The sequence below is a fragment of the Ictidomys tridecemlineatus genome, chromosome 3 (genome assembly GCF_052094955.1).
Source record: "Ictidomys tridecemlineatus isolate mIctTri1 chromosome 3, mIctTri1.hap1, whole genome shotgun sequence".
In the NCBI taxonomy this organism is placed as follows: Eukaryota; Metazoa; Chordata; class Mammalia; order Rodentia; family Sciuridae; genus Ictidomys; species Ictidomys tridecemlineatus.
In genome coordinates, this window is record NC_135479.1 from 17,541,630 (window position 1) to 17,680,107 (window position 138,478).

General features: G+C 48.1%; 2 protein-coding genes and 2 long non-coding RNA genes across 7 annotated transcripts; 2 read left to right on the forward strand and 2 right to left on the reverse strand.

Moving 5' to 3' along the window:
• The first annotated feature begins 12,623 nt into the window (after positions 1-12,623).
• On the forward strand, positions 12,624-58,439 carry Plekhm1 (pleckstrin homology and RUN domain containing M1). 2 transcript variants are annotated; one of them, XM_005328144.5, is made up of 12 exons: positions 12,624-12,759; positions 19,288-19,376; positions 21,848-22,095; positions 23,832-24,458; positions 31,251-31,647; positions 37,999-38,269; positions 41,003-41,923; positions 44,855-45,000; positions 49,904-50,097; positions 55,307-55,370; positions 55,792-55,949; positions 56,329-58,439. In XM_005328144.5, the coding sequence occupies exons 2-12, from the start codon at positions 19,323-19,325 to the stop codon at positions 56,438-56,440; spliced, it is 3,192 nt and encodes a 1,063-aa protein (XP_005328201.2). In that variant the 5' UTR covers positions 12,624-12,759; positions 19,288-19,322; the 3' UTR covers positions 56,441-58,439. The 2 variants fall into 2 exon arrangements, with proteins under 2 accessions (XP_005328201.2, XP_077898067.1); XM_078041941.1 differs by lacking the exon at positions 55,792-55,949.
• LOC144376021 (uncharacterized) lies at positions 54,535-65,700 on the reverse strand. Its single transcript, XR_013436015.1, has 3 exons — positions 65,501-65,700; positions 63,325-64,176; positions 54,535-55,417 (listed from the first exon to the last, which is right to left on the reverse strand). It is a non-coding gene; the product is annotated as an uncharacterized LOC144376021 (long non-coding RNA).
• On the forward strand, positions 58,988-93,561 carry Arhgap27 (Rho GTPase activating protein 27). 3 transcript variants are annotated; one of them, XM_013359936.4, is made up of 18 exons: positions 58,988-60,620; positions 61,588-61,720; positions 62,976-63,650; positions 85,495-85,890; positions 86,023-86,205; positions 86,412-86,492; positions 86,568-86,651; positions 86,856-86,923; positions 87,251-87,341; positions 87,845-87,949; positions 89,653-89,751; positions 90,690-90,801; positions 90,908-91,033; positions 91,101-91,199; positions 91,374-91,451; positions 91,543-91,677; positions 91,803-91,908; positions 91,997-93,561. In XM_013359936.4, the coding sequence occupies exons 3-18, from the start codon at positions 62,994-62,996 to the stop codon at positions 92,172-92,174; spliced, it is 2,598 nt and encodes an 865-aa protein (XP_013215390.1). In that variant the 5' UTR covers positions 58,988-60,620; positions 61,588-61,720; positions 62,976-62,993; the 3' UTR covers positions 92,175-93,561. The 3 variants fall into 3 exon arrangements, with proteins under 3 accessions (XP_013215390.1, XP_040124604.1, XP_040124605.1); XM_040268670.2 differs by lacking the exon at positions 58,988-60,620 and adding an exon at positions 60,691-60,807; XM_040268671.2 differs by lacking the exons at positions 58,988-60,620; positions 61,588-61,720; positions 62,976-63,650 and adding an exon at positions 81,077-81,232.
• A 41,934-nt stretch (positions 93,562-135,495) lies between these two features.
• Positions 135,496-138,205, reverse strand: LOC144375770 (uncharacterized). Its single transcript, XR_013435657.1, has 2 exons — positions 138,082-138,205; positions 135,496-136,978 (listed from the first exon to the last, which is right to left on the reverse strand). It is a non-coding gene; the product is annotated as an uncharacterized LOC144375770 (long non-coding RNA).
• Positions 138,206-138,478: the final 273 nt, after the last annotated feature.

Here is a 138,478-nt window from a genome sequence, read left to right on the forward strand (position 1 = left end):
CATTATGATTTAAACATAGGGTAGGCCTAGACACTTGAAAATATTATGTGTGAAATCTGGCAGCCATGGTGGACACTGAAATCAAAGGTTCAGGTAGCCACTTGTCCTTGATGACTATTAGATTTATTCCCAACACCTCCATATATAAATCCTTTTTAGGATTTTGTGAAGGAGATTTTCCCAATGCATTTGAGAGCTAACCCTTGAAAATTGGCCTCTAAACAAAAACAGATTGTAAAAAAAAAAAAAAAACTCAATAGTTAAATAAAATAAGATTGATCCGAGGGCCGGGATTTTGGCTCAGTGGCAGAGTGCTTTCTTAGCATGCATAAAGCACTGGGTTCAATCCCCAGCACCACATAAAAGTACAAATAAAATTAAAGGCATTGTGTCCATCTACAGCTAAAAAAGATATTTTTTAAAAAGACTGATCAGAAAAATATATTAATTTAAGCACACAGGATCAAATGTAAAAACAGGAATTCTATTTAAAAAAAAAAGGCACGGCCATAATTACTCTAGTAAAAGAGAAAGCAGAACATCTTTATCAGATCAGTGTGCTCTTCTGGCTCAGATTAGAGTCAGTTCAGATACTGAAAAAATTCGAGAGCTCTGAAATCCTTAGTAATGATTTTCGAGGTAAAGAGGTCTTATATATGTATGAGATCCCTGTGCTGTAGTGTTTAGGGAGGAACTTGTTAAGAAAGCAACATGGTAGACTGCAAGAGGAGATAAGATTGCCAGCCATTTAGGTCCCACAAGCAACTTGAGTTTAAAAGCGATACTTTCCCCTCCCCCTCCCCCTCTGGTCTCAACCATTTCTCTGCAAGCCTTGTGAATCTTGCAAGCTCTGCAGGCCTCCACAATTTTCTTTTTCTTTTTCTTTTTTTTTTTAAAGAGAGAGTGAGAGAGAGAATTTTTAATATTTATTTTTTAGTTCTCGGCGGACACAACATCTTTGTTGGTATGTGGTGCTGAGGATCGAACCTGGGTCGCACGCATGCCAGGTGAGCTCGATACCGCTTGAGCCATACCCCCAGCCCAGGCCTCCACAATTTACATTTCAGATGCAAGTCTTGGAGAGATCAAGATCTGACAGAAGTAAGGGAAGATGCTGTTTTGAGCTTGAGAGGCAAACCTCATGCATAGGGCATTTTAACTGCTTTTCTTCTGGAGTCCCTTTTTTCATTCCCCCTGTAATCAGGCCAGGTTTGGATGTGGAAAATTATGAGACATTATCTCCCATCAATATTTGAGGACAAGGCTCTCCTCTGAACAACAAAATGAACCAATAAAAGAGCAGAACCCATAGGTGCCTGCACCAAGGAACTGTCCCCGCCAGTGCTGGAGCCTCCTTCCATGCATGACCTCTGGATTTAACTGCTGCCTTACCAGTGTGGTCATAACCCACATGCTTTTTCATGGGTGGCCATGAAAAAAAATGCAAGCCTCTGGATTATCTACCCTTACCATGTGACTTGTAATTCCCTGGGAGAACATGGAACCCCTTTTTGTGGTGAATCTTGATCTGTCTCTGTTGAGCCTCCCATTAGTTAATGAACTTTGAAGGAGGGGAGATTTGGCCTCACTTAGCATGGAGGATTGGTGCAATTTGGACTTTTTAAATAAGGTCTGAGAAGTCCTTAGGCCTGCACATAGGAACCTAAGATTATTTTCTTCCTTTTTACGGAATAGGTTGAGCTGTAAAATGGTATTAAAATTTATATTTCCTGCCTGGGCATGATGGTGTACACCTGTAATACCAGTAGCTCTGTTGTAGGGACAAACCAGGCAGGACACCGAAGACAGCAGGAAAGTTTTATTTGGCTGCATACAGTTTCAGAGGGCACAGCTTTTGCTGTAATCAATTAATCCCCTGAACCCCAAGTTCAGGGAGTTTCAGAGTTTTATACCCAGCATGTAAGTGGAGGGGCTCAGAAGTTCACAGTCTGCAAAAATTCATATAAAAGCAGCTTTTTCTTTTTCACTGTTCTGGGCAAGTTAACTCTTCAAGGACAACACCTGAAAAGGGGAGAGCTTCTTCTCCCTCTTCTTTCCTCCCCCTGCCAGCTGTTACCATGGAGCCCATTTGTAACTTATCTTAAAAATGTAGACATCCCTGTGAAACCCCAGCTCAAAGCTAGAGGCCTTGTTTGCACATTTCTACAAAGTACTATACTGGATATGTTTGTGAAAAACTAGTAAGGGGGGGGTGGTGTCCAGCACCTGGAGTGCTGGTATCTTCCTCGCCAGTGGCCAAGTAAAACAGAGCAACATGAAAATAGGAAGTTTATCTACATTGGACTCTTTCGCAGAGACTCTTTTGCTGACAGACCTAAAATCAGCCATGGCGAAGAGGGCTTTTCTGTGGAGAAAGGGGATGCCACTTTAGCTCAAGAATTCAAAGCCAGCCTTAGCTACGGCAAGTTGCTAAGCAACTTAGTGAGACCCTGATTCTAAATAAAATATAATAGGGCTGAGGATGTGACTCAGTGGTTGAGTGCCCCTGGGTTCAATCCCCAGTACAAAAAAAAAAAGAAAAAGAAAATAAAATTTCTATTTCCTTCTGATGGCCATGGTTCTCTATTTGATAAAGACCAGGTTTTTGAGACCAGGTTTGGCAGCAGAAGAACATTGGGATAAAGACTAGAATAAAGAATTTATACTGATTGTAGGCCAAAGGAATCTTCAGAGGGCTGTGTGTATAAATCTCCCTTTTTGCAGTCAAAGAAGCTCAAAGAGCACACAGGAGCACAGAAACAACAGAAATTCCTAGAGGCTTGTAAAGGCTGTGAACAAAGGGAACCTAGACATTTCCTTATAAATCATTCCATGTTCCTCTCTCAACCCTGGAGTCTGAACAGCTAGAAGTTACTATTTTGCATATTTGTTACTTCAAATTTGACATACACAGGCTTAGAGAATGCTTTTTAGTATCACTATCTCAAGTGTGTACAATTCTTATTAATCTCAAATGCTACTCTAACCATCTTTCTAAAGTAAAACTCCCAAGAGAGAGTGTCTACCTTTCCTAGCTCATCCTAAATGGGGCTGAGTTTGTGCCAGTGTCCAGAATCTCTGTCTGTCCAGTCTGTGGATGAGCTATGTGTCATTGGACCAAGTATGCACCCCCCACTGAAAGGGTACATACATGTAGAAAAGGAGGAGTGTTCAGGACCAGGTGGTACAAAACATGGCTGCCTCCATTTTACCAAGGGCTAAATAACAGCTCAGAAGACCAGATCTTAACTGAATCCTGAATAATAGTGTAATACCAGATTTGTGGGACCCCAGTAGACCTCCAGGAGCTGAATCCGATGCAATCACACAAGAGTCTTTATTGCAAGCTCAAGCCTAGACTCACAACTGTTTCTGATGCAGCGGTCCCAGGGAGTGAGTCCTGGTCCTTTGTCCAGTGAGATTTTATAGGTTTTGGGAGGATACTCTATGCGTCACAACATCACACAGCAAATCATTCCATACCGCAGGAAAGTCAACAACTCTTAACATTGATTAGCACATTCCCTGGCGGGAATAAGTTGGGTAGGGGTGATTGGTTAGTACAAGAGGGCGATTCCTTTCAACTGATTGGTTTAGGCCACGAGGGGTGTACATGTTGAACTGCATGGTTTCCCAACATGTTATCAACCACCATAAACTACTGGGGGGTCATCTGACATCCCAGGTATTTTCCCTGTCTCATGCTGATTGGTGGTTTCTAGGGGATTGCTATGGGTCTTCACCTAGCCTAATAAGTCAGGGACACCTGGCTCCACAGATCTCTCCTGTTATTTACAATTCAGCAGGGTGGGTGTGTACTTAGGAGTGCTCTGTGGGTTTTTCCAAGGACAAGGGTCACACTTCCTTCCTTAGGACAGGCCTTGAGGTAGAAGCTGCTGTTATTTTTCAAAAATGGAGTCACATCAGTTTCTCAGTAGAAGTGGATACAAGGCCAGTGGCTAACGCATTTAATGAAAACTGTAATTCCAGTAAAATATGTCAGACAAATGAGACATTTTTTTCAAAGAAGATAAATCAGTCACAGTGGCACACAGGAGGATCACAAGTTTGAAGTCAGCCTCAGCAACTTAGTGAGACCCTGTCTCAAAATGAAAAATGAAAAGGGTTGGGGATAGAGCTCAGTGGTTGTCGCAATGGGCAAAAAGTGCGACTTATGCAGTTGAGGGGGAGAAATAAAGAATGTCCACGTGCTTCTGCCCTTTTCAATGTTTTATTCACTCAAATCAATTTCACTCTAGGGCTGGGATTGTCGCTCAGTGGTAGAGTGCTCGCCTAGCATGTGCAAGGCCCTGGTTCAATCCTCACACCACATAAAAATAAAAAAAGATATTAAAAAAAATTTCACTCTATAGGTTCTTAATCAAGAAAACAATCCTTAATGCTTAAGGCACTGCAACAGACATAATCAATTCACAGCAAACAAGTCTAGATCAATTAATTCTAAGCACTGCAAACACACTTAATCATGAGAGGCTAATGGCAGACATTCCCTCTGCATGCTAAGTTCAAGTGTCAGATCAAAAGTCTTAAGCCTTAGACTTTAAGTCCAGCAGATGCACACTCACTCAGACCATGGTGATCAGATCAGGAACCAAGGCAGGCTTCTGGGGTGGAGCTGACCGCTAGTTGAGGTTGAGGAGAGGGTTGTAGGGAGAAGTTGCAACTCTCACCAGGGTCAAGATGTGGCTGTAGAGTTTGAGAGCGGTGAGACCTGCAGAGGATCAGGCAAACAATGACAAGTGATGGGATGTCAGTCCAGGTCCTCATCAAGCTCTCCAGCTTCTGTGTATCAATATTGGCTGGATAAATGTCTGTTCATTTGCTCTATTATATTTTGGGGTTTTCGACCCCCTTTCAATCCTTATCAGCTGCCACTGGATTTCTCAGTGACATCATTTACCCTGGGATTAAAACTTCTGGTTTGGGGGCTGCAGTTGTGGCTCAGCAGTAGAGCGCTTGCCTAGCACATGCGAGGCCATGAGTTCGATCCTCAGCCCTACATGGAAATAGATAAAGATATTGTGTCCAACTACAACTAAAACATAAATATTTAAAAACAAAACATCTGGTGGATCTTTTCCCTTTTCCCAATTATAGGGCACCTTTCCCTCTTCTGCCAGAGGCTTCACTCTGAGTTTATTGAGGTGGGGGCGTGACTTGCTTGTGCCTGAGGGCCATCCTGGAAGGCTCCATTAGGCTGCCTGATGAGACTGCAGGTTTCAAACTGGAGTTTTTAAAATGGAGTTGCTTAGGCTCAGGCCTAAGGCCATCCTCACAGAGTTCTCTAGAGTACTCCTGAGTTTGATCCTCAGCCTGGGGAATAAAACATACAAGAAGAAGGTGATGGAGCTGGGCGAGGTGGCATTCACCTGAAACCCCAGCAGCTCGAGAGGCTGAAGCAGGAGGATCGTGAATTCACATTCATTTTGCAAGGCCCTGAGCAACTCAGCAAGACCTTGTCTCTAAATTTAAAAATAAAAAATATAAAAAGGGTTAGGGATGTGGCTCAGTGGTTAAGCACCCCTGGGTTTAATCCCTGGTACCAAAAAAAAAAAAAAAAAGATGATGAAATGGGCCAATGTACTATTGGGCAAAAACTGCCAATGTCTCAGCTTGGCACAGAATCACGAGCCACCACACACTTTGTAGATTCAAACAGCAATCCTTTATTCCCAAACTCACACCGGCCTCTACACAAACAGGTTCTGGGAAAATCCCAGTTCTGCCAGCCCAATTCACCTACCCCAAATCCCATTTAAATCTCACGAGAACTCAAGGGGAACAAGCAGCAGGAACACCCTAATCCCAGCAGCAATAATCTTCAACCTCCAACTTCCCTAAAACCCCTATTGTCTTAAACCGGGAACGCCTTAAACTCAAGGAGCGGGAAACTTCCTCAAACCTGATCAGCTCTAAACCCCAATCCGCCCTGGTCTTTGAGCAAGGTCACCTTACTAAAGCATACATGCAATGACCCATTGAATGTCCTCTAAGCAGTATGGGGTACGCTGGCAAGGAGATTTTGATGCGTCATTCCTACTTGGCAATGGCCCTCAGCAAAAAACTATACAGAAAGGAGGTGTTGGTTCAGGGAGGGAAAGGTCATCTAAGGAGAACCCATGAAAAAGATGCAGCTTGAGCTAAGTCTGGGTTATAAGTCAGACACCGTTTCTGGTATTGGGGTTAAGAGCTGACTAGGACAGAGTCTCTTTCCTCAAGGGGCTTCTAGACTGGAAATACTAAGAGGGCTTCATGCAGATGAGGGCCATAGGAAGGTGGAGCAAGATAGATAGATAGAGCCTGGGTCTCTGACATATGAACCACCAGACTTTTTATTATTATTATTTGTATTTATTCTTTTTAGATATACATGACAGTGGAGTGTCTTTTTTAAATTATTTATTATTTATTTTTAGTCATACATGACAGCAGAAGTGTGGTGTGTCTTTTGACATATTATACATACTTGCAGTATAACTTACTCTCATTAGGATCCCATTCTTTTTTTTTTTTTTAATATTTTTTAGCTGTCAATGGACCTTTAATTATTTATATGTGGTGCTGAGAATCGAACCCAGTGACTCACACATGCTAGGCAAGTGCTCTACCACTGAGCCACAACCCCAGCCCTAGGATCCCATTCTTGATGTGGAGTACATGATGTAGAGTTACATTAGTCATATGTCACATATGAGCATAGAAAAGTTATGTCCAATTCATGCTGCTGTTTTTTCTACATGATGGTGTGTGTAGGAAACACCAGACTTCTTTATTGGCTTTATTACATGACAACTCAGAGAACATTCTTAACCCACTATTGGGCTGGGTATCACTTGTAGCAGCTGGACCTACAACCTAATAAAGGAATGGATTAGCGGTTGCTACCGAAACTCCACATTGGAATAAGGATTGCTACCAAAACGCCATATTGGAATAAGGATCCCTGCAGCAGAATCCTGTAGCTGTCTAATATAGATACTTCTCTAATGCTGTGCTAACCACTGAGCGGTATCTCTCCGTGCATCTCTGTTCCAAGTGTGCTCATTCTGCAGTCCAGGCTGGAGATGCAGTAGCTGCCTGATAGATGTACTTCTCCTGGTGAATGCAAAAACACACAAGGGCTAGCAAAACCTCAGCAGGCCTTTTGTACTTTATTTGAAGGGTTAATTCAAGCCCAAAGCCAGAGGACAGGAAAGGACATTCCACTACATGGAGACCATGGATGCCAGGAGGGGAGAGAAATTGGGGCCAGTAATTCTCTCATAGTATGTGATGATCCCTGGTTTGGAGGTTACACAATTTGGACCCACTCTTCTAGTGATCACCTGGAATTGCAGCCTACTGAAAGGAAATGCCACCCACTGTGGTGATTCAGCCACCTTCTCAATTAGATCAGAAGTCCTGACAAGGAAGGAATCATGTCTCTTTCCTCTCCACCCTGCTCCTGCTCCCTTTCTCCCAGTGCCTAGCACCATGCCCTGTCCTTAGGGATGACTCAGAAATATTACTGAGTGATTTTTAAACCATTCCTTCATTCTCACCATGTGATTTGTTACAAAAGAGAGACATGTGCTAAGTATTTGCCCCATAAAATGTAAAGAGATTGTGCCATCTGAAGCTGAGATCTGTGCCCAGATCTGACTCATGCCAGTTTTGAATCTGCTACCTCCCGTAGGGACCTCCAGAAGACAGGACTAAACACCAAAACAGGTTAGTGAAATTTCTTTCTCTAGAGGCCATTTGAAACTGGAAAGAGTCTCATCACCTGAAATATCCTAAGAGGAAGGCTGTCTGAAGGCACCAAGCTAGTCAAGGATCCACACGGCTTAAGGACAATTTCAAGATAGTGAGATTTACCATTAAAACCCATGCTGCACCAGGCAGTGGTGCACACCTATAATCCCAGGGACTCAGGAGGCTGAGGCAAGAAGATCACAAGTTCAAAGCCAGCCTCAGCAACTCAGTGAGATCCTGTCTCAAAATGAAAGATAAAAAGGACTCAGGGTGTTGCTTAGTGGTAAAGTGCCCTGGGTTCAATCTCTAGTATTAAAAAAAGTATGTAATATTTATGTATAATATGTGTTGCAAATATAAATTCATGCAAATTAAAAATTTATAGTCAACTTCTAAGTCACACTAGCCACACATCAAGGGCTCGATAGTCACATGGCTAATGGCCACCATATCAGATAGCATAGTAGACTATTTTCATCTCTACAATTCTGATGGACATGCTGTGTAAGGGTGTTTCAGAGAGGGCAACTGGGAGGCTGCAGTATCATTGGGTATTTAACAATGAATTTGAAAAAATATAAATTGGGAATTAGGTCACTATATTGGGACAGTGGTTCCCAGGAAATTACCTAAATTTGCCTAAAACAAGCTTATAGACATTATTTTACTTTTACTTTTTTTTTTTTTTTTTTAAACAGCTTAAACTTTTTAGCTCCTGCCAGTCTCTCTCTCCTCTTAGGAGCTCACAGGCAACAAAGTGAATTAATAAGTACCAGGGGAACATTAAAGGAAAAATTCAACCAGCTGCCATGCACTGGTTGACATTTTTTCCTCCAAGAAATGTGTGTGTGTCATTGTGATTTTATTCCACGTGAATAATCAGCAGCCATAGTTCCTCTTGGTAGGGGTGTTTCCAGTTTTGTAACAGAAATAAGTGTTCATGTACAACTTCCAAACACCATGCCTCCTAAGCAAGTTTGATTATTAGCAAAATAAGGGATGGGGAATCTGCTTGGAAGTAACCTGAATCTAGGCCAATTAGATGGGAACATGGTGGAGAAAACTATAACACCAAACTATCTCTTAAAGAAAGAATATACATAGACTGGAAGGGGACCAGAAAATAAAGGTTGCCCTACTCAAAAGGTGAAAGGGTAAAGTTTCTAAGCTGGAAAGCGTGAATGTAAAAGATTAGGTATTATTAAATTCCTCTGTTACACCCAGCTTCCTGAGATAGTTAAAACAACGCCCTACTGGCCATTTAGCCTAGGGCCCTGTGCAGTTCGTCACAGGGCCCGAACCAATCAGTTTGAATGTGTAACCTGCTTAGGAATGACCAATCACCCCCGCCCGACCTGTTCCCGCCAATGAATGTGCCAATCACGTCTCAGAGTTTTTGTTCAATTTTCCCGCGCCTCATGATGATTTGTTCTGATGTATGTAAAGCCCACCGCCGTCTCCAGAAAGTATACTTAAGCTCTGCTTGACCTCAGCTCGGGGCTCTGGGCTGCTCTCCCTTCTTGAGTAAGCACGGAGCCCCAGCGCGCTGGAATGGATCCCCAATAAATCCCCTTTTGCCAATTGCATGGAGTAAGTCTCTTGTGTGGTCTCTCCCTCCGACACTCCGCCGGACCCCTCTTACAAAGGTAACCTCTGGAACAGTGATTTCCAATTAATAACTGCAGATCTTTGGAGAGCCCATCACAGCAGGAAGCCTCTGAATGCATGTGTGCACCATGCACTATTTGCAGAGCAAATAAATCCTGTCTGTGTCTCCCAAAAATATAATCACTATATCACTAATAGTAATCATATATTGAATGTGTATGCATGTTATCTCATTTAAATCTTACAACTACTTAGAATGGAGATCTTATTCTCCCCAATTTAATAGTTGAAGAATCTGAAGCTGGAGGATAAATAACTTGCCCAAGTTCAAAAAGATAATATATTAGGGTTTTTTTTCCATGTGAAAGAAATTCAACTAAAATATGCTTAAATAAAAACATGACATATCAGCTTATATAACAGGAACCCCTAAGGGCTTAAGGCTGGCTGCATCCATCACTCATTGCATCCACTCCCTGTCTGCATCTCAGGTCCACCTTCCTCTGTGTTAGCTTCAGCCTTGAGAGGACTCCTCTTTTTTTTTTTTTTTTTTTAATTATTAGTTGTTCAAAACATTACATAGGAGAGGACTCCTCTTATCTGCAAGAATGGTCCAATTCTCCACTGCTGTGGAGGAAATGGCTCAGAGAAAGACCTTCTTCAAAAGGTCTCTGATTGGCCTGTTGGGTCACAGTTCAGGGTAGAGGAGACTCTGACTGGCTGGCCATTGTCTTGCACATATCCTGGGGTGGGGGACTTAAACCTAGAAGAATCACAGTGAGTGAAGGAGGCTCATCCCTAAAGTAAAATAAGAGTGGTACCAAAAGATTGGTCCTTGTCCCCAATGCCACTCCAGTAATGAGGACACAGTTTTAAGAAAAAAGGGAAAAAACAAAGGGGACTCTTGTCCCAGAGGCTACATTCCAGGTATGTCTGATGGGTGTGTGTGTGTGTGTGTGAGAGAGAGAGAGAGAGAGAAAGAGAGAGAGAGAGAGAGAGAGAGAATTCACTTGTTAATTTGGGAGATTTCTTAGATCTTCTTGAGCCATCCCCCAAGTCTGAATTACTTTATTATTATGATTGGAGGTGTGCTCAAAGACAGATAACTGGGCCTAGGATAGAGAAGAAGAGTAATACTGTTTTCCCTGAGATCAGGGAAGGAAAAACTAGGGAAGGGGAGAGAAAAAAACACATGTCTATTTTAAAAATAAGTCTGTGTGGCTGTGGTAGTACACACCCATAATCCCAACAGCTCAGGAAGCTGAGGCAGGAGGATCATGTATTTGAAGTAAGCCTCAGCAACTTAACAAGGCCCTAAGCAACTTAACAAGACCCTATCTCCAAAAAAAAAAAGAAAAAAGAAAAAGAAAAAGAAAAAAAATAAGAGGAGGAGGAGGAGGAAGAGGATGGCTGGGGATGTGGCTCAGTGGTTGATGCCCTGAGTTTAATCCCTGGTACCAAAATATAAAAAAAAATAATAATAAGTCAATGTGGCAGAGCAGCAAGGGCTATATCAAAGCATGAAGTGTTACGGGAGGCTCTATTACCAAAAGACAAGGGAATGAGATGAATAATGGAGGATCAAAGACTGAAGCTAGATTGAACTAACCTTTAAAGCACTAACTCAACAGTTCTTCACAAGTTCATAGATACTATGCATCTGGAAACCTCTCAAATTCTTTTCTCTGGTTCGATAGTATTTTGCAGGCGCCTTTATTATTGTTCCAGTCACAGGGTAACATTTTTTTTTCCCCATCTGGAGTCTACCTGGTGCGCTCATGGTCCATTGTGAAATGTTTTATGGAAATGTGCAATATTTATGTGCATTTGTGCATTGCCCTCTCCTGCCACTTCCTCCATCCTCCCCCATCTTAACTCCAGGCCTTTATATAGCTTCACCTTGTATAGAGCAAGATGAGAAGAGGTAGTCAAGCATGGAAACTTTTCAGATATCAGGAGCCTGGAAAATAGGGGACCAGGAAACAGACAAGAGATTATTTTGAGGAATCCCACACAGTTATCCTTTCAACAGCTGAACAAAAATGCAAGGGAATAACTGAGGGACATGAAGTGCTTGATTTAGGGGCAGGACATGCTTCTTCTAAACCACCAATATCTGTCTGTGATGATTATGACCAGAAACAGCTATCCTTTTGCCAAGGTAGGTAAGTTTCCCTAGAAAACACCTTACCTTCTTTCTTGTTTAAAATGAGTTTGACACAAAAGAATAGTTTGTACGCGTGTACTTGTCATCTTCCTGCTCAATATCAACTGTATTGAATGAACACTGTGACCCATCTAGCCTGAAACTGAGGGGAGGAGAATTACTGAGCAGGCAGTCCACTAACAAGGTGGGGGACCACCCCCAACAGCTGGTTTTATAAATGGAAACAGGAACTGGGCCCTCTAGATTTGTGGAGATATGAGGGCCACCTTCCTTGCCTAGAGGCCAAGGGAGCATAAAACCTCCAACCAAAGTCAGTGTAGCTTCTTTCCAAGAATTGGCCTGTCCCTGGTCACCCTTGTGCTACACTCTTAGGACGTGCAAGTACCTCTCCTGAACCTAATAATTCACAGTCCACGCTCAGGCCTTAGGCTCCCATTGATCGAAGTTTGCAAGTGTGAAGTGCCCAAAGAACTGTCCCTGGCTCCAAGGGTTCCAGGCGAAGTCGCTGCTCTTGATATTTTTTTTCTAAGTTCATTTGAAAGAGCGATGTCACTTCTACAAGGAAAGAAAACAAACAACTACAAGGCTGGAAGAGGAAAAGCGAACCCCTGGGCTTCAGGTCTTCAGGATTGTGTTGAACACATGAGACTGCTCAGAGAAACCTTAAGGTGATCACGTGGTATCAGGTGCCTTCAAAATAGGTGTGTATTCCCGGCTCTTAAAAGCCAGGAGAAAGGCTCCAATTTGAGCCCAGGCTCTACCCACTGGGTTGGACTGATGCCTTCGGGAGGCAAAGGAAGAGTAGGTATTAAGAGAGGGTATTATTGGTACTACTCAAGTGGACTGTCGTCGGCTTTGTGAGGCTAAGTCACTACTCCAAAGTCGCTCAGTTGATGCCGACCGAGCGGAGTCAGAGACCCAGAAGCCTGGATCTACCAGCGCGGGTCCGACTCAGGACGGTGTACAGAGATCTAGAGCCACTCACCTGCAGACGGGGCTCCGCACCCTCAGGCTTTTAAGAACTCCTGGCCCCGCCCCTCTCATCCTCCGAGCCTCACTATTGGCTCCTCGGGCTGGAGGCGGGGCCGGAGCGCCGAATCAACGTGATGGCGTCAGGCGCTGGGGCGCCGCTTCCTGTTGTCAGTGGCCAGGAGGCCGCAGCGTTGGTTCGGAGGCTGAGGGGCTGCCGCGGCCAGGAGCGCCCCCAGCCCCGCTCCTGGCTCCTTTTGGTGAGTTAGGGGTCAGGGGGTGAAGAGGGCAGCGCAGGGGCGGCGGGGCCGTAACGCCAACGGGCAGTAGGTTCTCCAGCCCTCGCGGTGATCCCAGAGATCTTGGTTGCCTCGAGACAGTCCGGCTTCGGAGCCCTCTGCCCTCCCAGCCCGCACCGGGCTCCCACCGTAGCCTTGGGCCCGCGCTGCCACCGCTGGCCTGTTCCGTCCATTTTCTCCTACCCGTGACCCAACCTCAGCTCTTGCTCCCATCTTCTTACCACCGGTCTTGCATAAATGCAGCCTCACTCGTCACCTCTCTTTAACCTAGTTGCAACTCGGATCTGGAAATATCCTTTATCTCCTTTTTATCTAATCCTCACCCCACAACCCCCCTGGCAATCCTAATACTCCGCACAAACCTCCTCTAAATCCACCATTCATGTTTCCCCTTTTCTGGCTCAGCTTTCTCATCCCCAGCTCCCAATGTCTACCCAGCCCCCTAAGGTCTGTTTATCCCAAACGTCTACCTCTCCCCTCCTCTCATTGAAGACCTACCGCTAAAATAGATTCCCTGTTGAGCTCACCCGCTTCGTGTTAACTCCTCTTTCAGCCTTCTCCCAAATTTTATGTGTAGCTTCTTCACAGACTTTGCCCTTAACTTCCTAGCTCATTATATATTTCTTTTCCCTCCTCTACCATCGCGAGGAAACCCCATTCCTAAGTCTTTATCTGTCCCCATCTCTAGTTGCCTCAGTTCCTATCACCCTCTTCCTTTTTATTAACAGAGATCATCCATGTCCTTTCACCTTTTGTCCCCGTAGCAACTCTTCACATCAACTCTGCTCATTCTTCCCTTAACAGCTCCCATTCAGCCTGAAATTGTAGTGCAGAGCTCCCTGCCAACCCCACCAGCTACCCCTGAACAGTCAAGTCTAGGTGCTTGCTCAGAGGTGAGCAGCTTGATAGACCATGCAGCTTGTTTGGTTAATGAGTGCAGGGGAGTAGAGTTCCCCTACTCTTGGGTCAGAGATTTTTTTCCTGGTGTCTGGTCCTTTTTTTATTATTATTTTTTATTTTTTAGTGGTACACAATACCTTTATTTTGTTTATTTTTATGTGGTGCTGAGGATCGAACCCAGGGCCTTGCACGTACTAGGCGCGTGCTCTACCACTGAGCTACAACCCCAGCCCTGGTGTCTGGTCCTTATACCTGTCCCCAGGGATTGTTTTTTCACCTTTCATATTATATTACTTGTGTTGACTGTTGGAATGGTAGGTGTCATTGAAATTCCTGCAAGGTGAAAGATGGTCCCTCACCCAGCTCACTCATCCTGGGGCAGTTGAAGTCCTTGCTTCCTTTTGACTGGTATTCTGGCTCTGGAGAACCTCAGGGAATGCCAGTGGGGTTGGCTCTAATTACAGAGCCATGGCCATGTGTCTTGTCCTGGCACTTGTGGAGGATCCTGTCCCAGTGCTCCTTGCCAGAGCTGATGGCAGATCAGTTCCAGCACTAAACACAGGGATCACATGGTGTCAGAGGCATGTTACATGTGAACAGTAGAGGTGGTGGGTCCTGAGGAAGCTGAAGCGTAGGTGGGTGCAGAAGCTGTTGAATTGCTTCCTCTTTTCTGTGCTGGGTCATTGAATTTTAGCTATTTGGGTTTCATGAACACAGGAAGTCACATTATCTCACAGTAACTGAGGCAGAGGGTTGTTTCTGAGGCACCTAGGGCTCATGCTCAGTGGTTATAGTTTCCTGGGGGCTTTTTGATGTACATTTCCTCTGAATTCTGATGACCTGGTTTCAGAAGGGTTGGCTATTTGATGGCAATTAGTTTATTTTTTTTTTGGTGCTGAGATCTAATCCAGGGCCTTGCACATGCTTACACTGAGCTACACCCCAAGCCCTGGCAGGATTTATAGGGCCCCCAAGAGGACCCATTGTCTTTGCTTGTCACTATGGTCTTTTCTTTTGAAAACTGTATCCACTGCTACCTTCAATATCCTGCCATTAAGATGTGACTTACATGAATGGCTTTTACCCTTATTGACAGCTTTGTTTAATGGTGGGAGTTCCACAGTACCCCTACCACTTCAGAATGGTGTACCTCAGGTTTCCACAGTCTTAAAAATGAACCTACCATGCCCTGTTTTAATTTTATTCACCAAGTCATTCAACAAGTATTTTCCAAGTATACTGTGTGGCTAAGCACAGTTCTAGGTATAGAAATGCAATGTGAATGACTCAGGCAAAGTTACTACTTTTTTTCATTCAGAGTTTGTTCCTTGCCAGGCATGGTGGTACACACCAGTGACTTGGGAGGCTGAGGCAGGAGTATTGCAAGTTTGAGGCCAGCCTAGGCAACTTGGTGAGACTGTGTCATAAAAATCAAAAGGTCTGGGGATGCACCTCAGTGGTAAAGTGCTCTTGGATTCAAGCTCCAGTAAACAAACAACAAAACCAGAATTTACACTTTGTTAGAATTCTACAGCACATGGGACAAGAATATGGGGAAATAGTTGCTATTGGATGGAAAGAAGGAGGGAGGAAAGAAAGATATTCAGTGTTTACCATTTTCATAATTCTGCCTTTGCCCACTAATCCTTGGTCCGGGAATCACAAGCTAGAAATTTCTCACCTTCCAGTGTATTTTTTTTCTTTTTCTTTCTTTCTTTCTTTCTTTTTTTTTTTTTTTTTTTTTTTTACTGGAAATTGAACCTTGGGGCACTTAACCACTGAGTCACACTCCCAGCCCTTTTTATTGTTAGTTTGAGACAGGGTCTCACCTAGTTGCTTAGGGCCTTGCCAAATTGCTGAGGCTGGCCTCAAATTTGTGATCCTCCTGCCTCAGCCCGGGATTACAGTGGTGTACCACCACACACTGCCTCATCCTCCAGCAAATTTCATTTGAAATTATTGTTCTGAAGGATTTATCCTCTCCTCTCACCCCACCCCATCCAGGAAGGACACTGGTCCAGAAATCCACCTTGCTTCATATAGAAGGAAATGCTGTTTACTCATTCAGCACTCACATGTCTGAAAGATCAGCTGCCTTTCCGAATCAGAAGATAACTTTGTCATTCTTTTCCCAGTGAAATAACATGACTCATCAGTTAGTACAGCAGTTAGATGGCATAAACACCAGTCTGTTGTTCTGAACAACCAGGGTAAGATTCAGACAGTAGACAGAAGGCTGTTAGGAGAGGCTGAGAATTCTCTGAAGAGAATAGGTTGCTGTTTACTGATGGGTTGAATGTTTTGAGAGTGGTAACGTGAGCTTATCCATTTCTTCATTTAATGTAAGTCTTGTCTAAGCTTTTCTTCTCTTTTTATTTCTTCCTTGATCTCTGGAGGAAATGAAATTGGACATACTGTATATAGAAGGACAAGCAGTATAATGAAGAAAAACAACTAGAACGGTTCTTTCCTGGTGTTGAAACATTTAGAAAAGACATCTGTGAAACTCAGGTACTCTGAGAAGGACTTGGGCTTAGCTGTTTGGGACTATGAATCTGATCACCAGGATTGTGTTTTGTTGCTTACAGGCCTTATTCAGTAAAGCAGAGCTTCTGATCACAGCTCTGAAGAGTCTGGAAATAGTAGTTTCCTTAAAAACTTTCAAGCCAAAGACTTAGGATAGTTTGATATGATGAAAAGACAAGGAGACCAGAGAATTCTGTCCCTTAGCTGAGCCCTGTTTCTATTTAACTTCTATTTTCTCCTCTGTAAAATAGAGATGATCATCTTTATGGAATTACTCTAAGAATTAAATGAGGTTGGAAAATGAGATCAGAGAAACTTGCTTTGTTTGCTCTGGAAAGCAGCAGAAGGTTGGATTAATGTCTGCTTAGGGGTGAAGATAGATTTATTGTGATTTGGGGTTTCCTGAATGGTGGGAGTCACCTTTCCCCTGCCATTCTTTCCCTAGTAGTGTTGCCCATCTTTCCCCTTCAGTGAAGCCATGGTTCTTTCCAGTTTGTTTTTTGGTCTCAATAAGGGATATTCTGAGGACAGGAAATGACACCAGCTGGTCTAGTGGCAGATTTAGGGTCTGAGCCACCAAATGGATAATGGAACAGTGACCCAGCATTCAAGAGATCCAAAGCCTCCATTAGTTTCCACCAGAAAGTTCTTACGTCATTGATGGTCGTCATCAATGGTCACGTTCCTGCCTCCTTGAAGCACTGTGGAAGAGCTGTGAATAAGTAGGCTGCTTGGGCTTCCTACAAAGAAAGGTAGAGGTATCCTGAATTGTGGCCTGAGCCTCAAAGTCTTGGTTCTGTTTTGTAAATTGTGAAATGGCTGTTCTGAATTCCTCTTGGCTGTTAGTAATTTTGTGGCTTTCTAACTCTTAATTTTAGGCAAGTTATTTGTCTCTTTATCAAGTTATTTGTCTCCCTTCCCCCCATCTCTCTCTTTTTTCCTGAACCCAGGAGCACTCTACCAGTGAACTATGTTCTAACCCTTTTGAGACAGGTTCTCCCCAAGTTGCTGAGGCTGGTCTTAAACTTGGGATCCTTTTGCCTCAGCTTCCCAAGTTGCTGGGATTGCTGGTGTATATGCCCCATGCCCAGCTGACCGCTCTTAGCTTCAGTTTATTGTTTGTTTTAGCAGACTGGTCCTTGGCCAGAGCACTCAATTATTGATAGCTTCTCCTAATGAGTGCTGTGTTACTCTCAGCTAATTAGTTAATGAGGTATTAATGGATCCAAGCTACTATACAGATTATTGAAGTCTATGCCCTTAGGGTCCTTATAACTGGTTGAGGAAAGGGAAACTTTGAAGCTTAAGGGCTCTGTCTATAAGGCTTGAGGGAGTGGTTTAGGCCACTGAAATTGTGGATTAGGTTTGCATCCTAGGTTCTTGAGCCAGGGGCCGGATTTTACCTGTTGGACAGCATGAGGTTAACTTTGAAGGAACCCAGCTTCCAGGATCAGGCATGTTGCCAGGCATGAATGACTACAGTATGTATCCCTTTTCCTCTTCCTCTGATGCCCAGTGTGTAGAGCAGGTCTGAGGAAGCTCTGAGAATCCACTGGTACATGGAGCAGCAGAATGTGGCAAAGGGTGAGGTGATCAACCAGGAGCTGTAGCCAGGGCCAAGGGCTCTTCCAGGCAGTCTGCCAGGGCCACCATCCACACACACCTGCCTCCCTCTGTGGCCTGGCTTAGAAGGTCTGCTCCAGGCCCTAATTCTCTGTGCCGTGTTTATTCTTGGCCCACCGCAGAGGCCAGAGATTGAAGCAGCAGTTTCATTGAAGGCCACCCTGCTTTCTCCTTCTCAGACCTCAAGCTCTTCCACTCTCCTGTAATCCTTGCTTCCAGGCTGAGCCCCCAGGTGAAGTGTCTTTCTCCCAGCCCACCTTGGAGTCCTGGCTCTAAGGATGGCACTCAGGAATTCCCTTGAGCTGGGGCTGGCATTACCCTGGGGGCTGTGGAGCCAGGCCACTGTGAGCCATGGCACCTATGATAGTTGCTTGACCTTATCAGCTTCCATGTCCTTATCTGTCAGGTGGAGATAATAAAATGGGACTGCTGTGACTAGGAGGAGCTTAAATGAGGCAGTTTATGTCACATTCCTTGGTTCTGTTAACTTCTTCGGGTCACAATTACTTGAGAGCAGAGACACCCATATATATATTTTTTAATTCCCCTGAAGCTCAGCAGAGTAGTCACTGGAGATTTGTTTAGATGTGAGGGCCCTCCCAACCTAAGCTGCTGGGGGCCAGGCCTTCCAACAGCACCTTCACGCTTGCTCAGGTCCAAAGAGGGAGCCAGCTGCCCTGAGGGAGTTAATGTTGTACTGACTTCCAACTATTTTGGGCAGTGGCATTCTTTGCTTATAGATTTGGGTGGCCACACCATTAGATTATAGATGCTATTTATACCAGTAAGAATTTTACACGTTCTTATTCTCCACTGGAGAAGTCTGATACTGCGCCCTCTGTGCCTTGTTGGTTAGAGGTAAATTGCAAACAAACTCCTGTTGGTCTGTTTAGACACATCCCTGGCCCCCCACCCCAGGAGAAGCAGAAGTGTGGGAAGAGAGCTCTCTCTATTTTGGTGCTGCTCCACTTAGGTTTTCCACTGCTGACCTGGTAGACCCTGGAGGGGATAAGAATTGGGAAGCTGCTACAGGACCCCCGGCTTTCAGTGTTAATTGTGAGCTCTGTGTCCTGATTCCCCTGGTTCTTGGCACCTTCAGCTGAAGCCTCCCCTTTGTGTCCTAGATCAGCGTTTGGTTCCTTATCCCTGCCCCCATCCCACAGGCACTGGCTTTGGGGGCAGCTTTTGATGTGAAGAACCCTTAACTACCCACTCATGGCACGCGGGGCTCCTCCCTTCCCAAGTATTGAGCCTCTGACTTGTTTCCCTTCCGTTTCCTTCCTTAAAATCCACTTTCAGTTTTTACTTCAGTGTTGCTCAGAGGCTTCTCAGTGGCTGTTTGGGTGAGCTGGGCCTACCACCTGCTGCCTGCTGGGAGGGGACTCAGGCTGCAGGGGTGAGTTGGGAGCCTGCTCACCTGACGGCCATCTCTCCCTGCAGGTGTCATGTGAGTCTCCTCAGGAGCTGCTGCCTGAATGGAAATGCTCTCAGTGGTGGAGAATGGACTGGACCCCCGGGCTGCCATCCCGGTAGGTGGGCAAGGGTGGGGAGGGCTGCAGAGGACTGCCATTTTATCGGCTTTTCTAATTGAAATGAATGGGCAGAGCCTAGAAAGAGGCCTCAGGTTGAGAAAAGGTGATAGTAGAGGCAGACCCTGAGGATATCCTGCCCCTTCTGGATTTTCTTATGGGCCATAAAATGGGGATTTATTTTTAAAACACTGGGAGAGCTGAGGGTAAAGCTCAGTGGCTGAGTTTGCCTAGTATGTATGAGGCCCTGGATTTGATCCCCAGCACTCCAAAAATAAAAATAAAAAAATAAAAACAGGGAGTTAAGTTATCTGAAGACAAAGGATTTCCAATCAGCCCTTCAGCCCTCTGCCATGAGGCCTGAGGCCATGACCAGGTCAGTTTGGTCAAGATGCTGATTTGGTGAGAAACAGACTCAAGGCACTGGTTTGTTGTTTCAAGAATGGAAGCAAATGGGAAGCTTACCTATGTCTGAACATGGACATCTTCTAAGATTTTTCAAACATAGTTGCTTGTCACCAATTCATCAGAGACCCCTCAGATCCCCTTTCTTGGAGAGTCCTTTGCCCTATGCCGGTCCCAGAGCTGTCTTGGGCCTGTAGACTGGCTCTGTCACTTCCCTTGGAGACACAGAAGGTCGGAGAGCTTTTGGACTGGTCTCTCAGCAGAATCCTGAGGTGGCTTCTTGGGAGAAGCCAGTATTGCCCTTTCTTCTCTGCTGTTTCTCCCAGTTCAGAGAACTTTCTGCTTGAAAAGAACTTCTGCCCTCAGAGATATATCTTCCCCTCCTGGCCACTGGTTCAGCTTTACCTGGTTTTTTGTTGTTTATTTTGGTACCCAGGATTGAACCCAGGGGCATTTACCACTGAGCCATATCCCCAGCCCTTTTAATTTAATTTAATTTTATTTTTGGTACTAGAGATTGAATCCAGAGGCACTTAATCACTATGCCACAACCCAAGCCCTTTGTTATATTTAGAGACAAGTTCTCACTGAATAGCTTAGGGGCTCACTAAGTTGCTGAGGCTGGGCTTAAATTTGTAATCCTCCATCCTCAGCCTCCTGAGTCTGGGATTGTAAATGTGTGGCATGGCACCCACCTCCCAGCCAGTCTTTGTATAGAGGCTCTTCCCCTTCCACATCCCCACCCCACCCCATCCCTAATGGTCTTCCATCACACCCAGGGCCCTCTCTGGAGCAGAGCAGGGGCCAGCTCAGCCTTCTAGCATGGCTGACTCCTTGAGGTTATAGGTTTCTTGAGGGTATATGCCTGCTGTGTTCCTGCATACCTTACCTTAATAACTTATGGACACTCAAAAGTATTTTTAGTTTTTATATAATCTACTAATACCTTGCATTTCTTTTTTGAGATGGTATTTCACTATCTTGCACATTTTCTAATATTTTCATTTAACAAACATTTATTGAATTCTTGTGTTTGCCAGGCACAGTGTCACATGTTGAGGACACAAGGATGAATACAAAACTAGTCCTGCCCTCAAGGGACGATGCTCCAACACTTTTTGATCAGGAGAAATTATTTCCATTTAACACATGTAGGAATTGAAGCTCAGAGGTTAAGTGAAGTGTTTGAGGTGATCCAGGTGGTTTCTGACGAGCTGGAACTAAATGTGGGTCTTTGGTTCCCAAACCTAGAATCTTTCTTAATGTAGCCATACTCTTATTGTCTTGATGTGTGTGTGTGTGTGTGTGTGTGTGTGTGTGTGTGTCTCTTGTTGGGGTTTGAATCTAGAGCCTTGTGTATGCTGAGCACTCATGCACTGAGCTTTACCCCCAGCCCTTTCTCTATGTTTTTATTGTTCCAAAGCAGCACTTTTTGCCCCTTAGCTTGTTGATTCTCTGCAGAATGCTAGTTGTATAACCTATCTGGGAAGCCTCACCCCATCCATTGCTCTCATAGCTGTATCTATGATGGAGCAAGTATTTAAACACAATAGTATATGGCTAGCCTATAATCCCAGCAACTCAGGAAGCTGGGTCAGGAGAATCACAAGTTGGAGGTTAGCCTCAGCAATTTAGCAATTTAGCAATACCCTTTCTCAAAATTAAAAATAAAAAATGTTGAGGACTTAGCTCAGTGGTAAAGCATGCCTGGGTTCAATCCCCAGTACCAAAAAAAAAAAAAAATTATATGACTATAGAGTCACTGGAATTTGATTTCGAAAGCAAAAAGTATCCACAGCAAATGATGTTCAAAACAATCCAGTCATGTTACCTTGGGCAACAATACCTCTGGGTAGGGTTGTGTGATTTTCCTTTCCTTCACTATGCTTTATCTCTATTTGCTGTAATGAACGTGTGTTAATTTTGCTGAAGGAATCTACAGATGCTTACACAGGTGTGTCTGCTTGTGTCTGCACATATATTTGGCAAGTGGCTGAGGGTTATATTCCAGGGGCACTCCACAGGATTCTCTTCTAATGGCTTATCTTCTGTTTGGCACTACCTAGGTCATCAAGAAGAAGCTGGTGGGTTCTGTGAAGGCATTGCAGAAGCAGTATGTGTCCCTGGACACAGTGGTCACTAGTGAAGATGGAGATGCCAACACCATGTGCAGTGCCTTGGAGGCTGTGTTTATCCATGGCCTCCATGCCAAGCACATCCGCGCGGAGGCTGGAGGGAAAAGGAAGAAAAGTGCCCACCAGAAGCCTCTGCCTCAGCCTGTCTTCTGGCCCCTCCTGAAAGCTGTCACCCACAAGTGAGATCAGCTGGAGAGGTTTTCTTAGGGGAGGAGCTTCAGAGTGTGGGATGCTAGTTTTATCCTCTCCCTGTCTTCTAGAGTAGAGATAGGGTGAGAGAAGCCTGGAGAGTGTCTAGAGAAGGTTTATCACCAGACCTAGCTTCCCAGACAGACCCTAGACCTTGAGACTCTGAGAGTCTCAGCCCTTGGCAAGAGTCAGTGGTCCTGGCACCCCAGGGCCAATGACATTTTGACCATGTATGGCAGAGTCAGGCAGTTAAAACTAAGATATTATTCTGTGGCCCTTTATAGAAAAAGTTGCTCTATCTTCAAATATTTTAATCTGTGTTCTAAATATTATACTCATAATGAGGTATGAGTTTTTATTGTTTGTTTTATCAAGAACTAGAATGCAAGTAGAGCATCTGAATGTTCACTTGAGTCATGTGTCTCTGACCTTGTCTCTGATTGCTGGGACTTTTGAGCAAGTGGCTGGCATAGTGCCTCTAAAAGCTGTTCAATGCCACCTTTAGCCCAAGGTGCTTTATTAGTCTCTGAGCTTCCTTTCCCCGCCTACTGACACTGTCCTATCTCAGGTTTTTAACCTCTCTCCTGGGCAGCAGTGGCTTTAATTGTCCCTATTATCTCACTGTGTCTTTCCTTAAGACATCAGCTGCTTAACACTTACTGAGCTTAAACTAGCTACAGCTCAGCCACCAAGTCCAGTGGTCTGCACTCCCCCACGGGAGACACACACAGGCATTGTGGGCTCACAGAGGGGCATTTATGTCAGACCAAGGGGTTTGGGAGCTGAGTTTCTCATATCAGTTTCTGATCTCCTTATCCAGAGAAATCTATCCTAAAGTAGTCCTCATAGGTGTGGGCAGGTCACTTTCCTATACAGAAACCTATAGCTCCCAAATGCTGCCCTAGAGTCTAGTTCACTAAGTTGGGGCCCCTGAATCTACATCCTGGAAAGCTCCCCAAGGGCTTCTGTGCAGCTAGTTGTGGGAAACTTTGCTTTACGTGGCCTTATCAGTTTTTACTCAAGACCTTCCATTGCCTGATTTCATAACCAAATCAATCACTCTCCCTCCACTTGTTGTAATTAGAGTGCTCACATCCTGTTACAGGTCTGTTGTTTTCCTACCACTTGTGCCCTTTTTCTGTTCATCCATTTTGCCTAGAAGTTTTTCTATCTCTGCTTCTTGAAAGTCCTTGGTTCTAGCTTAGGTACTTTCCTTTCTGTGGCATTTTTCTTACAACAACCCAGAAACTATGGTCTGACCTCCCACTACAACTTCTTCAACTAAAGGGCTCATGTCCATGTGCCTGTGAACAGCAGTTACTTAGGGCTAGAAGAGTAACTCAATGATAGTGTGCTTGCCTGACACACACAAGGCCCTGGGTTTGTTCCTGAGCACCACAAAAACATAAAGGCAGTTACTTCACCCTGTTTCTTCTCAGTTCCAAAAACTTGAGGGCTTAGCACACATGCTTGGATAAGCAGATGATTTTACAGATTCTAGGGATGGTTATATTGAACATGGCAATTATCTTTCATGACACCAACAAGAAGTCAGGAATTATAGCTTAGTGTTTTTATATTCCCTTTAAAACATATTATCCAAGTATTTTTTATTCCTATAATACTTGCAGTAGTTATGATGGATTCTTGCTAACCAGTGGGTAAAATGACATCTCAATGATTTGAGAAAATTTCTTGAAACAAGTAATCCTCTTCCCCATGCCAGACACATCATCTCAGAATTGGAGCACCTGGTCTTCGTCAACACAGATGTGGGCCGCTGCCGGGCCTGGCTGCGGCTGGCCCTCAACGACGGCCTGATGGAGTGCTACCTGAAACTGCTGCTGCAGGAGCAGGCCCGACTGTGCGAGTACTATCAGCCCACAGCCCTGCTTCGAGACGCTGAGGAGGGCGAGTTCCTCCTTAGTTTCCTGCAGGGACTAACATCCTTGTCCTTTGAACTGTCCTATAAATCTGCCATCTTAAATGAATGGACACTCACCCCATTGGCCCTCTCTGGGCTTTGCCCACTCTCTGAGCTTGACCCTCTCACTACCTCTGGTGCAGAACTACAGCGGAAGGAGTCTCTGGATTCAATTTCCCATTCCTCAGGCTCAGAGGACATCGAAGTCCAGCACTCGGGTCATAAGATCCGGCGGAATAGGAAGCTCACTGCCTCCTCCCTCAGCCTGGATACAGCCAGTTCATCCCAGCTGTCCTGCAGCCTAAACTCCGATAGCTGCCTACTTCAAGAGAATGGCTTCAAGAGTCCAGACCGTTCTGAGGAACCCATGTCCTACGATTCAGACTTGGGCACAGCAAATGCTGATGATTCCGACCCGTCTCTACAAGAGTGAGTGCCCTTCCCACAGCCCTGCCCTCTCCACCTCCCACTTTTCTCTCTTCTTTCTGATCACATGTGATTTTCTGTCACTGAACTCAGTCAAGGTTTAAGAAAGTCAAAGGGAGGCATGGCTCTTAGATATAGAAAGGCTCAGAGCTGGTACAAAACTCCAGCTTTGCTTCTGGGCCACCTTTAACAAGTCACTTAGTATCTCTGAGGTTTAGTGTAAAATATGTTTAATCATTTAGAGAATATGTGCAATTTCTAGCAAATACAATGAAGCATAATGCATAATAATGTAACTTCATAGAAGACTTCCTAGAGGACACAAAACCCAGGACAACAGGGATAAGCAAGGAAGTGTGTGGAAAAGTGTCTGATTCACTTGACCTTAGAGGGAGCCGGGACACAACCTTCTTCAGCCACCTTTTTTCTTCTTCTCTCTTTTAGCTCAGACCAGGGGTGGTCTGAGCTACATCCAAACCCTTTTTTATTTTTTATTTTTTTAGATAAGTTCTCACTAAATTGCTGAGGCGGGCCTTGAACTCGCCATCCTTACCTCAGCTTCCCAAGTCACTGGGATTACAGGTGTGCACCACCATATCAACCTTTTTTTTTTTTTGGTACAGGAGATTGAATCCAGAGATGCTCTACCACTGAGCCACCTCCTAGTCCTTTTTATTTTTTTATTTTGAGACAGGGTCTCATTAAGTTGCATAGGGATTCGCTGAGTTGCTGATGCCAGCTCAAGTGATACTGGTGCCCCAGCCTCCTGAGCCACTGAGACTACTGGCGTGTGCCACTACGCCCAGCTAAAGTTTTTTTTTTTTTTTTAATAATTATTTTATGGCAAAAGAAATCTAAACCATATACAGTGAAAATTATTTTCCTTCTCTGTCCTGCATCTATCCTGTTCTTCCTCATTTATTAATAAATTGTTGATTTGTTGCATATTCTTCCAAAGTTTCTAAATGCATCTGTAACAAATAATAGTATGCAAATTTTTAAAATATCTTCCTTATTTCTTATCCCCTTTTCCACAAAAGGAAGTATGTTTTTCTATCCTTGTTTTAGAGATCTTTTCCTATCAGATTGTCTTCATTCTTTTTTCTATCATATGTTATTCCATTGCTTGAATATATGTTAGTTTATTTTATCAGCCCTATATTTAATGGACATTGGAGTTTAGTATTTCCATAAATAATCTTGTATTTGTGGTCTTTTAGTTTTATGTAAATATCTCAGTTCAGTAAACTCCTAGAGGCAAAATTGCTGAGCCAAAGGATGAATTAATATGTGCTTTTCAGGCACTGCCTATTTATACTCTACCAGAGGTGTAGCCTTATCCTCTTACCTTGCCACAAGTTATTATCAAACTTGTGGATATCTGCTCATTTAATAGATGAAAATGTAGACCTTATATCGAGTCTCCCTTAGGTAAGCCTGTGTTCCATCTGCCTGATCTAGGACCTTTTCCCACTCCTGCTGCCCACCCTGACCTTGATTCAGGTCCTTCCAGGGTTCCCACCCAGTGCGGAAATAGCACTGGAGTTAGGTGGTGTGTTGACTAGTTTGCAGTCCTGTTCTGCCACTTACAAGTCCAGTAATGTCAGGCATGCTGCTGACTCTTGCTGAAGCTCTGTTTCTTCATCTTTAAGATGGAGATTCTCTTACACATGGCTGTTTGAGAATCAAGTCAGATGCCTGTTGGTGAGCAATACAGGTGAGACTGTATGGTTGGTTCCAGAGACAGCTTCTGAGCACTGAGCCTGTGAGATTGAGTTTCCTGATGTCAAATGGATAGGGAATGTTGGGGAGGAACAGTCTATCACATGATGTAGGTCTGCTCACCTGTCTCAGCTCTTTTTGTGTCTCTGCCTTCTCCACAGACCATCCTGCTTTGCTATGTCATATACTTGGTCTTTATCTTTCATGAATCTTATGATTGGAAAATTGAGGTCATTGAATCAGTAACCATCCACCCTGTGTGAGACGCATTGTCTTGGGTTTTATGGGGAAACTCAAGGGACAAGGGTCAGAATGTAGAGACAAACACTGGACAGTGAGGTGAACCCCTGACAAACATTAAACACACAGATGCACAAATGCATGTCTAACACTATCATTCTTAGAGCTTGGCCTTGAAGTAAGTATTTGAACATCCACAGAGATCAGCATTTCTTAGATATAAGTGTCTCACCAGCACTTAAGGGTTTGCTTATGCCGGATTTAATGGCACAAGCCTGTAATCCCAGCGGCTTGGGAGGCTGAGGCAAGAGAATCCCAAGTGCAAAGGCAGCCTCAACAATGGTGAGGTGCTAAGCAACTTAGTGATTACCTGTCCTAAAATTAAAAATAAAAAGGGCTAGAGATGTGGCTTAGTGGTAAAATGCCCTTGGGTTCAGTTCCCAGTACCAAAAATCAAAACAACCACCACCAAAATAAATAAATAAATTTTAAAACTGCTGCAAAAGCTTTGTTAATATTTGTCAGATGTTATTGTTGTGAATCTTTCCCTTGGGGGAAATGGTTCTCAGAATATGCAGCCCACTTCTGTGCTTATTTCAGTGGCCCTTGCCTGTCAAAACAGTACCATGTTCCACCAACTCAAGACATTTGGCAGTACTGCTTTGTAAGGTGGTTCTCTAGGCCATGTTTTTTAATTACTGCACACATGTATAAGCTTATGTATATGCACACGTGTGTATACACACACACACACACACACACACAAATAAATCAGGAGTTTTTTTTTAAACCAGGAGTACTTAACAACTGAGACACATCCCTCCTCTTTTTTTTTAATTGTATAACTCTATTTATTTTTATGTGGTGCTAAGGATTGAACCCAGTGCCTCACATATGCTAGACAAGCACCCTACCACTGAGCCACAACCCCTTTTTATATTTTATTTTGAGACAAGCTAAGTTGCTTAGGACCTCACTAAATTGTTGAGGCTGCCTTTGAACTTGAGATCCTTCCGCTTCAGCCTCTCAAGAAGCTGGGATTACAGATGTGTACCTCTATGCCCAGCTGACACATAGTCTATAAAAAATTGCTTTCTAAAATAAAGCACATTTAAATTAAAAAAATTTTTTTTTTAGTTATAGATGGACATGATGCCTTTATTTTGTTGTTTTTTTAATGTGATGCTGAAGGTCGAACCCAGTGTCTCACACATACTAGGCAAGTGCTCTACCACTGAGCCATAACCCCAGCCTTAAAAATTTTTTTTAATTAAAAGTTTCTGGAAATTGGTGCCCTGAGCCAAATAGAAATGGAAGGACTGTAGCCATTTTGGTTGCAATTTTTTCACAATTCTTCAAAAATTTCTTTTCTTTTACATTTCATTCAAAATCTCATCTCTAGCTAGCAGTTTTTTCCACTTGATGCACGTGTCTCTCTTATATTCTCTGGCCCTGAAAATTGGTGAAACTGAACTTGTTTTCATCTTGACCATGGTTTTGATTCAGTGGAAACTGATTTATCATACAAGTTTGCTGCTATCTTTAGGCATTTCACTCATTTATTCTAATACCCCTAGTCTACTTTGTCATTAAAATTTTTCTTACATTAGGATTCATTAATTGATAATCATTTTATAGTGCTAACAAGTATTTTCATAATTTGATTTTTTTTCTCTAAATGTTTATATTTGTGTACATGGAGGCTAAGCAATCTTATCAGTGATAAAAGTAACTACGAAAAAATTGAGGTTAACATTTATTGAGTACTTACTTTGTGCCAGACACTCTGCTAAGCATTTTGCCTACATTATCTCTTTAGTCTTTGTCACAGTCATAAAAAGTGGGTGCTATTATCAGTCCTGCTATGCACATAAACGAATTAAAGTTGAGGAGCTGAAAGAACAGCAGTGTACTAAGTGAGACCACATAGACTCAGGAGCCTGCTCTTAATCATTCACTACACCATCTTCCAGGTGCCCGTGGGCAACTGGGACCTCACAAGGCAGATTTGCCAAAACTCTGCCTCCCTGCCTCATTGCAGAAGTGGCTCCATTCTGTCCCAGTGGTATGGACACGTACAGTTGTTAGCAAATTTACTTTCCTTCTCTGCCTATAGAAGCCCTTTGTTTCCAGAACTCAGCACTCCCCACTCCTGCAAGATGCACTCTTGAATTTTCATTGATCTGTTTTTAGAATGAGACCTTAGAGCAAGAAACAGCACCTGCCCACTTTCCCTTCACCCCCAACCATTCCTCAAACACCTTTCCACCTCTCTCCGATTGGTTATCCATTTTTCTTATTGCGATAGACTTCACATACCATAAGATTCACCTTTTAAAGAGAATATAGTTCAGTGGTATTTTGTATGTTCACCAGGTTGGGCACCATCATTACCATCTAATTCAAGAACAATATCACCACCCCAAAGGGAAGCCCCTTACAAGTACCATGGATTGCCAATTCTGGACATTTCATATAAATGGAATCATATAATATGTGGCCTTTTTTTTCAACTTAGTATAATGTTTTCAGAATCCATCCATTTTATAACACATATCATGCCTGAATAATACTCCAGTATATGTATCTGTTCATCCATTCATCAGCTAATGGACATTTTCCCCCACACATTTTGGCTATTTTGGGTAATGTTTCTTTGAACATTCATATCCAAGTTTTTGTGTGAACATATTTTTATGCCTATTAGACATATACCCAGGGATAGAATTGCTGGGTCACATGTAACTCTATGATTAACCTTTTGAGGAACTACCAAACTCTTTCTACAGTAGCTGCACTGTTTTACGTTATCACAACTAATATGAGTTAATTTCATCACGTCTTTACTAGTCTTATTATTCTCTTTGAATATAACCTTCATAATGGGTATAAAGTAGTATCTCATTATGGTTTTGATTTGCTTTTCCCTGAAAGCTAATGATATCGAATACCTTTCATGTACTTATTGTCATTTGTTATCTTTCTTGGAGAAAAGTCCATTCGTATCCTTTTTCCATTTTAAAATTTGATTGTCTTTTTTTATTGAGTTGTAAGAATTGCTTATATATTTGGATATTAGACTTTTATGTATGATCTGCAAATATTTTCTCTCATTCTGTGTGTTGTCATTATGCTTTATTTTTTTATTTTTTATCAGTGCTAGGGATGGAATCCAGACCTTGTACATGGTAGGCAAGGGCTCTACCAAGCTATATATCCAAGCCCCTCACTTTTTTGATAGATCATTAGGAACACAAAAGTTTTTAATTTTGAGGTAATCTAATTTATCTATATTAATCACTGAGGCTTAGATGTCACATCTGAGAAACCATTACCTAATCCAAAGACACAAAATTTATGCCTTATTTATTTAATTAATTTATTTGTTGAGACAGAATCTCACCATGTTGCTCAGACTGGCCTCAAACTCAAAATCCTCCAGTTTCAGCCTCCCAAGTAACTAGGATTGCAGGCATACATCATTGTACCCAACTATACCTATATCTTCTTCTAAGCTTTAGCTTTCTTTTATAGCTTTAGCTCTTACATTTAGGTCTTTGATTCATTGTGAGTTAATTTTTTTATATGGTGTGAGATCACATTCAAACTTTATTCTTTTTGCATGTGTCTGTTCACTGATTTCCAGCACAATTTGTTGAAAATACTGTTCTTTCCCCCATTGAAATATCTTGGTGTCCATGTTGAAAGTCAGTTGCTCGTAAGTGTATGGGTTGGTCTCCTAATTCTGACTATCTGTCTTGGAATGTTTTGAGTTAGGATGGCATAGGAAAGAGCACAGCTCAGTGGGAAGACAAGCAGGTAAGCAACCTGGGTGCTAAAATCCTCATGTCTGTCAGGCCCAATTAAGGGGCGTTTAACATCTTCTGAACCCAGTTTAAGTAGATGTGTGCAGATTTTGGACTGCAAACAACCTTGTTACCATCTAAGGCAAACTCTGCTGATTTTATAAGCCGAAGAGAAAACAGCAAATAGGTTTATTTTAGAAAACAAACTTGGATTCTCAGAAACCACAGGCGAGGGAGGAGCAGTCACTAGCCAGGGCACATTCCAGAAGGCTCAGAAATACGTTTTGTGCAGTATGCATGGATACTGTGACAGTAACATTGACTCCCTGTGGCCCCAGAAAGCGCCTCAGAGACAAGGAGTGGCAGTCCCACAGGAGCATGAAGAGATACACCCTGTGTACACTTGTACACACCCTTCTACTCTTGGTGTACACTGGGCTCAACTTCTGGGGACATGAGGTTTCTATGATCCCACACCCAGTCCAGCTCTGAGGGGAATTAACCCTTGCACCTCATTCCCTCCCTGCTGCCCTGGTGACTGTCACAAGACAAAGTATAACCTCATCTCACCCAGTCCCTGTCCCAGCAGTCTTGGTGTCTCTTCTGCTTTGCTGATGGGGATCCCCACTGTAGACACCATCTGTCCTGGAGTCTCTGTCACAGACAGTGTTGGGGAAACAATTGCCCACACAACCATTTGTTTGAGCAGACTCTCAGAAAGGCAGTTCGTTCCATGTGCAAGTGTTCATTTGTACCCTGTGAACATTTTACCTGAGATCCTGACTACACAGCTCACCTGACCATCTGGTATGACTAAGCCCTGACCAGGGACAACCTTTGTGGGGTATGTCTAGAGGGCTGTGTGGGGCTGGGCACTGGGGAGTGCAATGGGTATTGAAGAGAGTGTTGTTTTATTTGGTTGTTTAAATCACAGAACAGCATTTTTCCATTCTTACCACTGTCCCAGTAGCCTTAGGCCTTCTATCCATCATCTTATACACAGATTTCTTTGTTTAAAAACTTCTAGGGTATTGTCAGAATTCAGCAAAGCCCAGGTAAACTCTGTACCAACCAACGGACTAAGCCAAAAGACGGAGATCCCCACGCTACAGGCCTCACTCTCCCTGGCCACGCGTACACACCTGGACTTTGATATGCCTGCAGAATCCCTTGCTGCCCAAGCATCTTCTGGGAGCCCAGATGGTGGTCACAAGCAGGAATCATTTTCCCAGTCATCTGACATCCCAGATGTGCAGCAACCAGATGTTGCCCAAGCTGAACCTATGGGGAGCACTTCAGACCAGCAGCCCTCTAGTGCTACAAAAGAGACAGACACAGCAGTCAGCCACAGGAGTGCCCAGCAGAAGGCCCTGGAGGATGGTACGGTTGGACTGAAGCTTGTGGTTTCCTCCCCCACCAGCCCGGTGAGTGGTGCAGGATTTGGGGAAGTCCTGGGGAAATGATTCAGAGCAGAAGCAGGGTTTCCCCAGCTAATGACCCTGAGTCTCTGCCTTCTCCCCATTAACCTCCCTCTCCTGCCTGTAGTAGTGTTAATAGCATGGAAATGATGAGCTAGTGTTTCTTGGGCTGTGAGGAGTGGAGATGAGCCAGGTGCTGTGCCAGTCACTTCCCATGTATGTACCTCTCGTATCTTCACATCAACTCTGTGAAGAAGGTAATCCCTACCTGGTCACAGTCTCTCCTCTTAACCACTACCACTCACCAGCTTAAGGCCTTAGGCAAGTGACTTTGCATCTCTGAGCCTTAGTTTCCTCCTTAGTATTTATTATTATTAAATTAATATTTTTATAAAATACCAGGCTTTGAAAAATATACATTTTTCCTTGACCCAGGTTTTAGAACTACATGGTCCAATGAGGCAGTCCATGTGGCTGTTGGGCACTTGAAATATGACCAGTCCAAACTGAGATATGCTATATAAAATAAGCACTGTATTTTGACAACTTAGTGTGAAAAAGATAAAAGAATAAAAACCTTTCAATATTTTTTGTGATGCTAGGGATTGGAGGCAAGCACTCCACCAACTGAGCTATCTCCCCAGCCCTCAGTAATTTTTATTTTTATGAGTTTTTTTATTAATTCCATGTTAAAATGAAAAGATTTTGGGCATATTGGACTAAATAAGATAGATTAAAATTCGCCTGTTTCTTTTTGCCTTTTAAATTTTTTTTTTTTTTTAGTGTTAAATGAACCTTTATCTTATTTTAATGTGGAGCTAAGGATCAAACCCAGTGCCTTCCACATGCGAGGCAAGCACTCTACCACTGAGCTATGCCCCTAACTCTCTTTTTACCTTTTTTTATGTGCCTACTAGAACATTTAACATTATACATGTGGCCCACACTGTTTTTCTAGTAGATAGCACTGGCCAGTCCGATTTGTTAGGAACCTTAGGAGAGACAGCCCTGGGCCTCTCTTGAGAGCGCTGTGGGCCGAGAGGCTTTAGGACTGCTGGCCCAATGAAGCACCTGTCAAGCTGTGCACTAGAGCTCCTTAGCCTTTTACACTTGTTCCTGTGGCCTTTGACATTTCCCAAAGTTATTGACTTTTATTGAGTATTTGCAGGAAGGCATGTGCGTGGTATCTGCCCTTTCTATGAGTCAAGTCCCAGCTACCTAACAGGGCAGGGTGAGCGAAGGCAGCTGCTCTGGAATGCCTATGGAGACCTATAGAGGAAGAGGGAGAGAGGCCACAGTGAAAGAAAATGAACCCCTTTGTAGGTGTGAGTTTCTCTGATGACTCTCTCTGGCCTTTACAGTTGAACTATACCATGGAGGGCAAAAGAGAGTCGTGAGAAACAGAGGCAGAAATTAGAAAACCCCAAGTTTATCCCAGCTGCCATCTGGGGCTCAGGTTGGGATGTGATCTTGCTTTTTCAGCTCTATCCATGCTTATTTCTCTCTGGATATTAGCTTCTAGATCATATGACTCAGGTTGGGGTCAGGGCCATGAAACCTAGAGAGGCACTTCTCCCGCTTCCTAACAGCCTTATTTGAAATACAATTAATCAAAGTATAATTCAGTGGGTTTTAGTGTATTCATAAGATTGTGTATATTCATGATGGAGGGGTTACTGGCAGTTGAACCTGGGGCACTTTACCACTGAGCTAAACCCCAGTCCTTTCTATCTTTTATTTTGAGACAGGGTCTCGCTAAGCTGCTAGGAGGTCTCACTACATATTCACACATTATTGAATATGACTATATAAATCATATAAATGTGAGCTAGATTCTCTGTATTTACTATCCTGAAAATGGCTTTGGATGTACTTCTGGAAGATGAATGTTATGGGCCCCTAAAGGTTGTGCAAGGTGACTGACTGCCAAGCCATGCTGAAGGTTATGCTGAGCCGTGCCCTGCATGCCTGTTCCTGAGTTCCTTATCTTTCTGTGCTTCCATGCTTATTATTTGAGCAAAAATGTTTGGAGGAATGTTGGGGGTCAATGTCAAGTTTTATAGCCCTCAGAGCCATTCAGCTTTTCTTTTAAAAATGTTTAGTTTTTCATTAATTCAACAGAAAGCATCTACTATGAGCCAAGCACCATGGTGGATGCTAGGGATACAGAGATGGAACAGGACAGACAAGATCCCTACCCTTTGGAGACAGACACTAGATTAGACAAATGATGATCCACATCACAATTACACTTGTGCTAAGTGCTGGGTAGGAAGGTGCAGAAAGCTGGAAGCTACCCAGAGTGACTGTCTATGAGTTGGTCAAATCAATCCCCCATGGACCACCCACCTATGGCACAGTCGTGGGTACAAAGTCCCTTTGCCTGTCATAATGAGGACAGCCTAGACAGAATGTCCAATCCTTTTGAAGGTGATCCAGAGACCCAGCATCGCATTCCTTAGCTAGATCTCTCTCTCTCTCTGGAACTTAGCTATTGTGTACAGTGTCGTCATGGTACCTGAGTAACTCAAGGTGGCATTCCTCTGTCTTGGGTCCCTGGTGGCAGATGGTACTCTAATATAGTTATTGGGTCAGTAGTGATTCCCCCCACTATTAAAGGGGCAGGGAGCTGGCCAAATGTGAGCCCCTGAACCAACAGGCATAGAAAAGGGAACCCCTGTGTGATGGTTTTGCAGGCACATTCTCTTCCTCCCCACTGTTCTTTGATAGGGTTTTGTAGGACACATACTCTCAGTGCTTTTTCCAAGGAATCTGCTTCTCAAAGCTTTTCCCTGTTGTTTGAGAGAGCCAAAGATTTTCTCTAGAGAACCTTTTCCTGGAGGCTGCTCTGTGGTCAGTGAACTAGGGTCTGCATATTTCCTAGTAGTCTCCCTCTCCTCAGTGGAGAGAGAAGCCCTCCCTATCCATGGTCATAACATTCACATTTGTTTCCATCCTTCCAGTTCCTTCAAACCACCTTTCTTATATTATACTAAAAACATTGGGACAGTCAAGATTTATTCCCCATCTTTTATGACCCTGTGCCATGTCCTTTAGTGGGAGATATCAAGAAAAATTGGACTGTTCAAACAAGGTGGGGTTAAGCATAGAATATCACTGGGTTCATTAGGGGACCCTGGCCCATCTGGGACTGTGGGAGGAAGTGTGGGTTGAGAACCAATAAAGAAGCTTAAGGAGGAGGTGATGGATGATGTCTCCTATCAGGGCTATGAGCAGGGGCTACAGATGGTGGGAAGGATGTCACAAGTGTGTGAGAGGCTGCCAGGATAGCATCATGGTTTCAGGGAGCTGCTTCGGCCTGTTTTCCTCAGGGTCTTGATGTCAGAGGCAGTCTTTGTTAAGAATGCAGCATTGTACATGTTCCCCAGTAGCCATTCACAGATCTTCCCATCCCTGGCAGAGGATGCACCTGCCAATTCTGAGGGTCTGTGGAGGAGGCCTTGGGGGCCCAGTTCTGGGAGGTTCCCCAAGTGCCTGAATCAGATTTGCAGCTCTTAGGAGTCTTAGAGCATCTGAATGGATTAAACTGTGAAAACGCACCCTTCTGGGGCAGCCAGCCCCAGCCCAGCTCCTCTTCCCTGTCTACATAAGCAAGGAGGATGTCTTGATTTAGGGGTTGGAAATAGCAACATCAGGGTGAGGCTGATGGCACTTAACAAAACAGCTGGGCTGGCCCCACCCCTCGCGTGACTCATATCCTCTGTGTAGACAGCCACACAGGACAGCCCAGTCAGCTTCCTTGCCTTTGCTTTTGCATTTTTGGGCACAGAAGCAGGGAGGGCTTGAAATAGTGAAATAAAGGAACTGGAATTCATTCCCACTAGCCCACAGACCCCACACTTCTCCGACATCCTCTGTTAGGTGAGCTTCAGACAGAGAGGGCACGCAGAGAGCACCACAGAAGGGGCGGGGAAGGGCCTGCCTGTGGTGGCATTCTAGGGTGGCCAAGGCAGAGGCAGGCCCAGAACTGAGTCCTGTTCCCCACACCTCCCTCATCTCCAGCCCCGTAAGCAGGGCAGAAGAACCAACATGCTGGGCAGCTGGCGTCCACCTGCAAAGGGATCAAATTGCACTCCTTCCTTAGACCTAGCACAAAAATTAACACTGAGCATAGACCTAAATGTAAGAGCTAAAATTGTAAAGCTTTTAGTAGAAAGCGTAGGAGTAGATCTTCATGACGCTGGCTTTGGCGATGGTTTCTTAGTTACAACACCAGGAGCAGAGACAAAAGAAAAAAAATAGGTAAATTGGACTTCATCAAAATTAAAAACTTTTGTGCTTCCAGAGGTACCATTAAGAAAGTGAAAAGAGGGCTGGGGATGTGGCTCAAGCGGTAGCGCGCTCGCCTGGCATGCGTGCGGCCCGGGTTCGATCCTCAGCACCACATACAAACAAATGTTGTGTCTGCCGAAAAACTAAGAAATAAATATTAAAATTCTCTCTCACTCTAAAAAAAAAAAAAGAAAGAAAGAAAGTGAAAAGAAAGCTGGGGTTGTGGCTCAGTGGCAGAGCACTTGTCTAGCACGGGTGAGGCCCTGGGTTCGATCCACAGCACCACATAAAAAATAAATAAATTTTAAAAAATAAAGGTTAAATTAAAAAAAAGAAAGTGAAAGATTAGAATAAGTTATACTCAATGTATATATGATATGTCAAAATACACTCTGTTGTCTACTGTCGTGTATACCTAAAAAGAACAAATTAAAGAAAGAAAGAAAGTGAAAAGTCAGCCACAGAATGGGAGAGATCACTGGCGAATCATATAACTGGGTCAAGGTCTCTAGTTCCTAGAATGTTAAAGAACCCTTGCCAAAAAAAAAAAAAATATATATATATATATATAGGTTTTTTTTAGAGCAACCATGATAGGGTGCCATAAACCAGACAGCTTACAATAACAGAAATGTGTTATTTGATAGCTCTGGAGGCTAGAAGTTTAAAGTCCAGATGTCAGCAGGGTTGATTCCTTCTGGAGATTATAGTGAGGAATCTGTGCCATTCCTTTCTCTTCACTTCCAGTGTAGCCAGCAAACCTTGGTGTCCCTGAACTTGTAGACTCACCCTCCACCTTCCCCTGCATTCCCCCTCTGTGCTGTCTTCACTGGTGTTCTCCTCTGTGTATGTCTTGCCTTCTCTTTGTATAAGGACATAACTCGTTTTGGATGAAGGGTCTACCCTACTCTAGTATGACTTCATCTTAACTAATTACATCTGCATCTAAATAAAGATCACATTCTGAGGTGCTGGGGTTAAGAGCTCAACAAATCTTTGCGGGGATGGGGGGTGGGGGGGCACAACTCAGCACTTAACAACAAAGATAAATTACTCAATTAAAAATGGCCAAAGGATTCAAATTGTTTTTTTTTTCCCAAAGAAGATATATTAATACCACCCAACACATGAAAAGATGTTCAGTATCATTAGACATTAGGGAGGTGCAGATCAAAACAGCAATGAGAGAAAAAAAAAAAGAAGAAGAAGAAGAAAACTGCAATGAGATAGCCCTTCACACCCATCAGGATGGCTGTAATCAAGAAATAACAAACATTGGCGAGTTTATAGAGAAATTAGTTCCCTCATAAATTGCTGGTGGGAATGTAAAATTGTGTAGCCACTTTGGGAAATGGTTTAACAGGTCCTCAATATGTTAAACTTAGAGTTACATACAACCCCACAACACTCCTAAGTATGTAGCCAAGAAAAGGGAAACCTGAATCCACACAAAAACATGTACATGGATTTTCATAGCAGTATTAATCACAATAGCCAAAAGTGGAAACATCCCAAATACCCATCAACTCATGAATGGATAAATAAAATGTGGTTCATCTATACAATTATTTGGCCATAAAAAAGAATTTGAATTTTCACATATACTTGGTGAAAACATTATGCTAAGAGAAAAAAGTCAATCACAAAAGATTACACATTATATGATTCCTTTTATATGAAATAGCCAGATTGTGTAAATCTATAAACCAGAAAATAGATGAGTGGTTTCCCAGAGCCGGAATGGTCATGGGGAGATGAGGGTGCCTGCCAGTAGGTATGGGTTTCTTTTTGGTGTGATGAAAATGTTCTGAACTTAGATTAAGGGGATGGTTGCACAACTCTGGGAATATACCAAAATTATTGAATTATATTCCCTTAAAAATGGGTTCATTTTGGGCTGAGGATAGAGCTCAGTTAGTAGAGTGCTTGCCTCGCATGCACAAGGCCCTGGGTTCGATCCCCAGCACCACAAAAAAAAAGTGTGGGGGGGGCGTCATTTTACGGTATATAATTTTTTAAACCTTAAACATCAGACAATCTCTATCTTTACTTCTTTCTCAACAGAAAAGCAGAAACTGGATCTCTGAAGATGACTTCTACCGGCCTACCCAGGAGCAAGCCCCTGAGAGCACCACAGATGGTTCCGGAGCTGGTTTTCGAGGGACTCCAGAGTCAAGGCCTGCTCTCCACAGGCATTTTTCTCAAGGACCAAGAAAGAGCTGCTCCCTGGGGGCATTAGACAAAGCATGTGTGCCTTCCCCAGGAAGCAGGAAAGCCAGGGCAGCACCAGCTCCGGAGCATAAGAACTTCCGGGTGGTGCACCGCAGGCAGATGGGTAGGTGGCTGGGCAGGGACCGTGCAGTTGTAAAGTCTTGTTTGCTATTATCCAATGGGTGGCGTGTTCTCCTAGAGAAACTTCATATCAGAATGTAATAAGAGGCATACTCGTGCTTAGTAATTCAGGAGAGCATTTTAGGAAAAGTACTGTATTCTCTTATAAAATCTTATTGAGATAGTGTTAAAACCTATCTACAGAGAATTAAAATACTGTTTCATATATTGAAACAGAAATACGCTCCCTGAAATTGCACTATAAAATTGAGAATTACAGAGGATTCTTGATTCCCTCTGTGCTCAGAGCACCCTGCACCTTGGAGGCCGAGGTGTTATAACAGCTCCTTCTAAAAGCCTTATTTTAGATGGTTCATTTAACAAAGCTGGTGGGCTTTATCAGGTCTTGTGTTTGTTTCTTTCCTCCATGTGTTATTTATTGTGAAGGTCCCACCCTATGAAATTCCAAAAAGCACTAAATAACCATAACCTAATTTTTCTGTAACCCTCAAAATGAGTTCCTTTTATAACAAACAAAATATTGGGGTCCTGGCATCAGTTTCTCCTCATTTTCTGTTTATAGTGACCTAGCTGAGAATTCTGTCAGGTCCATGGGGCTCTGGGTGGGAAGAGCCCTGGTCTCCATGTTGGCTTCTTTTGGGTTTGTCCCACCTGCTTTTGGCTGTGGTCTCTAACTATGTCTGAGAAGGTATGCTTTTTTCTTTGTCTTTCTTTCTTTTTTTCTTTTTCTTTCTTTCTTTTTTTTTTTTTTTTTTTTTAGTGGTAGATGGACACAATATTTTTTTAATTTATTTTTATGTGGTACTGAGCATCAAACCCAGTTCCTCACACATACTAGGCAAGCGCTCTACCACTGAGCCACAACCCTTACCCCCAGTGGTATGCTTCTTACTTAGGATATCCACGGGGTCAGGAAACCCTATGCAGTACAAATCTCCAGGCTGGGGGAAAGAGAATTTTGTGGCCTTTGGACCCCTCCTTATAATGTAGCAGACTCCAGAGGAGCAAGGAGCATTGAGCAGTGTGGGTCACAGGCCTTCATTCCTTTGTTCATTGAGCAGGTATTCATTGGTGTCTCTAATGTGCCAGGCAGTATTCTAGATGTATAGGACACAGGGGGAAGCATATGGAACTTGGATTCTGGCAGAGGGATCCAGGAAATAAAAAAACTATCAAGTAATCATAGAGTGTGGTTAGCTGGTGATTTGAGCCCTAGAAAATAAGGAGTCAGGGAGTGCCAGGCTAGAGGGTAGCCAGAGCACCCTCACAAATAGGGTGACATGTGAGGTCATGGGAAGGGAGAAGGGAAGGAGGCATGAGGTCATCCATGTGTTTCAAACCGTGAGAAAAATGCAAATCCTGTGCCAAGAACATGCTCAACATGTTCAGGGGACAGTAGTGACCAGAGCAACTGGCGCAGAGTGGGGAGGGATGGTGAGAGATGAGGTCAGTGGCATGGAGGCCTATGGACCATGAAAGGTAGGTAGGCATTTGTTCTGGGGACAGAATGGCAGAGGGACATGTTCTAGCTTATCTTTTTAAACTAATCACTCCAGCTCCTATACTGAAGGACAGCAGGGGATGCCAAACCAGTCAGGGGACTGTCGTCATAATCCAAGAAAGAGATGACGGTGGCCTGAGCTGTGAGGTAGTAGAGGTGGGGGAGAAGCAGGGGACTATTAGATATGTAATGAAGCTCAGAGGATTTGCTGAAGGTTTGGATATAAGGTGAAAAAGAAAAATCTGGGATAACTCCATGGTTTTTAGCCTAGGAAACTAGAAGGATGAAGTTCTCCATTTTATGAGATAAGGAACATTTAGGGAAGAAGCAGTTTTGCAGCAAGAAAATTAGGAATTCATTTTTGGCATGTCAGCTTTAAGACATCTATTAGACATATGTGGAGCAGGTGGATGTATTAAAGTTCATGGGTGAAGTCCAGGCTAGAGGAAAAAAGGGGGCAGGGTCTGTTGGCATAAAGCCCTGAGAACAGGTAAGCTCAGTTAGGGAGTGGGTATCCACAGAGCAGACAGGGACCCAGGGCTGAGCCCCAGAGTGCTCCAGCTCTGAGAGGTCGGGGAGCTGAGGAGATAAAGGGTCAGGTAAGGCCTCCAGGGAGGCCTTAGGTTTGGCCACAAGGAGGGTGTTGGTGGCCTTCCCAGGAGTAGTTTCAGTAAAGTGAGAAGTCAGAAGTCTAACTGGAGCAGGTTCAAGAAGGAATGGGAGCAGCAATAGAGCCAGAGATGCCTATACTTCTTAAGCAGGTTTTCTGTAAAAAGGACTAAGAAACAAAGTGGTAATTAGAGATGTGAGTTGAGGCGAGAGATTTTAAAGATGGGAGAAATTACAGCATTCTGTGTGCCAGAGGGCCGGATCAAGTAGAAAAGGGAGAAAAGAGCGACACAGGAGAAAGGGAATTGCTGGAAAGATGTCCTTGGCCTTGTGTGGGTGTGGGGAGGAGTTGGCCTCACTTAGAAGCACAACCTAATGACAGGAGGCAAGGTCCAATGAAGGCCCAGATGCCAGAGTGTATATGAGCACATTCATCTTCTCAGCAAAGTGCAGGAAATGAGGTTAGTGCTGAGGAGGATTGGCCAAGATGCTCAAAAATATTCCCATCCAGCTTTCAGAATCCCATCTGACAGTGGCCCACGACCGGCTGTGTTCTGGGGATTTCCACTGTGGCCCATGCTCTAAAGTGCCTCTTTCTGCTTCTAGGGCTGTCCAACCCATTCCGGGGCCTCATGAAGCTAGGCACAGTGGCTCGGCGAGGGGCCATGGGCATCTGGAAGGAGTTCTTCTGCGAGCTTTCCCCGCTGGAGCTCCGCCTTTACCTGAGTGATGAGGAGCGCACCTGTGTGGAAAGCTGCTCTCTGCTGCGCTGTGAGGCAGTGGGGCCAGCCCATAGTGATGGGCGCTTTGAGCTAGTCTTCTCTGGCAAGAAGCTGGCCCTGCGTGCCTCCTCTCAGGATGAGGCTGAGGACTGGCTTGACCGGGTGCGGGAGGCCCTGCAGAAGGTCCGGCCTCAGCAGGAGGACGAGTGGGTGAACATCCAGTATCCAGACCAACCTGAGGACCCCGCTGAGGCTCCCCTAGGTGGACACCTCTCTTACTCAGCCTTGCTTCCGGAGCCCACAGTCCCCCAGGGCACACAGTTTGACTGGACATCTGCCCAGGTTCCGGAGCCAGATGCTATCAAAGAATCCCTTCTGTACCTGTATGCGGACAGGACCTGGATACCCTATATTTTTTCCCTGTCTTTGGAGTCTCTTAAATGCTTCCGAGTGAAAAACAATGAGAAGATGCTAAGTGACAGCCATGGAGTGGAGACCATCCGAGACATCCTACCGGACACAAGCCTAGGGGGCCCGGCCTTTTTCAAAATCATCACAGCCAAGGCCGTGCTGAAGCTGCAGGCAGGGACCGCCGAGGAGGCTGCCCTGTGGAGGGACCTGGTCCGCAAGGTCTTGGCATCATACCTAGAGACAGCTGAGGAGGCCGTGACACTTGGCGGGAGTCTGGATGAAAACTCTCAGGAGGTGCTGAAGTTCGCCACCCGGGAGAATGGCTTCCTGTTGCAGTACCTGGTGGCCATCCCCACGGAGAAAGGCCTGGACTCCCAGGGCTGCTTCTGCGCAGGTGCTGATTCCCACCACCCACTGCCTGCCAGCCTTGCTCTACTTCCTGATTTGGGGCCCTCGCTGTGCCTTCATCCTTCCCCTGAGCTGACGTATCAGTGGGCTTCCAGGAAGCCTCTGCACCTCCCCAGTACCCAGTGGGGCCAGCTGCCTGCTCTTGGGCAGCCCCCTGTCTCTCCCCTCTCCTGCTGCTGGGTAGGACCTGTGGGTGACAACCATGCTTCCTGTTGCTGTCTCCTTTCTGCATTATCTTCTTGCTACACTGTCATATTCTTTTACAAAAGGGGTCTGGGATTCTCCCAAAGCAAATATTTGTGCATGTTTTTGCAAGTCATGCTATTCCATGCTGTCCAGTAGAACTTCCTGTGTTAATGAAAAGTTCTAGATCTGTGCTGTCTGCTGTGGTAGCTGTGAGCCACGTGTGGTCAGTGGGTGCTTAACACGTGGCTAGTGTGCATAAGGAACTGTTTTCCATTTAAATTCACTTAAGGGCTGGGGTAGTGAATCAGTGGTAAAGCACTTGCCTAGCATGTGTGAGACCCTGGGCTCGATCCTCAGCACCACATAAAAATAAATAAAATAAAGGTATTATATTCTTCTACAACTAAAAAAAAAATTTTTTTTTTTTAATTTGCTAAATTCACTTAAAAGGGACACCTATGGTGCATGGCACTGTCTGGGGCAGCACAGCTCTATTTGTTATTCTGCAATTTGTTTTTTTCTCCTTAGTAATACATTATGGGTATTATTTCATGTCACTGCATCTGCCTTGTTATTATCACCATTGAATCTATTTTTTTTTTTTTAAAGAGAGAGGAGAGGGGGAGAGAGAGAGAGAATTTATTTATTTATTTTAGTTCTCAGCAGACACAACATCTTTGTTGGTATGTGGTGCTGAGGACCGAACCCGGGCCGCACACATGCCAGGCGAGCGGGCTACCGCTTGAGCCACATCCCCAGCCCTCACCATTGAATCTAATACCTTTGTGTGGGGCACTGAGCCAGATGCTTTATTTGGATTATCTCATTTAGTAGAGACTGGGGCTGTTACTCTGTTTATAGGTGAGGAAGCTGAGGCCCAGAGCTGGTAAGTGCCTTGGCTCAGGCTCATACAGCTAGTAAATGTTAGAGACAGAACTGGACCTTGATGGTTGCTCTCTGAGCCTGTGCTAGTGGAGAGGACCCCAGAGGCTCTCTGCCCTTGAATTGTCCAAGCCTATGTGATGTACCACTCCCCTGTGCAGGGGGACATGCCAGCTGCACTGCTGCAGAAGGCCACAATAAGTTGAGTTCCAATTTCAGGGCTGACCTGCGAGGAGGGAGGAGGGGGGAGGGAGGAGCCTGCGAGACCAGAGAGGAAAGCCTCCTTAAATGTCTGGAAGGAAGTGGCCTTCGGTGGCCCCCTGGAAGATGGGAGAAACAGGCTGAGTAGAGCTTCCTACAGAAAGGTGAGTTCTGCTGCCCCAGAACTCACCCTTCTCTCTTCAGCCCAAGGGGCAGGACTTTAGCACTTGTGAGGGGACACTTCCCACCTGTGAAGTAAGTGCTGTCACAGAGAACAAGTCTCCCCATGGCTGTCACCTGACAGCCTGACAGCCAGGACTGTGAAACCCCAACTTCCTGCTTCCTCTCCACCCTGTAGCACAGCCCCGTGGCTGGGCAGACATTGGTGCACACTGGGTTGTATTTCAGTTTGCGGGTCACTTTCAGAATATGGTTTCATTATTACTTTGTAATATCCCCACAAAAATAGCAAGTAGCAGCTGAGTTTTATAGACACTGAAATGAAACCTTGAGAAAATTAGGTGAAGGTCAGAGTGAGCCAGCTGTTAAGCAAGAGATCCTGCACTTTGGTCCCAAGGCCAAAGTGGCTCAGTGGTAGGGGGACCCTTTCCCCTGCCCCTGTGGGAGGCAGAACATGTGTTCAGGATTTGAGCCAGCCTTAGATTTTTGCCTCAGCCACATCCCACTCCCAGTGCCCCCTGAGACCTTCAACCAAGCAGCTGAAACTGGCCCTATCCCACTCCCCTGAGATAACAGGCTGCTCAGGGTTCAAGCTGGTCTCAGGAAATGTCCAGGCCACCCTGGCTTCTGCTGGCCCTGACTTGGTTGCTTCCATTACTGGGCCCCGGTAGGGGGTGGATGGAGAGGAGGTGGCATTGGGGAGCAAGCAGAACCACTGGATGAAGGACGCTGAGTATCATGGAAGAGATCTCAGGCTTGGGACCAACCCAGCCCAAATTTGATTTTCACTGTGTAAACTAGTTGTTGTGTAACCAGACAGATTTCTTCACCTCTGAGCATCAATTTCTTTAGCTGTAAAATGGGGATAGTAATTTTTTTTTTAAAGAGCGAGAGAGAGAGAATTTTAATATTTATTATTTTTTAGTTTTTGGCAGACACAACATCTTTCTTTGTACGTGGTCCTGAGGATTGAACCCGGGCCGCACGCATGCCAGGCGAGTGGGCTACTGCTTGAGCCACATCCCCAGCCCTGTGATAGTAATTCTAATAGTGTATTGTTACATTAATAGTGTTGATCATGGGGCTGGGGATGTGGCTCAAGTGGTAGCACGCTCGCCTGGCTTGCGTGCGGCCCGGGTTCGATCCTCAGCACCACATACAAACAAAGATGTTGTGTCCGCCAATAACTTAAAAATAAATATTAAAAAATTCTCTCTCTCTCTTAAAAAAAAAAATAGTGTTGATCATTAGTAGTGGAAATATAAGTGAGTCATTTTTACCCTTGTGCTCTTCTTTTAAAAAATATAACATATATATACATTAGTTATGTTAGTTATATTTATATATATATATTTATATATTATATATATTTATATATTTATATAACGAGCAGGCTCCTCCCACCATAGTAGCTCTGTGATACCTGGAGCTGACTCTGCCCCTCTCTGCTCACTGCCTATCTCCCCAGGCTGCTCCCGGCAGATTGGCTTCTCCTTTGTACGACCCAAACTCTGTGCCTTCTCTGGCCTCTATTACTGTGACATCTGCCACCAAGATGATACTTCAGTGATTCCGGCCAGAATTATCCACAACTGGGACCTCACCAAGCGCCCGGTAAGTCTCAGGCCCAGCGAGACATGGTCCTACATGGCTGCTGAATGACAGAGGAATATTCTCCCCTTTTTGCTGCTGCTGTTTGTATGTTTGAAGTGGTTTGGCTCTAGGGAGCAAGACCAAGAGAAAAGCTTGGTGCCTATCTGCAGCTCCCAAACAGAGCTCTGAAAACACCTGCCTGAGTCCCCAGTAGACCTCTGAAGATGATTCTCTGCAGCTTCCAAGAAATAGACAGAACTGTGTAAGGCACCAGCAACTAGGTAGATAGGCAGGCAGATAGGAAGGAGGGACAGGATAAGATAGATCAGATATGTCAATGGATGTGTGGCTGGACAGTTGAGTGGGTGGGTGGATAGATGGATAGATGGATGGAGTTAGGTAGATGGCTAGGTGGGTGGATTGCTGGATAAGTAAATGTACAGTCCAGCCAGCTGGCCACACCCCAAAGAGCAATTCAACCTTACTTTTGCCAACCCTGAGGGCCCCAGGTGACTGCAAGCCCTGTGTGGGCTACTTATTTCTTGTTTTCCAAAGTGTGCTTTTAGCCAGGTGTGGTGGTCCATACCTGTAATCCCATCGACTTGAGAGGCTGAGGAAGGAAGATTGCAAGTTCAAAGCCAGCCACAACAAGTGAGGCCCTAAGCAACTTGGCAAAACCCTGTCTCTAAATTTTAAAAATAATAATAATTATATATATATATATGGCTGAGGGGGAAAAAGTGCACTTTTTCTGGGCCTCTACCCGTTATAACGATAATATATGGTTATTTTTTTAAAAGCTTTCCCTATGCAGAAAACTAGGACTTTTTTTTTTAAGATGTCGATGGATCTTTATTTTGTTTATTTATTTATATGTGGTGCTGAGAATCGAATCCAGTGCCTTGCACATGCTAGGCAAGCACTCTACCACTGATCCACAACCCTAGATCAATACAGGATTATTGTTCGACATTAAAACTTACAGAAAAGCCCAAAGACAAATCAGTCAAAATTATGTGTCATCACCAAGAGGTAATCACTACTAATATTCTGGGGGGCAGCCTTTTCTGTGCATTAATTTACATATGCATCTATTTTTTATAAATCGAACCCAGTGCTTCACATGTGCTGGGATCATATTGGACTCATCCTGCTTTGTTCACTTAATTTTTTTTCTTTTTTTTTAATTTGTTTTAATTAGTTACACATGACAGTACAATGATCTTGACGTATTATACATTTGAATCAGATGGGGTATAATTTCTCATTTTTCTGAGTGTACAGGTTGCAGAATCACATTCATGCAGTCATATATATACATACAGCAATAATAATGTCTATTTTATTCTGCTGTCCTTCCTTTCCCCACTTCCCCTCCCCTCCTCTCTCCCATCTTGTTCACTTAATATCATATCTTTTTTTTTTTTTTTTTAGAGAGAGAATTTTAATATTTATTTTTAGTTTTCGGCAGACACACATCTTTGTTTTTTGTATGTGGTGCTGAGGATTGAACCTGGGCCGCACTCATGCCAGGCGAGCGCGCTACCACTTGAGACACATCCCTAGCCCCTAATATTATATCTTGGGTACTCTTGTATGTCCACCAGATGCTTCTGAACAAGATATTTTTTTTCTTTGAATAAGATATATTCTAAGATCTTTCAGATTGTCCTCTTCTCTAGGTGGGCTTAGCCACCTTCCTTCCTTCCTCCTTCTTTCCTTTCTGTCTGTCTCATTCTCCTTCCTTCCCTCCTTCCTTCCTTCCTTCCTTCCTTCCTTCCTTCCTTCCTTCCTTCCTTCCTTCCTTCCTTTCCTGGGGATTGAACCCAAGAGCATTTAACAACTGAGCACATCCTCAGTCCTTTTGGGTTTTTAAAATTCTTAATTCTTTAAAATATTTTTTTAGTTGTAGATGGTCGCAATACCTTTATTTGATTTGACTTGATTTTTATGTGGTACTGGGAATCAAACCCAGTGCCTCACATGTGATAGGCAAATGTTCTACCACTGAACTATAACCCCAGCCCTAATTTTTTATTTTGAGACAATTTCTCACTAAGTTGCTTAGGGTCTTGTTAAGTTGCTGAGGCTGGCTTCAGACTTGCAATCCTTCTGCCTTAGCCTCCTAAGCCATTAGGATTATAGCCACTTGTCTAGTTGTGTTGTCATGAGCAAGTTAGCTTCAGATCCCTAATCTCTTAAGGTTTTTGGTTTGTTTTTCTTTTCATAAAGGGGTTTAATAATAGTGTATGTCTCAGACCGAGCATATTGGTACACACCTGTAATCCCCGTAGCTAGGAAGGCTGAGGCAGGAGAATCAAGAAATCAGAGCCAGCCTCAGCAACTTAGTGAGGCCCTAAGCAACTCAGCAAGACCCTGTCTCTAAATAAAATATTAAAAAGCCATCTCAGTAGTTATGTGCCCTGAGTTCAATCCCAAAATGAAAAAAAATAGTGTATGTCGTGGGTCTGTTGTGAAGACTATGGTAGTACTGCCTGTCACTTAGAACAGTGCCTTCTAACAGTGCCCTTTTCCTCCCCTGAGGCCAGTCCTATCTCTTATCCCTAATTCACTTGTTCAGTCCCTAATTCAAGACCACCCATCTGTCTACCTATTCATCCATTCATCTGTTCAACCACAAATCCATTAATAAATCTTTCCTGTCCTGTCTTGTCCTATTCCATCCTATTCTATCCTATCTTAAATGCTACCCTCTCCTTTCAAATCTGCCTTCTTTCCAAAGCAGACACAAGACAGACACAGAAACACAAGGAAGCAGTTGCTTTCTTCTCTCGAGGCCCAGGACCTGCACACTACACAGTCTTGCCTCATGGATGTGTCCTCAGAATTCAGGGAAGGTGACTCCAAGTAAATTCCACTCCTCTGGGGAGGAAAAACCCCAAAGTTGGCTTTGCTTTGGCCATTCTGTTGTTCACCCATCACCACCCCTGCCCTCAGTAGTATTTAACTAACTATGCACAGAAAACTAACCCTCAGAGTCACCAGGAATGCACCTTTGACCGTGAGCACATTCCCTCTTCCCCAGACCCTGATACTTCGGTCAGGCCACCTCCTTACTCAGTGCTGGAATCCTGTGCTCTTCCTTCCTTCTCCCTAGGAAACTGCAAAACTTTTCTAGGCTTATCTGAGATCAGGAAATATCCAGCTCTCTATCAAAGATCAATGACCTGAGAGAGACAAGAAAGTTCAAAACAGAAAGTGGCTGGCCAGGGCTTTGGGGCCTTATTGTTTGCTGTTGCAGCTCTGGCTGACCCACTTGTTCTGAAGCCCAGCTGGCACTTGGCAGGATGTCAGCCCCAGAGTGTGGTTTTTGCTTTTGTCTTTCTCTTCCACGCCCACAGGATAGGGACAGCCCCTGGGGAGCACAAAGTCCCTGCCAGTCTCTAGCACTGGGCAGTGTTTGGCACTCATTCCTGTGTGTATTTCATCTGAGCCTCACTCAAGGCCAGACAGAGGCTGTTACAGGAGAGCTGAGCCATGGCTGGAGGACAGCAGTTTGACCCAAGTCACCAGGGGTTTGCCATTGGGCTGCCCTCCGGCTGGGGGACTGCTACCTCAGGGCTCTAGGATATGGGAAAAGGAGTTGTCCATGGCAGGGGGAGAAGAGTGTTGCTGGTGGAGCTGGGAGACAGGAGGCCAGAGGTCTCCCCAGCTCCCAGATATAGGGACAATTCTGAGAGCCCCATTACATTCTCTGACCCTCGAAGGGACAGATAGGCTCTTAAACAGTCGCTGACAGAAGTTCACATTTACTGAAGATGAACCCTGTGCCAGGCCCTTTGCCAAATACTTGCATGGAATATCTTTTAATATAAACTCAAAATAATCTGTCAGGCATGGTAGCACACACCTGTAATACCAACCACTTGGGAGGTTGGGGCAGGGGGATCCCAAGTTCAAGGCCAGCTTGGCAACTTAGCAAGATCCTGTCTCAAAATAAAAGAAAGGGGGTGGGGAAGCTGGGATGTAGCTCAGTGGTAGAGCACTTGCCTAGCAAGGACCTGGGTTCAATTCCCAACACTGCTAATAGTCTCCTGGCATAGATCCTTTGATTTTCCTCCAGTTAGCCCAAGCTCCTTAGCATGCCACAAGGAGCATGTGGCTGCCTGGTGTTCAGAAGGAGCATTTTAGTCACAGTGGCTGCCTGGTGTTCAGAAACAACACTGCAGCTCAGACCTGGGCTCCACTTTCCACAGGCAGGTCAGATACTTCAGCTTCTCAGAGCCTCAGTTTCCTCATCTATAGAATAGAAATGATGCCACCTCTCCCCATGGCTTGTTCTGTGGATGAAAAGAGGATGTGATCAAGGTCCCTCCCTATGTCTGGCAAACTGTATTAGGGCCAGGATCTTGGGTAGAACCTTCAACCCTCTTTCAATATGTTGAGAGAAGCTGAGATTGATCACTCAGCTCTACAGAGTCACAGGGGAGTCCTGGTGGTTGTTGGCAAGAGCCCAGTGCACTTGGGGAACCTTGTTAAGCTGTGTCTGCTCTGTGGTTTCCTGTAGCTAGAGCCGCAACACCAGTCACCTGGTTCCTGAGTCAGGGCCCAGAGGGGAGCACCTGTTTCCTATAGGCAGGAAAAGGAAGTTGGGCTTACAGGAAAGAGTGGGAAAGATCTGTGAGGCCCAGAGGAGGGGGCCTTATCCAGAGTGACCTCTCATATCTTGTCATGGTTGGGAGGGGGCAACATGGGTGTCATTAGAGGAAAAGCTGGTTTGGGAGTCGGACTGTACCATTTCTGAGCTGTGTGCTCTTGGCTAAGTAGCATCATCGCTCTGAACCTCAGTTTCCTAGTTTATAAGATGAAACTAGTGCTACATCCCTAGGAGAGGGCTACAGGGCAGGTGAGAGCTGGGCAGTGTAGGCGTCGCTAACAGCCAGCCTTTCCGTGGTGCCCCCAGGTCTGTCGGCAGGCCCTGAAGTTTCTGGCGCAGATCCGGGCCCAGCCCCTAGTCAACCTGCAGCTGGTGAATGCCTCTCTGTACGAGCATGTGGAGCAGATGCGCCTCATTGGCAGGAACCGGGAACAACTGAAGCTTCTGGGGGATTACCTGGGCCTATGTCGAAGTGGTGCCCTGAAGGAGCTGAGCAAGAGGTGAGTACCTTCTACATGCACAGGCCACATACGCTCAAGGCGGCTCCTTGAGCAATGCCAGGGCTGGGCAGAGAACTTCCCATTGGGCTTGCAAAATCACCACATCCTTCAGGGGTGTTTTGTTTTTTGAGTTGTTTTTTTTTTTTTAATTTTTAAATTGTTTTTTAGTTTTAGATGAACAACATACCTTTATTTTACTTGTTTAATTTTGTATGGTGCTGAGGATCGAATCCAGTGCCTCACACATGCTAGGCAAGTGCTTTACCACTGAGCAACAACTCCAGCCCCTCAGGGGTAGATTTTGTTCATATATTTATTTATTTACTCAACAAATTGACTGCTTGGGAGGCTGAGTAATAAGGATTATAAATTCAAGGCCAGCCTGTGCAATTTAATGAGACCCTGTCTCGTAAAATAAAAAGGACCGGGGATGTAGCTCAGTGGTGATGCATCCCTGGGTTTAATCCCCAGTACCACCAAAAATGTGTGGGTGTGAGGGTGGGGAGTGTGTGTGGGGGGGTGTGATTTATTTGTTGAGAACATACCCAAGCACCTGGCAAGGTGTACAGGGTGCAATGCTGAATAAAGTATACCAGAGTCCTCCCCTCTGAAAGCCTCTGGTCTAGGAGGGAAGGCAATGAGCTAACCAGCCACTCCAATCAGGGGGCGGTGAGGAGAGGAGAAGGATACTCAGAAGCTCAAGTAAGACCTCTAACCAGATCAGGGGAGATCCCAGTGGGGAAGACTTCCTGGAGGAAGTGACGCGTAAGGTGAGACCTGAAAACTGATTAGGAGGTAGAAGAGGAAAGAGGAGGGGAAGAGTGTTCCAGAGAGAGGAATAGCAGGTACAGGCCCCAAAGGAAGGCACTGTACACAGAAAGCACAGGGAGAGCATTGTCTGGAGTGGAAAGGGAGGTAGGAAGCGTGAGTAGAGGCAGGCGAGACACAGCTAGCCAGGTGATGACGGCTGTGCTCCGGGTCTCCTTCCTGCCGGCCCAGCCTCCGTGCCTCGACTGTTAGATGCTGCTGTCCATGGCAGCATCCTTCCTGAAACCCTCTAGGAGTGTGTGATCAGTGCACACCCTCAGGAGCCCTTCCAAGAAGCTCCCGGGTACCCAGGGCTGGAGGCCTTTGTTTCCCAGGGATGGAAGGTGACTGCAAGCTTCAGGATGGACTCAGTCTTCCTGCCGTCACAAACCTCTCCTAGCCCAGCATGGGCTTTGTGTTCACCTTTTCTGGGTCTTTGAAACCAGAGTAATTTATAAGCACCTCCACCTTCTCCAGAGCCTCACCTCCTCAGGGGCTGCCAGGGAGCACTGTCTGAGGGTGTCTTCTCGGCCCTGAGTGCAGTTGTTTTTCCCAGAGAGTCATGCCTGCTTTGCTCCTCCGGGCAAGGGTATGCCCATACAGGTCCCCTGGGGCTGTCCAGTGCTGCAGGGAGCTCTCTGGTGGGTACTCGGAGAACTGGTCCCTCACAGGCCCGCAGAGCCCCCAGGGCTTTCTCTTCTGCAGGGCCTGGAAGAACAGAAAGCCCCTAAAGGCTCTGCCACCCCACACCAGCTGGGTACCTGGGCCAGCCCTTTTCAGTGAGGCTGACTCTCTCTTCTCTTTCTGAGGTTCTGTGACCCAGGACTCCAGACTCTCCAGAGGTCTGCCTTCCTGCCCCTAACCAGGTGATAAAAACCTGGGGTCATGTCTAGCATGTGTGAGGCCCTGAGTTCAATCCCCAGCACACACCCCCCACACACACACACACTCATACACACACACAAAAAAAAACAGGTGACAAGTGGTACCTCTGTCACCCTTCCTGACACCTGCAGGGTGGGCTGGCACTGACCTCACCCCATACTCTGCCTGCTGAACCTTCTCTGAGCCAACCTATGATTGGTGCCATGGGCAGCCTGCCTCTGACTCTCTGGCCCTGCTGTCCCATCCCTGTGTACCTGGCCTGCTAGAGGACGAGGCCACACTTGTGAAAGTCCCCTTTTAGAGGAATTAACAAGACAGGGGAAAGAGCATAGGAATAGCTCCTGCCCAGCTCCAGACCCACATGACTCAGAGAAGTCACGTCTCTGAACTCCAGCTTTCTTGCCTGTAAAATGCGTCAGTAATCCCTATATTCATGTGGCCTTCCACATCATGGTGAGGGGCTCAGTGTCTGAGCTACAGATAAGCAGGCAGATGGCCTGGGTCAGCTTGGTATGTGCCTGAGGGGGCACCTGACTCAACTGGGCAGGGGCCAGGGGATTCCAAGAGATGACATCAGGGTTAAGGGTTTGCAGCATTCTTTTATTTTAAGAAAATACTTATTTTCCTTACAAAGTTAGTCAATTTGAAAGAGGTGTTTATAATAAAAGGGAATGAAACAGAACGTGAGTGTCAGCTCTTCTCAGATTCCACCACCACCTGCACCCAGGCCTCACTGTCAGCACACTGGAGCAGAGCTGCTCAGTACCAGGGGCAGCTTGTGTTTGTTGAACTGGGGTTTAGAAGAACCGCTAGAGAAGAAAGGGCCAGGGAAAGGCCTGGCTTTCCTGGCTGAGGGGCCTTAAGTGGGCAGCGGATAGAGCACAGTTCACAAGGGCCCAAACAGGCTCAAGACAGCTGGATGCAGGGCCAGGGACCAGAACTCGGAGGCCCTGTGGCCCCCACTGAAGTCCTTTGCACTTCGTCTGCCACCAGCATGGAGCCACTGAAGGGTCTGAGCCCAGACTGTCATGGTTCAGTCTGTGGTTAAGAGACCGTTCTAGCAACAGAGGGTGCAAGAGCTAAGGAGAGAGTCCTGGCAAGGTGGCTGGTGTCGTTATTGACTCCAGGGGCTAGGGAGACCTGACCGAGCTAGCCAGAGGGGAGGCTGGGAGGATGAGAAAGGAGAGGACACTATCAGGTTCTGGATGTAGGAGGTAAAGTCAAGAGGAGCTGCCCCTTGCCAATGGCAACAGACTTGTGGTCCCTTGAGATAAAGGGGTCCTCTTGCAGGTCTGGGACATGTTTCTAAAAGCATTCTTTTGGGCCTTTGGGAAGGAACCATCACAGAAATGCCTCACAGGGATGTTCCCACCAGACCTGGTGGCTCCTACCAACAGCTGAGTAGGGGTAGATAGAGGAGGAAGAAGGGCTCAGAAAGAGGTAGCACCAGGCTGCCCACTCGAGAACTGCAGATCATTTGGCCCTGCCAGGGTCAGTAATCCCTATGTTATGTGGCCTTCTGTCCCATCACCCTGTAAGTTATAGGAGTTAAAAAGCAACCTTCTCCAACTTCCACTGTCTCCCAGAAACCCCTGAAATTCTCTCCAGTCCCTTCTCTAGACAATCAGCCTCACACCAGAGGACTAAGAGGGGTCTTTCTTTTTTATGGGTGAGAAACTGAGGCCCAGAGTAGCCCATGGTTTTCTCCTGTGCCCAGGTGTTTCTCTTCTGGAGGACAGCATGAGTGGTACTGCTTTCCTTCTGGCCTTGACACAGCATCAGTTATAGAGCCCCACTGAGAATGTGACAGGCCCAGGGCACAGTGACTCTCAGATCAGACTATAGGCCTGACTGGCTGCCAGGACTGTAGACAGAGGTAGAAGACAGGGACCTCTCCATCCAACTCAGCCCCACCCTTCCTGCCAGCTTGGAGCCAGCCTGTGTGCCTGTCTCCCACCATGTTTTCCTGGTGATAAATGGCAGCTTCCTGTTCCCAGAAAGCTGGAAGTTTACTAAGGAAACCAGCATGGTAAACTGAGAGGCAAGTTGGCAGTGTCCTCACCCCACATGGCACAGTGTGGCCTGCCTGGCTGTTTGTGGGACCATCCCACACTGGGCTCCCCATGAACCACACTAAAGCCATTGGATGGGGTATGGTCAAGCCCCCATTCCTGATGCCAGACACCATCTGCTCCAGGTGTCCAGGGCATCCTGTGCAGGTTCTCAAGCTTCCTCTGACTTTGAGTATCCACCCCCCACCCCAGGACCTGCATAGGCACATGAGCAAGGCTGGATAGGGTTCTGTGCCAGGGATTTTCTGCAGGCACTTCCTCTCCATCCCTCAGGATGTGACCTGGAGTCTCGGCTGTTGGTGTAGTGGGAACCAAAACAGGGCTGGCGGCAGCCCTTGTCCTCCACTCCATTCCCCTCTGAAACGGGATCTGCTGTGCTTAGAACACATCTCAGTTCCTTTCATGTAGCACTGAAACCAGATACTGGAATGTCTTTTCTTCAGCTAGACCAGGGGCTGCCAGAGGGCAGCAGCTGTATCTCCTGCATTTCTGTCCTCAGCAGGGTCCCTGGTATGTAATGGTGGTAGAGTTTCAGTGGAGTGGAGAAGGATGCTAGCTCTAGAACCAGACACCTGCATGCAAGTTCCTGCTCTGACTCTTACTGTGTGACCCCAGGCAAATTATTATTTTTTTTATTTTTTTAGAAAGAGTGAGAGAGAGTGAGAAAGAGGGAGAGAGAGAGAGAACTTTAAAATTTATTTTTCAGTATTTGGCGGACACAGCATCTTTGTCTGTATGTGGTGCTGAGGATCGAACCCGGGCCGCACGCATGCCAGGCGAGCGCGCTACCACTTGAACCACATCCCCAGCCCCCAGGCAAATTATTAAACTCTCCACATTTGCCCATTTTCTCAAAGTGGGAGTTGCAACAGGCTCAGCCTCAGAGCATTGTTGCAAGGACAGATGAGTGACTGAGGGTAAAATCTCAGCCAGTTCCTGGTACTGGCTGTCAGTTTTCATCATCCTCATCCTCATTATTATTTTTTAAAAAAATTTTTTAGTCGCTGATGGGCCTTTGTTTTGTTCATTTATTTATATGCAGAGCTGAGAATCGAACCCAGTGCCTCACACATGCTAGGCAATCGCTGTACCACTGAGCCACAGCCACAGCTCCACCCTCATCATTATTAGTTATGTGCTCACAACCTGCCGGGCACTGTACCAAATGCTCTAAATAGATTATTTAATCATCAAAAACAATTCCACTTCTTAGAGGAAGATACCTGAGGTTCAGAGATTAAGCAACTTGCCCAAGGACCCACCAGCTGGTTAGTTTACCTGGGAGGCCAGGGCAAGTCTGGTCCAGCTGACTTGTGCTCTTAGCCCTGCCTGGTGAGGCAGGAGGGTTTTGGTTGGCTAGGATTGCTGAGGGAAGGAAAACAGACAATGCAGGGTGGCCCAGCCTCCAAAGCCCTTCTGAGGAAGCTCTTGTGTTTTCTTTGCAGGCTCAACCATAGGAATTATCTCTTGGAGTCTCCCCACAAGTTCAGTGTCGCTGACCTCCAGCAGGTAAACGTGTCCAACTCTCCCCAAATCTCTATAGAGAGGCCTCATTCCTGGAGAAATCAGAAAAAGAGATGGAAGAGGGGTGTTTCCGAATATTGAGACCAGATAGCAGTGTTCAACTTTTCACATCTCAGAATGGGCCTTCCTGCTGCCCCAGTACATCCTGGGCAGTGACAGACCCCCCTGGTTCCCTGGCAGGCAGCAGACTCTAGAATCCTGGGTTGAAAGTGTAGGACACTGCTTTGCTCAAGAGAATGGAGTAGATTTGGATCTCATCTGTAAATCCAGTAACTCCCCGTGACAGATACAGCCCAATTTGGGGAAGTCTCCTTGCTCATATAAGAGCTGGAGGCAGTTCCTCTCAGTGGGGAGTCTGGTGCCACAAAGCAGCTGCCTGAGGCCAGGCTTGTGCTTATCCCTACAGATTGCAGATGGGGTGTACGAAGGGTTCCTCAAGGCCCTGATCGAGTTTGCCTCGCAGCATGTCTACCACTGTGACCTGTGCACGCAGCGGGGCTTTATTTGCCAGATCTGCCACCACCATGACATCATCTTCCCCTTTGAGTTTGACACCACAATCAGGTATGCACGACACCCACAGCTCTGCACAGCACATTGGGAGTAGCCCTAGCCTTGCCACTCAGGAACAGTGAACATCCACTCTGTGTCAGAGCCCAGCTGGCAAAGTTGTCTGGTTCAACCCTGCATGGGCCTGGAGCTGCTTTTCAAACTGTGTTTTTAAAAATCACTTAGGGACACTCAGGCAGCACTTTTGAGAAGTGAAGTGGATGGAGAATCTCCATGCTTGGCATGGCTGTGATCTCATCATCTAAGGGTAGGGTAGGGGCTGCCAAGAAGAACACAGCCTCACTATGGGATTTGACCTGACCCCTGGCCAGCCCCAACACCAGGATGGCCTCTAGTCAACTGGCACAAACTGTGCACACTGCTCTCTCCCCAGGTGTGCTGAGTGCAAGACCGTCTTCCACCAGAGCTGCCAGGCTGTGGTGAAGAAGGGCTGCCCCCGCTGTGCCCGCCGGCGCAAATACCAGGAACAGAACACTCTAACCTAGGCCAATCTCCTCACCCACCCCAAGCCGTCCCAGCCGGGTTTGCCATCACCCCAGGCTCCACTTGGTGTCACAGTGTCTCCCCTTTTCAGGAAGACCCTCAGGTGTGACTAGAGAGCATGGGCCTCCCAGAGAAAGCCAGGAAGCCCAATGACATCCCATGGCCTCCCACCTCCCTCTGTCTCAGGAGCAAGGACACCACCAGATGTCCTCTGCTCAAGGCTAAATGGGGCCTTTCATCAGGCTGGGCTCACCTCACTGTCACACCTCCATTAGGTCTGTTCAAACACTGTGGAAATGAGACTTGGGGGACATTTTCAATTCCACATTCCTGATTAAAAGGTCTAGTTTTTTAAGGTGGGTTTTTTTCCCTTCATATTGCAACAGAAAGTATTTTTTTATTCCTGACCCTACACAAGTCACCCAAGAAACCCGGGCCTTCTCACCCTGGTGGATGTGCACACTTAGGCCTGGCCCGAAGGCAGGCAGCCAGCCTGTCATCGGACAGTGCCTTTCCTTCGTCCTTGCTGGCACTTGCTTCTGACAACTCCAGTGCCACATGCCAAACTGCTTCCAGCAGGACAAGGTCAGTCCTGATGACCTCCTCCTTTCTCTCCCATCTCATCTTGACTTCCTATCCCCTCCCTTCTCACCTGGAAAGTCCTCCCTTTCTCAGAGTCAGAGCCCCCTCGCTCTTCTCTAGTCTGGAGTCATTGTGCAGAAGGGGAAATGACTCAAAACCAGCACTGTCAGCACTTTGAGCCTTCCTCGGTTGGGGGAAGGACTTCATCTTGCCCATTCTCCTCCCCCCACCCACCTTACTCCTGCAAAGATAGGCAGGACCTGCCTCAGACTGACTCTTGAGGTCACACCCCTGCCTGACTGACTCCTGAGTAGGCTGGACCCCAGAGAGAGCAGTGAGCCAAGGGCAGGGGCTGCCTCAGATGTCGTGACTGCCGAGCCCTACCCTGTGGAGAAGTGACCCTGTCCTTCTGCTGCTGAACTGTGCAGGGACATGCAGAGAAGCTATCCTGAGGGTGCTTCTGCAGCCTCAGTCTTACAAAGCCATGAATTCACAAAGCTGCCCTGGACTTGCCCAGCAAGGGTCTGCCAGGACTTGGAGAATTTCCTTGTAGTGGAATTGGTTTTTGAAGGCTGGATGGGAGCCTGGAGTTCCCCTCTAGGCATGTCTAGATCCTTGAAGTTTGGGGAGGGTGGGTGGTCTCTGCAGCCTTCCCCTCCTCTCCTGGATCCAGCAGGCTCCTCTCACTGTCTCACCTGCCCTCAGCTTGGAGTCAGAGGCCTCAGGTGGAGATGTACCTGTCACTGTCAAGAGGTGAGCCTTCCCCCATCCTCCCTGGAGTGATGGAGCTGCTGAGTCACCCACCCAGCCCCACAGGGTTGGATGAATTGTGCAATAGAACAAAGGAGACAGTAGGCAGGCAGCGGAGGCTGCCACATAGCTCCTGTGTCCCCATTGTGGAAGGTGGTGCACACCTGTGCCCAGAACACCAAAGCTTCTTGAGCCAGGAAGTGTGACCATATCCCTACTCCACCCACCTCCCATAGCCAGCATTAACTCTCCCCTGTAAACACAGCCTGATCAGAGCTATCACTGCCCCAGGTCCCTGAGTGGGCAGGAGTCTGGCCTGCTGTGGGCCTTGGTCCTGGGTGTACATTCCATATGGTGCCCTGGGAGGCAGCAGGAGTGAGGCCCTGATTGATGGGGCCTCCTCACCCCTGGGATTATGTGCATTAGAGCTGCCCTCTCCTCCAGTACCAAAAAGCTGCTAATGCTGTTGGATGAGTTGACTCTTACCCTCCGCCTCCAGTGGAAAGCCGAGGTGAACCTCAGCGGTGCCCACACTATTCTTAAAATGTTATTTTATGCAATAAACTTTCTAGAAAGTAGGGCTCTGGCCCTGAGATTTTGCAATGTATTGAAGGAACTGCAGCTGTGTGATATTTGAGTGATTTTGCAGTAAAGACCTGATCTTTCTAATCACCGTCTGACTTCTGAATCCTAACTCATGGGAGGTGGGGAAACCAGCCATCATAACCATTGGATGAGCCCCCCACTTACCCATTAGCCCCTGGGCACAGGGAGGTCTCCAGGTCACTGAAGAACACTTGGAGGCAGCAGCTATGTACCAGGAGTGGCCATCAAGAAAAGAGCCCATAAATGAGAGTGTACAGTCCCATCCTTCACGTCCAGGAGTTGAGATCCTCCCTGGGATGGGATTTCAGGGACTTTGGGGAGGTTCACTCATACATTCATCTGTGACAACTGAAGCTGACTCCCCCATGGCTTCTTTTCCTGCGCCTTAAATGTCAACACAGCCCCTTGACACTGATCATGGACACGGCAGGAATTCTTGGAGAAATAAAGCAGTGTGGAAGGGATGGGTGGGAGGGGAGCAGGTGACTTGAGCAGAGCCCCAGAATCATGAATCTTGGATTTAGGGCTCAAAGTGGCTTTTATTTGGTTGCCAGCCTTTCTCACAAGTTCCACAAGCCCCTGGGGTTGGGGTGGGGGGGACTCTAGGGGGAAGCCCCCCACTGTCCATGTAAGAACAAAAGAAGGAAACAGACTTAATTCCCAGAAAGTCAGTTTGCAGGAAAATGGAGCAGAAAAGAATAACATTCAGGTCTGCAGTTTCCTGCCATTGAAGATCCCTTTCAACCCATCATGGAAACCCTCTGCCCATCCATGAGCCCCAGCTTCCTCCAAGGGTCTTCCCTCTTCCAGGGGCAGTAGATGGTAGGCCCAATGATGCAAAGAGGAACTGGGTTTGAGGGCTGGGGGAGGCAGGCCCAGGGGAGGGCCATGGGCATGGGAGCTCATGCTGCCCTGCCCTTGGACTCAACCCAAAGTACCTTTAAGGCCACATGTTTCCCCTTCCTCCCTTTCTACCTAGAGAACGGGAGGTTTGGAGATCACAATTCAACCCCAAAGAGCTCATCTCAGTAAAAGTAGTAATAATAATGAAGTGTGTGTACTTGCCACTGTTCTTAGTGCATCTCATTTTATCTTCTCAGCAAGCCTATAGTAGGTAGGTGTTACTATCCCCAGTTTATTGGAAAGAAAGCTGAGATGCAGACACAAGTCAGTACTCACAATGTCTAAAGGCCAACACAGGACAGAGCTGGACATCAGCCTGCTAGACCCCAAACAAGGAGTACAACCACTACCAGCCACTGCCATCCTGCCTAGCCAGGACAGATGGGGAGACCTAAGAGGTGGGGTGGAGGGAGGGTCCAATCCAGTCACTATTTTCTAAGTATGCAGGGCAATGCTGAGTTTTGCTGTGACTGCCTCGGGGATCTTAAGATGCCATCAGAATTCAGATGCACTGAGATTCTACTAGCACAAGGAGAACTCACTGGTGGGCAACCCCTCACAGGGTCAAAGATGTGGAGGAAACGGGGTTCAAGAAAGAGCATGGCCAGATTCAGTTTCCAATCAAACGCTCAACTCACCTGAAGTACCCAGCTCTCAGCACAGCATCTAAGGGAGAGGGCACAACTGTTCCTGCCACCCTGAGAGCTGGGGCCCACTGGGGCTGGCTTGCCCAAATCTGGAGTTAGTGCAAGGTCAAGTCACAGGAGCAAGCTTGCTTTTCCCAGAGGCAGCAGATTCCAAAAGATAAGACCTCCAAGTGGAGGGCCCTGGAACTGGACTCGAGATGCTGGCCTTCAGGAGATTGTTCTAAGCTTACCCAGCCCACAGATCAGATCTGAGGGTATCCCTCCTCCCCTACAATATTGGGGGGAGGGGCGTGAAGGGAGGGAAATCTGGCCAAGAGAATTTAGTGGGAGGCTGCCACCCTCCTCATCCCACCATCCTGGCCCAGCTGCCTCCTCCTCCTCTCTGAAGACAGCCAGGTGTGGCCCAGGAGGTGTAGGGGGGAAGGGGTGGTGTCTCTGCTCCAGAGGCACTGGCCCGGCCCAGAGGGGACAGGAAGCTAGGACACCGGGGATTGTCTCTCCCAACCGCAGCCCAGCCCCAGCCCGGGAGGAAGTTTCTGCCGAGTGCTCTCCGTCGGTGCCTCCCTTGTTATATTGTTGAACAGGAAACAGGGCAGCACGGGAGCCGGGTGGTGGAAGAGGGAGCACCGGACACCGAACCCTCGCGCGTCTGTCCGGGCAAGTGGAAGCGAGGCCAGCGGACCGACGTCCTGAGGTGCCAGGACCGGCAGGGCTGGGCGGCGTGGGGGGGGGGGTCGAGGAGGGGGAGGGCGGGAAGGGTGCCCCAGGTGGCCTGTCCTCACCCAAGCGCTCCGCGCGCCGCCTCCCCTTCGCACAGAGCTGCGGCGGGAGCTGAGCGAGCCCAGAGGAGGGCCCGGCGGACCGGATCCCCCTGAAGAGGAGTAGGCTAGGGGCTGCTCTCCGTTCGGGGGTGGGAGGGGAACCAGACCCCGGCCCACAGGGCCGACTCGGGCGTTAGCCCCTTGGTGGCTCCTGTCCCCCGGACAGTACAGGCAGGGCAGGCACCTCCAGATGACCAGTGTGTTCCTGCGCTCCGGGGATCTTCCCAGCTCTCCCATTCCCTCCCTTTCTCTCCGCTCCCACCAGGATCCGGGAAGAAGCTGAGGCGCAGGTCCCCTTCCCACACAGCCCGAGACACTGCTCTTTGGTGGGCGTCTCTGCCCGTGGGAATCTCCCTCCGAGTTTTTCCAGGCTCGGTTGGGTTGCGCCCTGAAAGGTCCTCCGGAGGGCGGAGGTGGGCCCGGAACGGGTAGTACCGGCCATCCGGCTGGAAAGGGCACGAATCTGATGATTCAGGGTGCAAATGGCCTTACTCGGAATGGGGACGCCCAGAGGAGACAACCTGCCCCAGGAGGGCATTCCCAGAGCCGCTCACCCGCGGGACTCAGGGGCTCGCGGACATCAAATCCCGCGGCTGGTGGAGGCGGGACAGGAGCGGGTCCCTGAGTCCTCTCACTACCCCCCGCGCCCCTTCAGACCCAGCCCTCCCGGCTCCCGCCCCTCCCGCATGCCTTCGCTTGTTCTGGGCCCTGTCCTTGATGCACTCCCAAAGGCCCTGGGACAGGCATTATGGATCCTCCTTGTCCTCCCAGGCACAGCTGCATTGGAAATTGGGGACAGCCCTCCTGAGTGTCCCTTTTCTCCTTCCCTCCCCTTGCCAGCTCCTGCTCCGCGCAGTCTCTCCAGCCTTGCCATTGGTAGCCCCGCCCAAGGAGATGACAGAAGCCTAACCTGCAGCCCTTCGCCGACTCCGCCCATCCAGCCCATGGGCTCCCAGAGGCCCGCCCAGCTAACGTGAGTGCGCGACTGGGATTCAAGGGAAGGGAACGTGGGTGGCGGGGGGGGGGGGGGGGGGGGGGAGGGGGAGGAGGCCTCCTCCCCGGAATTTGTTGGCTTAGCTCTGAACTGCTCATGGACCGTGCTTTCCGGGCCCAGTTTGCCCAGTGACTCCCTTTACAAGACTTCCCAGGAGAGGAACTTATGAGACAGCAGAGTAGGAGCGCTACGGGAACCCCGTCAGACCTTGTTCCTGGGGTCTTCCAGCCTCAGCAAGAGACCGGACTCGAGGCTGCTGCTCCCGGCACACCTTTGCGGGGCAGAAGGTGTGGTCGGTCAGTGTAGGAATTTGGAGGGATCCGGCAGTTCCGGAGGAGGCCACCGGCTCTTAGCTTTGATAAAGCACACAAGTGGATTTACAGTTAGTCTCTGAACCCTTCCTTGACACACCGGTAGCCAGGCGGCATCCTGGGAACACCATAGGAGTAGTCACTGTCACAAAGTGCATTCTTTAGGTGCTACTCGAGGCTCTCTGGGGAGGCTACCTGGGAGCTGGAGAGCAGGGAGCGGTGTGGGCCGGTCTGGGCGGGCCAGTCTCCGGGTTCACTTCTGTGAGGAAGCCACTGGGGAAGGAAAGAGAAACCGAGAAAACCGGTTCTCCAGCCTTCGCAGTCGAAGCCCCTACGTCAAGGTCATTGCCCTAAGAGCAGGAACAATTCCAGGGTAGAGCAGCTCAGGGCCGCCCCAAAACCTGCACTTCAACACGACTCCGCGGGCCCTGGGGTGCAGACTCCTGGAGGACGGGGAGCCGCGGAGCTTCTCCCGAATTCCTTGTAGGCTGGAGGCGTGTGGGCAGGACCAGGCGGGGAGGGACTGGGGGTGGCGTAAAATGAGCCGCTCTTCCCACTTAAATGACAGGGAAATTGAGCTAAGGCAACGTTTAGGCAGATGTGGTGTCGACCTTATTGCAAGCAATCACCCCGCGTAAGGCAAGGCTTCCAGGCAGCAGAACTAGACCCATATAACCCCCAGTTTCCTCAACAGGGGACTGAAGCGAGGCTCAAATTTTATGATCAACCCCACAGAAAGAAGGAAGCTGCCGTAATTCCATTACGGACTATAAGAGAGCCTCAGAGATTATTTTATACAAGTCCCAATTATAAAGATGAAGAGACTGAAGCCCGAACGCAAAGGGCGAGTGCAGGATCCAGACCCAGGTCTTTGTTCCCCTAGAATGGTGACTTCAATGGCCCCCTCTCCTGACTGCCCGTAGGAAAACGCGGTGGCCGCGATGGCGGCGGACGTCGAAGGGGACGTGTATGTGCTGGTGGAACACCCTTTCGAGTACACTGGCAAGGACGGGCGCCTCGTAGCCATACAGCCCAACGAGCGCTACAGACTGCTGCGCCGTAGCACTGAACACTGGTGGCACGTGCGGCGCGAGCCTGGTGGCCGACCCTTCTACCTGCCCGCACAGTATGTGCGCGAGCTGCCCGCTCTCGGCGACCCTGCCGCTGCCCCGCAGTCACCCGCGCCCCACACAAGCCCCGCAGTTCCCGAACCGCTGACCTACGACTACCGGTTCGTGAACTTGTCCGCGCCCACGGGCTCCGATCACACACCTGGGGAACCCCGGGGCCGCGCCAGCTCCCTATGCGGTCCTGTGCGTCGCAGCGGCGCCGCTCAGCGCAGCAGCCTGGCGCCAGGCGGGCCCACCAGCCTGTACGCGCGACCCTTGGCGCCAGTGCGCCCAGCGCAGTCCCTGGACGACCTGGCGCGCGCCGCCGCGCCCCCTGCCGGCCTCCTAGGAAGCGCAGGCCGCTTCAAGGCCTGCAGCGTGGCGGGATCCTGGGTGTGCCCACGGCCCCTGGCGCGCAGCGACTCGGAGAACATCTACGAGGCCATCCCGGATGTGCGCAGCCCTCAACGCGAAGACATCCCGGAGCAGGTAAGGCGCTGTGAGCCGGGTGGCGGGAGCCGGGCCGCACCCTCCTGATGCTCACCGCAGTATCCACGGGCTTTGGTTGAGCTCTCTTTCCTATGAAACAAGTGGTCAGGCTCAAAACGCCTTATCTGCAATTCCTAAATGGCAAAGTTCCTTGGAAGTCCAAGTGTTTCTATAATTCAACTGGTGGCAAAATTGGTCTGGGAGCTGATTTGGAATCTTTACTAACCCCACTAGTGTGACTATTCATGTTTTGCTGCAGAAATGAAAATGAGATTGATTACAGGGTATTGCCCCAAGCTGTGCCAGGAGGTTACACATCCTGTGACATTTGCATGCCCAGTATTACCATACTAAAACCCCACCAATCTGTATTCCCCAATGCATCTGCTATGGGTCCATAGATCTCTGCTGCTCTACACGCCTCGCCTTTCTCCAGAGAGTTTGAGCGGGAGAGAGGTCAGATGAGTTGGTGGATGTGAAAGTCACGCACCGCTTCCCTTTTGGGCCGCTTCCAATGTTTCAGTTCCTTTAAAAAAAAAAAAAAAAAACAACTCTTGATGGGTTTGTTTCAGACAAAAGTCCAGTTATTGCGAGGGTGCCCCCCCTCCCTTCAGAATCCGATTGTGTTAGTTTGAGAAATCGAAAATACCATACGTTTTTAAAGTACTCTTACATCCTCACAATGCTCCGACGGCCCTCACATCTTGAACTTTAGGAACTTTTCGGGCACAGGGGCGGGGTGGGGGAAGGTGCTCCGAACCCGTTCTGACATCTGCCACCAGCTGGGGAATAATGTGGCCAACTCACTTCCTCTCTCAGGGTCTCAGTTTGTTCTTTAGCGCAAAGGTAGGGGGCGAATGGAAAACCTCCGAGGCCCGGGAGCCTCCGGTTTCTTTGTATTTGGTTGTAATCTCAATAAACACGAACGCTTGCACGTGCCAGTACTGAGTTTGGGGTGCCCAGACCTAGGCGGCAGTCAGGGTTGGCCCGCTGCGGGGTCAACCCGCTTCCGGATCAGCCCTCCGCCCAGTCTCGTGACCATGCAGAGTTCAGGTTTGAAACTACAGACTCGAATTTGACTCTGCTGGGTCACCCGCCAGCCGCTGAAGAGCCACTTAGCTCCCTCAGGCTCCGTGTCTTTGTGTGTAAACGCATTAGGTTGTTGCGAGCCTTAAACGAGGTGAAGTGTGGAAGGTCTTGGCATGCAAAGCAGAAGGTCCACCAAGGCCCCCTGGGCGCCCGGGTCCGAAGTTCTTCCCCTGATCCGCGTGGCTTTGCTCAGGGTTCTACAGGGCATCCCGCTCCCTTGTGGCTAGAGCAGGCAACAGCACCTGGCAGGAGCCGACGGGGACTGCAGCGGGTCTGCTGCTCTTTGCCAGCAGGCCAGGTGGCCTCTCTAGGACAGGTGACTGGAGGCCAGCTCTCTATCCCCTGGGTCCCCTCCATTCCTGGGCAGGCTCCTGGTGGCGGCATACTTTCAAGCCTGTGACAGTCTCTGTCCTAGTGACGGTGGGAGTGTGCGGGCCCTTGAGAGGTACATGTCTGGAAGTGGGGGAAGGGTCTTGCCCTCTGAACCCTCTCGCCTGACCCAGAGATTGAGCACTGAGTGTAGTGAGGAGCAGGGAGTGATTGACCCCATATCCCCGATGCAGGACTCTGCACGTCTGCTCAAGAGCCATTAATCCAGGGCTTCAGACCAAAGGAAGGTCCCCAGATCCCAGCATTTGCTGAGAAATCACCCAGCACCAGGATCACTTCCCAGTTTTACCTTTGCCCCTCTTTCTTCCTGCTCCCAGCAAATTCCCAGTTGCAGTGATTTGGGACACCCAAATGGTGGGGGTGGTACTTACACAGAGAGAAACTGGGACATCTTCCAGACACTTCAGTTTGGGGCAGTGAGCTGCTGCCTGGCTCTTAATTCACTGTGTGACCTCAAAAATTTGCTTAGTGTCTCTGGTCTTCTTTCCTCCTCTGTGGGACGAATATAACAATAACACAGCCCCTGTGACTGTGCTTTACCCAAGGTCAGCAGTGGCTCTCCCTGACACCTTGTTCCCAACAAACTCCAGGGGTGGGGAGTTAGTTGTCCCCTGGGAAGGAAACCCCACCCCAGCCCTTCCTTGTTCCAAACAGCATTTCAGGAAGGAATTTCCTGAAAGGTGAGCCTGCCTGTTTCCCCCTGGAAGAATGCAGTAGGAGGAGTCCCCGCCTCCCTGATCCCCCAGGTCCAATGGATCCTCCTTCATTAAGCATGAATTGATTGAACACCTGCCAAGACAGGGATATAGGCACAGCAGCAGGGATCTAGGCACAGGGGCAGCCCTGGGGAACTCCTTCTTTGGGACAGGAAGCTGGTAGGAGAGGACAGATGTTGTTTGTTTGTTTGTTTGTTTTTAAATATTTATTTTTTTAGTTGTAATTGGACATATCTATATCTATCTATCTATATCTTTATATAATATATCTCTTTAATCAATTAATTAATTAATTTTTATGTGGTGCTGAGGTTCGAACCCAGGTCCTTGCCCATGCTAGTTGAGCGCTCTACCGCTGAGCCACAACTCCCCACCCCCCAGATGCAGTTTTAGTCAGCTTTTTCTGCCGCTGTGAACAAAAGACCTGACAAGAACAATTTTAGAGAACAAACAGTTTATTTGGTGCTCACAGTTTCAGAGGTCTCAGTCCAAAGATGGCCAGCTCCACTGCTCTGGGCCCAAGGTGAGGCAGAGCGTCATGGTGGAAGAGTGCAGAGGAAGAAAGCAGGACAGGGCCACCAGGAAGCAGAAAGGAGCTTTTGCTCACCAGGGACAAAATATAAACCCCAAAGGCATATCCCCAGTGACCCACCTCCTCCAGCCACACTCCACCTGCCTACAGCTACCACCTAGTTAATCCATTCAAGTGGATTAACACACTGATTGAGTTAAAGCTTTCATAACACAATCTTTCACCTCCAAACTTTCTTGCATTGTCTCTCACCTGAGCTTCTTCGGGACACCTCTCATCTAGACTGTAGCAGATGCCTGCATCCAACACAGCCCAGCCTATCTGTGAGGGGGCTGCAGTGCAGCCTGGGCAGAAGAGGTGTGGACATGAGTGCACATTTGGTCCCTTGTAGCCCCACACACCCCACGTGGTGGGTGCTGGGAGCGGAGCTTGGGGCTGGGTGGGTGGTGCCTGTTGAGGAGGGAAGACTTTGCCAGGAATTTGAACTTTATCCTGCAGCTGTTGGAAGGCTCTTAGCAGAGAAGGGAGTGGGATTGAGAAAAGACCTCTGTATCCACAGCTGCTAGAGTGGCCTAGGCACAGAGTGGTGACAGGAGGATCTGGAGGCATTGGGCTGGGGGTTGTGGTCAGGCTGAACCCTAGCACAGCAGCTCACACCAGGAGGCTGACAGTAGTGCTGCTGCTTCTCCAGGGGATCTGATTGGGGAGGAGACAGGTGGAGAGAAGATGGGGACTTCCTTAATTCCCTGGCAAAGGGAGGGAAAGAAAAGCAGAGAGAATTAGAGCGAATTACATTCCATGCGTTTATAATTATGTCAAAATGAATCCTAATGTTATGTACAACTAAAAAAGAATCAATAAAAAATAAATAAAGAGGAGCAGAAGGGAGACAGAGTCAGGGGACAAGAAGGAAAGGCAGGAGAGTGCTGACCCGGAAGCCAAGGAAGAGTCCAGAAGAAAGGGGGCAATGGGAAGGTCAAGTTAGATAAAGGACACAGGGTATTTATTGGAAGTGGGCACCAGCAGGCCAGTGGTCAAAGGGAGGATGAAGGGAGGGACCATGGGTCAGAGTCCAGGCCAGGATGTGGGCTGACCACTGGGGAAGGGGGACCCTGCGTGGACAGAGGTGGAGGGTGGAGATTCCCTGGGTTTAAGTGGATGGACAGGACATGGGAGACGGAGGCTGGGGATGGGGAAGAGGTAGAGATGAAGACGGATCCTTGGAAGAAAGGAGTGGCTCAGAACAGAGGGGCAAGGATGTGCAGATGGAAGTCACAGAGTCACCAGGGAGTGTGAAGGCACATCCATCTCTCAAGCTTAGTCTGTCGACTCAGGGCTGTCACTTGGCAGGGCCAGAGACCCCACAGAAGAGCCGAGCCACTCCTACAGATGGCATTTTATAGCCTTCTCAGTCACCACTTACCCAAGTAGCACAGATGAGTGCCCGGTGTGGGCTGGTTGCCAGGCTGGACATGCGGAGCACAAAACGTGTAAGACATCTCCACAGGGCTTCAGTCCTGTGGGCTCAAAGGCCAGGACACAGGGCCAACCTCCTGACGACAGGGAAGGCAGTGCAGGTACATCCATTTGCCCAGAGAGGAAACAGATTCAGAGAGGTTTAGTGACTGGCCAAAGGTTCCACAGCCCATAGCTGGCTGTTTCATGTCAGTTCCAGGCCTCCCCCAAACCCCACCCTGGTCATTTGGCCCAGTCTCAGCCAGGTACCCTTCGGGATTGGCTGCCCTATTCCCCTGAGCAAAACAGTTCAAATCTAAGACAAGCAAATGTACATTTTTCTGAGCACCCTGTCTGCAAACCTCTGTGGAGGGAGGGGAGAGGCTGCAGGAAAGGAGGACCTGAATTCCAGCCTTCTCCTGGCTGTGTGCAGCTGGGGAAGCAGCGAGAGAATGAATGCTCCCCAGGAGAGGGGAAGGGATGCCCGGAGGACTCCCTTCACCCACCCAGGGAGGCCTCCCAGGGAGCCAGGCCACAGCCAGTGTGACCAGAAACCTCGGAGGCCCCTCCCCTAGAGCCGCGGACCCGATTGGGGATTGCAAGGTGTGGTCACCATCCCCGCCCCGGGCCTCGAGGTGGGAAGGCTCAGGGCAGCAGATCTGGACTGGAGCCCGTCCCTGCTGGCAGGGCAGAGTTACAGCCTGGGCTGCAACTTCTTATGCAAGCAGCCCCGAGGCGCAGGCGCCATACCTGAGCTGGCAGCCCTGACTGGAAGGAGCCCCAGGGCCCTCGTTCCTTCCTCCGCCAACTCCAGGAATTGTGAGTGACCTCTGCCTGCTGCTGGGGGTCCTGGGGGAGAAGGGGACGGGTGCTGCAATTTCTTCACTCTTTCCCCTCCTTCCCCAACTCGCCCTCTTCTCTGCACAGTCTCCTGGGACAAACTCCAAGGGTGGCCCCAGGTGGCAGTGATTGAGGTAAAGGCACTGGCCTCAGGACAGACCCACTGGTCCTACTTCCTGGCCATTGGGGAGCTCCTGGAAAGGGAGTGGGAAAAGCAGAAAGAAGAGGCCAAGTTGAGGGGACCCAGTGAATCCCCGACAACCCTCCCTCCCAGCAGCCCTGGGTGACTCAGCCGGTTATTTCACTAGTTGGCCCAACTCTCCCACCCCACCCAGGCCTCACCTGTAGCCCCAGGCAGACCCAGAATCCCCAACCCTGCTGCCCCCCTGTGACCTGGCTCATGAGAGAACAGGTTCTCAGGGGCTCCCTCTCACCTCCCCCCACATTCTTGGTCCCTAAGAACTCCCTTCCCGCAGGCTAGAAGGTGGCCTGCACTCAGTCATTGAGTCTCTTCAACTCCTAGGCTTCGAGATGGGCCCCAGGACTGGCCACTTACCTGGCCCTTCCTCCTGAGGCCAGCGTTGGACCCATTTTCTCTGCTTTTCCTACAGCTATGTTCAGTAGTGGGAGGAGAGGGGCCCAGTGCCAGGCCCTGGGGCCCAACAAGGCCCATGATCATGACCAGAGGTAGCTAGGGGTCGGGAACATGGTCAGGGCTCCATGCCAGAGTGTTGGGGAGATTCTGAGCTGAGTCTGGGCTGAAGGGAACATGGTGTTGGTTGGTGTCTAGGGGAAATGGGGCTGTTAGGCCCTGGGGCCCAGGGGCATAAGAGAACTTGGTTCAATTTGGGAAGCTGTGTGTCCAAATTGAGGAAGGATTCTGGTGTGGGGGGATTTCCAGAGCTGCTGCCTAGACAAGGGGGTGCCTGCGGGACCTCTGTCAGGCTGTGGGCTCTTTGGCTATAGACCCTGCCCAGATGGATGGATCAAATCAGGAGGGGAGGTCCTCCTGGCCAGAGGTCCCCTGGGAGTCATGCAGGTGAATGGGGCAGGGGTCCCTGTCCAGTCTTGGGACGCAGAGAGACCAGCAGAGGCTGCCTCCACATCTTTCAGCCTCTTTCCTTCTTTATCATACAACCGGAGCACTCCTGGCTGGCCGGGCCTGTCTGAATGTGGAAATTACTATATCCCCCTATAAATGGTTGAACCTCATTATTAATGTTTAGATAACAGGGAAGTTTCTATCTATTTCCTGGTAGCACTTGAATTTCTTTCCCTGGGCCGGCTTTCTGAGGCTCCGTGTGAGGGGCATCTCTGGGTGCCGACATCAGTGCTTCCTGCTGTTTCACCCCCATATGCAGAAATCGAGTAACTGGCAGGTGCTGCACTGGGCACTGGGAAGACAATGGAAAGTAAGGCCCTGCCCTCAGGTAGCTTGCTGTCCAGGAGGAGAGACTGACCATCCAGTCTGCAGTTATGATAGGGTGTGGCGGACACCTCTGCAAGGAGCTGTGATGGGGGACATTGGAGAAGGTCTCCTCCAGGATCTTGTTGGCAGAAAAAATCTAGAAATGCTTCCCAGAGGAGGAAGGTGATGTCAGAGATGAATCCTAGAGGCTTCTACAATTCTCTCCTTGAACCCCTCTGGACCTGTACGGCTTTTCTGTGGCAGACTTCTTTCTCTTTCTCTTTGGTGGTGATTAATCTAGTCAAGTTTTCTACTAGTTCTCTAGTTAATTTGGAGAGATATATTAGGAAAGCATTCATTTTCTTTAGATTTGTGAAATCTCCACTTTAGAAAGTTATCACGCATTATTTTGTGGCCAAGTAAATGACTTCTGTTTTTCATAGACATATAGGAAAATTGCATAATAAGGGATATAAATTTGGTTCCATGTGGATCAAATCAAGTTTGTTGATTATATTATTCAAATATTAATTTCCTTGCTGTTTTGTTTTGTTTTGGACTTTGTTTCTTTTTTTTTTAATTTACTTTTTTTTAGTTGTAGTTGGATACAATATCTTTATTTTAATGTGGTGCTGAGGATCAAACCCAGGGCCTCACATGTGCTAGGCAAGTGCTGTACCGCTGAGTCACAACCCCAGCCCAAGGACTTTGTTTCTTATAGAGGTTTGTTAAAGTTCTCGTTCAAATTGACTCTATGAAGTGCTTGTGCTTTTCATAGTCTTGCTTTTTATATTGAACTTCAGTACTATTGGGAGTGCAGACTTGGGCTCTTTTTTTTTTTTGGTACCAGGGATTGAACTCAGTGGCACTTGACCACTGAGTCACATCCCCAGCTCTATTTTGTATTTTATTTAGAGACAGGTGTTAGACCAGGACACAAGAAAAGACCACTGACTCCAATTAAAATCAAATTAAAGCAAGCTTATTATTTCAACCAGCACCGGGCTGCCTCTCCCACCCAAAACTGCGGGAACAAGACAGCAGCCGCAGCTTTCCTGTAGCCCAGCTTTATCGCCCAGAAAGTTACACAAAGGGGGGTTACAAATAACAGAACTCTGACGAGAATAACACTAATGGTAGTTTACATTTTTGCTGGCCCCAGCATCAGAATTTATGAAGGTCATTAGAGCCTCAGAGAGGGTTGTTATCTGGCCAGGGAAGGCCAAGATTTGTGAGGCCTCAGTAAAGTTTCAAAGAGGGCTGCTATCTGGTCAGAGAGCCAGGCATGGGTGAGTTCAAGGCACAGGCAGGCATTCCAAGCAGGTTCACAATTTGCAGTAATTTATAGTAAAGCCAAAATTATCTTTTCATGGCTTTGTGGCGAGATGGCTCCCAATTTTAAGAAAAAATCAGGTTGGATCTATCAACAGGGTCTCCCTGAGTTGCTTAGCACCTCGCTTTTGCTGAGGATGGCTTTGAACTTGCGATTCTCCCGCCTTAGCCTCCTGAGCAGCTGGAATTACAGGCCAGTGCCACCAAGTGCTGAGATTTTGACTCTTCTGGCCATCACACTTGCCTTTGTACCCTCTCGCAGTATCTTCTTCATCTTGTTTCAGAACTTGGCTTTATATTTCACATTCCCAGGATCAATGTGGCCACTCTTTATTTTAATCATTTTTATTTTGTATTTTTTAGAACCTGCCTAGTATCTTTTGGTATCTTTTTATTTTCAATCATATCACTTTGTTTTTAAGTGTATTTTTTTTTTTTTTTTTTGCCAGATGAGGTAGTGCACTCTTTAACTTGAGAGGCTGAGGCAGGATGATCAGAAGTTCGAGGCCAGCCTTGGCCTGTTAATGTGATCTGTCTCAAAATGAAATAAAAAGGGCTGGGGACGTGGCTCCGTGGTAGAGCGCTTGCCTACCCTGCAATAGCCTCTGGGTTGAACCCCCAGATCTCCAGCTCCACGGGGAGGGAGGCAGTGTGTTTCTTGTTTATATCATATCACTGTATCTTTAAACCCAAGCTAACTGTCTTTCAATGGGAGAATTCCCTCTGCCCACATTTCATTCAACCACTGATTTCCTGCTCTTGCTTTTATTGCTTCTGGCTTATTTTGCGTGTGGCAGTTGACCTTGTGGGTTCTTTCCCCTTCAATCAGGCTGCTGGTGGTTTCGCTTTTCTTCCTGCTATGCTTTCCAGTTTATTGACGGCTTCTGCCCCCTTCCCTGGGGTTCCTAATCAAACATACGTTTTATAGGATGTGCCAGATGGGATTCTTCTTGGCACTCCCATCTGGAACTCACAGAACCTGTCCGTCTGTAGACTACGGTCTTCTGCAGCTTAGGAGGATCTGTTTGTTGCACAATTATTGTTTTTTTTTTTTTTTTCATCTGTAGGTTAGCTCTGGGCGCTCCTACCTTCCTCTTTATTTCTATCTCTATGTATTTCTGCTCTGACTTTTGAGATATTTTTTCAACTTGATTTTCCAAGCCACAAATTTTGAATCTCAAGAGTGAATATCTTTTTTTTTTTAATTTTTTTTGTGGTTGTAGATGGACAGCATGGCTTTGTTTTATTTGTTTATTTATTTATTTTTATGTGATGCTGAGGATGGAACTCAGTGCCTCACGCACGGTAGGCAAGTGCTCTGAGCTATGACCTCAGCCCAAGAGTGAATATCTTTAAAAAAAAAAAAAAAAGTGAATATGTGCTCCTTCGATGAGCACAATGACATAAGGCCTAAAACAATCCTTTTTAAAACTTTGTGCTTAGCCAGGCACAGTGGCGCACATCTGTAATCCAGGAGACTTGGGAGGCTGAGACCGGAGCATCTCAGAGTGCAAAGCCAGCCTCAGCTAGCTTAGCAAGACCCTGTCTTAAAAAAAAAAAAAAAAAATTAAAAGACTGGGGATGTATCTCAACTCAATGGTAAAGTTCCTGTGGGTTCAATCTCCAGTACCAAAAACAAAAACAAAAAACTTTGTGTTTGACTTGAATCCCCTTACAAGTTCTTGTTTTTTTATTCTGATTGTAATTATATTTTCTAGTCCCTCTATCTGCCAATAGACTTGGATAGTTTTAACTGGTAACATATTTACAGTTTTTTAAATCAAAGCCATAAAAGTGGCCCCCACACCTATAATCCCAGTGTCTCAGGAGGCTGAGGCAGGAGGATCATGAGTTCACAGCCAGCCTCAACAAGAGCAAAGTACTAAGCAACTCAGTGAGACCCTGTCTCTAAATAAAATACAAAATAGGGCTAGGGATGTGGCTCAGTGGTCATAAGTGTCTCTGGGTTCAATCCCCAGTACTCAAAAAATATACTTTTATTTTTACTATATATATAGTAAAAATCCCACCTGCACCACTGCTCCCTCTCTATCAGCTCCAAGCTTACCACTCTCCTTCATTCTTTTTCTATTTCTTCCAGAGTTCCTTTATACAAATACGAACAAGTACAAATAGATAACTGATGACTTGGTTTTCTGTGCCTCCTACATGCAGGCAGTGTGCTGCACACACTTTCCCACACCTTGTTTTCTTTACACCTTTTTATAACTGTGTTCCTTGGAGATTGTATATACAGAGGATCCTTCCTCCTTTTTATAGCTACTTGGTTTTTCATTGCAGGGATGTATCATGATTCATTTAAACAATCTTCTATTGATAAATGCTTGCATAGTTTACCATTTTTTTCTTATTACAGACAAGGCTATAAGGAACAGTCTTTTATACATGTGCATGTACATGTAAGGAAAATTCCAGAAGGGTTTCTGGGTTAAAGGTTAAATGATAAACCATTGCCAGATTACCATCCATGAAGCTTGTGCCTCTATGTGGATAGACACAAATGAAAGTGTCTGTCCACATCCTTACCAGCTGGATGTGGTCAAAGTTTTATTTTCTGCCAACCTGATAGTAAAATATGCAGTATTATCCTAAGGTGGCTTGAATTTGCATTTTTCTTTCCAATTATTTAAAGGTTGTTGGTTTGTCTTTTTCTGTGAATGTTCTACTCATATTTTTTTTCTACCCATGTCCTATTGGGTCAATGGTCTTTTTCTTATTGATTTCTAGGAGCTTTTTCTATATTAGGAAAATACCCCTCTAGCTACATAAGTTGTAATTACACACCTCCAGATTTGACTTCTTCTTTTCCTCCTCCTCCTCCTCCTCCTCCTCATTCTTCTTCTTCCTCCTCTTCTTCATAGCTCTTTCTCCTCCTCCTCCTCCTCTTTTTCTTATTCTTTTGTCCCAGGGTCTCACTCTATTGCCCAGACTAGACTTCAATTCTTGGACTCAACTTGATACTCCAACCCTCAGCCTCACAATTATCTGGGAGCACACACCACATCTGGCCAAGTTTTGTCTTTTTTACTTTGATAATAATTACATTTTGCCACCAAAAAAATTTTTTAAATTTTTAATTGACACAGTAATTGAACCTATTTATGGGGTTCAGTGTGTCATTTTAATACACTCTACAATGTGTGATGACCAGGGTAACTGGAATATCTGTCATCTGAGACATCTAGCCAAGTCCTCTCTTCCAGCTCTTTTTAAATATTCAATTAATTGCCATCACCCATAGTTTTCCTGTGCTATAGAATGCTAGAAATCATTCCTCCTGGACAATTGCACCCCATATCTTACCCACTGTTCTATTCTCTGCTTCAAGATCATCATTTCAGCTTCTACGTATAAGTGAGTGCTAGCGGTATTTGTCATTCTGTACCCATTTACTTTATTCACCTGTGATGGGATTTCATTCTTTTTGTGGCTCATCAGATTCCATTGACTATATACAACATTTTTACTCATCAGTGAGAGGACATTTAGGTTGGTTCCATTTCTTGGCTATTGCAGTTAATGTGCAAGTACAAATGGCTCTTCACCACATTGACTTCAATTCCTTTGGATATATACTCAGTAGGGGAACTGCTGGAGCATATGGTTGTTCTATTTCCAGGGTGGTTCCCCCACACACACACAGGGTACTAGAGATTTAACCCAGGGGTGCTTTACATCCCCAGCCCTTTTTATTTTCTGAGACAGGGTCTCACTAAGTTGCTTAGAGCCTTGTTAAGTTTCTGAGGCTGGCCTCAAACTTGCCATCCTCCTACTTCAGCCTCCCAAGTCACCGAACTTACAGGCATGTGCACCACCACACCCAGCTATTTCTAGGTTTTTGAGGAACCTTCATAGTGGTTTGCATAGTGGCTGTGCTAATTTACACATCTGCTGACCGATCGTGCATGGAAGTTTCTCTGCATCTTCACCAGCACTTTTTTTTTTTCTTATAAATTTTCTTGCTGTGCACCGTGGCGCATATCTGTAGTTCCAGTTACTTGGGAGGCTGAAGTGGGAGGATCCCTTGAGCCCAGGAGTTTGAGACCAGCAGGGGCAACATAGCAAGACTATAAGGAAAAAAACATTTTCTTCGAAGATATTTGCATAATCAAGGGTACCGATTATTTATTTTATGGCTTTTAGAGTATGAGTCTTTGTTATAGATTCTTTTGAATTGTTATAGGTCAACTAAGACTTTGTCTCTCTCTCTCTCTCTCTTTCTCTCTCTGTCTCTCTCTGTATGTGTGTGTGTGTGTGTGTGTGTGTGGAGAGAGAGATAGACTCAAGTCACTTAACAATGGCAGCATATTCTGAGAAAGGCGTAGTTAGGTGACCTTATGGCCAAGTCAACACCTAGATTACACTTCACATACCTAGATCTCTCAATCACTCCAGTGACCGGCTGATGAGGTCAAGAGCTGTGGTAAAACCTAGATGAATGGGGCCACTATAGTAAATCGCGGGGGAACTATTTCCCAGAAAACTTTTTTTTTTAAATAACTAGAAGGCAAACATAGACTTTTTTTTATAAGTAGAAGGCAAAAGCATAGGGTAGTAAATAGATAACCAGTAACATAGTGGTCAGTTACCATTACCCAGTATGATGCATTGCACATAATTGTATGTGCTACTTTTATACAACTGGCAACACAGTAACTTGTTTACTGCAATGCGACAGGTCACCATGGACCCAGGAGTCAGGCATCACCTGTGACATTACAATGGCTATGATGTCACTAGGCCGTAGAAATATTTTACCTTTGGTATAACCTCTGTGTTCTGTCATTAACCAAGATGTCATTATGTGTCATATAACTGTGTGTGTGTAAAAGTATTTATTTATTTTTTCTTCAAATATTATATGGCTTCATTTTTTTGCATTTAAATATTTGATCCCTAAGGGTCTATCTGGGTAGATGGAGTAAGAGGTAGACTCACCTTTATTTATTTTATGTCTTGATGACAGTCCCTTGTCCCATCACCTTTAACTGACAATTATCTTTCCGCCATGATTTGTAAGGGTATCTTGGGCATGGCCTGGTTCCTGGCCATGTCAGGGTTTTTTGTTCTGCCTCTTTCTAGTTGCTGACTGCCATAGGGGTAGAGTTTCTATCTTTGCTCACCAGGGCTCAGGTGCAGCGGTTGGAGTAGCTCACTTGGGGGCGTGGCCAGAGTGCAGAAGGAGGGTGGTCTCTACCCAGGGGCCTGTAGGACTAGGTATGTGGGGCTCCTGTCAAAAGGCCAGAAGTTCTACCTACTCTCAGCCTCAAGGATAGATAGTACCTAGCTTCCCTGGGCTCGTGGGGACAAGGGGTTTGGTACAGGGCCATCTGGCTTTATCCCTGGGCCTCCCGGATTCCAGCCCCACCCTTGGGCACAGCCTCTCACCTGGACCAGGTCCTACCCACCCACCTGCCCTGCCCTGCTTGACTCATGCAGTAGAAGTTTACTGCTGGGAGGAGAGGGGAAGCAGGACCCCCAACTGGGGGCTGCGTCCTAAAGGGAGGGAAATTACTTTGTGAGAGATTGAGGGTTGAGTTCTGGAAGGGCAAGTCAGCTTCCAGGTAAGAAGTAATGAGCAATTTGTAGGGTGGTAACATGGAGGATGAGGAAAGTTTGAGGAAGATTTTCTTTTTCTTTTTTTTTTTTTTTTTTAATTTTTCATTAGGAAATTCTTTAAATATACAGATAAGGGAAAAATAATTTTTGCAGGGGCTGCTAGGATTGAACCTGAGGCCTCTTGCATGCTAAGCACATGCTCTATCACTGAGCTACCCCCAGCCCAATAAAAATAATATTTTTTAAAAAATGAATACTATTGCACCTATTACCTAGCTTGAATAACAATGGCCGTATTTGTTTGCCTGTTTTACTAAGGAGTGATCAATTTCAGACATCACTGTGGTCCATACCTGAAAACTTCAGAATGTGTCTCTGGAAATAAATGTGCTGTGTCCATAATCACCTTACCATTAATATTCCTAGCAAAATTGTGTGAACTTAATATCATGCAAGAGGCAGACCATGGTCAGATTTCCCCATTTCTTAAAACACCATTGAGTTGCTGGCTGGCTGGCTTGACCCTGGATGCCACCAAAGGTTATGCATGACATTAAGTCTCTTCAGGCCCTCTTCAACATCCCTGCCCTTTCCTCTGCCGGAAGCTGCTCAAAAGACAGGAGCAGGTGTCTGCCAGAAGATCCACCTGCTTACGACCTGGGAGTGGTGTTCCCATGACCTCTAACCCCTGTGCTACCTGTGAACTGGCTTAGGCAGGTCAGATCATTAGGCTCAACAAGAGCTGATACAAAGGAAGCAGGAACAGGAGGACCCTAGGCTTCTGCTTAAGCTGGACAGGTGACCCTGGCTGGGGAAGGAGGAGAGAGATGAACTTCATGTTGGACATGCAGCTATCCCAGCATACTACAGAGGATGCCCAAGGCAGTTGGATACAGGAGCTTGGAGATGGAGCTGTGTTGCTCACCCACAGCTGGCTGCACTTTCCTAGGGTGGTAGGGCAAGAAGCAAGGTGCCACCGGAAATCCCTGAAGCCAGGGCAAAAGAGGCAGAGCCTGCATCCAAATGACTGAGAAAGAGGAGGGCAGCCTGGAGGCGTGGTCTGAAGAAGCCTGGGGAGGAGAGGATTCTAAGAATGCTCATCAGAGAGAGGCCAGGCTCCAGGGGACCCACTTTTTAAGGGAGGTCTTCTGAGCATGTGCCAGGTATCTGAGCAAGGAGGCTGAGGGGGAGGCCTGAAGGAAGAAGGGGTCCTGGACGAGGCATAAAGGAGATGTGGGGATGCAGCCAGGGGTATGCTTATGCTTTTTAAGATGGAGAGACCTCAAGTTTGTAGAAGCGTCAAAGGAATGAAAGTAAGCAGGAAAGGGGAATAGGGGTTAGTGGTGAGTCCTCTCCCAAGCACCGGAGGCTCTGGGGGCCCAGGTGGGAAGGTTAGCCTGGAGAGGAGGCCTGTTCCCTCTGTTGAGGAGAGGCAGAGGCAGAAGTAGTGGGTGTAGGTGCAAATTAAGTTTGGGTGGGCAGAAGGTGACAACCCCCCTGGTCACACTGTCCTGCCTCCTTAGCTTGGCTCTTAACCACCGGCCAGGAGATTCCTTGAAAGGCCACCTCCCCTCCCTGCTGGTGCCTTACTCAGAGCCCAAGCAGCAGGAGCTAGGAGGAGCTGCACCCCAGATCCCGAACACCCAGAGGAGCAGGCCCAGCAGGCAGCCCCGTGAGGTCACCCAGTGGCTGGGGCAGAGTCCAGTGCCCAGGGCGCCCCGTCGAAACCTATACTCAGAAAAGCAGAAGTGTCTCAGTCTGTCCCGTGTGGGAACTCAGTGGCCTCCAGGGAGGGGGGTGGCAGGGAGGACAGCCCCATTCTACAGCTAAAGAAACTCAGGCCCAGACAGTCCAGCGGTTGCTCAGAGGAAAGCTGAGGCCAAGGCTCCCCGAGAATCCGCATCTCTGGACTCCTGCACCCTTCTGTTTTCCTTGTCATCCGGAGGCTTCAGCCCCAAACCCATTATGTTCAGAATGTCATAGCACGTCCCTGTCTAGGTCCTCACCCTGTGGAGGGGTCATCCTCAGGCTGCCTGGCCAGTCACCCCGCCACCCAAACCAGTCCCATCGGAACCTCAGGGTGCTGAGGCAGGCACCGCTCCTCCAAGTATTCTGAGGCAGGAGGACCAGGACCTTGTGGTGGGACCCCCTGTCCCCGCCCCTTCATATTGCTGCTCCTATAGCTCTGGGCTAGGCCTTGGTGTACGCCAATTGAGACTCAGTCCCGGCCCTGGAGAAGCTGTGGCCGAGAGAGGAAGAGAGGGCTCCACCTGCTGTCCCTCCACTCAGCCTGGGTGGCACAGAGCAGCTCTGTGAGTGCACAAAGGAAGCCGTGTCCCTCACCAGACCCAGAGCCAGTGCCTGGGTGGAGTGGCTGGTTTGGGGATCTTCGGCCTCTTACCCAGAGGACAGGATTTCCCTATTGCACCTGCTCCTGCCCCTTCCTGGGAGGGGCTGGGAGAGAAAGATGAGGACTGAGGGGGGCAGGAGTGGGTGCCACGCAGCTGGTTTGTTCTGGCGCCCCCTCTGCCCCGCCCCCCACCCCCAGTGTGCCTCTTGGAGGTGTGAAGATGTACTTGAGGGAGGAGGAACCGCTGGGGAGCCTCTGTGGTCATCACCTCCTCTTGCTGGGTCTGAGAGCCAACCTCTGTGCCCTGCAGCAAACAGAGCTTGTGGGTCTGCTGTGCCTTAGAATGTGGGGGGCCTGAGCCTGCTGGGACATTCCCAGGCATGGAACCAGGCCACCACTGGGAAACAGGGGCAGGTGGGTACTGCTGCCAGCTCCCAGGTCCCTGACGTCACATCGTCACTCCCGGTCCCTGTCAGAAGGAGACCCTGTCCCCTCTGCTATCTGTGGGGCAGGGCTGAGGGCCTGGGTTCCCACACCCATCCTCCCCTCTTGTTCCTATCCAATTCCTCCCAAGTGACTCAGAGCAGGGCACAAGTGTGTATGTCTGGTCCCTGGTCTCAAGTGGGGACAATGAGATGGGTGTGTGGCAAGCATGAAGCCTCCTGCCCTCCACCTCCAGCCAGGGAGCACTCCCCCAACCCCCGCGTGGGCTTCCCAGGGGAGCCCGGGCATGGGTTCAGGAAGACACCTGAGCCTTTGTTTGAGGGCAGAGGCCAGTGGAGGCCCAGCCTTGCTGTGCCCTCACCAAGGGCCCCACACTCAGAGTCTGAGCCCACAGCGGGTGCAGGGAGAGAGAGGCCAGAGCTGGAGCTGGGAGGGAGCTGGGTGGCCATTGTAGTCAGGGCCTGGCCTTGGGGCTGGGGAGGAAGTAGCTCTGAAAGGAGAGGGGAGCGAGATGGTCCCCAAGGGAGCAGCCACAGAAGCTTCTCACCCAGGTGTGCTGAGCCTACTACACATGGCTGGGGTCTGGATCCCACCTGCATGAGGAGTAACGGGAGGAGAGCGGGCCTGGGGTTGGTGAGGAGGGGAGCTGGCACCCCCTACACTTCTCTGGGTCCTTAGAGTAGGGGTGGGGAAGGACTGGGCACACTTGTCCACAATGTGGACACACAGATGGGGGTGGGTGCACATGGGCACTAAGACGAGAGGGGGTAGGTGCCTCTTGGGGACCAAATCTGTGATCAGGTAGTGGTGTGGCCAGAACCGCTTCTGTTCTCTCGTGGTGTGCAGGGTCCAGACACCAGTGCCCTAATACCACATCTGCCCGGGGCCCCTTCCTCTTCAGGAGCCCTTCCCATCCTCCACAGGCTTCCTCTTTCCCTTTACATCCTCCCTGGGCCTTGGGGGAGTTGACAGCCATTTATTGTCCCTGTTTCCAGCCCAGGCGCTACTACTGCAGACCAGCCCAGGCCAGAGCCCTCAGCTGTCCCTTTTGCTTGGTCCTCAAATGTGCAGCATCCCCCTCACCCCCACTCAAATGTGACTGGCTCTGTGTGTTGTCTGGGCCTGGGATTTAGAACTCCTCCTGGGACTCAGAGCTCAGAGCAGCAGCCAGTAGTAAAAATACCCACAACCTGCAGGCCCCCACCTCTGCCTCCCGCAGCCTCTGTCTCAGGCAGCAGCACTTCCGCAACCCTGACAGGAAATGGGCTGCACTCTCTGCCTACCGCCATCTCAAGGCAACTTCTTGTTTCCCTGTTGCCCTGTGCCAGCCCTGAGGTTGTGTCCCTTGGCTGCATCCCCAAAGTCTTCCCAGGGCTCAGAGGGGACAGGATGGTGGATATGATTGCCAAACTGACCAGGAGGCAGAGTCGAGCCCTACGGGCACAGGTAGGGATGGTGGCCTTGGGGGGCAATCTCAGCCTCTATAGGCAGCAGAGGGCCTTCTGGGGTTGAGGGGCATGCTGTGAGCCTCTACTACTCACGGCTGTTAGGAGCTGGATGAGTGGGATTCAGGACAAGGAGTCTCAGGAACTCAAAAACTCTTCCTTTCTCGCCTCTTCCTTTCTCGCCTCTTTTCTTCTCTCTGAGGTTCTCAGCTTGGGGCAAGAGAGCCAGTGCTGCTACCTGCTTGTGGCCATGGGGAGGGAACTAGAGACAGGGGAGACAGGGGAGAACCAACAGAAGGAAGAGTGTGGGGCTGGACAGCTGATGTGGCAAGAGCCAGGGTCCTTCTTGGCTCTGGTCCTTGGTGCTGTCCTCAGACCCCTGTGGATGGGCTGTGGCTGTGTCTGGGCCTCCAGGAGTGGAGGCCAATAGGAGCCCTTGGAGGCCAACAGGAGGGCCTGGCCCCATCTGGTCCCCAGGAACCAGCCAGAACCAGCTAAGACCCTGCCAGGACAGGAAAGCAGCTCTATCTTAGCACCATTGGGGCTCTTGAAGAGTCTGTGGGGCCTCAAGGTGCTGCATACTTGCCCTCTCAGAGGTGTCACAGTCAACAGAGGCACTTTTGTGATTTTAACGAAGTTTTATTGTACAGAAGTTCTGAGGCTACAAAATGTTTAAAGAAAAAAAAAAAAAAAAAAACAGAGATGGTATCAGTGGAAGACAGCCCCTCCCAGGGGCTGCAGCATCTGAAACAGGTGTGGCCCCTGCCTGCTTGTCCCCAGAGAGGGCCCCTGGGCCTGCAACTTGGGGGCAGCCTAGTGCTCCCAATGCTTCCTTCCAAGTGTTCTACCCTGCCCCCACAGTGTGATTCTGCATATTCTCTTCTTGGTGACAGCTCTGTCCCACTGGAGACCTATACTTTCCCCTCTGAAATCTAGTCTGTACCTGCTAGGGTATGGAAATCCCTGATCCAAAGTGGCTTCCATGCCCCTCTCCATGGATCCTTCCAGCCCTTGCCTGGCCCAGAGATAGGCAAGGCCACTGCCGCAGTGGCTCAGCAGGGTGGGCAGGAGTTGCCCTGGTTCACTCCCCTTCCTCTCCTGTGGCCTCCATCCTATCCTCCTTCTGGGTTTTATGGCTCAAACTGTCATTCTCAGGAAGCTCTTGCTCCAAGTTGTCTTCTATTGTGGGGTGTGTGTGTGTGTGTGTGTGTGTGTGTGTGTGTGTGTTTGGCATAGGATTGACTGGTGTATTAAAGCAGTAAGTGTTTCTGGCAGATCTGCTGTGTTGTTTGGGGGCATTGGCCTACCTGCTGGGGGCAAATGGAATCCCTGGCATTATCCTGCATCTTGCTCTGAGAAACTCCCGCCTTGAGGTGGGTGGAGGGAGCAGGCAGACCAGTAGGCAGCTAATTGATCACCAAGGTGGAATGCCAGTGGGCCCTGACAGAGCAAGGAGAAAAAGGCAGGCAGGTTAGACCTCTCCAGAGTCTTGTGAACTCAGGCCAGTGGAGGGGCGGGATCTGGGTGCTCAGGGAATGAGGGGAGGGAATCCAGGCTGAGAGAACACCCGGAGCAAAGCATGGAGGTAGGAAGGTGCCTTCCGTGTTGGAGGTGGGTGAAGGCCTGGTGTGGTTGGAATACAGGGTGCCACATGAGGCCTGTGGGAAGGGAGAAGGAAAGAGAAGTGGGGTGGAGGGTCCTATGTCAGCCACAAAGGAGCCTGGAGGGGTGAAGGGGAGGGGCAAGGAACTGGTAGACTGGTGTCTGAGGTCTCCCTAGCCCATGTGCCTCGGGACAGCCACCCTGTAGAAAACTGCAATGCGCCTTCTCTGACAGTGTCTCGCTCTCTTGTTTAGCGGGACTCATCACTGAGGTACTGTACATTTCACTGTCAACCCCCCACGACCATTTGCACACACTTGCATTGGAGGGTCAGCCCTGCCCCACGCACGGGGTTTTGTGGCCATTTGTTCACTGCTACATTCCTGGTGCCTAGAATAGCACCTGGCACCGAACACAGCAGGCAGATCTTTGTTGAACAAATGAATGTTTTTGAGGTGCCTGTCCATGGCCCAGAGAGAGCCCATTGTAAGAAGGACATGCTTGCCCTCTCAGAGGTGTCACAGTCAACAGAGACACTTTTGTGATTTTAACGAAGTTTTATTGTACAGAATTCTGAGGCTACACAATGTTTAAAGAAAAAAAAAATGAAAACCAGAGATGTGGCTCAGTGGAAGAACAGTCACTGACATGCGAGAGGCCCTGAGTTCAGTCCCAGCACCACTGAAAACACGAAACAAAATGAAAACAAATACAACCCCTCTGATCACCCTGCTCAGCTAAGACCATTGTTAACATTTTGGATGATTTCCAAATACAAAATTGGAATTATATTAGGCCTACTGTTTTGCCCTGGAGCATTATGTATCCTTAGAAAGCAGTATTCATCCCCACATGCTTTTTCACTGCTTGAGGTTTAATGATATAGTTATATACCCTTCTGGGAGGTGCTGAGGGTGCTGGCTGGGTGCGGTGGGCACACCAGAGGAATCTCAGAATAGATCTTGGACTTGGCACCTGAACAGAGTCCTGATGCAGGAGGAGGAGTCCACTGGGTGAGAAGGGTGGAGGTTGGGCTGCTGTGAATGAGCTACTGCCCGCAGGACACCTCGGGAGGGTGGGGAACTACTGGGTGCTACTAGAGCTCAAAGTTCAAGGCCAGGGGCAAGGAATGGCAGGAAATAAGGCTTAAGCACAGGCAGGGATAGGCAGCCTCTGGTGCCTGCACAGACTTTGCCCTGCAGCCAGCAGGGAGCCAGGAGGTGTGAGTCAGGTAAGCTTCTGTTCCTTAAGGGTGCTCATGCCTGGCCAGGCTTGTATTCGTGACAGACCCAACCTGCCCCCTCTTCCTTTGAAGGGAGACTGGGACTCACCTTTGTTTGTCCCCTTTCTAGCCCATCTGACTGTCATCTCCCTCTTTGCCACCCCAAACACCACATTAGAAAGTTCCAGGCCTAAATCCAGAGGCGGGGCAGCAGGCAATCCCAGCTCTTTCTGGTCTGGAGTGGGAGTGGTGGGCTCTTTGGGGGCTGTGGAATGCAACAAGTCCAAGAAAGGAAACCACAGAAGGGACAGGTCCTGGGCCATTTCTCTGTTCCTGCCCAACTTCTCACTGGCCTCTGGGAGTACAGTTGTGAGAACTGGGGTATCATTGTTTCATTATTGTTCATTTAAAAATTGGTGTAAATTGTCCTACCCATCTGTGGCACTAAACTACTTCACAAAGCACTTTCTAGAACATTTCCTTATTCTATGTTGGCACTACAATTTCTGGAATGGGCAGAGCAGACATTTGACACCCAGAAAAACTGAGGCAGGGGTTAGGAGGACCCATGGAGAGGGGCATGAAAGCCACTTTGGATCAGGGATTTCCACACCCTAGAAGGTATAGACTAGATTTCAGAGGGGAAAGATTAGGTCTCCAGTGGGACAGAGCTGTCACCAAGAAGAGAATATGCAGAATCACACTGTGGGGGCAGGGTAGAACACTTGGAAGGAAGCATTAGGAGGACTAGGCTGCCCCCAAGTTACAGGCCCAGGGGCCCTCTCTGGGGACCAGCAGGCAGGGGCCACACCTGTTTCAGATGCTGCAGCCCCTGGGAAGGGACAGATCTGCAGCACTTTGAGGCCCCACAGACTCTTCAAGAGCCCCTATGGTGCTAAGATAGAGCGGCTTTCCTGTCCTGGCAGGGTCTTGGCTGGTTCTGGCTGGTTCCTGGGGACCAGATGGGGCCAGGCCCTCCTGTTGGCCTCCAAGGGCTTATAGCAGGGCCTGCCACACTGGGCCCCCACTCCTGGAGGCCCAGACACAGCCACAGCCCATCCACAGGAGTCTGAGGACAGCACCAAGGGCTCTTGGGTTGTATCCTAGAGATATAGAGGACACCAAGTGGGAAAAAGGAAGTCACCTCCCCACCTCAGGCCAGAGAACACAGCCAAGAGGGACCCTGGCTCTTGCCACATCAGCTGCCCAGCCCCACACTCTTCCTTCTGTTGGTTCTCCCCTGTCTCCAGTTCCCTCCCCATGGCCACTAGCAGGTAGCAGCACTGGCTCTCTTGCCCCAAGCTGAGGACCTCAGTATCTCTCTGCCATCCAAGAGAGAATGGAACTTGCTGAAGGTCGCCCTGGGGGCAAGTGGCCAAGTGAGCACTATGTGATCTTGGAGCTTCCCTGAAAGTCACCTTTCCTCCTTCTTGGCACAGGCGGACGACCCCCAGGAGCCGGTGTACGCGAACGTAGAGCGGCAACCTCGCGCCACCTCGCCGCGCGCTGTCGCAGCCCCCGGCCCCAGCCCGGTGTGGGAGACGCACACGGACGCGGGCACCGGACGCCTCTACTACTACAACCCCGACACGGGCGTGACCACTTGGGAGTCGCCCTTCGAGGCTGCGGAGGGCCCCGCCAGCCCGGCCACCTCTCCGGCTTCAGTGGGCAGCCCCGAGAGCCTCGAGGGCGAGTGGGGCCAGTACTGGGACGAGGAGAGCCGCAGGGTGTTCTTCTACAACGCGCTGACTGGCGAGACCGCCTGGGAGGACGACCCCGAAGACCAGCTGGAGATGCAGCCCGGCCTGAGCCCCGGCAGCCCAATGGACCAGAGAGTGAGGGGCGGGGCCCGGTGGGCGGGGCCGCCTCCCGGTCTCTGACCCCGCCTCCTTCTGGGGCCGGTCTGCTATGGGGGGCGGGGGCAGGACTGGCACTGAGACCCCTGACTCCGTCTTCTGCTCCCACAGCCCCCCACCCCTGAGACGGACTACCCCGAATTGCTGACTAGTTACCCTGAAGAGGACTATTCCCCCGTGGGTTCCTTCAGTGAGCCCAGCCCCACCTGTCCTTTGGCCGCACCCCCAGGCTGGTCCTGTCACATCAGCCCGGACAAGCAGATGATCTACACCAACCACTTCACCCAAGAGCAGGTAGGGGCTGCAGAGGGATGGACCCAGACAGCCATAGGATGGCTCCCAGCAGCTTTTCTAAGAGCTCCCACGCAGACCCCAAGACAGTCCCAGGCACCGGGTGGCTTGCACCTGGCCCTGGGACTGTCTTGGACTCTGTTGGAGGGAATTTCTTCCCCCTCCCTCTTGAGCTGGGCTCAGGGCCCTGACCATCCCTGTCCCCTCAGTGGATGAAGCTGGAGGACCAGCAGGGGAAGCCATACTTCTACAACCCAGAGGACTCCTCTGTTCGGTGGGAGCTGCCCCAGGTAACCAACTGGTGAATGGAGTGCACTGGGGAGAGTGGAGGGGATTATATACGACAGCCTGTCTCTCTCCCCCAGGTCCCCATCCCTGCCCCTCGAAGCATCTGCAAATCCAGCCAAGACAGTGACACCCCAGCCCAGCCCAGCCTTCCAGAGGAAAAAGTAAGGGAAGGGACATGTAGGCCCTGGCAGGACCACCGAAAAAGAGATGAGGGCTGGTTTCTGGAGGTCCTGGGGCAGGGACAGAGTGGGTATACTTGTCTTCTCCATAGGCCCAGCACCGGGCCCAGCTGGGGGAGCTGCCAGCTGAGGAGGAGACTAGCCTCCTGTCATGGCTCACCCTTTCTTTCCCCTTCTCTGTCTTAGATCAAGACTCTGGACAAAGCAGGAGTACTCTATCGCACCAAAACAGTGGACAAGGGGAAGCGGCTCCGGTGAGAGCCCAGAGCTCATCTGCACCCAGACCAGGGCAGGATGGGCTTTAATGGTGAAGCTCCCTGAGCACTTCCCCGATGCCAGGCTCTTCCTAGTCCTCATAGCAACTTCATGTGCAGTACTGGGGGGAACCCAGGCACTGGGAGATAAAGTGACTGATCCAAGGTCCTTTGGTTTCCAGCTGTTAGAGGCAGGAGTCCAGCCCTCCCAAGTAGGGGCCCCAGGCTCTGTTCTTAAGCTCTAAGTCCTCCTCTTGGAGGTGGGAGGGGGCCTCAGCTCAGGAGCAAATTGAAGCCCTGCCCTCCCCGCTTCCCCACCCCACCCAGGAAGAAGCACTGGAGTGCCTCCTGGACAGTGCTGGAGGGTGGCGTCCTCACCTTCTTCAAGGACTCAAAGACCTCAGCTGCTGGCGGCCTGGTGAGACCTGGGCCCCCGATAGGAGCTGTCCCATCTGCTCTTTGTCTATCTGGTTTGGGAAAGGCCAGGTCTGAGAGAGTGGTGCCCAGGTGTCAGATGAGGTGTGCGTTGGCAGGGAAGGGAACCTGGCTGCAGATTGACCCCAGGATAAGCAGTTCCAGCCACCTTGGAGATGGGAGCAGTCCTTAAGGGTGGACAGCTCCAGCCAGAGGGCAGCCTCCCACACCTGCTCACAGGGGCTCCTGTGCCCCTTTCTCCTTTCCCCTTTCTTCCCTGGGTGGGCAGGGAGTACACAAGCCAGGCTGCAGGCTCCAGGGCACAAAACACCAGGATCATGGGTCCCAGAAACCCCCAGGCCCTTTCCTCAGAACTGTTGCTTGGCCACACTAGTGACCAGAGCCTGTCCCTAAAGGAAGAGCACATGGGGGTCTGAGCCCAGGCTGTAGCACACCTATCTGAGCTGAGGGCTCCCCCTAACCTTGCTCCCACCCTTTCTCCTACAGAGGCAGCCTTACAAGCTCTCCACTCCTGAGTACACGGTGGAGCTGAAGGGGGCCACGCTCTCCTGGGCCCCCAAAGACAAATCCAGCAAGAAGAATGTGCTGGAGGTGAGTGATGGGGTGAGGAGGAAGAAAGACAGGGCTTACTGATAGCCTGGGAGCCTCACTGCAGATAGGCTCCAGGAAGGAAGAAGGGAGACACGGGGAGAATTGGGGCTGGAATTCTCAGGGCTCAAGGTCAAAGCTGCCCCCACTTCAGAGATCTGTCCATGTTTGGGGCATCACATGTTATTTATTTATTTTTTGGTGGTGGTGCTGGGGACTGAAGCCAGAGCCTCATGCTTGTCAGGCAAGAGCTCTACCGCTGAGCCACACCCCCAGCCCTGGCATGGTGATTCTGTAGCTCCCTCTCCAACTGAGTCAGTAGTCGTTGCCTCAGAGGGTGGTGAGAACCAGGATGGCCACAGCCCTCCTAACTACTCCAGGTTGACAGACAGGAAACTGACAGGCTAGGCCAGGAAACCTGTTCTCACCAGCCAGATCCTTGCTTCCGGTCTGACTGGGTCCCCAGTGAATAACCCAGGGCAGTGGGGAGGCTTGTCAGGCTCCCCCTGCAGGAATAGCAAGGAGATCAGGGAGATCTTCCCGTGTCTGGGCCTTTGCTGTTCCCCTGTTGTCTTATTTTGATATTAGTCATGCTCCCACCTCACTCCCTGAAAGTTGTGAGGCAGATCACAACAAAACCCAGGAGGTAAGCGGCAAAATCCACCGAAAAGCCAGGACCAGGCAAAACACGTTCGAGATGGCGTCAAGACGGAGAGGAACTGGGGGCAGATAATGAAGAGGTGCTAAGGTGGTTGCTGGGACTCAAACATGCTAGGCAGCACTCCACCACTGAGCCACATCCCCAGCGCCCCCCCAACATTTTTTTCATTTTAAAAAGCAGATTAAATAATATGCCAAGAGAGTCCTGTCTGATCCGAGAAGTTGTTCCCTGCCACCTGAGACAGGTTCTGCTGTGTCGGCTGCTCACAGGCCCTAAAGGGCAGGGTTGGTGTGCACTGCCACAGCCAGACATTCTAATTAACCTGCAGCGCCTGGTCCTCAGAACTGGAGGCCAGTGAGCAATCCTTCCAAGTTGTCATCTGAGTCAGAAAGGCTGCGAGCCGCCAGTCCTGCGGCAGAAAGTTGCCCTCTGGTGTTTTAATTTATGCTTCTTGATGAAGAGGGCTGTGAATGGATGTGTTACCCCAGCTGGAGTGTGGGACAGGGGTGGGAATTTCTGGCCACACAGCTGGGGCAACACTTTGAGGGCCTCCGTATGAGGAGGAGGCCGTGTTCTCCAGGCTCAGCCGTGGTCTGCTTTCACTTCCTCTCTCTCCACACTGTCTCTGTTACTGGAGTCCAGCTGCCAGGGTCTCCCACAGGAGTTTCTTTCACTTGCTTTTTTGCTGGCCAGTGCTCTGGGTGAGGCCTGCCATGTCCTGTGGCTCATGGGGAGACAGGCTGGGGTATGAGGAAGTGCACCAGACAACTGAGCCCTGTAGAACTGGACTCCACCACTCATTAGCTGTGTGCCCATGAGGAAGTTGCTAAACCTCGCTGAGCCTCGATTTGCTCATCTGTAACAGAGGTGCTGTCACTCACAGCTTTCAATGAGAAGGAAGACTTGGGCTTGGGGTGAGTGAGGCCTTTGGGCCATGAGGCTCTGAGTCCCTGAGGCCAGGAACAGTTTATCTCCCTCTCCGTACCCCCACCTCCCCACCCCAGGGAACCAGAGATGATGGAGTAATTTGTGTCCCCCCATACAGCTGCAGAGCCGTGATGGCTCCGAGTACCTGATCCAGCATGACTCAGAGGCCATCATCAGCACCTGGCAAAAAGCCATTGCCCAGGGCATCCAGGAGCTGGTAGGGACAGCCTGGGGTCTCCAGGGCTGGTGGGGAGTGGGTGTTGGCATTATGCAGGGCAGCTGTGCCCTCTGTGAGTGGGACCTTCTGCTCACACACAGGGAGCTTCATGGCACTAGTGAGCGAGTGCCCTTCTCTGCAAATGCAGTCCCCGCTTACAGCCAGGATGGCAGGTGGGCTGCTGGAGAAAGGGCCTTCCCTGAGCCCATGAACCGGGCCCTAGGGTTGTCCTCACAGGAGGACTCTGCAGGAAGGGTCGGAACATCCAGAGGAGTTTTCCTACTTCAAAGGAAGCAGAAGGAGAAGTAGATGCTTTGAGAATTAGCCTCAGGCCAGAACAACAGACTAAAATTAGAAGATAAGACTTAAAAGGATTGATTCAAGAGTCTACCATATTTTTTAGGTTCCAAGTATCAATTACATACATAGAGATGGGGACCGCCTGTCTGACAACCTTCACCTGGCAATGACCTGAGGCTTTTTGACTCTTCATTCCCTACAAGCCAACATTTTGTGCAGGTTTTGGCTGGACTAATAAAAGTAGGAATCAGAGGCAGGGAGTTATTGACAGTGCTCCAGCCCCAGCTGAAATTGCAAGTTCATGACTAGGAGCCATTCTAGGGAAGTGTATCTAGAGGTGCTGAGGACAACGTGGGAAGAGGGGCCTGAAGCTGGGAGGTGGGTATAAGGGTGGCCAGGATAAGAAAAGGTGAGAGAGAACAATATGATTCTCCAACTCCTTAAGGGCTCTCTGCGGTCAAGTAAAGTCAAGTGTCAATTCTGAGATTCCCTGGAGGAGGTGAGGAAAGTTAACCTCATTAGGGAAGAGAGAACTCTGGCGGTCTGTCTCCAGGGCAGACCTGAGGGCTGGCTTTCCCATCCTGGAGAGAACCTCAGCTGGCCCCAGGCCCTGCCTCTCTGAGGCTGTGTAATTCCAGTCTGCAGACCTGCCCGCTGAGGAGGAAAGTGAGACCGGCAGCGCAGATTTCGGGTCCAGTGAGCGCCTGGGAAGCTGGCGGGAGAGAGAGGATGACACTCGGTCCAGTGCAGGTGTGTGGAGGCCTGTTGGGGAGTATCCACGAAGTGTCACCCTGGCTGGGGCCACTTGGGTCAACCCTGACAACACGGATTGACGGGGTTCTGTGTTTCCCTGCAGCGGCCGGACCTGTCCTGAGCCCTGGAGGCCAGGAGAGCGACTTGAGCAAGGTCCGGCACAAGCTGCGCAGGTTCCTACAGCGGCGGCCCACGCTACAATCGCTGCGGGAGAAGGGCTACATCAGAGGTATGGCGGCACGACCGGGTGGGCTGCGGGGCACCTGCGGGGCGACGCTGACAAGCCTCTCCCCCAGATCAGGTGTTCGGCTGCGCGCTGGCGGTGCTGTGTGAGCGCGAGAAGAGCTCGGTGCCGCGCTTCGTGCAGCAGTGTATCCGGACCGTCGAGGCCCGGGGTAGGAACCGTTGCAGGCTGGGTCAGACCCTCGGATGCCTGATGGCCTCCTTCCAAGACAAAGGATGGAGATCCCTGGGTGGGAGCAGGGTAGGGGGGAAAGGATGGAAGGCCCTGAGTAGGAAACACCAGCGGCTCTAGCCCCACCTGGGGTCAGCGCCTCCCTCTCACCCAGGGCTGGACATCGACGGGCTGTACCGCATCAGCGGAAACCTGGCCACCATCCAGAAGCTGCGCTATAGGGTGGACCACGGTGAGGCTTATCCCCAGTTCTTGCCCCAGGGTCTCAAGGTGCAAAGGGGTGTTAGCCTCCCCTTCATCCTCTGTCTCCTCCTGCGCCTTAGATGAGCGTCTGGACCTGGACGATGGGCGCTGGGAGGACGTTCATGTCATCACTGGCGCTCTGAAGCTCTTCTTCCGGGAGCTGCCGGAGCCCCTATTCCCCTTCTCGCATTTCAGCCAGTTCATCGCAGCCATCAGTGAGAATTGGGGGCAGCGGAAGGGGAGGGCAGGGGAACTGATCAACCTCTGAGACCTAGCTGGCTGTGCCCATTGCCGTCGCAGCCCAGCCAACCCTCCCATCCTCTGACCCTCCCTTGCGCAGAGCTGCAGGACCAGGCACAGCGCAGCCGCTGTGTGCGTGACCTGGTGCGCTCACTGCCAACCCCCAACCATGACACACTGCGGCTACTCTTCCAGCACCTGTGCAGGTGAGCCAAGTGAGCGGGGGCAGGTCCTGGCCAGGGCCACCATTGCCTGCCCAGGTCTAGGCCCTGACCCCACCCCATCTCTCCTCAGGGTGATCCAGCACGGGGAGCAGAACCGCATGTCGGTGCAGAGCGTGGCCATAGTGTTCGGGCCTACGCTGCTGCGGCCCGAGACAGAGGAGAACAGCATGACCATGACCATGGTGTTCCAGAACCAGGTGGTGGAGCTCATCCTGCAGCAGTGCTCAGATATCTTCCCGCCCCACTGACCGCGGCGGACCTGGGACTAGGGGCAAATGACTTGTGGTCCTAGGAGACTGGAATTGCTCTCCGAGGTCCTTGGCCTTCTTTGGGTCTGCAGGCACTGTGACGTCTATACCCCTCGTTTCTGAGGGTATAGTGACCCCTGGTGGGCAGTTCGTGAAATGTCATTTTTTTCTCCCCCGCCCTGGCGGGTCGTGTTTAGGGTTAATTAGGTTCTGTTCTTTATTACAGCGCCACCTACTGGGCAGGTGGGAGAATGTAGGGGTGAGAGTTTTGTTTTCTGGGACTCCCACGGGGAGGAGGAATTTGGAGAGGGCCTTCCTGGCTTCTTCAGGCCTTCACCTGGTCAAAGCCTTCACGGAGACTCTGGTGGCGCCCCTGTCCAGGCCCTGTGCCCATCAAGCAGCTACTGACAGCTTCCTTCCAGCCGCATAGCTGAACCTGTCTCCCCCAGGCCTCAAGGATGAGCTCTTGGGCCTCTTGCAGAGGTCAGGGTGGTCAGCTAGGTGAGGTCAGGGTTCCTGTTTGGGATTGGGCACCCATGCCCTCCCTGATCCACTGTGTCCTGTGCAAGTTCTTCATGCCCACTGGATGTGGACCCTGCACCTGCACTTGATGTGCACCTTTCCACACTCAGTCCCATTTTACAGATGAGGAAACTGAGACTTACAGAGACAGAGTGACTTGTTCAGGGTCAGGTGGGTGATCTGACTCCCCAACAGAGGTTCCTCCCATACCACTCCAGAGAGGGCTGTTGATCCTTTGAGCCACCTACGCCCCGCCGCAGCATGGGACCATGGGCAAAGCAAAGAAACTCAGCTGGGTCTGTCCTGTCTGTGCCTGGGCTGGGGAGTTTCCTGAACTCACGGAGGGAAACTGCTCCAGCTGTTCTTCTCGGGGGAAAAGGAAAGGTCAGGTGTGCCTGCCTGGTGCCCACCGTGCCATGGAGACCTGGGAAAGGCCTGCAAGGGATGGAGGACAACCTCAGGAAAGGAGAGGTGAACCTTGGAGTCAGCAGACCCCTTCCCTCTTCGTGCACAAACCACCTTGGTTTCTGGATCTCGATCCCCAGCCCCACCCATCCACTCATTGACTTGACCAACAATAATCAGTAATATTTATTAAGCTTTCGCCAAGCATTTTATTTGGATCATCCCTGCTTGTTTCTCTCAGTCAATATTTATTATTTGTTCTTGTGTGCCCGGCACTGTGCTCTGGGGCAAGGATGCTGACTCCTGTCCTGGTGGAGCTTAGGGTTCACTGGGTGAGGTGGACCCATGCCAGTGGGGGCAGGTTAGGAGTTCAAATGGAGGCCTCGTACCCCATGTCTAAATATTTAAAAGTGACCCATCAAGCTAACAACTGTTAAATAAAATATGTTCTATTCTCCTACTTTGGCAAATCTGCTCTGATGCGGACTTGGGAGGCCAGTTCTAATTTAACCTTCTGTGACTCTCACAAGATCCATACCCGAACATGGTGGCACAGGAAGAGTTGGTCCTGGCCTTCCACTTGCTGCCCCGTATCTTCCCACGCTCAGAGCCATCCTCCCGCAAGGAGAGGTTCACCTGCAGAAAGCTTGATGCTCCAGGCCATGAGCACAGATGGCCGGTACCCCCTACAATCATCTGTCACTTGGTCACTCCACTGGTGACCCAGGAGGAAGTGGGCCTGGGCCCCCGGGGCAGGGCATTCTGGGGTTCTGTATAGAGGGAGCCTGGTCCAAAGGAAGGCTCCGTCTCTCAGAGGGCCCCATAGATTCCTCATCCTGTGAGAAGAGCCTTAAGCAGAGAGGGTTCAGACTTCTAGAGCACAGATCTCCCCGCAGGGACTCCACCATCCAAGTCTAAGGCAGAAACGGGCAGGCGTTTGGCAACTGAGGACTTGTTCAAATATATTTTTAAAGGGTTAGGAAGAAGCCCAGGGGGCAGGGGTGGGGTATGACTGTTTCCTGTAGGAGATGCCTCTGCAGAAGCCACTTTGAGGCAAGCAGTAATAAGAAGGAATCAACCAGGCCAGGAATTAAGGGAAGTGGGACTAGTCTGAGAGAACAGCATGTGCAAAGGCTCAGAGGCAGGAAGGTTTGTGGAGAGAATAAAATCTGATAGACCACTGTGAGTGGGCCCAGAAAGCCAGTGGGTATGAGTGTGAGTGACACTGGAAAGGCTGGCAAGGGACAAGGCCTGCAGGGCTCCATGGACCTTCCTGATGTTGGCAAGGACGTTGGGTCACCAAGACAAGGAGCTGGAGGATTCTTGATCAGAGAGATCTTAGGGAGTGTCACCTCCTCACCCCACCCCAGGCTCTGACTGCAGCAGGTTCTCTGGGACTAATGATGCAGCAGCAGGCAGAGACCCCCGAGAACCCTCCCATCGTCATCAGGAGGAGAGGCACCCTGAGGAGGTGACATGTATCTCAGCTGAGGCCATGGCAGGTTGGTGTCAGAGCCTGGCCCAGAGCTCCATTTGCATAGTCTGAGGACCTACTGTGCATATCACCAAAAGTTTAAGGCTCAGCCACATGTCCCAGGACTGAGCCTGGTGCATGGTGAACCTTGCAGGAGCCACTGAGTATATTTTGAAGGAACTGGACTTTGTCCAAACACACAGTAATGCATAGAAACAGAACCTGCCCTCTCTCAGCTCTATCTGGTTGGGGAGAGTCATAAGAAGGAGTGATAGGGCTGGTGTGGTAGCGCACGCCTGTAATCCCAGCAACTCGGGAGGCTGAGGCAGGAGGATTGTGAGTTCAAAGCCAGCCTCAGCAAAAGTGAGGCGCTAAGGAATTCAGTGAGACCCTGTCTCTAAATAAAATTAAAATAGGGCTGGGGACGTGGCTCAGTGGTTGAGTGCCCCTGAGTTCAATCTCTGGTACCCCTCCAAAAAAAATGGTTCCTCCACAACCTCACTGATGCCCTAAGTCCTCCTTGGCCTGGCCTCTGCCCCTAAACTATTCTAGAAAGGGCCACGGAGCCCCCAGGCTTGTTCGCTCTGGTGGACACATCCGTGCAAGTGGACACGTGAGCTGCCTGTGTCCTCCCTGAGGCACATGTTCCTTGATCTGCAGCAACATGGGTCCTCTCCATCCCTCCACCCCTCCCTTCCTTAGCTCCTCATCTGCCCAGAGGAATGTGAACAAGTGCCTCATGTTTCAGCTCTCTGAGGGACCTAGCTAGGCCTGGAACTGCAGGGTCCCAGGTGACTCCAACCTTTGGAGGATTCTCAGACTTTTCTCTAGTAGCTGCACCATTTCACATCCCAGCAGCCGTGTGGGAGGGTTTCTGTTCTCTACTTTCTGCAACAACCATTCAGGTTTTCATGCTCCTCTGACTCCGGGACTCCTCCCTCCCTCCCTCCCTCTCTCTTGGCAATGGCGGCCTCTACCTCCCCAAAGCGGTGGGTACATTTCATGTTCTACCAGAAAGCTCAGCCCTTCCTCACCACAGCCTGCCTTTCCTCCTTTCCCCCCATACCTCAGAGCACTCATCTCTCCAGGGTACAGTGGATTTCCTTTTTTTTCCAGGAAACATCCACTGTCATTGGACATGTTTCTCTTTTACATGTTGAATAGCTATCTGGGGCCGAACTCCCCCAGGAAACGGAAACAAGAAGGAGGCAGACTGGATGCACTCAGGGCCAGCACCCGTGCAGATGAAGACAGGTCCACTGGGCCTCAGGCCCATCACAGACCTCAAGCAAAGGGTCAGGCTTTCAAACCACCATATTGGATGCCAACCGTCTCACTGAGTGGTGTGGATTTGGGCAAAGCAGTTCTCTTTTCAGCCCAGGGGTCATCCTGGAGAGAGGCTCAGATGGGAACTGTCAGCAGCCAATCTTCCCAGCAACTGGAGAAATTCATGCTTCAGTCCGAGAGAAGGGACTCACTGTGGGCCCACAGCATCCTCCATGACCCCCAAATGACTCTTCCTGCACCGTGGCCCTCCCTCCCTCCCTCCCTCACCCCACATCTCTCTGCATCTTCCACCATTCTTTCCCCTCTTCACAGCCAAACTTCTCAAAAGATGTCCACGTTCCTTGTCCTCGTCCACTGCCCTTGCTTACTCCTCAACCCCCACACACTTCAGACCACAGAAGTCCCCCAGTCTCAACAATGATTCCACATTGAAAGCAGCTGGACATTTTGGGGTCTCCAAACTCACTGTCCTCCTGGGGTACACCAGCCTCTGTGGGCCACTCCCCCCTAGAAATAGCCTCTTCCTCTTGGCCCTATCCCCTGCCTCCTCATTTTCCTCCCACCTCTGGCCAAGCATCTCTCTGCTGCTCAGCCATGAAAGGTGGAATTCTCCAGGCCAGCCCTCCTCTGCCATCCTCCTTTCCCGAGTGACACTGCCAACAGCCATGGTATCATCAGTGACTACTCCCCTGCACCAGGCCTGCCTGCTCCTTGAAGCTCTCAACCCCTAAGTCCCCCTGACATCTGCTCTGGGACACTTCTCAGTCCAAGACTGGATTCATGATTTTTCCCAAACTGGGGACTTCCTTACACTTTCACCTGTCCCAGGAAGTACCTCTGTTAACCCCCAGCTGGACCAGCTGACACCTGGGAACGAGACCTCCACCCTCCCCAGCTGTGAATCCTGGTCAGTTCCTCCCCTCTGGTCCACTCCTCTTCATCACAGGGCCCCACCCTGGTCTAAGGGGCTGACATCTCCTGCCTGGATCAAGCTGTCTCTCCACCCCCCCAACCTCAGCGTCCCCGCTACATGCAGCCTTGTTTAAACACACCTGATTTCCACTCCACTTAAAACCCTTTCCCCTCATCTTGGGATACCACCACAAACTTTCGCATGGGCTCCACATGCACCTGCTCAAGGATTGGGGGCAACTGATTCACTCCTCTGCACCCCAGTTCCTCCATCCAGGTGATGGGAATGCAGTAGCAGTACCACTCTCCAGGGCAGTCACGGAGATGGCATGAGGTGATATTTGCATGGTGCCGAGAGCGACACACAGTAAATACTTGCTGGACCTCATGTCTTACTTGTTCTCCTGGTTTCTGCACTGCAGCTAGGATGGCTAGCCCTAACCCTAACCCCAACCCTAACCCTAACCCTAGCCCTAACCCTAGCCCTAACCCATCAGTTTCCTAAATATTTTATGCTCCCTCCTGCTCCTGTTGCATGTGCTGTACTTTCTTTGCAGTTCACTGTTCTCTTGGCTTAGTCACCCTTTGGCATTGTGCCAGGTGACCAGTCCCCAGGGTCACCTGAGTGTCCAGTGAGGTCAATTCCTCAGTTATACACCTTCAGAGACCCAACTACCTCTTATCTATCTCTCTCTCTCTCTCTCTCTCTCTCTCTCTCTCTCTCTCTTTTTCTCTCTCTCTCTCTCTTTTTCTTTTTGTGGGGAGGTAAGGGATTGAACTCAGGGATATTTGACCACTGAGCCACATCCCCAGCCCTATTTTGTATTTTATTGAGATTTTATTTGTATTTTATTTAGCCCCATTTATTTTATTTTTACTTAGGGTCTCACTGAGTTCCTTAGTGCCTTGCTTTTGCTAAGCTTGGCCTTGAACCCATGATCCTCCTGCCTCAGCTTCCCAAGCCAATAGGATCACAGGTGTGCACCACCACACCTGGCTCCTTTCTTCTCTTGATTTGTCATTTTACATTCATATGTCGTGATTATTCATTGCTGTCTCCATGATACCAGGAGCCCATGACACCAAGCCCCAGGGGAGGGGATTCTGTTGTTGCTCACCATCTTATGCCCAGCACCAAGCACTCTGCCTGGCACACAACAGATATTCAGTAAATACCTGTTGGGCTGGGGTTATAGCTCAGCAACAGAGCACTTGCCTTGCATGTGTAAAGCACTGGGTTTAATCCTCAGCATCACATAAAAATAAATAAAATAAAAGTATTATATCCATCTACAATTATAAATAAATAAATATTTGTTGAATAATTAATACAAGAAAGGCAGACAGAGTTCAAATCCCTGCCTGCCATTTCCTTTTGAGAAATCTGGGGTGAATGGTTCACTTCATGATCATCTGTAAAATTAGGACATTCACACCTACCTCAGAAACTTCCTATGATTAGAAAATGAGACTTGTGTAGCTGGCATGGCCCGACCTGATGCAGGAACATTTGCAAAGCCCCGCTAGGAGCCAGACACAGGAGTGTGATGGACGAGACCCCAGAGGTAGCTGCGTTGCCTGGTGGGCAGGACTGTCCATTAGACTGGCGGACCCTTTGTTCAGGGAGCTCTGGAACAGCTTCTTCCCAAAATTCCAGCACTGACAGGGAAGGGAACTTTGTCCCTCTTGGGGCTAGAACACCAAGAGTGGCCCTGTTTCCCCATCAGGCTAGAACAGGAGGAATCCCACTGGATTAACAATGGGAGCCCTGCTGGGGCTGGGACCTCCAAGACTGAATACTCTTCTTTTGCTGCCAGCCTCAGAAGAGGGCTTGGTGCGCTAAAGTAGTTGGCAAATTCCCTCTCAAGAAGAGGCGGGGCCCTGACTGTCTTGGTGGTCTTCTGGGAGAATGGACTTCATCTTGTTCTGGCCACGGAGCACCACTAGGTGGAGATGACAGGTGGACAATATGGCCAGGTCTGCTTTTTTTCTTTTTATAAACTTTTAAATTTGAAAGCTTACCAACTGTGGCTGGGATTGTGGCTCAGCGGTAGAGCGCTCACCTAGCATGTGCTCAAGGAACTGGGTTCCACCCCCGAGGTGACATCTTAAATAGCTGTAGGGCACTATCAAAACCCAAGAGCGATATGCACTGTACAACCAACTGGACTCTAAAGCTTATCTCAGCTCACCATTTTTTGGTATGTACTCTTATTTGTTTGCCATTTTATCACAGATACAGATTTACATAACCACCAGCACAATCAATATAGAGAACAGAGCCAGGTGCGGTGGCACACACCTGCAATCCCAGCTACTCAGGAGGCTGAGGCAGAAGGATAATAAGTTCAAGGTCAGCCTGGGCAACTTAGCAAAATAAAAATTAAAAAGGACTGGGAATGTATCTCAGTGGTAAAGTGTCCCTGAATTCAATCCCCAGGAGGAGGAGGAGGAGGAGGAGGAGGAAGAGGAGGGGAAGAAATTCCCTCTGCTGCTCATATGCACTCACATCCCCCATTCTCTTCCCAAACCCCTGCTGACTTAAGTCTTTCTCCATCTCTATATTTTTCATTTTGAGAGTGTTGCGTAGAAGGAATTGTACAGTGTGTGACCTTTCTAGATGGGTTTTCCGCACCCAGCATATTGCCCTTAAGAGCCATTCAAGTCAGGTGGGTATCAGTAGTTCATATTGGTGATGCCAAGGAGCATTCTACTGATAGGCTTTTAAAGAGTCACTCCCAGCTGTGGGTGAAGGATGGAGGGAAGTAGATCAATTAGGAAGCCTCTGTGTCCAGGTAAATATCCGAAGCCAGACTTCTGCCCTAGCAGGGCTCCATACCACCTCTGCAGCCTGGAACTGGTCCTAGATGTTTTCAGGTCATGCAGATGGGTGTCTGCCTCAGGAGGGACTGCGACGCTTGGCGCCGAGATGCCAGCAGGGGGCGTCCGATGACTTTTGCCCAAAGGGTTATTGGACCGGCAAACCAGGAGGTGCCCGAGGTTTGGGCCAAGATATTCATGAAGTTTTGCACAGACGAGGCCCTCAGTCAGCCTGGGGCTCTCTGCTCAGAGGGTGACTCTGAGCTCATGCTGCAGGGCTGGGCCTTGGCGCCCCTGCCTACTCACCCTTCCCTGCCCACTCACCCTTCCCTGCCCCTAGCCACTGTCCCCAACTCCCCGCCTGCTTCTCCCAAGATCCCAGAGTTGGTGTTCATTGCCCAGTCCTTCCTCTGTCCTACCTGTAGGACACCTTCCTCTGATGAGCTCCCTTTGCTCAGGGCCCCATCCAGCATGCTCTTGGTGGTGTGGACCCCACAGTTGTGAAGGGCGCCCTGTGGAGCTGGGAGGGGAAACCTTGCCCATAGCATTCCCAGTGTTCAGCACCTCATATCCCCTTGGTGGCATGTTGCTGATTAACAAGCACTGTCCTCAAAACCTGCACTGACCCCATCGCCTGCAGAATCCACCTGCCCTCTGCAGGACTTTCACCCCACGCCCAGCTCCCGGGCCTCTGGCTTGCGGTACCTGCACGTGGGTGCCGGTGTCCCGCCTCACCGCACGCTCTACGTCCAGCACGCGCCACGCACCACGCAGGCTTCCAGCTCACACCGTCCATTCTCGGCCTCCGTGCCCCTGCTCCACGAAGCCTTCCCCGGTGCCCAGCACAGAGCAGCTTCAGGGAATGGGAGCCATTGTCCTCATTGTATGCTGCGTGGGCTTCATTGTGGAATCTTGCTCAGGCAGCTTTGCTTAATGATTTGCGACTCCTACACCTGTCTCCCCCAGAGACTTCTTGTTCATCTCTGATTGCTCAGAACCTGGCACAAAAGGAGCTAAAGGAAAGGAGCTAAAGTTTGATTGAATACATGGGTGAAGGTGTCAGCTGTCATACATATCTCTGGACCCTTTTTCCTGTGACCTGCTTCCTCCCCTCTCTGCCCTGATTGATTACTCTTGGTGGCTTTCTTGGCACACCCTCCTCCCCTGCTGTCCCTAGACGCTGGTGTACTGCCGCCCTCTGCTCACTCGGCCCTCTCCCTGGCGGCTCACCCATCCACGCAGATTCAAGGGCTGCTCTTATGCCATCAGTCTCCAAAGCCATCCTCAGCCCAGAGCCCTGAGCATGAGAACAGCCCCCACTTCCTCCGTGCTTGTCTTTGCTCGTCTTTGTCCTTCCCACAAGCATTAAGCTCCATCAGGGGAGGAATCCTGCCTGCTGCACCATGGTGCCCTGCTTGGTTAATATTTGTGGAGTGAATGAATGACTCTCCCTCTGAGGTCCGTCTGAGGTCCCGTGAACACTCCAAATTCAACATTACCCAAGTTGATTTCATTGTCTTCTCCCTCCCCTTCATTTCCCTCTCCTGTCTTTGCTATCTCTCTCCACTCAATGTGCCAATATAGAAATCCCAGTCACTCCTTCCCTCCTTAGCACATGCATCCATCATCGAGTCACAAGTACCTCTTGGTTTTTCAGTCACCACTCTGCCCCAGTCCCCAGATCCTGCCTAGTTTAAACCTTCCATCCTCACTACCTGGGCCTGCTGAGCTATGCCTAACTTGGTTTCCCCACCTCCAATTTGCTTCTGTCCTGATTGCCACTGGAACAGTGATTCTAATTATAAATCTTATTACATCAACTGATCCTTAAAATCCTTTTTGCATCTACGTCCCACACAGCTGTGTGTCCCAAAGACTTATGAAGTGGGAGGCTCATAACATAATTTGTGGAAGAGTCAAGGATCTCCTATATATTGTGCAAAAGGTACCAATGATATGACAATAAGCATGGAGATAAACATGACAAGATAGAAGTTGTTTCTTTACTAACTCTGTTCAGCCTCTGATTACGTCAAGGAGAATGTTCCCAGGTATTCCTTACCACCTCTTTTTTGCTTGCTCATCTCTGTCTTAGCTTAGATCAGGGCTCTAGCCCCGGTTGCCAGTTTAGCAAGGTAGCTGGCTAGCATGCAGACATATGATCCTAGCTGGGCTTGCTGGTACACATCTAATCCCAATGATTCGAAGGGTTGAGGCAGGAGGATTGCAAGTTCAAGGCCAGCCTTGGCAACTTAGTGAGACCCTGTCTCAAAATGAAAAATAAAAAAGACTGGAGATATAGCTCATTGAGAAAGTGCCCCTGATTTTAAAGTATACACACACACACACACACACACATTTAATTCTTATTCTGTTTATTTTACAATTATCCACTATCTGTGACATGTGCTATTGGGTTTCTAGTTACAGTAATAATGTTCCACAAAGTAAAATTTATTTGAGAGGAGATATTGTAAATCGTTTATCCATCAAAGGACTAACCTAATATCCAGAATACATAAAAGATTCTTACTTATCAAAAAGAAAAATCAATTGAATTAAAAAAACTACAATAGAAAAATAGGCAATAGACTCAATACTTCACAACAGAGGTTCTATAAATGGCCAATAAACATAGCTGTTCAGTTTCATAAGTCATCAGATAAATGCAAATTAAAACCACAGTATGATATCACTGTACACCCACCAGGGCTACAGTGAAAGACTTTCAGTGTTAAATGTTGGCAAAGATACCGGGCTTCTAGAAGTCGCATTCACTGGTAGTGAGGACATACATTTTAATACTACTTTGGGAAACGGGCCCTATCTCCTGAAGCTAAGCACACCTACAAACCAGGAATTCAGCCCCTAGATGTCATTCCAGCAGTGAGTTCACCAAAAGTCATGCACAGGGAGATTCTTAGCAGGGGCTACTATAGCGCAATCAGTTAGCCAGTGGCATTTGTAAGAATGTTCATAGCTTTGTTCTTTTCAAAATATTTTTTTTTAGTTGTTGATGGGCCTTTATTTATTTAATTATTTTATTTATATGTGGTGCTGAGAACCCAGTGCATCACACATGCTAGGCAAGCGCTCTGCCACTGAGCCACCAACCCAACCCACAGTTTTGTTCTTAAGAGCCCCAAACTGAAAGCAATCTGTGTGTCCATCAGCAGTAGAATGGACAAATCCATTATGGCATATGCATACGAGGAGAAACAGCACAAAAGTGAGAGTGAATGAATTGAAGTAGACACATGCTGAGCAAAAGAGAAGAGAGGGCTGGGGATGTGGCTCAAGCGGTAGCGCGCTCACCTGGCATGCATGCAGCCCGGGTTCAATCCTCAGCACCACATGCAAACAAAGATGTTGTGTCCGCCAAATACTAAAAAATAAATATTAAAATTCTCTCTCTCCCACTCTCTCTTTTTTAAAAAATAATAAGTGTCACCACTTATTAAAAAAAAAAAAGAAAGGATTCAGAGAAAAGGACCCAAAGGTGTCATGCGGTGAGGCACACCTATAATCTCAGCTACTCAGGAGGCTGAGGCAGGAGGATTCCAAGTTGGAGATCAGCCTGGACAATTTATTGAAACCCTGTCTCAAAATAAAATTCCTTAAAAGGGTTGGGAATGTAGCTCAGTAGTAGAGCAATTCAATTCCCAGTACCACAACACACACACAAAGAGAGAGGGGAAAAAAGAATGTCTTTATGGGTCCATTTATATGAAGTTCAAATGAAGTTAAGTGCTGTTAAAACGTGGAAAGAGGTTACCTTATTGCCTAGAAGAGGCTGCTGAAAGGCTTATAGTATTCTGTCTTTGACCTGGGTGAAAAATTACTGGTTTTTTTAATTACAGTTATTAACACATATAATCATACAGGGCTGGGAGCTGCACATGATGGTGCACACCCATAATCCCAGTGACTAGGGAGGCTGAGGCAGGAGGATGGCCAATCTGAGGCCAGTCTCTTCAAATCAGTGGGACCCTGTCTCAAAATTAAAAAAAAAAAAAAATCAATAAAAAGGGCTGAGGATGTAGTTCAGTGGCAGAATGTTTACCTAGAATGTGTGAAACCCTGGGTCCAATCCCTAGTACTATAAAAAAAAAAAAAAAGGAAAAGGAAAAATTAATGGGTTTCACTGTAAAATTTCCATACAAAATTCCTTTTTTTTTTTTTACACAAATGAAAAGTCATTGATTTGTTTACTTCTGTATTAAACAACAAGAAAAATGACCTGGAACTGGGGATGTAGCCCAGCGGTAAAGCAAGTACTGAGTGTCCTCAAGGCCTGGGGGTTAAGCTCCAGCACATCAAAAGGAAAAAAAGAACAGAAAAAGAAATTACTTATATTTAGGTTTTTAAAATGTAAAATATGGGGGCTGGAGGTGTAGCTCGTGGTAGAGCACTTGCCTAGCACGGGTGAGGTCCTGAATTCAATCCCCACCACCATCAAAAAACAAACAAACAAACAACATGAAAAAAAGAAAAGAAAAAAAACTAAGACTATGTGAAGACAAACACTAAGAAAGTGAAAGTTGGAGGCTCTGAGGCACCCAGCCCACAGCAGATATTTGGGGAGCCCTACTCCCCAGGATCAAGGCCAAATTGCCATGCCTTGCTCTTTAGGGCCTGCCTCGTGTTGTGGTGGAAGAACAGATTTGGGACACTGATAAACCTGAGTTTGCATGTGAGCTCTGGCTGTGGGACTTACACAGTCACCTGCCTCTCTGAGCACTAGCTGCCTCACCTGTAAATCACCTTGCAGGACGGTGGCTTGGCCAGCAGGATGGAGTGTCCAGCCCTGGTCACACTGGGTGACTAGGATAAATGAAGACACAGCCTGCCTGCTGCCCCCCTGCGCGAGCCTTGCCGTTTCACACTCAGTATTGATTGATTGATTGATTGATTTAGAGACAGGTCTCACTATGTTGCCCAGGCTGGCCTCAAACTTGGCAATCCTTCTGCCGAAGCCTCCTGAGTAGTTGAGATGACAGGTGCACATCACGGAGCTGGATGGATACTCATCTTTTTGTACCTCCACATGTCTACATGCTGTCCTCTGAAATGCCCTTCCTCCTGGTGACCCCCCTGCCCAGTCTTTAGTGGCCATCCCAGGCACCTCTTCCTGCCTGTTGCCATGACCCAGGTGAGGTCAGCTTCACCCCTGCACCATCCCAACCAAGAACACACGGGTCCAGTGCTCATTAGATATTATTTGGGGTATTAGTTTGCTGTTCCTTTGGTGGCTGGCATGTACCTGGCTCACAGCAGCAGATCTCAATGCCTACCGACTCGCTGAACAGAAGCACCCACAGCTCTAGCCTCTCTGCCGTGTCCTGGGGTGGGCCTGGTTCCTTCTGCACGTTCATGAGAACCTCAGACATGGGGCCCTGCATTAGGGACTTCGTCCATCTCTACAGAGAACTGGTACCACGAGGAGATGCATTGTGGGTGAGTGGTTATTGCCCTGACGTCAGCCTCAAAGGTTAGGGATGTCCCCAAGTCATCCCAGTTCCCTTTACCACCCTGAATGGATAGGTCACGCATAAGGGAGCCTCAGACTTCTACTTTACCCCTCAGTAGAGTAGCAGGTTCCTTAAACCAGGCATTTTCTGTGTGACATTTCACAGTGGTCATGGGAGGGGGAGGGGGGCCACTTGTTCTGATGTGACTTCACGTGTGACTGAACCCATGGTTCTCACTGTGGTCGGGTAAATCAAGTCATCTTCCCTTAGCAAGAAAAGTGCTCTAGAAGTCCTTTCAAACCTGTGCTGCCTTCCAAGATCTGGAGCTGCAATGAGTGTGTCATTTCAAGTTTATCAGTGTCCCAAATCTGTTCTTCCTGACCACCCAAGGTGGTCCCCAAATCTGCAGGCACTTTACGTAGCACCCCGCCTTTGCTCACGTGGTCCCTCAGCCTCACCTTTTCCTTCTATGGCATTCAACCCACAGATATGGGAACCACTGGTGCTGCTTCGCTGGCCAGAGTAAGATGGAAAAGACAGGAGCCCTGTCCTGCTCTCTCCCACATGGAGACAGACATGGAAATTCAAAATACAAGGTGGTTGTGTATATTGAAGGATGGGGCACAGGGAGGCCAGGGGTGGTGGGAAGGGAAGGTGTTTTGGAGGAGGTTAGTTCTGGTTGCTGACCAGTTTGTGCTGTCCCGCTAGAACATAAGCTCCCTGCAGGCAGGGGCTTTTCCTCAGCTGTTCTCCCAACACTCAGTGCCTGGGGCAGTGTCAGGCATGGGGTGGGTAACATCTTTGGAGGAACTGGGTAATGGCTGAGCTAAACTGGGAGAGCCAACTGGAAGCATTCTAGGGCATTCTAGAGGGGAGGTGCTTCCCCATCCACACTAACCCTGGCACTTTGTCTGCATTTCCTTCACACTCTGAATCCTGCCTCATGTAGCATGTATCCATTCATCAGCACTTACTGAGCACCTACTATATGCCAGAGCAAAACATCTACCATGCACAGCATGGACCAGTTTCCAGACAGATTTTCCAACCAGTGTCACACCTTGTCCTTACAGCAACCCAGGAAAAAGCAACGCATCCATCTGTCTGTCCATCTATTGATTCATTTGTTCATATATTTAACATGTATATATTGAGTGCCTAATATATGCCAAGTGCCAGGAAGGTAATTATGATAAGCAAGAGCCCACGCCATGGATCAGCACCTGCCTAAGTTGCAAAACTCTCGTTGCTGGAGGCTTGGTTTCTCTTCTAACCCTGTTTCTCCCCATTTTTCCAGAAAATGGCAATACCACCTACCCTACTGTTCCAGCCAGACATTTCTAAGTCCTTCCTGTGTCCTTTCATCCTTTCACTCCCTGCTTCTGATTAGCTCTTTGGGTGTCACCCCAGGAAAATGGAAGTGTCCTTCAACAGCGCTGGGTGTACATTCGAGGTTGAGGTGCACAGGGCCGCCTGGCTGTCGGTGGTCTCCGCACCTTCCTGCTTCCCTAGGGCAATCAGGGAGAGAGTCACCGAGAGGTTCTGTCAGGCATGGACGACAGAAGGAACAGGGAACATGGGTGGGGTTGTTGCAAGAGAATAATCAAAATGGTAGACCCTGGGTTGTGGGTGGCAGAGGACATCGGAAGGAGGAAGAGTCCCAATGAAGCAGGAAGGGGGAGAAGTTGACTAGCTTTTAGCCCAGGTTAGCCAGCTTTTCTAGAAGTGTCTAAACTGTCCCACCTGAGGCTGTTTGACCAACTCCTTTTGTGCGAGGTGCTGCTCTCTCCAGCCCACTCCCTCCTCCTCTTGCTCTGGGAGAGGGAAGCCCCAGGCAGGGCAGACCCAGCTGTGAATCGTTGAAGGTGTTCCTTTGCAGATAATCTCCGTGGGTATGAGGAAGGCACCGCCCAACAGCTCAGGAACTTCTGTTCAACCGTCAGGAGGGCTGGGGGGAGCCCGGGCACTGGGGCTACCAGGCACCTCTCGGTCGCTGCTGTGCCTGCTGTGGGGAAAGCAGGTGCCTCTCAGATGGCCGCCACTACCTATCCCTGTAAGCAGGCAGGGTCCACGCAGCACTGCTATATCCTTTGTCCTGATCGGCTGTGGAGGGGACTCCTTCCCCTGGGAGGGAGGGAAGGAAAGGAAACTAGCCAGTGTGGTCCCCTTCATGGCTGCTGCAGAAGAGTAGGGCTTATCGTATGATGGAGGGAGAGTGCTTCCAGACGAAGTCTAAGGGACTGGAGAATATCAGGTGACCTCAGGGGAAGACTTGGCTTCTCATCATCCATTCTCCAGCCCTGAGCAGCGGTGGGAATACAAAGGGGTGAAGCCCAGTCCTGAGACCCTCAGATTTCACAAAAGATCAATGAGCCAGCTCTGAGAGTGAGCACACTGTGGGGGGGTATGGGAGCCCCAGGGAAGAACCTTATCTGCCTGGAAGGCGACAGTGCTCACAGGATGGGAGTCTTCAGGGCCTGGGTCAAGAAGCATCAAGAAGCTTGAATTGCCAGGTGCAGTGGCACAAGCCTGTAATCCCAGCAGCTCAGGAGGCTGAGGCAGGAGGATTGCAAGTTCAAAGTCAGCCTCAGCAAAATCGAGGTACACAGGGCCGCCTGGCTGAGCTAAACAACGAGAGTTTTGCAACTTTGGCAGGTGCTGATCCATGGCGTGGGCTCTTGCTTACTAAACAACTCAGTGAGACCCTGTCTCTAAATAAAATATAAAAAAGGCCTGGGGATGTTGCTCAGTGGTTAAGTGTCCCGGAGGTCCAATCCCCAGTACCAAGAAAAAAAAAAAGCCTGAATTTATCTTTCTGGTGAGAGGATACTCTCTTGTGGTCCAGTGACAATCCCCATAGAGACAATAATCCCAGCAATCCACATTTGAGCTAAAGAGGTGGAACCCATCCTCACAAGCCACCCTCAGCACACTCCTGGTGGGTAGGCAGTGTCACAGAGAAAGAAGCAGTCCCCAGTCGGAAGCTGACCCGGCATCACAGTTGTGGGCATGCAATGCACCCATTCATTCATTCATTTATTCAGTGGATGTTTACTGAGCAACTAATACGAGGAGGTGCTCTGACTGCAGCCATAAACATCCTTGCTTCACCTCAGGCTTGCACTCCCTTGGGGAATGAGCTGAATAAACAAAGGATCAAAGGAAATGTAATTGGATTACACAGCCTGCAGGGTTTAACAGCTCAGACCACTGGCCCCTTCCAACTCACTGCCTGCAAGAGTTTGCTACCTGGGCTGGGCCCCAGAGGGAGGGAAGAGGCTGGCCCAAGAGCTGGGGGCAGCTGCCAGGGCCAGGGTCTGTCATACTGTGAACCCAGGTCAGGTGGGGTGAGGGGTCTGGTCACTGAGCCCAACCATCTCTGAAGGCCTTGACAGCATTGAGTTTCTTGGCCTGAAAGCCAGACTGGGTCAAGCTGAGGTCCCACTCCTTAGTGGTTCCTGACTGGGAAATGCCCAGCTTTGCTGGCAGGCACCCCCCATTATTTCTCTGTAAGGGCAGCCTCCTCACAGTCTGCAGTTGAAGCTGGCCGTTGGCAGGGTCCCAGGCTGAGACTGTCAGCTGGTGACAGGGGCTTTCTTATAGCATGGTGGCCTTGCACTAGTTACATGGCAGCTCAGGGCTCCAATAGCAAGTGTCCCTGGACACTCTGAATAATCCATTTGAATTATCCTTAAGACTCAGCCTCAGCAGTCATATACGACTGCTTAGGCCATACCCTATTTCCACCATCAGCTTCAAGGAGAGAAGACACAGATGCTACACCTCTCCATGGAAGAATTGTGGCAATGGAAGAATCTGCAGGCAGGGTTCAGAACCGCCAAACAGTGGCGGCATCCGAAGATGAACCTCAGATGTCTGACGGCAGAGTCTACACCTGTGCTCTACGACCACACAGGACACCAGGCTGCCAGGAAAGAGAGGGGCGGTCTTCACTGAGATGGTAGATGTGGGCACAGAGATGGGACAGTGGGGTACGAGTCACACTAGAGGTAAAGTGCTGTCCTTTTCACCAATGGACTCTCCAGCTAGGGCACAGAGCAGTCCGGAACCCCTGAGCAGGATGGGTGGATCTGGAGTCTGGGGGTTCCCCTCCCTCCAGGTTGGGGCAGCAAGAAGGGAGAAAGAGGGCCCTGCACTCGGAAAGCCTGGACAGAGGGTTTTTTGATGGGAGCAGGTGACGGAGCCTGAGGGACAACAGGCCCCACTGCCCAGATTAGAGCCAGCGCAGCCCTTGGGAAGTGAAACTTTTTCGGGTCCAACTTTCTCATTTGTTGTTTGAGGTTGGCTTTCAGTGAGTCCCTGCTCTGAAAAGCAGATAGAGCCTGAAACACACCGAAACTCGCCTGGGGGATGTGGGAGAGAGGGGGCGTGGCTTCCAAGGGACCCCTCTGTGGGGATTCCCACTCTGCGGGAAGGGCCATGATCTCACATGCCCTTCTCCTTTAGCAGAAGGCCCTCTCCTGCAGGAGAGTGGGGGTGGGGCAGGACTGTGGCCGGGGAGTCAGTGCGAGCTCTGGTGGCAGCACCACCAGGAAAGATCTGCATGACCTTCAGAAGTCACTTCCCTCTCGAGTGCTCAATTTACTCATCTATGAAATGTCAGGTCAGCTGATCTTTAAGTGCCCCCCAACATCACCACAGAGACTGTTCATCCCAAGCTCCTTCTTGTAGTGTTCCCCCCCCCCATGACTGGAGAACACCCAGATGTTCTTGTCTTTTTAAATATTTTTATTAGTGTTAAAGGATTTATTTTATTTTATTTTTTGTAGTTGTAGATGGACAGAATGCCTTTGTTTTATTTATTTATTTATGTGCGGTACTGAGGATCGAACCCAGGGCCTCACACATGCTATACAAGTGCTCCACCACTGAGCCACCACCCCAGACCAACACCCAGGTGTTCTTAAAGACAAGGGTGTGGATTCAGTCCAGACCCACCAGGATCTCAGGCGCATCTCTCCTCGGCTCAACCTTGGCTCTCACAACTTGCAGTGTTCCCAGAGGACAGTGGGATGGGCTTGGGGTGGCCCAGCACCACGGCTGAGGACACCCCTGTGCATATCAACCCTCCTCGCCACCAGGGTCAGTGCACCCTTGGCAAGCCCTTCTCTCAGTCCCCTGTTCAGGCACCTGCAGGGTGGAGGCCACTGAGTGTAGGAGGAAGATGAGGGAGGAGATGGAAAAGTTTGAGCCTGGCACCCCCAAACTAGTTTGGACCTCATCAGAGATCATCGCAGTAGCCGAGACTTCTCAGAGCTTGTCACAATGGTTAATAATCATGGTGGATATTTAATATTCATCTTCCTTGCCAGGCTGGAAGCTCCATGAAGCTCCATAACCAGGACTGGTTCGGTGCTGTATCCGCAAAGCTTGGAACTGTGACTTGCATATGGGAGGTACCCAATAAATAAGTATTAAGTGAATGAATGAATGTTCTCGAAGCACTTTTAATCTAATGGGGAAGATTAGACACAGATACTATAATTAAAAGTCTTCTATGTCATTCAAAGTTTACTATTTTTTTTTTAATATTTATTCTTTACTTTTAGGTGGACACAGTATCTTTATTTTACATTTATGTGGTGCTGAGGATCGAACCCAGTGCCTCATGCATGCTAGGCAAGCACTCTATCACTGAGCCCCAGCCCCAGCCCCAAAGTTTACTATTTTTTATTTTATTTTATTTTTTGGTGCTATGGACTGAACCCAGGGCTTCATGCATGCTAACTAAGCACAGACTCTCCCACTGAGCCACCCGGCAGTCCATGTATACTGGGGTTTAACTCCATGCCAAGCTAAAGCTGTTGAACTTAGCAAATAAAACACACGTTCACAGTTAAATTTAAATTTCAGATAAGCAATAACTATTTTGTAACATAAATATGTCCCATTGCAGTAGCAGTGCCCTATATTGTACCTGGCAGCCTTACTGCAGACCTGTTCTCTAGCTCACACCAACCCTGAGTCACGGGTGGTATCATTAGGCCCCTTTACAGATGAGAGAACTGAGGCACAGAAGGGATAAACAGCCTATCTAAGGTCACACAGCTGAAAAGTCACCAAACCAAGGTTAGGTCCTGGATAGTCAGAGATCAACTTAAGTCACCAAAATCTCTATCTCCCCAACAAGTGCCCACAGTAGGAGCATCAAGCTGGACTCTGGGACTCAAACAGGGAAATGTCGTTTGCCAAGGAGCACAATAGCTTTGGTTGAGATGGACAAGAAAAGAGGAGAAAGAGAGGGTGGGTAAAGCCTTGCAGCAGGCAGCGGGGTAAGGGAGAAAGAGCAGTGGCTCATTCCCGGCTGTGACTTCACCTCTCTAAGCTCCAATGCTCTGTAGAATGGGCTTGGACAGATTTCCCATCTCTTATTTAAAATGCTGGGGACCAGATGTGTTTTGGAACTCAGAACTTCTCAGACTTTAGAAAGAAAATGTGGTGCGTGCTGTATGTTAAGGCGCACCCTCTGGGACCTGGCCTGCGCCCTATAATTATATATGTATATAATATATATAATTATATATATATATATATATATATATATATATATATACACACACACACACACACACACACACACACACACTCACACACTCACACATTCTGCTGCAAACAGAAGCTCTAGCATCGGGTGGGGACGAATACACTTGAATTAAGTCCAATGTTAGTTCGAGTCAAGATTTGCCATACTGTAAATTCGGGATTTGGGCACTTGTGGATCGCGGAACTGGGGAGGAGGAAGCCTAGATACCGTTCCCTTTGAAGGCCCACGGGTTCCCCCCGCCCCGAGGGCGCTTGGTCCCCAGGTTTCTGGGCCTTCCTGGGTCTGCTGGGGGCCTGGGAGGAGACTGGCTCTGATGGAAGCGGAGGCGTCTAAAGACTTTGCAAATAGGAAAACCAGCGGTGGCGGGCCGGGACGTGGCCGGGCGAGCCGCAGCCTTATCCAGAGAGCGGGCGTCCTGAGCTGCCTGCGCCCTGAGTCACCAGCGCAGCAGCGACGCGCAGGAACGCAGCTGCCAACAGGCGGTCCGGGTGGGCGGCGGGCAGGCGAGGGCACGACCTGCGGTGACTCAGCGAGACCCCCTGCGGCCCCTGCCACTCCCAGTCGGGATGCAGCCCTGAGGGGGCGGGGAGAAGGGGAAGCACCCGCCTCGTCCCTTGTTCACCAGAAGGCCACCTTGGAAACCCAAGCGTTGCGCAGAGGCCTCCAAAGACGATGTGGGAGTAAAACGATACAATTCCGTTTCTATTTATTTGTAGTTCATTCTTGTAATTTTTCACTTATTTTTTAAAATAGTACATTCATGCTTGAAAAATACAAAGGTATCAAGGGATCTCTAAAGAGATATTTGTACGTCCATGTTCACAGGCGGAAGCCAACCCAGGACCCAGGGAGACACGAATGATAAACACCATGTGGTACCTACACACCACGGAACATTATTTAGCCTGAAAAAGAAAGGCAATTTTCCAATGTTCTCTCTGACAAATGGATGCTGACACACAATAAGGGAGGGGAGGGGGAATAAAAGATCATTGGATTAGGCCAAGGGAAGGGAGGGGGGATGGAATAGGAAAGAATGATGGGACCTAACCTTCCCATGTTCATATATGAATAAAACGACCAATGTAACTCCACATCATGTCAACCACAAGAACGGGATCCTGATAAGTTATACTCCATGCATGTATAATGGGTCAAAATATACTCGAATGTTATGTATATCTAACAGAACAAATTTTTTTTTTTTAAAGAGAGAGTGAGAGAGAGAGAGAATTTTTTTTTAATATTTATTTTTTAGTTCTTGGCGGACACAACATCTTTGTTGGTATGTGGTGCTGAGAATCGAACCCGGGCCGCACGCATGCCAGGAGAGCGCGCTACCGCTTGAGCCACATCCCCAGCCCCCAGAACAAATTTTTTAAAAAAGGCGATTTTGACACATGGTACCACTTGAATGAACCTTGAGGACACTTCGCTAAATAAGTCAGTTACGGAAAGATACACACTGTGACATTCCACCTATGTGAGGTACTCAGAGTAGCCTCATTCATGGAGAAGGAAAGTTAGAAAAGTGGTTGCCAAGGACAGGAGCCAAAGGGAACCGGGAACCACTGTTTAATGAGTCTAGAGTTTCAGTTTTGCAAGATGAAAAGAGCTCTGGAGATGGAGGCGGGGTGTGGGGGGGTGATGGTTGCGTGGAAATCTGAATGCACTAATTAATACCGTTGAAGTGTGGGCTAGAGATGTCTAAGGTGAGAAGGGTACCATGGAGTGCACCTGTTCTCCCAGCTACCTGGGAGGATGTGGCTGGAGTGATGCTGGAAACAGGACCTTCTGACCTGGTGACAACAGAAAAGAAGCTGAACCAAGGAGTCTGAACAACAGGCAAATGGGGAGAGAAAGTGTATGGGGGCGAAGGAGACAGTGCTAATAGACCAGGCTGCTCCGGGAACAAAGGAAGGGACTGGCTTTTCTTTCTTTCTTTCTTTCTTTTTAAAGATATTTTTTAGTTGTTGATGAAACTTTATTTTATTTATTTATATGTGGTGCTGAGAATCGAACCCAGTACCTCACACGGGCTAGACAAGTGCTCTACCACTGAGCCACAACCCTAGCTGGGGACCAGCTTTCTAATGGAGCTGTTGGGAGTGGGCTGGACCTGGTATTTTTCATCCCTCATGGATGCAGTATTTTTCCAAGGGATTTCTTCCTTGTGAAAGATATGGATCAGTAGTTATTAGTTTATTCTTGGAGATATATGGCACCAGTATTTTAGCTTTTGTGGTGACCTGGCTCTTGTGGTAAGATTGATGGAAAACATGAGAGAGCAGGAGGAAAGAAGAAGAAGAAAATGATGCATGCCAATTTTAAGAAATGACCCGTTAGGGGCCTAAGGGCTCCAGTGGTGTTTTTCCGCATTCCATTCTTTTAATGGATAACAGGTCAGGGCTGAGACCTTGGTTTTTTGTTTTTTTTTTTTTTTAATCATCTGGCCCTGTGGAGTCCCCAACTGTAGGAGGAGGGTCTCTTGAGTCTAGGAGTTCTAGGACCAGCCTGGGAAATGTAGTGAGACACTCTGTCAACAATAATAACAATAAAATATATAAAATTGGTAAATTTTAATGTTATGTGCATTTTATCACAATTAAAAAGAAAAAAATGTAAAGATACAAAAACTCCTGTCCCACTCCTGTCCTCCAAGCCATCTAATTCCTTCACCCAACACAATTAGTGTCAGTTTTATGTATCCTTCCAGAGAGATCTATATACAACAAGCAACCATACATAAGTGTAAACCATATGAAAGTGTATGAAGGATATGCGTGCACACTTGTCCTTTTTAAAAGAGCATTTTGCTTTTTCCGTTTAACAATTTGCATTTTGCATTTTGCTTTTTCCGTTTAACAATTCATCTTGGAGAGCTTTCTAAACTGGTGGCTTTACAAACTGCTTCATTGTGTGTTTTCAAAAGCAGTTTTATCAAACTCTAATCCATCCTCTCTAAATGTACTATTCGACAATTTTTAGCACTTTTATAGCGTTGGGCAACTGTCACCACAATATTATTTATTTGGGTTTTCAGTACTGGGGTTGAACTTAGAGGCACTCTATCACTGAGCTACGTTCCCAGCCACCACCACCACCCTTTTTTTGAGATAAGAGTTTCTCTAAATTGACCAGGCTGGCTTTGAACTCAGTCTTCTTGCTTCAGCACCTCCTCCCAGATATTACAGGCATGCACCATCATGCCTGGCCATAAGACAGTTTTATACTATTTCCATTGTCCCCCCAAAGTTCCTTTGGTTCTATTCCCAGTTAATCTCTCCTACCCCAGCCCCAGCTGACCACCGATCTGCTCTCTATGGATTTTCCTTCTCTGCAAATTTCATATAAATGGGATCATACAATATTCGGTCTTTTGTGTCTGTCTTCCTTCACTAAGCATAATGTTTCTGAGGTTCATCTGTGTCATAGCATGTTTTTATTATCCAGCAGTACTTCATTGTGTAGCTAGTGCTCATTTGTTTATCCATTCATCAGTTGATGGGCATTTGGATGCTTCCTGGTTTTTTATTATTGTTAAGAATAATGCTACTGTGAACATTCATTACAAGTCCTCCTGTGGTCATATATTTGTATTCCTCTTGAGTAGACACCTAGGAGCCAAATTACCATGCTACATGTTAAGTTTTATGTTTAGATTTTTATTTTTGGTGCATATAATTTATACAGAATGGTGGTTTTCATTGTGACATATTCATATATACATAAAACAGAATTTGATCATTTCACTCTCCTCTACTTTCCTACCCATGTTTAACTATTTTTTTTTTTGAGACAGTCTCACTAAGTTGCTGCTGGGATTACAGGTGTGCTGTATTACACCCAGCTCCATGTTTAATTTTTTAAGAAGCTGCCAAACTGCTTTCAAGAGTGGCTGCTGCATTCTACATCCCCCTCAGCAAAGTAGGAGGGTTCCAATTTCTCCACATTCTCGACCACACATATTATTGTTTGTCTTTTTTATTATAGTCATTCTAAGTGGATATGAAGTGGTTTTTCCTTGTGGTTTTAATTGTAATTCCATAACAACAAATGACAATGAGCATTTCCGTGTGATCATTAGCCATTCATATATCTCCTTTGATAAAATGTCTGTTGGCATCTTTTGTCCATTTTTTAAATGTAGTTGTTTTTCTTCTTCTTTTTTGAGTTATAAGAGCTTGTTCTTTTTTACAGCTCAGTAATAGTCCTTTGTATGAATGGGCTTTAATTTGTTCAATTGGTTTACTATTGATACCTCTTTGGAAATTTTTGTTCCCTGTATATTTCTTTCTTTTTTTTTTTTTGTAAAGAGAGAGTGAGAGAGGAGAGAGAGAGAGAGAGAGAATTTTAATATTTATTTTTTAGTTCTCGGCGGACACAACATCTCTGTTGGTATGTGGTGCTGAGGATCGAACCCGGGTCGCACGCATGCCAGGCGAGCGCGCTACCGCTGAGCCACATCCCCAGCCGTTCCCTGTATATTTCATAATGGCATAATATATTACTGTAATGGTATATGTTCCTGAAATAAATAAATAAATAAGTAAATAAGTCCATGTACTGGGTTACATCTTCTAATTATTTTGCTAAAAGAGGATCAAGTAAGCTTGGTGACCTCTGGCTTTAGCCTTCCATCCCTCCTCACTAATCCACCCCACCCATCAGCCTATTCCAGCCACCTAAGCCTTCAGATAACCTATTAGAAGTTTGTTCCTCTGACATCCCCTGATCCCCCAGAGAGCCTGATAAGGGTCCCCTGACTGATGGGGGAAACTGAGGCATAGAGGAGATCTACCTAGGACAGTATTGGCACAGTCTGACCTTCTGAGGGTTTCTGGCATGACCCAGAATCTACCCGTCTCTTGATTTGAAGAGCTCTAAGATGGGTGACATGATAATGTGTTCATGCCAGGATTCCCTGAGTCCTGCAGGGCCAGATCTGAAAGCCCAGCACTGTGGCTTTTGTGATGTGTCCTGGTCTTCCTTCAGCTGCATCTGCCCGATCTAGCAAAAATATCCCCTTTGATGCTTGTTGGATAAATCGAAGCATGGACTTAGAATACGAGTTAGCTTAGGAGACCAACAGAAAGAAGGAAGAGAGAGTCAGAGACAGACACAGAGACAGAGAGACATGCCCAGATCTAATTCGTACTCGTCATTTTGTCGTACTCACAGACACACACACACATTCGTTTAAAATAGTAACTCTGGGACCTGAATGACCTTTAGAAGTGAGAAGGACACCATCTTTTCTTTCTATAGATTTTACTCTGGCTCCAGGTTCCTGTGGGAAAAAATCCCAACCCTTTGGGCTCTGTGATATTTATGTGGCTAATGGCCTACTTGAGTTTATAAGACGGAAGCTTCTGGAAGGCAATGCCATGACCCCTCCCCTTTGTGCTCCCACAGCACTGTGCTCTGGGGCCAGGGTTTACAGAATTGCCAGGATGGAGAGTGACTCCTCACCGTCCTGCCCGCCCCCTCGCCCATCCTCTACCTCCTCCCCATCCCTTGCCTGGCGCTGGGCAGGCTTCCTGTCTGACACACGCAGCCAGTGGCCCTGCCATCTGCAAGGGTCAGAAAGGGGTGATTGCCCTGATTGCAAGAGCTCTGTGTCCCCAGAGATGCATGTGGAAGACAATGTGAGGCGTGGAGAGACTTCCAGGCACTTGGGCCAGCATCAGGGGAGGGGCCCATGGCGTCTGGGCTTTTCTTCTGGAAGTTGTCCACTTCGAGTGGAGACAGAGACTATGCCAAAGGGAAACGGCTTTGGAAACCAGCAGTGGGGACCAGCTTGTAGCAGGGCAGAGGGGGAACTGGATCAGAAGGCCAGGCCTAGGGTTTCCGTCTCTGGCTGGGGAAGAACCTCACTATTCTCCCATCTGCTCCTGGCAGTTTGTGCTTTAGCCATAGCTTCTGTGGCTGCCTCTGAAGGAAAAGAAAGAACGGGAGAGGTGGACACCTTCACTTGAATGCTTTGGTCCAGAAATGACACAAGTCACCTCTACTCGCAGTGCACGGGTCAGAGTTCATCACCTGACCCCCAGCCCAGCTTCAAGGAAGTGTAGACAATGAGCACTGCGTGCCTCGACCATGCTGGATGTCCAGGGAAAGGGAGTCCGAGACACAGAGGAGACAGCAGACTTCGAGTCTGGATCCCTAGACCAAACCCAAGCCCTTCCATTTATTAACTGTATGACCTTGGGAACATTCCTGAATCTCTCTCAGTTTCCTCCTCTGAAACTGGGGAAATGCCCAGCGTGGTAGTGCACGCATGTAATCCCAGCTACTCAGGAGGCTGAGGAAGGAGGACCACAAGTTCAAGGTCAGTTTGGGCGACTTAACAAGCAAGAAAGAAAAGGGCTGGGGATGTAGCTCAGTGATGGGGCATCCCTGGATTCAGTGAAGAAAGAAGGAAAAAGAAAGAAAGGAAGGAAGGTAGGAAGATGGGTGGAAGAAACAAGGAGGGTGGGAGGAGGGAGGAAAAGAAAGTGGGAATAAAGGAAGATTCCCTACCTCATTAAGTTGTTGGGAAGACAAGTCAGCTAATGCTTATAAAGTGTTCTCAGTGACGTCCCCCACATGGTAAGCATAAATGGACACTCTTTGGTTAGTCCTTAGTTTGTTTAGAAAAAGCTGTTGATGCTCAACATATGATTGAAAAATACAGCCGAGACGTCAGCAAACTGCCTTAGGTGCAGTCTCCGTGTGGCTAGTCAACCCCATTCCCCTCCACGCCATCCACTCTCCTGTGGGAGAGCATATCTGCCACCCCCCAGGACACATGCATCTGAAACCTCAGTGTGATGAGGAGGGATTTGGTCCCCAACTGAAGGAATCCCAAACATAAGTGAGCAGATAAGGGAGTGGCAAATCGGCCCTCAAACACTGCCCCTGCTCATGGTTATGGCCAGCAGGGTACCCAGAAGATGGAAGGATTCAGTGTGGAGATTGAGGTCACTGAAAAGCTGGAAGGAGCTCAGATTTTGGCAAGCACCTAGGAAGGGCACCTGGATGTCTGGGGGTGGGGAAGGCTGGAGCAGCTTCAGAGGTGGAAGACACAGGCAGAACCACAGTGGCGACGATGTGGGAGATGACCCGTCACAACCACATGGCCCTCTACAGTTTACAAAGCAAACCATGAGGGCTGGAGATGTGGCCCAGTGGTACAGCACTTACATAGTACCTTGGGTTCAATCCCCAGCAACACACACACACACATACACACACACACACACACGCACACACACACACATATATAACTGGAGTGAAAACTTGATAGACCTCGGTGGCAGGGACTGAAAAATCTGAGCTCTCATTTCCAGTGTTGAGTTGTCACCAAGAAGCAGCTGCCAAGCTGGGACATTTCCCAGGCCCCCTTGGCCCCATGACAGGTCCTTACTAGTGGAATGTGAGCAGAAATAATGTGTGTTCCTTCTGGACCAGCGTTTTGAGAAGTGGTCACGATTTTCATGGAGATCTCTTTCCCCTATTACCAGCTGGGTGCAGAAGAGAACAGTTAGATGGAGGGACAGTAGACCCTCAAGATGGAAAAGGTTGGTCTCAAAGTCAGTGCGTGGAGGAAAGCCACCTGCAAACCAGGAACCCCTGCTATGCACTGGTCTATGCATGAGGCACAAATGAACGGTAGGTTGGGGGTTGACTTGTTCTAGAAATTAGCGTAGTATTAAAGCATGGCAGGTACACCTACCTTTGAAGGGTTTGGGAAGTCATGTGAGGGTACGGAGGGGTGGGAACCCCATTTGGCACTGCCACCGGCAAAACTGTCCTGCCTAACCATGGGCAAGTTCTCTTGTGTCCTTCCCCTCCCCACCCACGCTCTTCCCAGTGAGAGGGGCAGAACCCAGGATGTGTGGAGCTTGGGCTTGTCCAATTTTCTGCTTCTTGAGAATCTTTCCTCAGAGCATGAGCTGGAATTTGGCCCTTCTGAGAGTTGTGTGCAGCTGACTCTGAATCTGGGTGGGGCAACATGAGGAGATGGGGCTGGTGGCAGGCAGACAGAGGGAGAGAGCTGAAAGCCAGCCCAGGAGTGGGGCAGTGATGTTTAGAGGAAAGTCCAGGTGTTTCAGCCTCCATCTGCCCTCAGGAGGTTGAGCCAACTAAGGACAGAGCCATGATGGCTTCTCCTAGAGGGGGCAGAATGTGGCAGCTGAATCTCTGAGGCTGGCTCTCCTCTCTGTAGAGGGCCACACTCATGCCAAGCCTCGGTGGCAGTAACCTCCGCCCAGAGGGCTGGTTGACTGATGCAGCTCAGAGGTTCTGAGGAACAGGACACTTTCCCAAGGCCCCTTGGCATTGCCCTGCCTCCCCCCCACCCAGGAGAATGTTGAAGAAGGGCATCCCATCATAAGACCAGGACAGAGAAAGGAAGTTGGTCTCCCACAGGGTTGTGCCTCTACCCTCCCTCCCATCACGTAGCCACTTTCTTTTTGACCCTCTTCCACTACCTGCAGTTGTCACTTCCCCCATCCCTGCTTCCCCACACTCAGTGGGTCCTGAAGGACTGTCTTTCTGCCACTGTCCTGGCACTCGGTTCTGCCGCCAACAATAGCAAACACGTTTTTGAAAATTTCCATTTACAAGAGCACTTTTGAAAAACCATGAAATAGGAATAAATTTCATAAGAGATGGGTAAGACTCTCCACTGAGGACCGCAAAGCATTATGAGAGACATTCAAGACCTGCACCAGTGCAGAGGTGTGTTCATGATTGGGAGACCCAATCTTGTGGTGATGACGTTTCTTTCCAAAATGATCTCTAGATTCAATTCAATATATATATATATATATGTGTGTGTGTGTGTGTGTGTGTGTGTGTGTGTGTGTGTGTGTGTGTGTTCAACCACTGAGCTACACCCCACCTCAGCCCCTACCTTTTCTTAAAATTTTGAGATGGGGTCTCACTAAGTTGCTATGACTGACCTTGAATTTGTGGTCCTCCTGTGTCACTGGGAGTCAAGCATGTACCACTGTACTCAGCTATGTTTTAGTTTTAATTGCACATATTATATACACATTTTGGCATTTCAATACATGGATATGATGTATAATGATCATATCAAGGTAGTTGACATATCTATCACCTCAGACATCTATCATTCTTTGTATCAGGAACATTCAAAAACATCTCTTCTAGATATTTTGAGATATTCATTAATTGTTGTTATTTGACTGTGCTACAGAACATTAGAAGTTATTTTAACTCAATTTCAGTCATAATCCCAATAGACTATTTTGTATGAGCTGATGTGCTGATTCTAAAATTTTGATGGTGATGTGAAGATTCTAGGATATCCAAAACATCTTGAAATAGAAGAACAGAATTGGAGGACTTTCCCCTATCTGACTTCGTTATGACTTATTATTAAGCTAAAGCAACCAAGATATTGTGGCACTAATACAAGAATAACTAAATGGATCAATGGGGTAGAACAGAAAACTCAGAAGTAGACCCACAATTCTATAGTTATTTAATTTTTTAAAAAGTCACCAAGGCAATCCAATGGGAAAAGGAAAGTCTTTCCAACAAATAATGTCAGAACAATTGAATAGCAAATGGAAAAAATATAAACACCCCGCTTTCTTCACAGTATTCATAAAAATTGATTTTAAATGCATCATAGAAATCCACTAAAAGCTAAAATCACAAAATTTCTAGAAGAAAACATAGAAGAGTATCTTTGGGATTTGGGATAAGCAAAGGTATTAGAAAATAGACCACAGAAAGCAGTAACTATTTGTTTTATGATTGCTATATTAGACTTCATCAAAATAAGATAGTTTTGCTCATCCAAAGATACCTTTAAGACATCTTTAGACAAGCTAGATTGAGAGAAAACATTTGCAAAACATATCTGAAAAGGAACTTGTATGCAGAATATATAAAGAATCCCTATTACAACTTAATAATAAAAAGATGATTCAAATTTCAAAATAGGCGAGCTGGGGATGTGGCTCAAGCGGTAGTGCACTCGTCTGGAGTGCGTGCGACCCGGGTTCGATCCTCAGCACCACATACCAACAAAGATGTTGTGTCTGCCAAATACTAATAAATAAATATTTTTTAAAAAAAATTTCAAAATAGGCAAAACATTTGAATAGAAATTTCACAAAGGAAGATATTCAGATGACCTAGAATCACATGAGAAAATGCTCAACAGCATCTGTCATCACAGAAATATAAAATAAAACCGCAATGAGGCACCAACATACCACCCCAAGAATAGCTAAAAATAAAGACTAACAACATCAAATGTTGGTAAAGATTTGTGGAGCAAGTGGAATGCTCATCCATTGTTGGTAAGAATATAAAATAGTACAACCACTGGGTAAAGATCTGGTAGTTTCTTGTACCCAGCAATCTCACTTCTCGATATTTACCTAAGAGAAATGAAAGCATATATTCACAGGAAGACTCAAAAGAATGTACGTAGCTGGTTTATTCCTAATCACTAAAAACTAGGAACAGCTCTAGTGACTATCAACAGAAGAATGAAAAATTCTTCTGATGTATGATAGAATATCACTCAGCAAGAAAAAGAGATTAACTGCTGGGTGCAGTGGTGCACACCTGTAATCCCAGCAATCTCGTAGGCTAAAGCAGGATAATCCCAAATTCAAGGCCAGCATCAGCAATTTTGTTTTGGTATCAGGGAGTGCTTAACCACTGAGCCTAATCCCAGCCCCTTTTTAAAAAAATTATATTTAGAGACTGGGTCTCGCTAAGTTGCTGAGGCTGTCCTCAAACTTGCAATCATCCTGCCTCGGCCTCCAGAGCCACTGGGATCACAGGTGTGCACCACCATGTCTGACTTCATAATGGAATATTTTAGATAAAAAGCAAAACACACAAATCTTCAGCAGCACAATCTGGACCAATTTTTCTCCTTAAGAGACCACCAGGCCCCATCCTTAGTCAATGAAGGAAGTCACCATTGTTCCACTGTCACCCAGTTGCTGGTCCCAAGATATCCAATCCCTCTTCTCCTCTTTCCAAACCCTCCCTCTGGATTCTCTGGAACTCCCAATCTACTGTACTCTCATCCTTTTCTAGAAATTTCCTTCCAACCTCCTGGCCCTAATGGAAACCAAGCCTCCATGGAGACAATACCTTCTGCTCAACAGGAAATTATTCTCTCGGTCATATTCCAAGTGCCTCTGAGCCAGGAGTGGGGAGTGGAAAAGTATTTTCCTTATTCCCTATTGTTCCGTCCAAGTCATTTCTCTGCCTCCCCCTTCCCAAGAACTCTTGTTCCTTTGAAGTATACACCAACTAAATCTCTTCCCCACCTCTCCCAACGCATCCACCTACCTCCAGAGCAACCTCCCTGTCATTGTGGACTTTGATTCCAGGGACAGTCTCTACTCTGCCTCCACACTCTGTCAACCTTCTTGTGACCTCACCTCCCGTGGACAAACTTCAGTACTTTGGCTTCTCAGTTACCTGAACTCCTCACCTCCAAACGTCTTTTCCTCCACTGCCACCCAGCTGCCCACGCACACAGCGCTCTCCAGCCCTCCTCCCATCTCTGACACTCTGACCTCAGGCATCCCACCCTGGGCGCCAACCCCCTTCCCTCCAGCTCTCTGATTTTTCTTCTCCATCTGCACCAGTGCGGAGCATGTGAACAGCTCCAATCTGGTCACTCACTTCCCCCCTCTTATTCCCTTCTTTCCTCTCCCCAACAATGCCCTCTCCTCTTGTCTGCTTTGATTTTCTCTGTAGCACTTAGGAGGACCTTCTGTCATCGATGACACATATTCATTTTATCAGTTGACTCTCTCCATCCCACAGCATGTGTGCTCCACCACGTGTCTGCTTTTGTCATGCTATAACTCGACCCCTAGAGTCATGGCACGCAGCAGGTGATCTGTAAATGGTTGTGGAAGGAAGAAAGGAAGGAGGGAGGGAAGGTGACAAGTTCAATTAGAAAATACAAGCAATCCCTCAAGAATGCCCTCACCCTTCTACTGCCCCATCTGTACCATTTCTCCATCTCCTGTGACATTCGGAAGAGTGCCCCTAAGCCTCTCTGAGACCATGAGCTCCACTCGTGCTGTGGAAGCCATCTCCTCCCGCCCCTTTATGAGTGGTTGGACTCCTAAGATGACCTGCCTCTCCTCTGCTACCATCATGGGTTTCCCCTCTCTCTGGATTAATTTCACTTGCTTCTACTCTCATTTTTCAGTGTCCTTCTCTTGACCCCATAATCCAACTAATAGACCATTTCTTTGTTCCCTCAACCTCGATTCCTCTTCATTCTTCAACCCACTTTGGCAGTCATCTGCCCTGGAAAGTGACCCTTAGGATGGGACATCATGTGCTGGAACAACAGAAAGACCCAAAGAACCTGGGTTCCCAGAGGCTCCAAGCAACCACAAGTCCAGACCAGTGCAACCGCCCTTTAGTCTTCTATTTTGCTTAAGAAATGGTTTAAGCCATTGTTCTGTCGGGTTTTTCTCTTATATCTGTAAGATTAACTTTCTCTTTTCTGTCCAAGTTAAACCTGAGCTCCCTGTATCCAACCATAACTACAACCTTTCCCTTTGCCCGCCACAATTTTTAAATTATCCAATCACATAGACTGTGACCCTGAGCTCCCATCAGGGCAAGGGGCCGTGCTGCAGGAGGGATAAACGGAGGAGGACTGCCCACCCAAGTAGGCTTGTTTGCTAGTCTTTGTTCCATAGCACACCCTTCTGCAGAAGTAAATGTTGTCTTGCAGAACTACTTCTAAATAGTGTCTGATTTCTCATTCCGCCCCCTGCTATTTCTAACATATCAACCTAAATAATAGATTGTATCTGTCCTTATAGATTGCAAGAAACTTGACGCCAATAGCTATGTTTGTTTTATTCAAAGTGCTTTGCAACCTCCAGGCACGGTGGCACAGGCTTGTAATCCTATTGGCTTGGAAGGCTGAGGCAGGAGGATCACAGGTTCAAAGTCAGCTTCAGCAATTTAGCAAGACCCGAAGCAATTTAGTCTCTAAATAAAATATTAAAAAGCGCTGGGGATGTGGTTCAGTGGTTAGGCACCCCTAGGTTCAATTATAAGTACCAGAAAACAAAATGCTTTGCAGAACATAAATTTTAAGTAAGTGATTATTGAGGCAAATGAGATCTTGAAAATTAACCAGAGGCATCTGCATAGACAACAGAGCAACCAGCCTAAGCACCAGCCTAGGGTTAGCAGCCAATATTCTTTGGCTAGGTGGGTCAGGACGGTCATGGTGGGATGAGCCAGGCAAGAGAGAAGAGGAAGAGCCAGGTTACAGGGAACGCCGGTTGGTGTTTGGTTTGATTGTTTGGGGTGGACTGACCGGCTTTATTGGTCAACTGGAGTTCCATCTCTAGGCTTCTTTTCTTTTTGTGTCAATGAGATGTAATTCACATGCCGTGCAGTTCATGCATTTCAAGCACACCATTTAGTGGTTTTCATTATATTCACAGTTATGCAGCCATCACTACAGTCAATTTGAGGACATTTTTAGCACCTCTTAAAGAAACCCCACACTCTTCAGCAGTTGTCCCCACAGCCCCACCCTCATCCCAGCCCTGAGCTTCCACCAATCTACTTTTCATCTCCATGGAATTACCTATCTGAACCCTTCACATAAATGGGATTATCCAACGTGTAGCCTTTTTTGTCTGATTTCTTTCATTTAGCATAATGTGTTCAAGGTTCGCCCAGGACTCCATTCCTTTTTATGGATGAATAATGTTCCATTGTATAGATATATAACTTTTATTTATCTGCTCATCTGTGATAGACATTTGGATCATTCCCACTTTTTTGGATATTATGAATAATACTGTTATGAACATTCATATACAAGTGTTTGCATGCATGTGTGTTTTAATTCTCTTGAGAACTTTCCTGGGGTAGAATTGCTGAATCATACAGTAACTCTGTGTTGAACCTTTTGAGGAATTGCTTTGTTTCCCAAAGCAAGTGCCCCATGTTTTATTCCCATCACCAGTTTATGTCTCCACATCCTCACCAATGGTTGTCATTATCTGTCTGGGTTTTTTTTTTTTATTACAGTCATCCAGGTGGGTGGGAAGTGGTATCTAATTCTGCTTTTGATTTGCCTTTTCCTGATAGCTAATGCTGTTGAGCATCTTTTCTTCTAGTATTGGTCATTTGTACATATTCTTTGGGACAATGTCTATTCAGATCCTCCACTTGTTTTTAAATTGGGTTGTTTGCCTTTTTCTTGAATTGTCAGAGTTCTTTCTATTTTCTGGACACTAGTCCCTTCCTACATACATGATTTGTGTTTTCTCTCATTTGTGGGTGCCTTTCACGTTTTTAGATGGTGTCCTTTAAAAAAAATAGTTATACATGGACACAACATTCGTGGGCTCTCTCTCATTCAGTAAGGAGGTCCACAGAACAGGGTAGAGGAGAATGTGGCTGCAGAGTTACTAATCAAGACCTCCAGAGACCAAGCAGGAAGCAGGTCTGATTTCATTGCGCAGTTACCATGTGTATATACTCAGGCAGTAGCTAAGCAGATTACAGGCAGCCACCAATGCAATTTCGGCTAACTGTCCTTGCAGTGACCAATTGAGGAGTGGGCTGTGGAGCAAGGACAGGGACTGCAGCACATGGCCTCACGCCCATAAGCTGTGCCTATGGGGGTAAGGGGCCTGCTGCTCCTGCGCCTAGGACAGGGGAGTGGCCTGCCCCTCAGACGCCCTTAACGTCTGCCATGTATGCAGTACTCCATGCACTTGTCCCCATAACAATACCTTTATTTTGTTTATTTTTATGTGGCTCTGAGGATTGAACCCAGTGCCTCACATGTGTGAGGCAAGCCCTTTGCCACTGAGCCACAACCCCAGTTCTGATGGTGTCCTTTGAAGTATAAAAGTCTTTACTTTTTTCAATGAAGACCAATTTATCTATTTTTTTCTTTTACTGCTTATATTTTTGGTTTCCTAAGAAACCATTCCCTAATCCAAAGACATAAAGCTTTACCCTTGTATTCTCTTCTGAAAGCTTTACAGTTTTACCTAAATTTAGGTCTTTGGTCCAATTTTAATGAATTCTTGTGTTTAGTGTGAGGTAGGGATCCAGGTTTTTCTTCTTTTGTATATGGCTATTGTATATGGCTATTTTGTATATGGCTATTTTTGTATATGGCTATTGTTACAGCAGCATTTGTTGAAATTCTTTTCCCATCAAATTGCCAAAACCCAACTGATCATAAATGTGAGAGTTGTTCTGGACCCTCAGTTCTAGTCCATGGAATCAATGTGTTTATCCCTATGCCAACCTCACTGCCCAGAATACTGTAGCTTTGCAGTGAGTTTTGAAATTTGGAAGTGTGAGTCCTCCAACTTAGTTCTTTTGTCGGGGGGGGATTGCTTTGGATATTCTGGATCCCTTGAATTTGCATATGAATTTCATCATTAGTTTATTAATTTGTGGAAATAAGCTAAGATTTTGATAGCAACTGCATGGAATCTGTAAATAAATTTGGAGAGTATTGTCATTTTAACAATATTAGGTCTTCCAAATCAAAAAGTATAGAACATCTTTCTGTTTACTTAGATCTTCTTTAATATCTTTCAATAATGTCTTACAGTTTTCAAAATAATAAAATGTGCATCTTTTCTGTTAAATTGATTCCTAAGTATTTTATTACTTTCAATACTATTGTAGATGGAATCATTTTCTTAATTTTATCTTCAGAAAAAATATAAATTTTCATGGAAAGCATATAGAAATACAACTGATTTTCTTATCCTACAACCATGCTGAACTTGTTTATCTTTCTAAAAGTTTTTAAATGGATTCCTTAGTGCTTTCTACACAAACCATCATGCCACATGAGAATATAGTATTACATCTTCCTTTCCTATCTGAATACCCTGCCTTTCATTTTCTAAGAAAATGAAATATTGTACTAGAACTTCCTGTATAATATTAAATAGAAGTAGTAAGAATGGACAACCTCATTTGCCTCCTGAAACTAGGGGGAAAGCATTCAGTCTCTCACCATCAAATATGATGTTAGCAGTGGGGTTTTTTTGTTTGGTTTGGAACTGGGGATTGAACCCAGGGGTGCTTTACCACTGTGCTACATTCCCTGTTTTTTTTTTTAATTTTTAATTTTTTTAGACAGGGTTTTGCCAATTGCCTAGGGCCTTGCTAAATTGCTGAGGCTGGCTTTTAATTTGTGATCCTCCTGTCTCAGTCTCCTGAGCCACTGAGATTACAGGCCTGTGCCACTGTGCCCTGTTTAGTGGTACAGTTTTTATAGATACACTTTTCATTCTGACGAAGTTCTTTACTATTCTTGGTTTGTTGAGGTTTTTTTTTTTTTTTTTTTTTTTTTAATATAATCACAAAGAGATACTGGATTTTGTCAAATGCTGTTTCGGTATGTATTGAGATAATCAGGCAGTGTTTGTCTTTTATTTTCTTGATGTAATATTTGTTGATGTGCGGATATTAAATCAACCTTACATTCACTTGGTGATGGTATGTTAACCTTTTCATATGCTGCTGGATTTAATGGCTAGTATTTTGTAGAGGATTCTGTATCTATAGTCATAATATTTCTTGGTCCATAGTTTTCTCTTTTTGTGATGTCTTTGTCTGAGTTTAGTATCAGAGTAATACACTTCATAGAATGAGCTGGGAGGTGTCTAAGTTTCTTTTTTACTAACCTCTTGGTCAATCTTGACTTTCACAACACATCAAGGAAAAGCCAAAGCCCTAGAGGTATATCTGTAGTTCTGAACTTGAGTGTGCGTGACAGTCAACTGGGTACTATTCCAAAAAGATTCTTGGTTCCAGGGCTTCAGAGGCAGACTCAGAAAGTCTGCATCAGGGCTTGGAACTCTACCGCTAACAAGCCCGTCTGAGAGATTCTGCAATGAGTGCCCTTCATTTCCTTGGAAGAAACACTGGTGGGCTGGGCATGGTGGCACACGCCTGTTATCCCACCAGCTCAGGAGACTGAGGCAGGAGGATCACAAGTTCAAAGCCAGTCTTACCAATTTAGCAAGGCCCTAAGCAACTCAGTGAGACCCTGTATCAAGATTTAAAAAAAAAAAAATTAAAAGGGCTGGGGATGTGGCTCAATGCTTATGTGCCCCTGGGTTCCATCCCCAATACCAAGAAAGAAAAAGAAGAAAAACATTGATGGACTTACATAAGCTGAACCCGGCTGAGAAGCCAAAGAGAATGAGCTAGAAAAGTAATGTTTTGTCACAGAGGAACCTCAGAACCTTTGGTGTGTGCATGTTCATTGTGAAGACACAATCGGAGTGTTAGAGTATGCCTTGTTTCACAACTTCTTTAGCCACAAAATCTGTTAGTTTTGGAAGGGTACCTCACAGATTTGATGTTCCATGGCACACAATTTGGGAAACACTGCTCCAGAATTACTTCACTCTCTCTCCAGTCTTTTTTCTAAGTGCTCAACCCTCAGGCCTGCAGCTGCTTCTCCATGTGTCACCATCAGTCAGAGGGTCTGTTGGGGCCTCCATTAGAGTTAGTTGAGGTGTTCACCTCCAGAGCCAAATGTCAGGAGATGCCCAAAACTCAGTAATCAAGATTAATTATTATTTGGAGGCTGGGTTGACCAGATAGACCATCCGCCAGCCAGTAGGATGAGGGTGGGGTACAATTGTTTAGGGGTACTTAGTAATCATTGTGAGAGTGTCCATGTGCCATGGTCTGTCTCGATGAGACTGCAGGTTTTCAGGGGAGACTTGCTGTCTGTCTCCCCTAGTCGCTGAGAAACCCTCCAGAGGAGGGCCAAGGCCTTTCACCTCTGAACTCTGAGTCCCTGGCACAGTGCTCGGAACACAGGATTGTCCAACTCCACTTAGAGAAGTTGGGTGATGCCAAGTTTATTTTCCTCCCAACTCCCTCTGAAGCATCTAACCCAGAGGTAGGCACAAGGAGGCTTAGTCAAGGCAAATTTAGGGGTGATTGAGTGGATTTCATTCAGAAAGTTTCTCTGGGGCCTAAGGGCAGTCTTCCTGTAGGTGCCTGGCTTTGGATGTGCTCCCAAATCTGAAATGGGGGGAGGAGGGACCTAGTGCCAAAGGATTTCTGGAAAAACTTTGTCCTTTCCCGAATACCCTTTCTCTCCTTGTCCAACTGAGCGTGACCTCAAATGTGCAAGTTCTAACATTCAAAAAAAGTTGGGTTTGCGCCTGATTAGGCTGGTGCTAGATGTTTGTAATTTGTGCAATCATCATGACCTGATTAGGCTCCACATCTGGGAGGCCCTCAGCCATGACTTTGGGAAAAAAATCCGAAAGCCAAGAATAGTTCAGCGGGGACAGTTTCCTGGACCCACCCTTCAGACCAGTTCCAGGACACTCCACTACCGCCATCCCGCTCACTCCTGTATCTCATTAAAAGTACTTTATAAGTCTCCTTGTCTCTTCCTCGGAATTTCCATTTCTTCTCTGTTCCAGGAACTATGAAACCTCACCAATTCATCGTTAGCCATAGGAATAAGAGTGGGGTTCCCTTTAAATAACTTGTGTAAAAAAAGTTATTACAGTGGCTCCACATTAAACTGCTCAAGAAAGGAAATGAGTTTACTCTCACAGGCGACATTTAGCCTCAGATAAGCCGCTTACAGAAGACTCTTCTTTGTAATAAAACACAGGTCCCCATGGCCTCTACTTGTCAACGCCTCATAAATTTATTTTGAGTTGCTTCATAACCTTATAAGTACAGTGAGGTCCTCTGGGAATTCAGCTTTGTAATAACTCGATTGTGTTAAACAAATAAACTTCAGAAAGCAGGGCAAGCTAGACCCTGGGGAAGCTCCGCGGCTGTGCAGGCTTTAGAGGGTGAGAAAGAAGGGTGATTCGCCCCCATTAACACAGCTGCAAAGCTGAGGTTAGGACGTGACCCTCCAGGCACCAGATTCTACCTCCCTTTCCCTTCCTGCTGGAAGGACCAACCCCTTGGTTTTTATCCCCATCCTGCTAGGAAGGCAGAAGAGAACCAGAGAACTGTGTGTCTAGGAATGAGAGTCAGCCATTTTCTCTCCTCAACAGGCCTCTGCATTTTAAATCATGAACATTTACTTGTGCTAGGGAAATCTTTGTGCTCTGTCAAATGAATTTCAGGCAGGTGGGAAGAAAGCCTGTGAGATCTTAAGGAGGCTCCTGAAGTCATACCTGGAGTAAAACAACAGCTCTTGCCCTGGGCTGCCTGTTAGAATCACCTAGGGTTATTTAAAAAGTTCCCAAGTACAGGCCACACCCCAGACCGATTGCATCAGACTCTCTCGGGATGGAGGAGAGGCTTTAGGCATTCTTAAACCTCCCCAGCGATTGCGACATGCAGGCAAGTTTAGGAACCATGGAGTAAAACCATTATAAACCAAAGGAAGTCAACAAAGGGCTGGAGTAGTTGTGATTGTAGTGATGAGTGTCTGCTATTTATGTAGACAAAGGTGTGGCTCTGGACCAGTCCCTTGATCTTTTGGGCCCTGTTTCCTCATCTGAAAAGTGAAGATAATTTTATTACCTACTACATAGGGTTATTTATAAGGGTTGAATGAGACAATTCCTCATTCATGAGCTCAGTGGTTGGCACAGAGAAAATAATAACTTTCAGCTATTGCCACCATTCTATACTTCAATGATATGAATTGACAATGATATTTTCTACTATACTTTGAAATAAATCAAATTGTACGTCCTCACTTGAGGGTTTTTTGTTTTTGTTTTTGTTTTTCATTGTAGCATCTTTAGAAGCGAGATGTATCTCATCGCTAGTGGTGCCTGACATTCGGTAACAGCCATAAAGTTCTCACCAGGGCCAAGTACCATAAGGACTTTATGTTTCTTACTTTCCTTAATTCTCACAATATCCCTATGAGAGGAGTTTTGCTACACACATGCTCATTTAGCAGCCTGGTAAACTGAGGCCTGGAGTTTAAGTGCCTTATCCAAATGCCTAGAGTCAATGGAAATGGGAATTTGAGCCTTGGATCCAGCTCTGGAATCTCTGCCCCTAATCTCGGCCCCTAACCTCACTGCTCTATATCAGCTTTGGGACACCAAGTGAGCTGATTGGAGTCTCCCAGTAGATTTGAATCCATGACACCAAAACCACTACGCTCGTTCCTCAGCCTGCTTCGGACCAGAGGTGGGATTCTAGCTGCAGCTGGAGAAGCACATATGTAGCTGTTGGTGTGTCTTCAGGAGCAGGGCCTGGCCACTTCACCTGAACTGCCTGGCTGGTGCCACCTGGTTTTCTCTCCCCCCTGCTATGATCCCTCCTTCAGTGACCTCCACAGGCTACCACTGGAGGATATTCTCCACCATTTGACATGATTTGGGCCAGTGTAACAGCAGAGATCAATCCTTTTCTGCCATCCCTCAGGCCTCCTGCCTCATTTCTTCTCTGTTCACCCTGCATCAGCCTATCCAGTGGTCCCGCGCCACCCTCAACCAGTCCACCCATCACTAGAGGAACTCTTCTACTCCCATTGGCTGAGGGCATCCTCTGGCCCACCAGCTGTTCTGCTGAGGGCTCTGTGTGCACCGCCTCATTTCCCCATGGGTGGTGAGCCAGGTGGAATTATCAACTCCATTTGGAAGATAATGAACCTGGGACTCAGGATATGTGGCTTTCTGAGATAGAACATCAACCCAGGACTGTATGACCACCAGGCCCCTGTTTTAGTCAGCTTTTGCATCACTGTGACCAAACTATTGACAAAAACAGCCTAGAGGGGAGAGTTTATCTGGGGGCTGTGGTTACAGAGGGCTCAGCCCATAGACAGCCAACTCCATTATTCTGGGCCCAAGATGAAAGAGCACATCATGGGGAAAGGGGCCAGAGGAGGAAAGCTGCTCAGCTCATGGCAGGGCGGAGAAGCAGAGACAGAGAAGGAGCGGGGGAAGGAACCAAGGATAAGATGCCCCCTTCCAGGGCACATTCCCAATGACCCATCACCTCTAACCACAGCCCACCTGCCCACATCTGCCACCTCGTCATTCAAACTAGGATGGACTGATTAGGTTACAGCTCTCACAATCCAATCATTTTATCTCTGAATATTTCTGCAGAAACACAGACGCTTTGGGGAGATACCTCATGTCCAAACCACAACAGCTCCTCTTCCAATCAACTTCTATTGAATCCATTGACTGAGTGCCTCTTGGGAAGCAGCACTGGCCATGGAGGTGAGAAGGCAGGACAAGACTCGTCCTCGGTGAGCTCACAATTCAGTGGGGCAGAGAGGCTCTGTTTACCCTCACACATGTAAATAAATGGTCATCTTCAGCTGCTGACGGATATAAAGGAGGCTGACAGGAGGATGGAACAGGGAGTAACTCAGGACCTGCTTTCCCAGAGCAACGGGAAGCAAGGGTCTGAGGCCAGAAGAGGGAGACACCTGTTTCCAGCAGGCAGGGTGAAAGGGCTGCCTTGTCCCTTGGACAGAAGCATCAGATACCTATAAGGGTGCAGGCAGAACAATGACAGGATGGGATCTGAGTCCTTAAAGGTCACTTACTGGCCAGCAAAGGATCCAACCTCTGTTTCAGCACCTGCCAGCTGGCCAAGGAGGTAGCCGGCCCCCAGTAACAAGGGTTGACATACCAAGAACCACATGTGCCACCCAGCCTCAGCCCAGATTCTTAGGAAATAAGGAAATAGACACAAAGCAGCCAAACACAGCTAAGGCAACTGGAAGGTTTTAATCAGAAATGTTGCAGGAATTAAAACCATAACCCAACCCACCCCTGCCAGATGGAAATCGGTCTCAACTTTGAACACACCCCGCGGTCATCAGCCTTGGCGCTTGAACAATCTCAACACTCATAGGCTGCGAATGCTTCAGCCTCATGGAAATCTGCTGAACCCTAATGCAGACTCCAGTTTCTCACCATATTTCTATCTGTGAAATTAGATATATTTGAAGTCTATAAACCACTTTCCAATAAAAAGTTAAGAATCATTGATGGTCCCAGAGCTGTGCCACAAAATAGCAGTCATTCTCTTATCCCACTATCCTCCCTGGTTCTGCACCTGGTAGGTGCCTAAGCTATGGTGCCAATAGGTGGCAGCTAGAGAGAGGAGCGGGCCACAGAAGCAGGGAGGGAGTGAATGCAGGGTAGCTCAGTCCAAGGAGCCAGGAGCAGGTTCAGCCCCCAATCCTGAGCAGGGTGACGGTGATGTCCTGATGCCCAGATGCCCAGGGACCTTGGTCAGAGAACAAGATCTGTTACACCTACTAACCACCTATCAGCAAGTCCCAGCTAGATTCTAAGCCCTTCTCGGGTTTATTCCAATCCTTGTCACCTATCTTGTCACAAGAGCCAACATGCAGGCATTCAGATATACACACACATGCACACGCACTCCTTGAGGGGTGTCAGAGCCAGCCAAGGACAGAACTGACATATCTAAACTCTTGTCCTAGCTGTGTCCCTTCCAGATGTGACCTTGGACAGGATATCCAACATCTGTGGCAAAAGGGGTGAATAATCAGACAAGACACTCCTCATGGGTTGCTGTGGAGGAGCTGAAGTGGTTTAGGAACTGGACAATTCATTAGATTCATGACTTGGGCCTGACTCTAAGGCAGGGGTCCAAGAGGGATACACAGGAGAGAAGGGAGAGGTAAAAGTCACAGGAACCCTAGGGATGTCTCCAAACCCCATAGCCAGGCACCTTGCAGCCACTGGGTCCCCCAGGATCTAGGACTCACACACTGTGGAAACATTGGGGCTCATTTGGGTCAGGCCTGGTTAAGCACTGTGCATGGGTCATCTCATAACTGCATCCAGAGGCAGGAATTCTCATCCCCGCTTTGTGAAAGTGGAAACTGGGGCTCAGTGAGGTTCTGTTTCCAGGAGAGCCAGCATTCTCTATAGGGGTCAAGTGGGGCAGCACAGCTTCTCGGGAACCAGAAAGCATTGGGAACCTCCCCCCGTGGGGCTAACTTCTCTGTTAGGCAGAGGAGACATGGTGCCTAGGACCAGCAATACTTTTAAGGGTCCATGAGGCCATAGTGGCACATTCCTGTAATCCCAGCAATTCAGGAGGCTGAGGCAGGAGGATCACAAGTTCAAAGCCAGCCTCAGCAACTTAGCGAGACCTTGAGCAATTTATCAAAAGCCTGTCTCAAAATAAAAAATTAAAGAGCTGAGGATTGTGGCTTGGTGGTTAAGCCTTCATGGCTGGATACAATCCCCAGTACAATAAGTGTCTTTTTCAGAAGAAAAATTGAACAAAATAATAATGATCATTATTCATTATTATTAATTATGAATCCAGCTTGGGTTATATTCATCTTTATACCAACATATTAATATATATATATATATATATATTTTTTTTTTTCTTCTGGAGAAAGGAAACTATGAAAGCAAAAGCCAGATGCAGCCTGGTGCTCCAGGCTCTGTCTCCACACGAGAACAGAAGGACAGGGGCAAGTTACACTCCCTACCTCGTCACCTCCTCTTAGCCTGTAGTAGCTTAGCAAGGCCAGGCCAGAGCAAGTCCAGCTGATTGAGCTAAACCACTCAGCGAGGACCAGGCTACCCTTGCTTAGCCTAAGGAGCCCCCAGCCTACATCCTACCTCAAATCCTTCCCCCAGAGCCCCCCACCATGCCAGCCTCCTGGGAGCCCAGAGCTGAGGAAGGGCAGACTCCAATTCCTGGCAGAGCCTACTTCCTGTTTTTCTCCAAGTGGACAAGGTCAGCTGCTGCTGGAAAGGAACATGGGAACCAGTTATGGGCCAATGGATATCAGCCACATGAGGAGGAGGGGATGTAGGCCACACTGGGCTCCTGGGCCCCTGAGCTCCTCTTCCTCCGCCCAGAGCCCTCTTTTCCTAACACATATGCAAACTCCACAGACCTCTGCAGACCCGGGCAAGGCCTCCTCATCCCTGACCTCCTGGGCTTCAATTTGCCCATCTGTAAAACAGAGAGGGTGGTTTTACAGAAACAGCCCTCCTGCTAAGAGGACCCAAGTCAAATAACATGGGAGCAGGGAGGACTTTGTCAACCTTAAAGACCCTGGTGGCCATTCGTGCAGTGGGCCTTGTGAGCAGGAGCTGCAGTCATAAGCACGGCACAGGTTCATTGTGTCCCTGTCTGTGCTGGGCCACCTCTCTGCCCTCCCATCTTCACAATGACCTTAGGAGGATAGACTTTTCGTTCCTATTTTGTAACATGGAAGGTGAGGCTGGGTGCACAGGAGTAGCACCTGATCAATGCAGTCCTGTGCCCACATCACAGCCACCTTCTTCCCCCGGCTGGTGTGGGCAACACCAGTCCAGAACCTAGGGAATCCAGGTGTCCTTCTGGCTGGTGGATTGTGGAACCCTGACCTAAGCAGCTAAGAAGTTACTGCACAGGGAAGATAAGCTGCTTCTCTAGTTGGGGCCAACAGACACCAGAGGTTTATGCAAAAAGCCAGCTCGTAACCGTCAACCCAAACCCCTACGGCACTGTGCAACATGATTGTGTGCCCGCTATCTGCCAGGTGCATGTCCTCTTCAGGTTGCTGTTTGGGGACTTCTGCACCCCTCCCCTTGGAGGGCATGGAGCCAGACTATCTAAGTTTAAATTCCAGTACTACAGGTTATGAGCGGTAAGGCTTGGGGCAAATTTTGTAACTCACTGTGCCTCAGTTTCTTCTGTAGAACAGGGACAGCAATAGTCCTGAGCTTACAGGGTTAAGACATTCATGAGTTAATTCACATCAGATGTCATCAGCAGCATCCTCTCACCCCTCTTCCCTCCCAGGTCCTCTTCCTAGCTCACCCTCACTCCTTTCTGCCATCAGCTCTGCCTCTGACTCTCCCCTTTTTACTTTTCCCTCTTCCTTTCCAGGGCCTTTCCCAAGATTGGGAGCTGACCCACATAGAAAGCAGACACTATCCACTTGAATCAAAGGTATGGAATATGATATGTCAAGAGCTTTGTAATGTTCTGAACAACTAATTTAAAAAAAAAAGAAAGAAAGAAAGCAGACACTGGCCAATAATACCAGGCCGTGGCCACGGTAGTACCCACAAGGAGAACGAGCCCACGTGAGAAAGCAGGGTTCCATGCTGCAAAGGGCCCAAGGAAAACCCTCAGCCTCTTGGGCCTAAGAGAGTCTATGAATCATTCATGATGCTCACTCTTAGCCCCGACACAGATTCAGAGGCCAAAGATTCAAAAGGGAGGACGAGAGGCAGCTGGGCCACACAGAAGCTGGCTTTTCATCTCGATGCTCTTGAGAGTGAACAAGAAATGGTAGACAATGGATGTATCTCCAGCAAAAGCAAGTGCAGAGCCCCCTACCCATGAATCCAGGAACCTGTGGGAGATAGAAAACAACAAGGGTTTAGTGCTTGCTGCAGGATGAATGAAGAAACCACTTTGTCTGAAAATTTAGAGACCAGAGCAGCTCTAGGGAGGGGGTGGGTGATGAGGAGAACAAGGAGGAGGAGGAAGAAAGGAGAGAGTGTTCCTTTGAGCAGCTAAAACACAAAAAGTAGCCATAAGGCAGATGCATCCATGCTCCACCCCAACCAACTGACTTTGCTTTTCACTCCCCCAGCACTGCCTTGTCTCCTCCCAGTGACATCCCACCCTGACGGTGTTCCTCATGTGTGTGGCTTCATTCACTCATTGGCTTATTCATGTAACATGGCCTGAGTCCTCCCGGCACTCAGGTCATTGGTACACAGAAGTGAGCACTATCCAGGCCCCTGTCCTCCAGGAGCTACAGGTTAGAGGGGGAAACAGATGTGAGCCCGACTACTGTGACATAATATGAAGTCGGTAGTACACCAAGGCTTTATTTTTATTTTAGCAAGATTTCACATGCAATAAGTTGGGTGTGGGGAGGAAAAGGGATCCCTGGGTTTGCCTGCAACCTCAGGAACATCTCTGATCCCAGTTGTATCTAATCCCTAAGGACCCACTCCTGCCAATGTTCCCTGACCCTTGCTGCTCCTGACCCTTTTTTCCACTCCTACTGAAATTCATTCATCCTGTGGCCTGAGCCACACTCATGGTGCCTACTAGGTGGCAACTACCTAATCATAAAAATGATCATGAGGTCATGTGTTCCTCCTTCAGTAAAGACCGTGTTTAAAGATGGCCTTTGAGAAGCAACCACCTGGGTTTGGCTGCCTACTTTAGACCAGGTGGGCAGAGAGCCGGATTCTGGATGGGAAAGAACTGGCCTGGTAGGCTTGCTCAGCCTTGGCACAGCAGGCAGGCAGCCACCCACCCAAGTGGGTGAGGCTCCCAGGAAACTCAGCTCAGCTCCTGGAGGAAACCTGGAGCCAGTCTGGGGAGCTGGCAGAGCCTAGGGGAGCTGGCAGGCCAAGCCACCTCTCCGCCAGTCCTCCTCGCTTCCCATTCCCATCTCCTGTTAGTCAGCTGGGGCCTTGGCTGCCACAGGAAGCTCACCCACAAAGCGGAATTCCAGGAACTCCCGGCTGGGCAGACTTCTGGCTGCCATCTCAGTTCCTTTTTGCTTCTTAAAGGTCTCTGGTGCCGGAGCTGAGCCCCATGACCTTCCAGGCAGAATCCTGGCTGATCTCTCTGCTCTGCCCCCCCTTCCCCCATAATTACACTTCTCCCTTCTCGGGCCTTCTGAGAATCCTAGAAGGTCACTGCTGGAAAGGACCTTATTGATAGCAAAAGAGGAAGCCCAGCGGCTCTGGCCCATCTAATTGTTCCCACCTGCTAGTCACCAGCCTCTAGAAGTACAGTCATTCATTGGCACCAACTGATTTGGGACACTGTTTTATCCCTTGACTCTTTCTATAGGTAATGAAATAAAAAGGCTTCACTGTTCTAGAAA

Coding starts and splice junctions, on each gene's coding strand:
- Plekhm1 (XM_005328144.5), top strand. CDS start 19,323: ATGGAAATGCTCTCAGTGGTGGAGAATGGACTGGACCCCCGGGCTGCC. Junction 41,924..44,854: donor CCAGGGCTGCTTCTGCGCAG/GTGCTGATTCCC, acceptor CTATCTCCCCAG/GCTGCTCCCGGCAGATTGGC. Junction 45,001..49,903: donor GGGACCTCACCAAGCGCCCG/GTAAGTCTCAGG, acceptor TGGTGCCCCCAG/GTCTGTCGGCAGGCCCTGAA.
- Arhgap27 (XM_013359936.4), top strand. CDS start 62,994: ATGGCGGCGGACGTCGAAGGGGACGTGTATGTGCTGGTGGAACACCCT. Junction 89,752..90,689: donor CCCAGGGCATCCAGGAGCTG/GTAGGGACAGCC, acceptor GTGTAATTCCAG/TCTGCAGACCTGCCCGCTGA. Junction 90,802..90,907: donor TGACACTCGGTCCAGTGCAG/GTGTGTGGAGGC, acceptor GTTTCCCTGCAG/CGGCCGGACCTGTCCTGAGC.